This window comes from Centroberyx gerrardi, chromosome 13 (genome assembly GCF_048128805.1).
Source record: "Centroberyx gerrardi isolate f3 chromosome 13, fCenGer3.hap1.cur.20231027, whole genome shotgun sequence".
Classification (NCBI taxonomy): domain Eukaryota; kingdom Metazoa; phylum Chordata; class Actinopteri; order Beryciformes; family Berycidae; genus Centroberyx; species Centroberyx gerrardi.
Window position 1 is genome coordinate 24,596,282 of NC_136009.1, and position 144,179 is coordinate 24,740,460.

The 144,179-nt window shown below is 42.8% G+C and overlaps 4 protein-coding genes across 5 annotated transcripts in view; all 4 read left to right on the plus strand.

Moving 5' to 3' along the window:
• The window catches only part of kcnj9 (potassium inwardly rectifying channel subfamily J member 9), an 11,421-nt gene extending 9,487 nt beyond the window's left edge, over positions 1-1,934 (plus strand). For both annotated transcript variants that reach the window (XM_071906568.2, XM_071906567.2), the window contains exons 6-7: positions 478-608; positions 1,668-1,934. In XM_071906568.2, the coding sequence (XP_071762669.1) occupies positions 478-608; positions 1,668-1,934 (398 nt within the window). The remainder of the gene's footprint in view (positions 1-477; positions 609-1,667) is intronic.
• A 16,091-nt stretch (positions 1,935-18,025) lies between these two features.
• On the plus strand, positions 18,026-26,059 carry jcadb (junctional cadherin 5 associated b). Its single transcript, XM_071906571.2, has 3 exons — positions 18,026-18,351; positions 20,948-24,846; positions 26,025-26,059. Exons 1-3 carry the CDS (start codon positions 18,026-18,028, stop codon positions 26,057-26,059), a joined length of 4,260 nt encoding a protein of 1,419 aa, XP_071762672.2.
• A 22,071-nt stretch (positions 26,060-48,130) lies between these two features.
• svilb (supervillin b) lies at positions 48,131-105,623 on the plus strand. Its single transcript, XM_071906570.2, has 43 exons — positions 48,131-48,191; positions 50,938-50,986; positions 52,683-52,774; positions 52,891-52,948; positions 53,059-53,207; positions 53,918-54,737; positions 56,994-57,077; positions 60,498-61,319; positions 61,467-61,520; positions 61,554-61,991; positions 62,523-62,693; positions 62,944-62,979; positions 63,378-63,444; positions 63,772-63,908; positions 64,627-64,722; positions 66,336-66,651; positions 68,144-68,209; positions 69,995-70,712; positions 72,198-72,702; positions 75,394-75,526; positions 77,104-77,160; positions 78,579-78,656; positions 79,626-79,773; positions 80,370-80,465; positions 80,883-80,963; positions 81,278-81,455; positions 82,028-82,200; positions 82,944-83,099; positions 89,099-89,235; positions 90,737-90,884; positions 91,677-91,822; positions 92,778-92,953; positions 93,647-93,794; positions 94,666-94,945; positions 95,581-95,732; positions 96,841-96,946; positions 97,751-97,958; positions 98,745-98,878; positions 99,596-99,751; positions 100,416-100,559; positions 101,148-101,269; positions 101,850-102,005; positions 105,318-105,623. Exons 1-43 carry the CDS (start codon positions 48,131-48,133, stop codon positions 105,402-105,404), a joined length of 8,139 nt encoding a protein of 2,712 aa, XP_071762671.2. The 3' UTR covers positions 105,405-105,623.
• A 19,364-nt stretch (positions 105,624-124,987) lies between these two features.
• LOC139917452 (acyl-coenzyme A thioesterase 1-like) lies at positions 124,988-133,916 on the plus strand. Its single transcript, XM_071906577.2, has 4 exons — positions 124,988-125,019; positions 129,422-129,996; positions 131,487-131,689; positions 132,759-133,916. The coding sequence occupies exons 2-4, from the start codon at positions 129,540-129,542 to the stop codon at positions 133,368-133,370; spliced, it is 1,272 nt and encodes a 423-aa protein (XP_071762678.2). The 5' UTR covers positions 124,988-125,019; positions 129,422-129,539; the 3' UTR covers positions 133,371-133,916.
• The last annotated feature ends 10,263 nt before the right edge of the window (positions 133,917-144,179 follow it).

Genomic DNA, 144,179 nt, shown 5'->3' on the forward strand with positions numbered 1-144,179 from the left:
CAAAACATTATCCCATAGCTCACAGATTCCCATTCAAACCGCACAGTTTTAGATCGCCAGTGAACCAAATCTAAACGTCTGTGTTATGTTTTTGCTAGTCTGTTATGATCTTGGCTGTATCGACTATTACAAGTACACGGATGGGCCATGTTTATCTCTTTTTCTTCATACCTTCTCATATTGCCTTATGTCAAATGCACTAGATGATAATATACTGAACTGTCTAACACAGTTTGGCAAGAATTCAGTGTATCAGAACTATTCATGAGGTAAAGGTGGCCTCTCTGCCTACTCCAAATATTGATTCCCTTAGTCAGAGTGCTGTGGAGAGTTTGTGTGTGTGTGTGTGTGTGTGAATCCTCTTACATATCACGAGGGCCAAAACACATGTTGTGAGGCATAACTGCTAACATACACATATGCATTCATGTATTCATCACTGTGTGTGTGTGTGTATGTGTGTGTGTGTGTGTGCAGGGATGACGTGCCAGGCGAGGAGCTCCTACCTAGCAGAGGAGGTGCAGTGGGGTCACAGGTTCAGTCCGATGATGTCATTGGCCGAGGGCTTCTTCGACGTCGACTACGGAGCCTTCCATCACACCTTCGAGGTAACGTCTTTCTAAGGTGGCCTGATACAGGCTAACTAAATGTCTTGTAATGGGTGCATTTGATTCGGCGGCCTGGGTGAGCTGTCTGATAGGAAGTATTATTTTCTGACTGACTTCAATAGCTGTATTCATTTACGCTTACAGACTGGGTTTCAGGGAATCCTCATCAGAACCAAATGTTTTATATTCAAGTGTCTGTATCACCTATAAATGCTCTAGGTCAAGTTATCTACAGAGCAATCTTAATCTTTGAGAAAGCAGCTCAGAGTATGTCAGACCCCAATATGACCCAGATTTCTATGTGCAATGTTTGTTATGTCCTTTCTATTTTAAAGGAAAACTTCACTTAACACTGTTAAGTGTTAAGTGAAGTTACAAAACAACTATTAGCAATGTATCTCATTCCTGCATTCCTGGGTCCATTTTGTTATTTGGTGGTGGATTTTTCTTATTCACATGGATAACTGGCCAAAAGTAGACAGCGTGACGTCACATTGAGATATTTGCAGCACAACTACAATGGAGTTTAATCACAGAATGTCAGGTTTTGGTGTCAGATCTCTCAGAATCAAAGAACGAGAGCTTCTTTCTACTCTCACCATTTTGCACAAACAATCATACAGGGAGAAATCCATCATAGAAGAAGCAGAGAGACCCATTTCTCCACTGACAGTAGCCTCAATAGACCAGAATGCAGTGCAGCCACAAGACATGTTGAGTTTTGAGTAAGGGACGCAACTCTCGCTTTTTCTTGACTGGAAAACTCTCACTCCACTGTAGCAACAGCTCTCTCCACCTACATGTAGGCTATAACCCACAGCTGAATACAACAAGTTCTGGCCCATTCTCTGGGGATTGTTTAAAGGCATTCTGGGAAATGTAGGAACTCACTAACTGAAGTAGAGTAGACGAGGCAGGGTGAGGGAAAGTGGGTACAGCAAAAACAGTAAATTACACTTAAAATAACTCCTAAAATGCATTGAACATCACAGATTGATGATACCTAACAGTGTGAGAGGATCTGAGGGTGAACGCAGCTCTTCTGTTTCTCCTTCCCAGGTGGACACGCCCTCCTGCTCAGCGCGAGAGCTCTCATTGGCCACGGCCCGCCTCGAGGCTCACCTGTACTGGTCCATCTCCAGCCGGCTGGACGAGGAGCCCACCCTGGCCAACCAGGCGGCGAAGCAGCCGGACGGCGGCTCGGCCAACGGCAAGGGAGGCGGGCCGACCTTCATCGTCGGAGAGATGACCGAGATCCAGGAGCAATCGGGACTGGGCGAGCTGAACGGCAGCGTCACCACCGACCAATCAGAATCAGAGGCCTAGATCAGAGAATGTTTACAAAAGACGAGGACCTACAGTATATCATCACCACATGATAGTCAGTGTGTTTGGAAATCTTTTCTTTAGAGGGGAAATGAGTGGTTTGATTAGGCTCAGTTCTACAGTATACGCCATATCTTACGTTACCATACACTGGACATTGATTTCTTGATATTTTGTACTTTTATTTCCCTGTTGATCTTCGTTCTGAGTGTATGTGTGCTATCTCTTTCTGTTCCGTTGTATTAGCTCCAATCACCCTTGCCTATATCTACATTTAAAATGACAATACTATGCTTTGGCTGGGGTCGACGAAACAGCATAACCTGCGGACCAAGACAGTGTGTTCAACGGGGAAGAAGTCATTTGTCTTGAGAATGTAAAGCTACGTTAACGGGAAGTGTGCGCTGTTGGGCAGAAGGCCGTCTCCAAGGTGGTTGTGTGTATAGAATCAACTGTATGGATCGTTCACGTTTAGATAGGCACCGTGCATAGACGCTTTATTTTCACCTGCGCATGAATATCACTAGATGATATTGAGGAATAGAACGGTAGTAACCTTGAGTTTCTTTAGAAGCAAAGATTGTTCTAAGATTTATTGTCCATTAAAGCAGGTGTAAACAGGGTGGGAAATTAACACCAGCCCCCAGCCGCTGGTTTGTCTACTCTACAAAGACGCTATGGTTGCCGACAAACCATCATTTGGTGCTAGAAATCTGCTCTAAAAATCTATTCGGCTGATAAAAACGACGCAGGTGAATTTCGGGGATCTACCGACCTGCCGCTGTGGCCAGTGGACAAAAAAAGTTAGTTTCCTGCCCTGGGTGTAAACAATTTGTTATTTTCCCGGAGATACGGAGTATTATGTTTGTTAATGTTCTTAACACTAATGTGGATTTGCTGACATTCCTAACTGCACTCACACACTATGGTGAATAGAGTATCAGTCTAAAACCTTTAACTTAGAGACAAGTTGACTCACTTGAGTGTTTCTGTGGCGTTTTTCCACATAATGACGTGTGTAGCACAAGGAATATCTATCTATTTTTTCTTCTTTCCCCAGCCGAGTAGAAATTAAAAGCACAACAGCGTCCTGCTCAGTTCAGCCCAATCTCCTGCTTCTGCTGCTGTGTACATATGTGAGCATTTTTACTTGATGTTTTTAATATTTAATATAACACATCAACTAGAATTAATAAACTACAGTATATTCCAGACAAACTGTCTCAGATTTATGTTTCCATTAAATATTCTGTTTGATGGTATCCTGAAAACAAGGTACGTGCAGGAAACACATTAAAGCCTGTACTTACATACCAAAGCATTGAAACAGCTGGCCATAAATTTCCCTTTAATTGAGTTGAGTGAGACTGCATGTTTGATTACCTTGCACAGCAAACAGATGAGAGAAGCGGCAAACTTTGGTGTCATTTTTTTCAGACTATAATCCACTGAAAGATCTGATGTGAAAAATGTGCCAAGATGCAGAAAATCAAAAAATGTATATCAGTATTATACTGTGCTACATGTTGGATACTTGGAGGGAAGATGTAGCTTCTTGATTAAGTTTTATTCAAGTTGCATAGAGTCTCAGCATCAAATTAAAATAAAGAGTTCTGTCCAACATTTTGAACATTTTTGAAATGAGACGATAACACAAAATGATGGCACTTTAACATGGATAGTATTAACCTGAGCCCTTGGTTGACGGATGATGACACTTGTACAGACTGGATCCTCTATATTTTAGAAACATTAAATGATGAACTAAAGGAAATTTAGTTATTTTTCTGATTGAATATGTAACATTTTCAAACAATTTTAAACCTTAGCTGGCTGGCAGGTTTGGGAGGTTATAAATGATCTGTTACAGAATACTGACTACCACTTTAGAATTAGAAACAGTAACTATGCATTGGACAAGTAGTTTAAGTTGTGTTTGTGTCCAGAATCTGACAAACATGTTAAAGAGTGATCCACCAAGTCTGCGTTGTTCAAACTCAGGGGTCCCACACCTTTTCATGTCAAGGGCCCCTAAATAGATGTGTGTTAAGCCAGAGACCCCCAACTGAGGAGAGTTTTATGGTTTTATTGTCAGATATGACAGAACGTATCCTGTAGGTGGAGAACTGCTCAGAATAGCCACTACTAGTCATTCTTTTGGGAACCACTTTTGTGAATAATCAGAGTTTTTTCAAAGATGTCTCAGATCCGATAATGTATTTTTACCTGCAAAGGATTAGTTATGTGTTTTTTTATTCCATTATATGCAATCCACCAACTACAATCAGTAACAGAGAAGCTTATACTTGATTATAAGCTTCTCTGTTATTGATTGTAGTTGGTGGATCAAGTATCTATCTATCTATCTATCTATCTATCTATCTATCTATCTATCTATCTATCTATCTATCTATCCACCCAAAAACATGTTGTCAATCATCCTATCCCAAAACATTATGTCCATTTTAGAGAAAGACTATCATTACATGAAGTTTACCATTTAATATCTCTTTAATCATCAATACCTCAAAAATATCAACGATCCAGTGTGTAAAAGTGTCATTTGCTCACCACTGAACTCAAGTTACCTACTGGCCTTTAAAATCTTGTGCAATTAATCATTTTGTAAGAGTACAGATCACTTATTTCCCAAATAGTAGATATCTCATTCATGGACAGAACTCTTCATCTTTGTCTTGTCTAACTCCTCATCACAGTGCGGTGTGTCTCATTAGATATACAGGCCGGATCTCAGCTCTATAGGAGAAGTCAGCATATTGGGTTACCAGGCAGAATCCTTGCTCAAAAATCTCCTTTGTTGTGTCTTTCTCTCTTTCGGCTGCTAGATGGCGATAAAGATCCCACTCTCCCTCCTCCAGCCAGTCACAGCCCTATTGGTCTATAATGAGAGGGGTCCCCATCTCAGCTGTCTCCTAGGCAACCGGGGCTGGGGACAGGGAGAGGGCAGAGTGTGTGTGTGTGTGTGTGTGTGCAGGGGGGGGATAAGCTGGACCTCCACACCTGATAAGGGAGTTTACGAGGATTGTAAAGGAGCGAATACGATGCTGTAGTTTCATTTCTGTGTATAAAGACGATGATGATGCACAGCAGTGACGTTCAGATGGAAAAAAAAGAAATGCCCTTGACATTGAAAAAGAGGTTATGATTGATTTTGACGTGTTTTCATATTGTTTACCGGTCAAAATGAAGCTAACTCTAATGTCACATGAGAGTATAATTCTTTAGCGTACAAAAAAAAAGGGAATTTTTTGGGATAAGACAGAATGGACCGGCGAAGTATGTTTGCCAAAGTTAGTAAAACTCAATCTGGTGATGGAAACATAAGGCTTCAGCAGAATTAACGAGGCTTTCAGCTTTCACGCCACGTCAGATGAGATGTCAAAACCAGGATCAGACCCATTTTGTTTGGGAGTGAAAGGCCAAAGTGCCGGTTTCATAGTTTCCAGTGGTTTCCGGTCCGCCCCAGAGTTGAACCCCATGTCCCGTTTCCAAGTCCTAATTATGATTTTAATGAGAGGCTGTTTTGCATGAACCCTGCTGAGCCAAAATCGATGTTTCTCTTGATGGAAAGGAGTCATGACAGTCTCGTTTGAGTCGAGGCAGACAGCGGATGATAGGAGAATTAGAAAATAGAAAGCAGGAATAGAATATACCCAGATAAAGGCCATGAGGTCGAAACTGTTTTGAACTCACAATTATGACTTACAGAGATTTTTGGAGAGCCTTGGATCTCTCTTTTTCCACACAATTACCAAAGGATTCTTTTTATTCCCACAATATTAAACGTTTGAGGCTAAGAAGCATTGCAGCATCGTATCTGTTTTTGAAGAAATAAAATAACTTCATATAAAATTCAAACTATAACAAGGTGGATTTAAGTGGCAATGACAGTGTTTCTCAAATGGTGGGTCGGGGCACAAAAGTGGGTCGCAAGATGGCTTTGGGAAACTTAAAAGAGGATAGGAGAATAGAATATTATTTAAGATACTGTGTGGTGACTTTTGGGTCAAGGTAAATATTTGGGTCCCAATTCAAAACCAACTGAGAATCACAATAATAATGTGCTTTATGGCTGTTGGTGAAACATGTTTTGGCATAACATTACCAATTAAAGTTCAGTTGTGTTGTCATATGCACAGAAGAACCATAAAATACTGACTTCCATGCAGGGCTGGGTAGGGTACTTTGAAAACGTATTACATTATGAATTACTACTTACCCTATCACAACTGAAATCAGTAACATATTCCAAGGGATTGATTTATACAAAGATTAATGTGTCACCTTTTATAAAGACATAGCACACCTGCCACTATTTAAAAGTCCTTCTGAGTTTCTCACTTTCAATTTAAAAGCATTACCAGAAGTAATTCTCACATTTTTCACAAGTAGCTGTAATCCATTATTGTTTTAGGTAACATAATGGAACACAGTTACATTTTATAACACTGTTACTAATATTCTGTCACTACCCAGCCCTACTTCCATGTCATTCTACACAGAAAATCCTTCTGTAATGTGATGTATTTCCTGTTGAAACAGGGTGTTGGGGCGGGGCACAACACAGGAAGTCATCCAAAAGTGTAAACCAATGGGATATCAGTTAGGGAGAGAAAGGCAGTTTTATTTGATGGGAGGGGCGGAGGGGCGGGATTGTTCAAAAATCTGTGATGGTTTTATAGGTTGGAATTTTCATGTAACCTGGTCACCAGCTTGCGTTGCTAACCTAAACTACTGCTGTCATCTCCTGACACCAGTACCTTCTAGGAACAAGCATGGATTCATGTTTGTTTTCTCTGACATGCCAACTAACTACAGCAGCTTAGCATTCCCTCCCTATCTCCCTGTCCAGCGGTTTATTATCAAGGAATTTCAGTCCACAGATCCTGCTGAGAGAAGTGGAGCAGTAGGAGGAGAGATTTATCATGGTCATTTTGTGCTACGGGGCAGTAAAAATCGTACTTATTGCCCCTTTAAGAGGCGGTGGGGTAGCCAAGCGGTTAGAGAGACCATCTTGTAACCTAAATCTCACAGGTAGGATCCTCGTAACAGACGTGTGTCCTGTTGAAGTGTCCCTGGGCAAGACACTGAAGCTTTGTTTCCTATTGTGAGTTATAGTTTTGCAAATGCATGTTATTGGTCTGATAACATATAACATATACTGCTGAGAAGAGGGGTTTATACTATATATTGTGATCCCACCACTCTATATTTCAAGGGTAATGAAGCTGATAGGTGTGTATACTCTGTCGCATATTCTCTCCAATTCACTAGTGAGACTATGTTTTGCTGGTTTGAACCCCTGACACACAGATTTGACGTGTGCTATATATACAAGAGGTGTGAAACACTATGTGTTGATTGGAGGTATGGGAGAGCAGTATAGAGTTTGAATTATACAAACAGTTCTCAGGTCGCCATTGTAAATAAGAATTTGTTCTTAATGACTTGCCTGGTTAAATAAAGGTTAAATAAAAATAAAAAAAAGAGGCAGAACTGCTCTGGAGGCAGAAATAATCTGATTGGTTGACTTAAACCTCAATGGGCGGAGCCAACGAACTACAGACTTTTTCTGGCTAGGTGATGTAACTGAAGCCCAGTGAAAAAGGCAAGAGGTAAGAGAGGAAGAGGCTAATAAAGTCTAGCACTCTGCTACTAACTGATAAAAATGCAATGTAGCCATACTAAGTTATCTATATTAGCTAGTTAGCTAGCTGACCTTCCACGTTCAAACTAGCCATACTAGCCTACAGCTATCTAGGTAAGCTAGTTAGCTAGCTGCTGACCTTCTAACATCATGAAAGCCATGGTCATGAATGAATGAAAAGAATAAGTCATTGCCATTTTTAAAAAAAAAAAAATTGTATTTTGACGTTGAAGTTCCTTTTTCCCATTCAGTTTTTTTATTTTTTTTATTTTATTATCTTTTTGAGAACAACACGAGGAGTATACGTACATAAATCTCATTCCCCATATCTCAAATCCCCCACAAAAACAGAACAGGCAAAACCAGGCAAGGGAAGCACAACATGATGAGATATAACAATCCTGACAATGTGGAGGGAAAAATAAAAGGTTAGTCAGTGGAGTAATGAGGGTCGAGCCTACTCCAAACAATCAGGGATCCTGATTGTTATCCAAACATATCATATCCTCAAGATTCCCATTCAGTTTTACCAGTTAGCTAACTTGCTCTCTGATTGGTTATTTGGCTCCGCCCATTGAGGTTTAACTCAACCAATGAGATTATTTCTGCTTCCAGAGCAGCTCTGCCTCCAAGAAATGATTGTAGAACTAAAACTCTAATCTGCTATGGAAGATGTTTTGGTTTTACCTTTTCTCCCAGTCTCTTATCTCTTTACATAGCATTTCTGTATCAGGCATAATCATTCTGGGGACACAGGAGTTTTTGTTACATCTGTTGTCTGTGGCTGTTACTCTCCTTAGTATTGGTATGTGGTTTGTAGTGCGGATGAAATAGGACTTTTACCAACATATAGTTTTAGGTTTTCTGGACGGAGCACCTCAGTAAGAGCTGGGCTGGGTTACTGTTGCTCAATGCTACTCCAATAATGCATATGCCTAAAAATCACTTGTCCTATATGCACATAAGCCATCTTCAAATGAACACATAAAGATTAAACAAGATTATATTAGACAAGTTCAAATCACAGGAAAGTATTTGTAAGACAATTTTGTATACTTTTCTGTGATTTACCTGACAGTAAACCGCAGTAAACCCCACCCGCCTGGTACTGCAAGCAGATTAAAACGAACATTGAGAATTATTTGCAAGTACTATTTGAACCAGGTCTGGAAATTATTACATGTAATAGTGACTTCCGTAAGAGCAAAAACGTTTTTGATGCCGACAGTATTTGAATGATTATTTTTCCTGCTGCTTTTCATCCACAGTTCATGACTGTTTCCTTATAAGATGAACCACAAGGCTCAACTATAATTCTACTAACGCTTGGGGAAAAAAAGCAGAGCCGTCACCCTTCTCAAACAGCTCGGTCAGGTCTCTGTTCCTGCTGTATCTCTAATGGGAAAAACACGCAGCAACACCTCATGAACATGCAAAGGGTTTCATTCCAAAGTGAGATATCCACCATATGAAAAAAGTAACAGCTACTCTCAGAAAAAGAACGACAGCACACAATTAAAATAAATGATGGTACTTTTTGACATGAAGGAGGTATCTTAAGTCCTTGGTTGACAAAATGAAAATACCTTTACAAACTGGATCCTCCACATTTTAGAGATAATGAGTGTCAAACCTTATTATTTTTCTCAAAAGGAATAAAGAGCATTTCAGGTACAACTCTTCCACCTTTGCTTTGTAGAAGTTTTCAAAAGGCAAACACCTCAGATCACAACACTAATTCAAGATGACGGTGGAAGAGGCCTCCCTCACTTCCAGACTGGTCTTATGGCTTTTCCTTGGACATATCTGTCTTCCCATGAAGCCCTTCAGTCGAGTATTCAAAGGCAGTAAATTAGAACCAAAGGCCTCCACTCCACTAAACGTCTGCCTGCTTTGTGAAGTAGAACTGATACGGTTTTATTAGGGTGTTAGACCACCCACCGTTAGCATGCAGCGGGCCACGTGACGGGCGATGGAAATGGCAAAGTAATTTCCCTTCTGTCAAATGACGTGTCTCGTGTATTTCTCTGTGGCCATGCAGGGAAACACTTCTGTCAGTTCTGGCAAGACCAGGTCCTATCGAGTTTGAGTCAAGATTGGGTCCAAACGGGGTTCAAGACCGAGTCGAGACCGGGACCAGAGCAAATCAAGTCATATTCAAGATGAAGACCAAAACAGGCAATAAACAGTCTTTCTACATACAAAAATAACAGTTAAGGAGTTTCTTAAGGATCAACAGAGATGTAGATCTATCTGCAGGAGTTCTGCACTGTACCCTTCAACATCTAACTAACCAATGTATAGGAAGTGAGTAGAGCAGTTTTAAGGCCCATTACATACGGGTTTCTACAGGTGAAAACCCTTAAATTGTCTGCAGTGCTGGGGAGAAATTAATAATTACAGAGATTTAGATGCGCAGGAAAAAGTCAAGTCAACATTCAATAGAGGCTGAGACCAAGAAATGTTTTTTCAAGACTGGACTTGAGTACTACAGCGCTGCCAGGGTGAAACAGTACTTGATATCCCTTAAAATAAGTTGACAATTAGTGTAGTATATTGCTAACTGAGCAGCAGTTTTTCAGTAATTCATGGCAGCAAGCTCCGTCTCTCTCAGGTAAAATACTCTACAACTAATCACCAATAATGACCCTTTCTATGGTTATGCCAGGGTTAGGGGTTCACCACCACCCATTCTAAAAAAAAAAAAAACATGCACCAAGGCACACTGGATAAAAGCGTCCACCAAATGGCATATGTTATGTTACCATAGAGATGGCTATCACTGGCAGCGCCTTGTCGGTGTGGCAGGCAGCAGCAGGAGAGCTGATACACTGGTCTGTGTTCAGCTGGTACTCCTGGCTGGCAGCACTGGTAATACGGCCAGACGTCCAACACAAGGCCAGTCAGATTACTGTGTTCAAGGGGTGGAAACGCCAAGATGAACACCTAGAAGCATTGGGAGTGTGTTAATATGGAAAATGTAGAATGGAAGGGTTTTGTTTTTTTCGAAAGTACTTCACTTGCTGTATCACACACACCGTAATTAATAATTTATTCCTTAAGGCATCTTTCTGAGGCAAACATACATGAATGCATGTTACCAGAGGGGTGAGAGTGCAGAGGAAACCAGGAAGAAGGAACACATTAACTGTTGGAAACTGAATCTGTGACCTTCCAATTAACACTAGAAAGGCCAGTGGATTTTCGGGGTCTAAGAGAAGATAACCAGACTATCAGCTGAAGGGGGTAAATAAATCTAACAACACCGGTTTGCGCAGAAAGCAGGTCCAGGAAAAGCCATGGAGGGACCTTTTGAAATCTAAGACATTTCAGCTGTAATATTCATAACAGCCGTCAGTTGATGGCGGCTTGGCCTTTCTAGTGTTTAGGGACGCTCTCTCTAACCGTAACAAAGGCTGTGACTGTTCACTCAGCAATAATTTACTTACTTACTTATTCACTTATTCCATGTTCACGTCACATCGGATTTACCATAAGAGCTGCCGACTGGGAAAAAGTGTTCCCGTCAAATGTCCTACTTACAAGTAGGACTTGTGACTCTGAAATCTTCCACTTGGCTTTATGAATTGTGGAAGTTTGTCGACACAGGCAGCAAACATGGCAGCGAATCCATCCATGCCAGCAGTCCAAGATGATAAAAATCAAAATTATTACTTATATTCACACTAATACAATCAACTCCACTTGCGAAAAGCGAGCAGTATCTCTTACAGTTCGTTTACAGTTTATTGGTTAAGCTTTCGGTACAAGACCTTAACCAATAAACTGGTGTTTTTTGCATAGCGGTCTTGCATGGATCTTTTCCTCTGACATTTAGGGATTTTTTCCTCTATTGCACCAGCGCTACATATACTGCTGATTCCCCTTTCTTGAAATTGAAATGGTCAGAATGGTTTTGGATGTGGCTGTTCCAACGAGTTACACGCGTGCACACTTCCAAGTTGTAGCAACAAGATATCATCCTATTCTTCCGTTTCTTCACATATGATATTACACAAAGCCACACCCTCACGCACACACACACACACACACACACACACAACACACACATGCACACAAACACAGATCCACACTTAACCCAGCTGTTTTTGTCTTCGTGACAAGTGGGTTTGGCAGTAGCCTAAAGGTTAGAGAGGTGGACTTATAATCGGGCGGTGGTTGGTTCGCCCCACTGGACTGTCTGGGAAAATGAATGAGTAATGCTCTATGCTTGAGCAAGGCAGGAGACTGGCTGTACTGGGCCGCTCCCAGGTGTGAACATGAAAATCAGAGCATGCATGCCCAGTAAAACCCTCTCCCTGGATAAGTAAAGTTTAAACAATGAAGGCAAACTCTTGACTCTCTTTTCGCAGGGGCCATCGAGGATAGACTACAACACTTCTTCGGCAGTTAGTGGATCTTTGGGACGCGGCGTTGCTCCGTCTCTGCGATGGAGGGATCCCTCAGAGTGCAGCATGTCACAGTTGGCACAGGAAGGCCTGAGCCCAGCACATTTAATTAGCCAAGCTGTCTTGGCATTGGATGGGAGGGGGGACACACACAGTGACGAGTCATCAACATCACCAAGGGCGCGGTGCTGCTTGCTGCCGTACTGTACATCTGAAAGTTAACAGTATGGGAAATGCTGTGTGGGGACAAAGACTTGCTTATATAGAAATTTATCACGGAGAACTAGAGAATTTATCACTGAGAACTAGAGTTTATATTGACAATTCGGTTCAATAATGCTATGAATCTGAGCAGAAGTGATGGCTGACCTGTCTTGTAGAAATGGGGTCCTGTTAGGTTTAATATACTGTATGTGTGGGGTGCATGCATGTGTGTGTGCACGCATGCATGTGAGTGTGTGTGTGTGAGAGAGAGGGAGCGGCCTAACCACTCTACATGTATGCAGTTATCATTCAAGTCAGTAGGCCAGAATCAATGAAAAAACTGACTGTTGCTATGAAAAAAAAGCAAACTTGTGAGGAACAGTTTGGAAGAAACCATTTCGACATCCCTCTCTGTAGCTGCTCATATGAGGAGCCCACCCCGCCTCAGCTGTGGTGAGGAGAGCCCAGTCCAGGCAGCCAGCAACCAGCGCGTCTCTGCCTACCAATAGGCATGCTCGGCTCAGGCTCTGTGCAGTGCTCTCAGTCTCAGCAGCTGAAGCTGGGCGCAGGGGAACTGCGACGGCCGCGCCAAGCATCTTCCCAGGTATGCGTCTCTCTGTCACTACGCCCTTATAACCGTTTTGCAATGTTATGGCATCCTTGCTGCAAGATTTTTCCCCCTCAGCCGACAGCGGGTTATTTCTAGGGAGGGGTTGATTGTTTTTTTTTTTTTTCTTTTTTTTTTTTTTTGCCTCACGTAGCCTCCACGGTAGCGCAGGGCAGCGGGTCTTGGTAAACACACATAGTCAGCGAAGACGCATCTGCAAAACCTTATCATTAACCGCGCTTCAACTTGCACACACCTCAAAATGTTCGCCCTTCGACAGATCAACGCCGCGCCGCTGTTTGTGGCGAGGCGGGCAATGCGTGTTCGCCGATGTGATGCGTGCATTTCTCGGGGAAGATGTCAAATTGCAACGGGGTTATGATTTGGCCAAGCAGCTTTCGTCAAAACATGACCGCTGACTATATTTTCAACTTACAGTGCGTGCAGGTATAGAGATTTTTTTTCCTAGGCGCTGGACTTGCGGCACTGGGCGAAGCAGGGAAGATGGTATTGGGAGCAAAGCTGATTTGAAAAATCATTTCATAGCAGTCAATTTTATGTAGGCTGTGCCATATAACACTGCAGTATAGCAAGGCTATAGTAGGTCATACCACATACTGTATCCATGCATACACTGCTATTCTAACAGCAATGATATATTATTGATAGCCATATGCTATGATATAATAGGATCTATTTCACATCATTATTCATTCATACAATGTGTTATCATCCAGGGGAAATGATGATGAGGAAGATGTTTTTCAGAGAATTATATGGACTTAGTTAACACAAAGTCCTTTTAATTATAAACGTGCTGAACTTGTGCTTTTAATTAGTTGAGATAAGCAGTTTTTTTATGATTAGCCTGATGTGAGGCGCTCTGTTTTCCCTGTCACTAGGTAAGACGTAGGTACACTCCCTTAGCAGTTAGGGTGGTGCTGCCTGCTAGTGCTGATGTGTTACAGTGGCCACTACCTGTGCATGCAGACTGCTAGGCCTGGCTGTACATTGGGGGCCTCCCTCCCTCAGCACAGAGAGGGGGGAGGAGGAGGGGGGGGGGGGGGCGGGCAGGTCAATAGAAGCAAGTTTAAAGTGAATTCAGACTCAATCCACAACTTGAAATTGTATTTGTAGCGTCGCACTGGAAAGTTATCAATGAGAACACTGCATATAAAAATTGATCCATGCTTCCAAAAGCAGAATTGGGCTCAGCTCTTAACAGCAGTAATTATTATCTTATGAATGACCTCGACAGCGACTTTTACAACAATTGGTGTTATTGATAGTTTTCCATTGTATTCTGCATTGAGTCTATAATGTGCATGCAGAAAACTAGTTGTGTTGTAATTAATAATGGCAGTTCTGTTGTTGCTATGCAAAAAGGCTCATGTGCCCAAGTTCCCCTGCCATCATTTCCAGTCATGACCTTGTCAGAATAAGAGGCACTGTCTGTTTGGTTCGGCTCCCTCTGATGAAACTTAAAGTCCAGGCTACTTTTCTTGACTTGTCACGCCTGCTTCTGGATTTGACTAATTCAAGAAGCCCTTGAGTTGATTTTTGCTGCATTTACCACAGTAGCTATTTGCTCCACTTGAAGAGCCATGAATAGTTGGAGGACTTGTACAGCAGAGGCTCTGATTTCAGGATGCTGATTTTTGGATGAAGCTTAAACTCTTCCTAGCCTTGTCTATAGCCTTGAAGTTGCAGTGACATTCGTGATTGGCTAATCCATTTTCACATGTGTTGTCCTTGAAAAGATAGTTACACCCAGGCTGGCTGTGATGTGGAGATTTTCTGCTGAGCTTTATACATCTGGATAGCATTAATTATCTTCAGGCTATAGGCTGATCTGTAGGTTTACAGTGAATCATACGGTATTAAATAATCTCCTGGACCAGAGGAAACTCCTAACTGCAAAGTGGACAAAGTTATGGAGCCATGAATGTTAAGGTCACCTTAAGGTCAAGAGAAGAGGAGGGAGTTTTAATGGAAGATTTAATGGAAGTGTTTGATTTATAATAGATATTTTGCTTCTTTGATGAAAATGGGGCAAAGACAGAATTTGTTGACAGATTTGGTGGTTTAGTCCAACTTTTTTTTAACGCTGTTTTCATGTTTATGTAATAAGGCTACAATTAATATATTCTATTGATGTAACAGTTAAGCATTTGCATGTTAATTTATTGATACATTGTGCTGTAGGTCTGCTGCATAAAATCCAATTTGTATCACATCAATACTTATCATCACAGCAAAATAATATCTGGAATTATTTTACCTGAAAAATCATAGTGTTCTAAAAACACTATGTTAGAATTATATATTGTGTTATTATAATGTATTAATAATTAATTTACTGCATTGATCCAACTAGAAAAGAGCTGCAAATTCCTATTTAGGAGCTTTTCAGGCAAAACAAGGCGTGTCAATTACATAAAAAGGTAGAGGGAAGTCTTGTAAAGGCTCATATAGGCCGACTGATTTGTTATTAAGATCATTGGCGTTGTTCAAACAGTAAACTAACCATGTTAAACCAATGCGTAATATTTTGCTCATACACACTCACACACACACACACACACACACACACACACACACATACAAACACAATGCACTGCATTGACAACAGGTACTACAAATTGTCTTGGGATACTTCCAGAACAGCCTGGTAGACTTGGAGTTAATAATGTATAGTTTTTTCAGTCTATATAATGTTTTGTATGAGATATTGAGCTGTTTCTATGGTCAAGTGTCCAATATATCCACCATGCAATCACATGCAAATAATTCTCAATTCTGTCACTCACTTCTTCTCCCCTGTTTCCTGTTACACTCTGATCTATTCATGAAAAATAATATCGATGGAGTGCTGCAGATTCACTGACAAAAGGAAAGCAAATTAAAATAGTTTGTTTGCCCTGATCACTTTTTGTAAAAACGTCACCATAACTGAATGTGGCTAGCGGTATGCAAGTCTACTCTGCATCTTTGATTCAACACCATACTTGTCCTTTAAGTGACAACTTTCTAATGGAAAGTGAATAGTGAGCCACTATTCAAGTCCAAACCTGATTAGCCAAAATGCTAATGTGTGCAAAGCCTTTGATCACAGCATTACTGTTTTATAAGCCATCCACTGTCATCTCCAGGCAGGACAGACTGTGATAGCCACTAATTAATATATCAGACAGGCTGGGCTGGTTAAACATGCATGCACGTACGCACATCCCGACACACACACACACACATCAACACACAAACAGTACAGGAACTTTGCAGAATAAATTCTTGATATCGAATTCAAAACTGATTTTTATAGGTCTGTGTTCATGTAGCCGTACTGCAAAATGTCTCTGTTTTTAGCTACTTGTTGCATTATTTTTCAAGAATACAGTATTGGCAGCCTCGGTAAAACAACTTTAACTGCTTTAAAGATAAATGACATTGTGACCACAGTTAGAGAGAAGTGCTGAAAACATAAAGCGTAGTTTGGACACTTTGTTGTTGAACAGTATCTGCTGGTCTGGAATGGAGTGATTTTGGCTTGCAAAGTCTTTGTTGTGCTAAAAATAAGTAAGGAAATTAATACAATATGGTTCTTCCACTAATCATCATGTAAAGACACAAGAAATCTTTTCAGAGATATCAAATGAAATATGACATATTCACATTTCTCTCACATATTACATATCATTATAGAAGTAGAAAGAGTTGAGTTGGAAAAATGACATGAAAATGTAACTAAAACTAGAAAGAATTCGGATTATTTTTATTTGGGTTAGTTTTGGTTATTAGTTTAAGTTTAATTTCAGCTTTTCCATTATCTTTAGCTTTGGTTTTTTATTCAATTTTTTCCAAAATGTCTCTTTTCACATCTAGTTTTAGTATTCATTTCAGGTTTTGTTATCAATAATAATGTTGATAGGGGTGGCAGTCAGCCATCTGATGAAATTTGATCAGTACAAGTTAGATTTTAACTTTGAATTGGGTTTTGAGAATCAGAACCAGAATCATTTTAATTGCCAAGTGCAATGGTGGAATTGGTACAGAGAAATACTGACAACTTACAGAGTTTCTCAGCACATACTGACTGATGATACAGGGACAAAGGTCATGATATATAATGGTCAGTAATGCATATGACTCCACATACTGAACATTCAATTTCAATTTTCAATAGCCATGGGTGTTTAGTGTGGCATACAGTATGGTTGTAGCTGTAGAAGAATGGTGGTGAGTGACCAGAAGAGCAGTAGTATGGTGCAAACTCTATAGGTAGACATTACCTTCAGAGTATCTGATGCAGACCAGTGAGCTGGTGAGGTATGTAAAAGTGTTTTTACTTCTGACGTTATCAATGTTGAAGCATTTAAGGCACTATGGTGTCTGTTAACTAACACACTTGTTCTTGTCCTTCCTTTGCAAAGTGAAGCTACTGGAAGTATGTGATTGAATTGGCACAGGCCTGGTTTAGTGCATCTGCCCAGACGCTGCTCTGAATGTCCCTGGAGAACAATAAGAGTGATTATATTGACTGATGAACTTTCTACCCTCTGAGAACCTACTTGTGTTGGGGTCGACCGCTTTTCCCCTGTATTTATCCCAAACAAAGGACCACAAAGGCATTAGGCAGGCAGAGGTTTAATACAAGTGAACAGCACTCAATTTAACAATTCCTATATTAGACAATGAATTGGGAAGATGGTAAAGATGAGGGAGCACCCAAGGGTATGGCTGATATCATAAATCTTACTTTTCTGGTTTCTGGATTTGTTCACATTCACAAATATAAATCAGACTGCCCTAGACCATAGGAATATCATTTATGAATTCTTAAATTCTGTGGTGTTTCCCTTTAAAACCGCTTAAAATTTTTTTTCAACACATCCATTTGTTCAATTTAGGACAACACTCTTTTTGAGCTTTCAGCATAGCATTAAGACACACATAAAGATATCTTGAAAAGTAACACAAATCTGTGTTTTTTGACACCAGACACACTGATGTGTTGAAAATGACACACCCGTTTTAAGAGTGCATGAAGAAATAATCTGTCCAAATGTTACCTGTTCCCTCCCCTGTGCTCCCTTCAGTGATGGCCTCTGCTGAGCAACCGTGCTCCAGCCTCCACCAGCAGCACTGCGCATAAGGCAACACACACACCTTTGCCCTCCTGCCCAGAAGCGAGAGAGACACCACCATGTACAGCGTGGAGGACCTCCTGATTTCGCATGGATATAAACTGCCCAAGAGCGGCCCTCCGTCTGCCACGCCTTATGACAAGCGCCCCGCTGATTGCCAGCGCGAACTCGTGGACAACAGGGCCGGCCGCGGGACGCTGAACGGGTACGAGGCGGACCGGGGGGCATCTATCACCGGCATCTACGGCAGCAGGCAGGCTCTGGTGAAGGGCTACCCCGCCACAGACAACGAGAGCGGGGAAAGGAACCAAAGGAGAAAAGAAGCCGGCAGCGGTAACCTAGGTGACGCTCAGCCCTTGGGTGATTCTCTCGCCACAGATAGTGGGTGAGTTTTTTTCCCTCTCTTTTGCGATCCCCCACACCCCATACCTTCCCTTTTTTTCCTCTCCCCCCACCCCTCCCTCACTGGGGCCCTTCGGTATTGCATGCAAAGCCGAGTCTGCACTGCGCAGGGTTTTTTTTTTTTCCTCCTCTTCCCTTTCCCCTCCTTCCAGAGCTGCAGAACACCGTGGCTGCAGCAGCACCACTGCCTTATCTTATGCTGGGATATGAGGAATTATGAAAGGTGCCTTTGCGCACATTTGGCTTGTTTACATGCCTGTACCGAAAGGTGGCTCGTCTCTCTGTGGAGCACACCCTTGCAGCAGTATCGTCTCTACAGCCTCCACCAGGCAGGCAGGCAGATGTAAACAGCAGCACTAGACAGCGAGCGAGCTGAGGAGGACTGAACATGCCTCAAGACAGGCGCGTAATCACTCCACTGTAAACACTGGCACACTGAATCACGCCCAGCACGTGCTCTGTGATGTAAGCATGTTGCTGGGCAAGTGTGCACAGCGCGGCTCCCCTCAGCCATACAGTAGCATATGCTGCTGAGGATGATCCATTGACTTCGCTGCTTAAATGAATGAGTCCAGTGACTAACGCACTGATTTTGCCAGTTCAGTTCAGCTCAGTTCAGTGCAGATATGAATGGATCACTTGAAAGGTTAATTGTAATTGATTCATTTTTGATTTTAATTGGACTGCATATTTTGTTCATTTCTATTATTATTTCTGTTTTTCCTGTCAGGGAAGGGACTGCTAACTGCATATCACCAACCTTGGATGGCAGTTTCATAAATATGAATCGTGCCTTGAGAAAATAGAAAAAGAAACAATTCATTTCTTTTTTCTTATTTGAAAGATCTGAAGGTTGCATTTTCTAAATGATAATTTCATGAATTCTAACCAGGATTTGAAAGCCACGCCCCCTCACTCCATTGCAATGGCATCCATCACTGCCTGTCATCAGGGAGATTTAAAACACGCCTGGATGTGACTGATGACCTGGAGATATTCAGGGGCATCGCAATGTTTCCTCTGGATTCACTCAGCAGTGCTGCTCCACCACTGCAAGAAAATTACCACCACTACTCGAGCAAATGAGAACATTTAAATTACAGTGTAATTTAACAAAATTCCCCTCTTGAACACAAAGACGTGAAGCTCTGATGTTTAGACTTAATGTTTCTATTACGATTAAGTATCCTAAGAAAATAATTTTTAGCTTTATCTTGGACCTAAACAGAGACAAATGTGGAACCAAAACTAAAATTACCCCCAGGTGTCACTGCTACATGACATTACAGCGGAACCACTGGCATGAACATGCCAGGAGTCACACGTCACACAGTTGGCATCTGATGTTAGTTTCAAATTATTTCAATATTTTAGATATCACATATCTGCTTTAGCAGGACAATCAACAAGATCCTCTAGGCTTCTAATGCTTTAATTTTGTCTTGAAAATTCCTCCTGAAATATGTTTTGTTCTGATATACTGAAGATGACTAGATGGTTTATAATTTATAGCTAGGTTATAGTTCTTAAAAGACTTCATGTAGAGATTGATCTTTCTAATTCAGTTATGACATAAATTAAACAGAGGGCATTGGAAAGAACTCGTTCTTCTGTTGCATCAGTTTACTTAATGGGAAGTCAAACTTGTAAACAAAGCCAATTTTTGCTTAGACTTTAAGAGCCACAGCCGCTGTCCAGATGACCAGCTTTCAGAATAAGGTCAGCACAATTTAATATGCAGATCATATTGCAGTAGCCGCACAATTTCATGGTGTCTTCAAGGGACTTGGGAGCCGCTGACTTAAGCACTTCCGTCTCATATGTGCTGGCCCGCCTCTATTAGGTTGTGTTGGAAAGACTAATTCCTCTATACACCCAAAACACAGGCTTTATACTACTTCTAAAATGTCACAATTATCAATATTAATATCATCAAACCTCAATACGGCATTGCTGGTTTTATATTATCAGAGAAATATGAGATTAATATGAGATGATGAATATGAAAAATGAGATAATGCTCACTCACTTTTTCATTCATTTTATTTTGTTTTGAGGATTCAGATGTTTAGTCTTACATAAACAATCTGTTAATTGCAGATTGTTTAATATATTACAAGCTTAAAGATTATCACGCAAGATACCCTAAATACAGTGTGGCTATTCAGGACATCTGCACAAAATCCATTCACTAATTACCTCTCCAGCTTTTTGTATTGAAACCTTTTTGATTGTATTTAAAAATAGAAACATGGATTCATTTAAAAAAAAAAAAAAGTATGATTGAGAATACATTATTGTGTCTACCAGACCTGGATCAAATAGTATTTGCAAATAATTCTCAGTGTTTGTTTTAACCTATATGGAGTACCAGTGAGCTATCAATCACATAAAAGTGTATGAAATTGACTTTCAAATTCTCTCCTGTGTTTGTGTAAACCTTCTGATGATGGCAACAAAGTAGACTCAAACAAACAATAAAAAGTGTTTGCAAGGGCTAGTTAACATAGCTCTAGAGTCCACCTCATTCTCCCTCTTTATGACTCTGTTGGTAACACTGAGCTTTTCTGTCCTCCTAGGTTCTACGATGTTCCTAGTTTGACTTATTCAGAGCCGCTGAGCCATGAAGAAAGGGACGTCTCCTACTGGAGGAGGCGAGGCCAGGACTTCAGCGTCCTCCTGGACTATGCTGATGGCAGGGAGCTGAGGGCCTCTGCTGGCGCATGGAGGCCGCAGGCCCTAATTGCAGCAGAAGAACACAGAGCAGAGAGGCAAGCGCAGCAGCTATGGGAGGACATTTCCTGGCTGAGGGACCCGGATGCGGGCCCTGGTCAGCTTAGGGTGACCGGGGAGAGAAAGTGCCAGAGCCTGGGCACAGAGGAGTGGAAGCCTGCTGTGGGCCTGGGAAGGCAGCTGTCTGACGGGGAAGGGGACAGGTGGGCTCTGGATCAGCACCGCCTGAGGACTCCTGAGGGCTCTTTCCACCCCAGAACTAAAGCAAAGTCCCAGTCTCTCCCCAGAGTTTTGTCGCCTGATGGAATTGAACGCAAAGATGTACTTCCATCCAGGCCAAGCTTACCCGATAGACAGAGAGTGAGCAGCACTGTCTTCTCTGGGCCTTATAGTAGGTATATCTATAGCGGTGGCAGGGACCGGTGGGGCAGGAACGCCTGGCCAAGCAGCCATGTTGCACTTTTACCAAAGCCCAGGTTCAGCAGGCCTTTAAAGCCTCCATCATATGAGATTCACCAGCAGACTAGGGGTAGCGCAGAAATGCTCGCTATAGACCAGGGTGCCAAACAAAAAGACAGGCCTATCTATTATCCAAGGGGTGGGGATCTGAGACAAGACTATTTCGCACAACACTCTGCCATCTTTGGTATGGAGCCCCCTGGCTACATCCCACCCCCATCTTATAGAAGAGCCCCACCCCCAAGAGTAGTTCCAATCAACCGCAATGAAATGGCAAACTTAAGATGGAGGGCGGAGACTCTGCAGATTCCCAGCTCAGACGCTGGAAGGTGGTTTTGTAGACAGGCAGGTTCATGGCTGGAACATTATGGAGATCGAGCTGCGTCCTATCGGAAACAGGTACATTCTGGATATGAAGAACATCCGGGTCATGCCCGTTATTTACCTATTGAAGACCCAAGAGTGAGACAAATCTCAGGAGGGCCTGGCGGAAATTCTCTCACTGACTCGGACAAGATCCGGAACATCAACAAAGAGATTCCCTGCGCTAAGGTTTTAGGACAATCTACACATGATAGTGCCTTTCCCCCCCAACAGGGGCTAGCTCTCAATACCGACGGCCGCAAAACATCTCTCAATGACAACGACAGCAGTAATCGATGGTGCAACAGGGGAATAAACAAAGGAAGTGACAGTGTAGCTCCTGAACAAAGCCGTAGTCAGTTTTTTCCTTCATCTATTCTGGGTAAACCACCTCCTCCCCCATGCAAGCCGGCTGACCAGGGTGTGTCTGAAACTGTGACAGAAGTAAAAAAGGTGGAGCAGCCTGAACCACCAGAGAAAGACAAATCCAAGAATCTAAAAAAGAAACTTAGTGAGACAATATTTTGTTTGGTGTCTGTCCCTGTTACTCCGCAGCTCAGTGGGACATCACGTGACCAGAATAATAATAATGAGAAGCCACCAGACCGAGCGGACAGTCCTAGTGAGAACAAAACTGGCCACTTAACAAACCAAAGTCTCCAAAGCACATCTTCAGCTGAGGCTGAGCTGCAAGCACTAACCGGTAGCATAGCGAGCAGCAAAACAAGCAGCAGAGCGAGCAGCAAAGTGGTGAGAAAATTACCCTGTAGACCCCCTAAGATAAACCATTACAAGGAGCTGAAATTGTCGGGATCCTGGCCTGCAAACCAGTATCGAGACCAGGAGACACAAACTAGCCCAGAGGCCCGAAAACCTGCCCCTCCAGGGCCTGAAAACAAGGAAGCACAACAAGACCCTGTCCCCCAAGGCACTGATGTCCCCCCCGACGGCAGCGGTGTGGTGAATACTGCCTTCACTTTTCCTATAAAGGGGGTGAAGAGCCTGAAACTGTCCAGCAACAGCGCCTTCTCCCTGACCGCCACTTTCTCCAACCAGCTGAACAAGAGCACAGCTCAGCCGCCAGCAGCACCACCCTCAGGAAATGTGGAGGAGGCCAAACCAGCAGCAAGCAGTGGACAGGAGGCATTTGGACAGTTCCTGCTGAAACCGGCCAGCCAGCGACCGTGGGATGCTGTCAAAGAGCTGGAGACCATCAACAAAGAACTCCAGGATCAGCAGCAGCAGAGCAGCAAACAGCCCAGCGTTGACAAGTGCATCGAGGACCTCAACGAGGCCTACAAAGACATCTTGGAGCTAGGCACTGCCAGCAATAAAGTCCCCAATGGTTCTGTGCAAATCCCTGAGCGTATCAAGATCCGATTGACGTCAGAACCCCTCAACAAGCCCAGCAGCCTTAGGCGCAGTGCAGTAAGCTGGTCTGTTGACCCAGAGTACAGGGAGGTTAAGAGCGCCTTCTCCAGACCTGCAACTAAGTCGGTAACTTTCAGCAAGCAGCTTAGGGAGGAGCTCCCCGTCCCACCTCGGGAGACGGGCTTCAGAGAATACAGGGTTGTCTCGCATCTTTCACGCAGGCGGAGCAGCGATGGCAGGACAGTCAAACTAGACCTGCCCGATGAGCCTATCGAGACACCAATTTGTGACTTTAGCCCAACAACGCACACCACAGCAGCTGAGGTGCCCTGGGCAGATAGGCAGCCCATGCAGGACGCCTCCACACTTACCAGTCCTCCTGATTATGAGGACATATGCCAGACTTTGCGTCAGTCTAGAGACTCAACGGATGTCAATAAAGTGTCCGCAGGCAATTCCAAACCTAATGACGCAGAGCCTCCTCAAGATCTCGGTGTTGAATCAGAGGAGGAGTGCCCCATTTGTAAACGAGAGCTCGAGAATCAGATGAGACAGGGTCCATTGCCTCCACTCCACGAGGAGAACAGCTCGGACAGCTCGGCCAATCAGAACGGCAGTCCACCACAATGTGCTGGGTTGGAAAGCCCAGCCGAGGATACAAACACGAAGGAGCCCAATGAGTCTGGTTTGAATCAGTCAGGGTCTGACCTGTGTGCTGAAATGAGGCAGCAGCATTCATTGACAGAGGACAATGTGGAAGGGGGTGAGAAAACAGACAATGCTCAGGCAGAAGACCTAAACAATCTATGTGCGATTAAGCCTGCCGAGAGCATAGCAGAGAATGACTCTACAGAGAATGGGGCAGCCAGTATATTAGCGATTGACGTGCCTGCAGACTCCCAAGTCACAGGGGAACAGAGTGTTAGTGAACCAGTAACCAAGGAAGTGGAAGCAGGAGATAGGGAAGCCATTACAGGAGATACACCTGAAGGCAGTGCAGACAAACAGACAGCTGAAGTGAAAGATGAGTGTGAGGGACAAGACTCCCAGTGTACGACGCCTGACAATAAGCAGGAGCAAGAGAAGAAGCCATTTGCTGTCCCAGAGCATAGAGTTGTTCTACGGACCCATCTGGGGCGAGACCACCCAGCGTTACCGGAGTTTCCGCCAGATAGACTGCCGCTTTCGGTTCCCCCAAACCCAGACCGCAGGCTGTCTCTTAGCTTGGAGGGGGAGAGGAGGAGCAGGGGCCCCTCCCACCGCATAGAAGCCCTGCAGGACAAGCTGGCTGCCTCGCCAAGCCGGGTGGCAATTGAGCGCCTGGCACGGATGAAAGAGGTGGACGTTGTGTCTCGTATAAGGCGCCTCAGCCTCAGGAGTACTGACTCTGGGGATGGGGAGGCAGAGGTAGAGGGGGAGGCCAAGGGTGGGCAGGCAGAGGAGCCCCCTCCTGCTCCCCAGGGAGAAAAGGAGGAGGATCAAGAGGTCACCCAATCTCAGCAGGTCTCTGAAGAGACAGTGTTGCAAGATGAGGAGGCGTCATCTGTCTCAGGTAAGAGAAGATAAAATAACGCAGGATGAAACTTTAATGATCCCCATGGGAAAACTGGTTAACAGTGTTAGTCTAGTTTATAGGACAATGTTTAAAGCATAAAAAAAAAATAGCTGCATCTCAAGTCCTTTGAGACATGCTTGTGATAAAGTGCTATATAAATAAATGAACTTGACTTGACTCAAAATGATCCAGGATAGCATTAAAAGTAAAGGACTTATTCCCTTGTGGTTCTTGGTCTTAAGGACCACAAAGATTGAGTAGATTTGCCCAGTCAAAAAGAAAAAATGAGAATACAATAATTTAAAATAATTGTTTATTGCATCCAAGAATTTGTTTTTCCCTATCCACAAGTTTACTGTGCATGCTTCACTATGACTGCACATTAAACTATGAGTGAATGTGACAATGCCATTTAAATGCTGACAAATCTCAAAAACTCAAATTTGAACTAATTGCTGGGTTTGGAAAACACAACATTTATAAACATTGATATGAAATGACAGTAAATTGATTGACTCTCTCATAGTATCTATGGGGGAATTCCACCAAAATTTAGTTTTAGGTTGTTATTCTGCAAAGGAGACATCAAATTGCATTGCCAGAAATGGCTGGAACAATATTTTATGGACAGTCACTTTACTTATCTTGTATTAAACATTCAAAATTCTGAAAAAAGTTGTAGTTTAATATAGTTACGAGTGCAAAGCTATACATAAAATTGTCTTTATAGGATTGCATTTTTCCTTTATCTTGAAAGCTCATAACTCACAACTCATCAAAACTGAGAGAAACTGTTATCAGTAGGCCTTGCTGTTAAAGATTTCTCCACAAGATGGTGTCATTGCCCAAGATAGAACAAGCCTCCACCCTCCTCAGCGAAATGCATTGAATATATCATTGATATTTGTTTTACAGGACTAGTAAATAAAAAAGAATGGGCAGCACTCTTGAAAAATGAATGAATTCTTTATTCAGCTGTCACAATTCAATCATTTTTTGATAGAGCTGGCTGTTCCAGCTGCTTTTTCTGAGCCTTTTGGACCTCAATCTGCCTTTATTTGGCTTATGATTTGAGTACATCAAGCCTCTATTTGTAGAGCTAATTTATTACCGTAATAGATAAAGATTTAGAAGCCGCTTTCTCTGAATGAATGTTTTTCCTCTTTATGTCCCAGAACCCTATGACCCCAGCCGAGTGGAGAAAGTGTAGAAAGACTGCGTCCATCATCTCCATCTGAGGTTTTTAGCTCCAACACTGTGACCTGGCTGCCTACTAGAATGCCTTCATCTCATCCTGACACTGAAATGGCCTTCTTGTCCGACAAGAGCATTGTGTACACCCTCACCCTCGGCGCCGCGTTGACTACTAAGAGTGCTGTTCCACTGCCAAAGGGAGGTGCCCCGTCAACTTGGGGGGCAACTTCCACCCCACGACCCCCTCCCCCAACCCCAATCCCCCCACCCCACCCCGCCAAACCGGCTTCCCACCACCCCATCTGCCCCCCGCCCCATTCCCCAAACCCATCCTCTTATAGGGTTTCTACTAGTTAGTCTTCTTGTAGCGGCTTGTCCTTTCTATTCTATCCTCCCTATGCTTTTCTCATTGGCAGACATTATGCAATTCTGTCGTGCATACTAGAACTTCTAAAAATGTCCATAGTGAATACAGTCGAGTCATTCTCCGCATACCGAGCGAATCTGTTTGTTTACGGGCGAGCTGTTAAGGATATGAATGTAAGCGCTTATGTTTTACTTAACGTAGACATAGGAGAGTTATTGTCGCAAAGCTGTTCTGTTGCATTCAAACTACACCAAAATTAACTGCGTTTTTGATTGTCGTGGTGAGGCGACAGCTGTTTTCGAACTGGACATCACTGTCTCTGGCTCAAGAACTGTTTTGATTTTCAGACCAGATCAATCAGCTTGTTCTTTATTTTTTTTTTAATTTTATGACATCGTGCCCTGTCTCATTGCTTTCCAACACACTGTAATCATAAACCCATGGAGCTCTTCAATGAAGAGTGACTCTATACCGTATGACATGATAGATCAATGACGTATTCTACGACACATTGGTTCTACGTGGGAGAGGGAGAGTTGCCTTCTGCATCCAGATGTGTGTGTCTCGGTTGGATCAGGTTAAGTCTCTGGTTAGTCCACTGATCAATCCGATGTATAGCTCCCATTTCCAGGTAATTTCAGGAAGCAATAATGGCACGGTTTGAGTTGAAGTGGAGGTCGGCAAATTTGAAAACAAACAAAAAAAAATAGAGGGTTATATGGATATAGAACAAAAAAAGATAGAGCAATATTGTTGTACAAACAGCTCAGTGGTGTAGTGGAGCTACCTGTAGGAACCATTGTCAGGAGTTTTAATGTGAACGTGTCATTCAAATCATATTACAGGGATATGGAATCGTGTCAGGGTATATGGGCGCGGGGTGGGTGCTTACTTCATGATAGATATCTATGTTCATACATCTGTATCGAAAAGAGACGGCATTTCACGGAATATTTATTTTTGTTATCATTGAATTGTTAATCAGTTTGCATAATGTACAAAATAAAGTATATTTTAAATATTTTAAGAGATATTTTGTATTTAACCATGAAATTTTATTTCTCCACACTTATATCAAGCTGAAAGTATCATATGTCTGTATAGTATCATATTGAGAGTATACATAATTTTTCTAGTGCTTTAAAAACTAAAAGAGTGATATAAGAAGGGATGGCCCTGCGGTGTGCCTTGATCACACGATTTGGTTTAGTGAGCGATAGGGTTCATCACAGTGAGTCTTGACTTGATGGAAAATTTCTGATTGTGCCATGATTTCCTATTTGATAGTGCTTTTTCATAATGCTAACAGAAGAGTTGATGTTGGACGCTCCTTGTGATATTTGATACATCAATCCATCTCAGCTGTATTTCCTATGTTGGTGGTCAGACATGGCCTGTGTCTTATTTTTGTCTTTGTATGTCTTCCAAGCCAAATCATGTACTGTTTTGTTGTTGGTTCATAGCAACATGTTTAGAAATAAAATTGGGAAAATACATCGTTTTATCCATGCAGCCAAAATTTTCTTTCTCTCTTCCTTCCTTCCCCTCTCCTTCCTCCCTTCCTTCCTTCCTTCCCTCCTTCCTTTCTGTCTTTCTGTCTTTCTCTCTTTCTACAGCGTGTTCATTTTGTGTAAACTGCTCTGCTGTCAGTAACACTTCTTGCCAGTAAAAGGATACAATGCATTATGCTATTTTCGGACAAAAACCACGTATTTGCGTGTAAAGTATGAAGAAAAGAATGCTGATCCCCATGTATTTTTGAAAGAATACAGTGGGGTTGAAACAGATTTCAAAGCTCAAGGGTCATGAAACTCACTCAACAACATAAATGACCATGGAAACTTTCAATTCAAGTGGAAAAACAGAAACAACAAAACTGCAGTTACGTGGTTTTTCCGCAACAGCAGTGTTGCATTAGTGTAACGCATCAACAACCAATCTGTAGGAATCCCTCATTGTTCAATCATCGATCAAATTTCACTTAATTGTTATGTAGCATTTTACAGTTGTAGCATTTTATCGACTCAGAACTTTGTCTTAGTATTTCTAACTGACATATTTCCTGTAAATTTGGAATAATCATGTCGCCTTATTATGTGTGCATTACATTATACTCCAGGCAATGCCAAATATTAACTTACTAAGCACTGTTTCATATCTTAGGTTTTTACAAACAACTTACTGTTCTGCCATTCCTCAAGCTGGAGAGGTACAGTAGCATTGTGGATAGTGTCTGCTCTTCATGCTGTTTATCTGTAGGAACATTGAATCAAAACTGTGAACTTCAAACGATACTAAAAGCGTAAATTTACTGACTACAGGATAAGATTCAGTGTTTCAAAACAAGCCCATAGTCAGCATCACAGGGAGGACAAGCTGGCACGCCCATAATTACTAACACATTTCATTTTCAATTCATTTTGAAGACTGACAGGCCTTGCCTCAGTCTTGTATGTAAACTGCCCCTGACTACACTAAAATGGCTATTTCGGTACATTCGCCCCCCACTAATTGGCATGTCAGGTACACTTGAACATGGTGTCATTTGACTTTTTGTACTGCAGGTTATGTGCAACATGAAGTAATTATGCACACTTGTAATATTTTCTATTTTCATATGAGATTTAAGTGCTTTTTGTACTCACTGACATCTTTTTTTCTTCCTTGCATGAAATGCAAGAGAGAGGAGGAAAAAAAATGTTTTTCATAAAATATATTTGCATTTGGTACTCCGATAGTAAAACCAGTGGGCAAAACATTATGTTTCATAATTTGATTTACAAAACTATGCCAAGTATTTAAAAGCTATTTTTAGAGTAAATCAAAAGAGAACTCATTCATTTTTTTCCTTTAAGACATACCTTTATCTTTGTATCTATAAATATGAGCATAATCCATAGTCATATGATTGTGCTACTGTTGTATGATACTGCAGTCTGATTCATAAATAAACTCTTTGCATGAAAAATTGTGTTTGTGATCAATTGCCCAATCTACATGAATGGTTTCATTTAAAAACGTTACATATCCACTGGGGAAAATAATCAATCTGCTGTTTGTCGCAGAGTATTTAGAAAACAAAAACAACAACTTATGTCTTCTAATATTATGTTTCTATTTTTGTAAGGGAAGGGCTCAATATAGCTAAGAACATCAACCATAGTCAGTAGTGAGTTTTACCTTTTTTTCAGCAATAATTGGTGTCATATTTTTTGTTGTGGATATTTAATTTTCAAATGAAACTCCAGTTAGAGTTTTGTTGACTCCTATCACCAGAAGTAATATTACGGCTACAGTCATTCTGGAGAGAGACAGAGAGAGAGACAGACAGAGAGGGAGGAAGAGAGAGAGAATGTGCGCGTGCAAGTGTGTGTGTGTATGCGTGTGTGTGTGTGTGTGCCTTTTCACACATGTATACTTGTGTATTGGCAATTTCAGCCCAATTACCCTGCCAGACTGTCACACTGAGCTCTGCTTGTTGGATCAAAGCGTTGGCAAGACAATACTTGAGCTGAACCTTGTAAAAACCTCCCAGCATGCTCTCTGAGGCTTGGAGGACATCCATCTGTATACTAGTCACTGCTCAAATTCCTCTGTCTGCCATCTTTTTTTTTTTTTTAACCAGAGTGGGCAGTCCGATGAGTATTTCCTCTGTATTTTATTATGATGTGATGCACGTACAGGTAAACTGTCCTTCCGCTTTCCCCCTCGCCTAGTGCTTTGCCCAAGGACACTTCGGCAGAGCAGAAAGTAAAACTGAATTATGACCATTGGCATATAGGCCCTTTTCACATCGTCATGGTAACAGCTTCCATATTGAGAAACTGGTGCATTACAACTTCCTGTGGCAACTTTCTTTTTGCGACCTGTTGTTTGACAAACCAATCCAACAAAGACAACAAAAACAACACAATTGGAAAGGTTACTAGCACTAGATACATAATGTAATAACATTATGCAAATGAGGTGATGACTGCCAAGAGATGACATGGCAAGGAGAAACTGAAGCTAAAACTGCACCTTCATAATCGAAGAGGGAACTTTAGGTGAAGAACTTGTAGCCTTTCTCTAGTTTAGATCCAGGAGTAAGCTACAATAAATCTTTGTACTTCACCAATGTTAATTTTGGGCAGGTTGTGGAATGATTTAGTGAAGGCCAGAGCTGGCAACAGGAAGTTGTAATGCACCTGTTTCTCAATGTGGAAGCTGTTACCATGACGATGTGAAAAGGGCCTACTGGCAGGGACGCATAGGCCGAAGGATGTGGGACTTAAAGGTTCCATCAATTCCTATCATTTCACTGTCAAAACAGCCTTAACGAAGGGCAGAGTAACAAAAACACGACAGGAAATAAGTAATCAGCAAGTGGCGTAATATGAGTTCACCTCTGATCTCATTATGATAAATCTGCAAAGACAAAGTCCAACTGGATGGCAAGGCCTTGAGGACAGCAACTAGCCTCCTCTTTTTTTTTTTTTTTTGCTGTGAATGCATGTTCATTTCCAGCAACGCCCTGCTTCACATTCACACAGTTACACACATTCACACCTGGGAGCTGACCAGTACAACCACTGTGTTTGTGGATGAAGTGCCATGGTCAAGGTGATATGCTGGCCCAGTTCTCCAGTTCTCTAACATTAAAGTTACTGCTGCTCCAGGTCTTTATTGTGATCAAAGTATAGTGATTTAGCAGGGAGTAGTGATGTTAGAGCAAGCATTAAAGAAGAGAGAGATATAGTGAGAGAGAGAGAGAGAGAGAGAGAGAGAGAGAGAGAGAGAGAGAGAGAGAGAGATATTACACAGTATCTACCAGAGGAATATATTTATATATTTGTCGCATGAGGAGCCATATTTAGGTACACAAAATAGTGAAATGGCAGTTAATAACTGCCTTGTCATGCCAAGTAACTCCATATGAATAACACAAAAGATCTGATTTAGGCTAAAGATTTAGGATTACAAATAAAATTCATTTGTGTAATTTGCTTTTGTAGTCTAAATCTATGGCTCCCAAATGTTTTCCTCTTTCCAAATCAGTCAAACACACCTGTGATTTATTAGGCTATAGCCTACCTAATATAGCTTAATAGGCTAATATTATAATATAGTATATAATATACACACCCGTGACCACATATCAGCCAATTTTATATGAATGATATAATATTATATAGACACTGTGATCACATAACAGTTAATTTCATATTAATAATATAACAATACACACCTGTGTCCACGTAGGGTTCAGTTAAATGTGCATGTGTAAAGCGAAAATCACCATTTTGTGTCACTTAGCAACGACGATTAGCTGCTGTTAAAGAACCATATGGGCTTAATAGTAACATTAATATCGATTAAAAGTAGGTTAAAAGATTTTTTCAACACTTGTGTTCTTTCTTCCTTCAACCGTGATGTTCAACCGGCTAACAACACCTTTTAGCTGTTCAAAATAACCGTAAAGCACGGCGTCGAACGTGACCTACAGTAGAAATCCTACAGGTGCTGCTAATCAACCGGTAGGCTACGAGCTTAATGGGTGAAGAACTGAAATAAAAGAAAACCAGTTGGGTCTTTCTAACGAACCTACTAAAACTTTCCAACTAGCCAAAGAAAAAGAAGAAGTATTGTAACAGTTGCACTATTGTAAAACTTGGAAGGGGTGAGTGGTATTATTACTGACTACAGAAAACCTATAACGTTACAGCAGTGTGGAGTCGTCAGTAACGCTAGCCTCTAACTTACTGCTTCTTCAACTACTAGTTAGCCTACTAGCTAGTAACGTTATTACTGCTACTGCTACTACTGCCATTAGCCTACTTAACATTACTTCAGTTGCTACTACTAGTAACGTTACTAGTATTGCTCCTACTTCTCTAACGTCACTACTGCTAGGCCTCCTGCTACTACTACTATTGTTACTACTATTATGACTACTACTAGACTACTACTGCTACTAGGCTACTACTGCAGCTACTACTACCACCTACTATTAGGCTACTACTGGTACTTCAACTACTACTAATTCAACTAGTAGGTACTAGTATTACTAGTCGGGCCTATTACACTGCAACTACTACTACTACTACTACTACTACTACTACTACTACTACTACTACTACTACTGCTGCTGCTGCTGCTGCTGCTACTACTATTACTGCTACTTCAAATACGACTATTACTACTACAGTACAGTACTACAATTAACGCTATTACTAAGATTTAAGATTTTATTGATCACCTATACTAACTTCACTCAACTGCACCATTGTTTTACAGAAATTCAAGAGTTTCATTTCAAAATCAAATATTGACATTTGAATATTTCACAATGATTGCCAGAATTAAATTAAAACTCATGAAAATATGATTGAAGTTATTACCAGTCTGAACACATTTGCTTGCAAAATAGTAACACTTGAGAGGATATAATCATCATCATCGTGTGCTTCAAATATCTAGTCATGAACTTCAGTTAACATGTTTTCTTCCAGTGTGGACATGTGGCATTTTCAGATGAAGCTTTGTAGTTGGACACGGTATTGCTTGGACTTCACGGGCGTCTGTCCCTCCAGTTGGCCCTCCATCACAGCTGCCTCAGTCTCCCAGCCAGCAGTCGGTAAGCAAACTACATATCTGTTATTACTGTACACCTGTCAAGCCGGCTCGCCTCCTGGGACTTGGGGAATAAGTAATTCCATTAATGGCACAGTGACAGTTGTCCTCCTTCTCCTCCACTCCTCATTCGTTACATACAGACTGCATTGTGGATTGTGCCACGCCCCAAAACTGAGGAGAGGACATTAAGAGAAGATGAATATCCTGGTGAGGAAACTGGGTCGTTGCAGCAGCAGACAGTAATGGGATACAGTAAAGAAAAATAGAATATAAATATGAATGGAGCAAATGAGGAGTATTAAACATAAAGCAGCCGACAATTACAATGCTTGAACGTATTATATAGAGCTATAAAAATGAAATATATGCATGCAGGGTGTGTAAAATATTAGCATAGAGCATAATGAGACAAAGAATTTAATGAAAAATATGTATGAAATGAAAATCAAGGGAAAAAAAAGAATATATTTAGAATGAAAATAAATGAAAAATTATAAAAATATCAAGTTATATGCAATATATTACAGATGATAAAAACAAACATGGATTTACAGCATACAGGCTATACAAGATGCGCAAAATATGCCTCCTGCTTACATTACCAGGTCTGCAAAAGGCAATAGATATGTATGGAAAGTGTCTAGGCATTCAGACGTGCATTGTCAGTCGCCTTGTCAGTATATTCACTTCACACCTGTAAATCACCCATGTACAGCACGCGTACAGGACATGCAAATTTGAATATGTGCATTACATTACAAGTTGTCCATCTTATCAAAAACACTAGATTGAGGTAATAAAGGGGATGTGCAAATTATAATTTTTTCAAGATACTTCACTCCCCTCTGCCTGTTTTCTTTATTGAGGCAGACAGTAGGAAAGCCGAGAAGGAGACAGAGTAGGGGAAAGAAGATTGTGGTGAGATTATGGAGTCCCATGCACTTTAGAGACTTTCTACTAACTGTAGAAGAAAGTAAGACATCAGGGACAGTAGCTTAGTTCCCAGTCTGTTTTATGATGTGTGGAAATATTTTGCTAGTAAAGTTAGATTGCTTTTTGCATTTAAATTAAAGGTTGTCATACAGATTTTCTTTAGCAGCAAGTGAGACACGAGAGACTGCATATCTTGCAATAGCAATCTAATGTCCACAAGATGGCGACAAACTTTAACAAACCAACAAACGCACTCCATGCACAGTCCAGTAGCTTTAAACCCCAAACCTGACACTCCCTCTCTTCCGCCAGATGACTTGGAGGCAGCGGATACCTTTGCCTGTTTATTCTAACCTGTTTATTCTTCCCCAAAGACGGACTGGTGAAGCAGAGGTTCTTCCTGTCTTGATTTGGTACCACATCTCCTGTTCTGCAATGACTTTTACATACCTACACACACAAACAATTTACACACTCTCTCCTGTACACATACATGCAGGTTACTGCACCAACATGCATCCATCCAAACATACTCACACGCGTGTGCATGCATGAACAGTGCACAGTATACTGACAATATAACTTATATAACAGTATAAACAACTGATATTTACATTGACCTGGGTGTCGCACAATTTCAAACAAGTTTCAGTTGCAACAGCTGAGGTTTTGACGCATACCTTCAATTTGCAGTAAAAAGAAATGGTAACGTTATCCAGTTTGAAGCTGTATAATTTAAAGCTTTTGTTGACTGCATTGCCCCTACCTACATTTTCTTTTCTTTCTTTGCATAAACAGTGCGAGAAAACAAAGTGTAAAACATTGTTTGCATGCCCTGCTCCCTTCCCATACCCATTTTAGGAGATAAAAACAATTGTTATGACTTCAAAACCTTTCATAAATATTTACACAGCGTGTGTCTGATGAGCACTCCGACATCAACAACACTGAAGAGATCCTGTCATGTGCTTCTCACATAATGCAGCTGCCATGTAATACTTTTTAATACTTGTTTGGCCAGGCGACTGGTCATGACACACATTAAAACTTCAGTGGGGATAGATAGAGGCACAACTCCTAGATTTTATGTTAAATTAAATCACTGTTAATTAGGATAAGAGATCAATAAAACAATGGTGCTGTGGTGTTGACCTTTTGCACTCATTACAATTTGGTGTTTGTAATATTGATGAACTAGGAATTTAAGCTTATTCCACTGTTGCATGCATTGTAAGCTGCTCAGGACAAAAGTATGAGAAATGGCAAAAATGTAAGCTTGAAAAATGTAATACCAATGTGCTGATAACCCATGCTGCACTACCAAAAGCTTTAACATGATTTTGGGTCCTGCAGGTCCGGCCCTGTCCTGTACGGCCCCAGTGTTGTGGTTCAGGAGCCCCTGCAGAGACTGGAGCACACTGCGCTGCTGGACTGTGGTTTTAACAGCTGATTCGATCCCCCTGCGCTGGGAGCCCGGCGTTCCCTGGCTATTTATGGCAGATGCCCCTCTATCAAGCCTGCTCTCTTCAGCCCATACATGGTTGCTGCGGGATGAGGTTACCACGCCGATTTTGGCCCGCGCTCCCCGAGCCCCGTGGAGGCAGCGTCGCGCGCCTCTCACTGTCACTCTCAACTGTCAGCCTGGTTTACAAGAATGGACATTTTAAGAACCACAGCGGCACAGAGCTGAATGGAGGAAGCACTTTTTAGAGTCAAACCCATGAACTTGACTTTTGGAATAGTTTGAAGAACTACTTGGAGTATCGTTCTGTTTTAGCGCCCCCGTTGTGTATATTTTCTCAACCTCACCCCTCCATTCCCTTCAATCCCTCTCTCCCTCCCTCACCCCTCTCTCTCTCTCCTTCTCTCTCCCTCTCCTCTCTCTTCTGTGCTCTTCTGCTCCTGGACTGATTTATTTGGCCCGGTGCAGCACAGCTAGTGGGAAAGCACCAGGCTATATTTGTCGGCTGCTGAGGTTGGATGGGCTTCACGGTGGATGACTTTGGATCCTCGGTTTTGGGTTTACCTTCTCACACCTGCAACCTCCCGTCGCCTCAGCACCGGCTGCACTCCGAATAAGGGACGACGAGTAAGACCCTTTGTTGTCGTGGTTTCAAAGCCTTGAACCTTTCTGTCAGGATAAATGGACTTCACCTGTGAAGCGCTGCACCCAGTCACCTGTTGAGCGTGTCGGTTGAACTGGAACCAAGGCAGAGTAAGTATTCTTTCCTCTGTTTCCTGGTTTAATCTCATTCATGGTATGTGATGTAGTTCTTAGTTGTTTTCTGAGGAATTCAACACTCATTCATCATCTTTGGAGTAGTTTTGCAATGAATTACAAGGCCTACACATCATTCACAGTCCTTGCCAAGTACAGAAGAGCTTGCATGTTCTATATTTCATCTGGTTTTAGGCAGAGTGATGACACCATCCTTTACTGAAAGATAAGGGCTTTAAATGCCCTTACATTGCCTCTCACCTCATTTGTTTGACTTCACTTGGCATTATGCAAAGTCAGTATGCTGGTAAGTTTGCGACCTCTCAGTTTGTTTGTAGATTCTTCTCACCATTCATTAATTTGGCTGGTAAAATATTGAAAGTTGCTGGTGAATTTTGGAAATGACCAGGCCACTTAAAAAAAAAATGAAGCTTAAATCCATTGCCTGGTATGTTGTCGTTCAAGTCCCTCTGTGCAGCGGCAGAGATTTTATATTTTCTGTGATTTCATCACACTGTACAATCTCTTGAAATATGGCTGTTTGCCAGTGATAATCAGAAACAAAATCAGGATCACTATTATTGCAAAGTGCAATACATGTAATTTGACTCAGTGATATTGGTGCAGAGACATATTGACAACTTGGATTAATAGTCAAAGCAGAAGAATGTCATGTGTATGAATGGTAATCCAGAATGAGATCACAGAACTGATGAGTCAATGCATTGATAAATGAATAAGAGAGGACAGCAGGACACAAAAGTTTCTCATTCGCCAGTCAAACTGGCTAGTGGATTCTTAAATTTAACAGCCAGTATCATTACTTTACCTACCAAACTGCTTTCCACATTAGGAAAGAGACCCACTGTTTACCTGCCAAAGTATCTGGTACAGTAGCCAAAACCAAAATTCACCAGTACTTGACTAGTGTCATTAGTTTACCCCCCTGGAGGACTGAGGCAGTGTCCCAGCCTTGCCTCCCTCATGTTGCTTTGCACAGTCTCAAGTGACCACAGCAGTATTAGCATGCCAAGCTCCAGATTATGGCTGTATGGTGGTATGTGTGTGCAGCTGATAGATATCGGGTATGTGTTTGGCTAGGGTGTTGTTCTGACGCGGGCCAGCCGTCATTTCTCCTCAGTTTTGTTTTTATAGAGTGTGTGTGCGTGTGCGTGTGCGTGTGTGTGTGTGTGTGTGTGTGTGTGTGAATGCTGCAGCTGCTTGGTGTCCTGCACCTGCTGCCTCCATCAAAATAAACGGACAGGTTTACTGACTCTCTGCCACAGGACTCTCCATCTATAATATAAGCACACAGACTTGCACAGAGCTCGGTGTTGATCTCCAAGTAAGACACATGCATCCATTGTCAGCCAGCAGTGATACTGTACATACGTACATGTGCTCAAATTCAACTTACCCTGTTAAAAAAGGGTATTGTGCACATGCGTATATGCTCCAGTACTTCTTGTTGGTAAGACTGTTATTACTACTTTGTTGGCCAGTGAGTCTACACTACAACAAAAACCTTGTTTAGGAAGTTGCTTAAAGCACCTTTACCTCTTAGAAAAAAATACAGACTCTTGAAATTTGGAAACTGCAGAAGTCAATATTGAAATTTTGATTTTCTTTCTTTTTTAGATAAATTGTGCATCTCTATGGCAAAGATAATTTTGCAGTATAAGAACACTAACAGAATGTCAGAGATTGTACAAGAGTAGTGGTTAGAGTAACTTTCCTGTAACTGAAGGACACAGGTTCAATCCCCACAACAGCAAAGTGCCTTGTCGACGTTTCCTTGAGCAAGACTTTTGAACCTCTACTTGATCGCTCATTGTAAGAGGCTGTGGTCAAGACTGTCACCTAAAACATGGTAATGTAAGTGTAAAAATGGATTATAAGAAGAGTCATTCCGGTCATCAGCGTCTTCTTTTACTGCGTTTTTTCATTCTGCAGCTATTTTAAAGGAGCATCTTTCAGACTGGGTGGTCTGGTCACCTCTCGCCCTTTGCCCTGTCCAGCGCTTGATGAATGGAATTAACTTCTAAAAGATTTCTCAATGCGTCGCATCCCATTCATATTGGACATATCTGACTCCAGCTGACCGACTTTCACCCATCACACAGCTGCTGAGTTTGGTCTCATCCACCAATTATCCCTGGAGCTTGTACTCAGCAGCGTCTCTGATTGTCCTCGCTGTCTGTTACCATCAGCACCCAGTATGTCAGAGGGCAGAGAGCTTTCCACCGGCTCCCAGTGGCCCGCTGGACTGGAAACAAGCCAGCCTCCCTCAGAATGTACGGACTGCTGTTTGGGTTTCATGCGACATGGATGGGATGATGGTCATTAGATTGGCTCTTATTCGGGTCCTGTATTCTAGCATGTTCCCAGTTACTTATGTGTTTATTCTGGTGTTGTATTATCCTTAAAGTTCCAGTGAAATGAACTCCCATTACGTTTACTTCCAGGAAATCAGTGTATCTTTAATAGTGACCTTATGCTGCACCAGTTGGCGTAAATAAAAATTCCAACCATTAAAACCATCACAGATTTTTATAACAATCCCGCCCCTCCACTCCTCCCATCAAATAAAAATGCCTTTCTCTCCCTGACTGATATTCCATTGATTTACACTTTTAAATGATTTCACTGCGTAATGTCCCGCCCCAACATCCTGTTGTTTCATGGGGTCTTTAAGGTGCACAGCATGGGTTCTAATCTGACCCATGCATGGCTTTGTTGCATCTCTCTCCAATCCTTCCTTTCAACTGAATTTCAATTCAATCCAAGGTGCTTTATTGGCATGAAATCCAAAAGTACTTATTGCCAAAGCAAAGTCGACAAATTCAGATGCAAATGATAGTAATCAAACTTGACCACATGACTGTGACAATGAACGATAAATATACAATTGATATGTCATCAAATTAGTAAAGACAACAATTAGTTAACGGTCAACCAATTTTTTGCATGCTCAAACAGTGTTGGTCACACAATTTTTTTTTTTTACATTGTAAATGGTTCTCCTGTCTGAGACTATGACAGGCCGCATTAGTGGCACGCTCCTTTTTTTCCTTCTAGAATGTATTGGAGTTTTTCATTTGTTGGAAGGTTTTGGAGAGGTAAAGATCTGATTCCTGCATAATTTGTGCAGGAAATTCCTTTCTCTGTCCAGTGGAAAAGCCATAAAAAGTGACCCTGTGACAATACTGAGACATACTGTATATTATACTATACATATACTACATCATATTGAACACTAAACCATGAATCGATCTGACATACTCAGCTCATTAGCTATACCTTGAAGTTACCTCATCGTTACATAATGCAAAGATGTTCCTGCATGGACGATGTAGCTTTAAAGCAGGACAGCCAAGCCGTCAAGTAACCATTTCTGGTATGAAATCCTCCTCTTCCTCCTTCACTCTCTCTCTCCCTCGCTCTCTCTCTCTCTCTCTCTCTCTCTCTCTCTCTCTCTCTCTCTCTCTCTCTCTCTCTCTCTCTCTCTCTCAGTGTCTCTCTCCCTCTCACTCTGCTAATGATTTGCAGAACTTCTTGAGTGTGTCTCTTCAGCATCGGGCCTTGCGCTCATCGATACCCATATAAGAGCAGAGCAGGCAGTTTTCTGTGCCGAGTGTCAGGCAGAGTTGATGCAAGGCAGCAGAGAGGAACGCAGATCTGGATCTGGAGAGGGGATGCCAGAGTAAATGTTTAAGGAAGGAGGCTGGACAGAGGTTTCAGCTCAGTTGCCTCAGGCTCTCACTTGACCTGTGTGTGTGTGTGTGTGTGTGTGAGAGAGAGAGAGAGAGAGTTTGCAGAGAGTGTGTGTACTTGTGCATGTGTGTGCATGTGTTTGTATTTGTGCATGTGTCTATGCACATGTGTCTGTGTCTGAGTGTACATTAGTGCGTTTGTGCAGACTAACCTAAACAGAGAGAGTGTCTCCTAATAAAGGCAGGTCAGAGGAGCGGCTTGGAGAACAGTGCTGCTGCTTAAATTTGGAGCTTGCATTTGCTAGACTTAATAATCTACAACGTTTTCATATACATAATTGTCTATTTTGCTACTCTCTTTCATAGATTAATATAATACAATAGTGATTCAATCTATAACCAGTTCATGAAAGCTTTTCCATTTGCTGTTCTTAACAGCTGGTGTCTGGCAGCTCTTTCCTGGGAAAAGTCACACATAGGAAGTGATGCGTTTTATGTTTCTGACAGCAGCAGCAGCAGTTTGTTTAGAATAAATAGAAGAACTGGGTATTTAGCATGAGCAGTGATATCCACCATGGCTGAACAGACAAAGGAAAGAGCGCCACCTGCAGAAACTCAAACTGCATCAACAGAAAATCCAAGGAAAAAGACGTCACAGTCCCGCCCACACTGTTTGATTGACAGGTGATCTCTGGGAAGAGCAGTGCAGAAATATCACAGCAATGACTTGCACTTAGCTTAGCACCAAAGATGCTACCAAAAATAAATAAATAAGATCTCGTGATTTACCGCTTAAACCTGGTAACACTTTACTTGAAACCTTTCATGCTACCTTTAAGAACAAGACTGAACTATAAAAGCAGACTTTGACACATTCATGAATATGACTATTACTTCCACCTTAGCAAAGCTGTTACCAAGTATTACCAACTTCCATAATCTCTGTGAAATGAAGGAAATCCAGTCATTTTGTTTTGAGTTATTGAAAACATCGAACATCAAAAGTCACAGGTTTGATCCTAGTCATGTGTCCATTTGAAGTGTCCTTGAGCAAGATGTGGAATCCCTAACTCAATGATTTTAAGTCATCAGATCCTCATCGTGATCCTCAGATCAGCGTCACATAAACGCCTAAAAAAAAAAAAAAAGCTAATGTGCCATAAATGGCAGACCCGTTTTTACCTGCCAAAATTGATTTTTTTAACGCAATAGATTTTCCATAGAATACAAGCTTAAAAGCCATCAGCCAAAGGTTACTACTGGTGTTAATTTCCCACCCTGGACTTATAGACGAGCTTGAATTGGTCGTAGATACCAATCCCAGGCAGTGACATTTTTCTACTGCATGCTCACAGCATCATTCATCATGTTCACACTGAATTAACTGTCTCATAGAGTATCCTGTATGAAGACACTGCAAGGCCACGAGGCTCTTTTTCTGAACAAGCAATCAGTAGCCAACAGCAGTGGGAGCATCATAGACCTGGTTACAAAAAGTTGACAGTTCAGTTAACATTGTAGAGGTCAAGAGTGATAAGTGTAGTCTTTCTCTACTGTATGTCTCCTGTTGTCTTTGTAACATTTATCAGTACTGTGATACAATGGAAATCATTTTTCTCTGCCCCGATGCCTCAGAGACAAATGTCTGTCGATTTATTTTACTTGACCAATATAGTGATTCTGGTTGTCTGTGTCATTGGGTTGAAGTGAGTTATTGGTGAAGGATGATCAGGGCAAGAACCTTCTTCACCCACCAAACACAGTGACTGGTGAATCCATCAACCAGCACTATCACCACTTCACCAGCCAAATAGAAATAATAAAAATGGTTGTTTACCTCCCAAAGTGGCTGGCAGAAGTAGCTAAAATATCTTACACTACTAAATTTATTAGCATTTGGCTGTTGGCTAGTGTTAATTTGCCGCTCTGACGATGGTCCTAGCCCAGGGAGTTGATGGCTTGTGTTTGGCTCTGTGAGCTCATGCCATGGTTTTAGCTCAGCAGAAGGCTGGGCTAGATGCCAGGCAGTCATAATGTACACACAGCATTAAGCGCAGTAAAGCTCGGTGTGTATGAAGACGGACTGGAACAAAGGATCGTATGGCTTCGGCTTCCATAGAACGCCAGCCTTGGCCTATACACCGTATGTGCCAGCGTGCTACTGAGCTTCACAGCTCAACTTTGATTAGCTGAAAGATGCTTTGATGTTGTGTTGACAAGAGTCATGCAATGCTTTGATGAGGTACCTCGCCCTGCAGTGTTTACATGTGCTGTGTGTTGCGTTTTATTCATGTGTAAGAAGTGGTTCGCCTTGTGCAATCAATTTTGTGCAATCAAGTGTGTTTCTTAAATTGAGGCTCACATTAATTTGTCTTGGACCCAAGGGAGAATTAAAGTCAGAGCCTGGTGTCCCAGGTCTTTGATTCATAAAGTTGGTGCAGGTTTGGCCAAACTTTGTTTTGCAGCTGACCACATGTTGAGGCCAGAAAATCCTGTGAACAGTCAACACATGAAAATATTGTTTTCATCATAGTTATTACACATTGTACCAAATGTTTCAACAACTTTTCGTTCCTCTGGGAGGCAGAAGTTCAGAAATTCAGCTGCTCCTATGAGCTGGTCAGTGATAGACGGCTGCAGGGCTTTCACAGGCTTCTGTGCAGGTGAGAAAAAGTTGTTGGCAGTAGTTTTCAATTTGACAATGACAATGAAATACTCTTAAACTCATTTTAGTTTGATAAAGATTTTTTGGTAACACTTTACAATAAGGGTACACTGTTAATTAGGGTTAGTTAATGCTTATTAAGCATTAACTAACCCTTAATTAACAGTGTTAATTAAGGGTTAGTTAGGGTTAGTTAATGCTTATTAAGCATTAACTAACCCTTAATTAACAGTTAACTAATGTGTCTGGTAATCATTTACTAATGGTGTTCATGTTAACTAAGGTATTAATTTATACATTATTTAATAGTCATCTTTATAAACTATAAACAATGTATAAATTAATACCTTAGTTAACATGAACACCATTAGTAAATGATTACCAGACACATTAGTTAACTGTTAATTAAGGGTTAGTTAATGCTTATTAAGCATTAACTAACCCTTATTAAGCATTAACTAACCCTTAATTAATGTACCCTTATTGTAAAATGTTACCGATTTTTTTCTAGGGACATGCCATGGATGGGAAAGCCTGAGATTCACAGACATACATATTGCCATTCAAACATTTAGAGTTTAGAGCTGATTTATTGTACATAAAAAATAAAAAACAGAACAGAGAAAATAGCAGATTGTGCAAGTGAGATACAAAAACCCCAAGGGGCTTTTAAAACCACCCCCCCTCAAAATGAGCGAGCTAAACATTTGTCAACAAATCGATAACGAATTCTGCCAAACAAGTCGTCAGTTCTAAGTAATGGCCTGGGTCATGATGTACGTGGTCACGAGCTCCCATGTTGTCACCATCTTGTCCCGCACACAGTCCCCCTCGACTTGTTTACTGCGGCGGTCTTGAGGGAGGAAAGCAGCCCGGGTGACTTTAGTGTGGCTTATTTATAAGAAGAACCTTTGTGAATGACGTGAGGCCTGTTTTGAAATTGTAAATTTGTATGCAGGCGACGAGACAGAGAGTAGGGGGAGGTAGTATCATGTTTGTTGCTGTGGAAGCTGCCAGCAAGATGGGGGGGGAGGGAGGGGACAGGGGGGTAAAATAACAAGATCAGAAATGGAACGGAGAGAGAAAGATGAAGAAGGAAGTAGAGAGACATGAAGAGATGAAACAATGACAGATGAGGAATGCAGGAAGGAGAGGAGGAGTGAGCGGGAGAGAGAGAGAGAGAGATGAGGAATGAGAGGGAGTCGAGTGGGCGGGGCCAAAGGAGCGAGCGAGACGGCCGGGGAAGGATGAGAAATGTGGGAAATGAAAGGGAGAAAGAGTCAGAAAGAGAAGAAGGCAGATCAGAGAGCGGGTGTGGAGCCGGTGGCCTGGTAAACACCGGCCCGCCGGCTGACAGGGTGACCTCTCCCCCAGGCAGCCACTCACAACACATGTTGCCTTATTAGGGGCGTCTACAGGGAGCGGAGGCAGACCAGGGGAGGGTGGGGTGGGGTGTGAGTTTGTGTGTGAGAGGGCGAGAAACAGCATCACAGATTGTGTAAGGGAGAGAGAGAGAGTGTGTGAGTGTGCAAGAGTAAGAAAGAGTGAAAGAGAGTGTGTGAAAGAGTAAGTCTTCATTATCCAGCTCCCCTATTTCCTAAATAAAGTGTTGCCACCAACTTTTTATTTGAGGAATAGAGTTTATCCACATTGTCAGTCTGACATGAATCTTACATTTATATTAAAAGCAAGCAAGTAGTATCAAACTGATGTAAGTTATATGAGGTTAGGGTCTTTAAGGGGTTTTTAAGGGTGAGAAAAAGCATCAGAGATTGTGTAAGGGAGAGAGAGAGTAAGCCAGTGAGTGTGTGAGTGAGCAGTGACAGTATACGTCAATGTAGGTAGTATCAAGCTGATGTAAGTTGTATGAGGATAGTCTTTTAAGGGAGAGAAGGCATAAATTAACGCTTTTCTGTAAATTTTGTTCATATTGGTGGTTGCTTCCCTTATGCTGATCACTGACCAGAGGTCATACATACCTCTGTATTTGCCAATATCACTGGTTACTGGTAAAAATTAGGGAGTGTGTGAGCGAGAAAGAGTGAGAGAGACTGGTAGACCGAGTGAGTCAGAGACAAAGACAGACAGGCTGCTGATTGACGGGGAAAGCAGATTCAATTTACTGTAAACACTGCAGTCAAACCTCATTCAACAGCAACCGAATCTAGTATCTTAACAAAGTTGTAAAACTGGATTCTTCTCTCAAAATCTCATGATAACAGAAAAATGTATTTCCTGTCTTCTTAGGAAAAAATACTTCCTTCACCATGCTTATTCTATCCATCCTATCCACTGTGAATGTTGTTAACTTGTGAATACATTGCTGTGTATGATGCACACTGTATTTTCTGTGCTGGCGTTGGCAAACTGATTTTCCTTCTGGGACGATAAAAGGCATCAAAATGCATCGTCTGGTCTAGCCAGTGTAGAGCATCACATTACCTTTTTCACCACAACACACCGCCTATCAGTGAAACTGTCAAAGCATCTCATCTCCAAGCTATTAGTGTTACATGTTCAACAAAATACTACTGCGAGCAAAACACCATGTGGTCTACCATTAACCCTCTGTCCTGTGTAAAGCATTGCAAAACCAAAAAGCATATGATCTGTTGCCGTTAAGTCTGTACTGAACTCCCTGTATTTGCTGTAATTCTCTACTTGTGGTGTTAACTGCAAGTCAGTGTCTTTTTATTGCTGCGTAACTTTTTTACCGATATTCATGCTGTGTGACTGACAGTAAACTAGGCTCCATCGGTAAGTAAGATGATCTTTTGGCTTGCGTTGTCTTTGTGATTCAAGCTCTCCCTCTCTTTGTTTTTTTTACTAGGAGAGTGGGAAGTCCTTCTGCTGTTTTTATTTATTTAGACAGTTGAAAAGTTGAGAGGGACATGGAGTAAGGGAGACACGGAAGAGAAAGCTCTGACTGGCCAGTGAAGGCACACATGGGACTTGAAGGAAAATCCTCACTTAAAAAAACAGCAGTTGGCGATGTAACTTGCATTTCTGGGCCCATTTTGTTATTCTGTAGTGTATTTTTTTCTTATTCCTGCGAATAATTAGCAATTAACAAGTAGACAATGTCAAGTCACATCAAGATATTAAGGAGGACAACATAAATGTTTCAGCGATCTAAAACATCAACGGTAAACATCAGGTTTTGGTGTCAGTCCCTCAGAATGAAAGAGCGAGGGCTTCTTTCTAGAGCCGCCGTTTTGCACCGACGTTCAACAATCATACAGGGAGAAATCCATCGTAGAAGAGGCAGAGAGACCAATTTCTCCACCAACTGTAGCCTCAATAGACCAGAATGCAGTGCAGCCACAAGACTATCGCTATCATTACTGCTATCGCTCTCTCCACTGAATGCAACAAGTTCAGGCACACTCTCTGGGGGTCGTCGAAGGGCAATCACAAACTAAAGTAGAAGTAGACGAGGCAGGCAAAAAAAGTAAACTACAATACACACATCACAGATTGCTGATAAATAACAGTGTAAGAGTACCTGAGGGTGGATTTTTCCTTTCACCACTCCAGTATCTCTGGGCACAAACTCCTGTTTTCTAATCTTTCAAATTTGGGTTACAGGGAAGGAAAGTCGTCATGTCGCCCCCTGCTGTTTGCATTAAAAACTGGCCATCAAAATAAATTGGATGGTTTGCACATTTCATATTACACAAGGTGAGGTGTGATTACACCTCTTTCCTGTGAAATCTTGATTGCTCACTCTTGTTTTAGAGATGTGACGCAATTATACAATGCAGAAGCAAGGCTGTGGCTGTAGTTCCTTTGTAGAAGTGTCTGTACACTGTTATGCCATCTCATTCACAGCTGATGTAACTTAGTGTCACAACATGTCTGATATATGAGAAGATCAAGTTGTTGCTAATTTGTAATCAATTACTAAAAATCCCCCAATGAGAAAATGAATGGTGATTTTTTTTTTCTTTGAATGCAACCAGTAGATGGCGTAAGTTGACACTTTATTTTCCTATTCAGAGAGGAAAAAGGATGATAGCTGTTCTTCCTCCAAACAGATATTTAGATATTTCACGAGGTCCAAGTGCAGGACACCAAGTGATGGACACCATTGGCTGTAGTGAGGGTTGAACCTGTGACCATCTGGGTACAGGACAGTCTCTCTCCGCCTCCCTGTCCGCCTCCAACCGCAGTCTCACTCTCGCTGTGATGACTTAGACAAGTGGGTTTGGTCATCCATTAGAGGAGACTGTCTGCACCTACTCTATGTGATGCACTGCTGAAACCAGGCCAACTTGTGGTGGTGAGTTAGAGCACATGGAAATAATGCACTGTGTGTGTGTGAGTGTGTGTGTGTGTGTGTGTGTGTGTGTGTGTGTGTGTGTGAGAGAGAGCGAGAGAGAGAGAGAATATACGAAGACAGGGTGACGATGAGTAAAGGGGAAGGATGAGGGTTAGGGCAGAAAATTAAAGAAAGTACTATCCAATCAATTAGCTTGAGTCTTTTTTGTTACACTCCAATTCCTTAACAGGATCAACACCTCAGTATAAATTATGAAATGTCAACACTGTATTAAAGGTGAACACCAGTGCAGTGACTCTGCTTTAAGGGAAGAGGAACAGAACATCTGATTTTGTACCATGCTGGATAATATAAATACTATACATACTATATAGAATGTGACAGCTTAATAAAGCCTCTTTTACTAGCTACTAGACATCAACACTATCAATAAAGGCCATGATCCCACAGTGGGTTGGACTGGTATACAGTATGTTATACTGGTAGATGTTACAGATACTGATACATGGGAAAATGGACGATAGTCCCAATGGCAGACTCATATTATTGTGATGAATTGTGTGATCTGGTGGACTCCAACTGTGTTTAAAAACAGAGTTAGGGAAGACTTCACAGGGTGCAGGCAATTAGCTGCCGTGTTAATAATAATATTTCATATTAATGCAATTACTGGCTGACTGAAACTGGTTTGGCAGTTGGCCATTTTGGCTGAAGCAAGACTAGTGTGTGTGTGTGTGTGTTAAGGGCAGGCTACCATCTGATTTGCAGTAGCCCCAGGCCCATACCCCCCACCCCCCTCCCCCCTACTGGCACCCTCCTCCAATCCTGTTCCAGAGTTTTTATCATCAAGGCTAATTTCTGCCTGTAATCTGATTAGGGGCTCTGAGCTGCTTTAGCACCCTGCTGTGCTGCTCTCTCTCTCTCTCTCTCTCTCTAGCTCTCTCTCTCTCTCCTTGGCAGCTCCCTCGCGTGCACACACACACACACACACACCCTGACTCTCTCTCTCTCTCTCACACACACACACACCCCAGCAACTCTGTCTGGGCTGCAGCTTGCTGTGTAACTGGGGTATTCACTCTGCTGTCTGCTGTGTGTATGTGTGTGTGTGAGACCCGTGGCCGGACCTGAGCGCTGTCTCTCAGTGTGTGTATGTGTGTGTGTGTGTGTGGTCGTGTCACCACCTCCATCCCTGCCTGTCTGCCTGCTGTTAGCACCACCACTACTGCTCCTGCTGACCGGAGGGAGTCGAGCAGCAGGGCCTCCTCCCATCTTCCTCCCTCTCCTCCTAAACATGTTTCGAAACCCATGGATCTCTAGTTACCATGTGAACCATGTGCAGCACTGTGGCCCAGGTAAGGCCTCTGGAGGGGGAACGGGACGCTGGGTCTGGCTATAGCTTAACTCACTTGAATACCTTTATCCATAGTGGAACCGAGGGCGAGCTGAATGCTATAGACTAACTCGCTTGAGTGACTTGGCTAATGCAATTTGGTTTTTCCCTTGCGTGGCTGATGGCGAGCGCTTACTGAATCGGTAGGCAGGGGGATTCGGCTTGGCTAGGCCTCCTTGGTTGATTTCTTACTTTAAATTGACTTACCTTTGCTGTGTTGGACCGGTTGGACGAGGATTCAAGGCAGTGTAAGAGTGATCCGCTCTGATCGTCCCTGTGTCATGCTGTGAGGGATTTAAAAGGCACCAGTGCATTGGAACTTAATGAGTAAGGACAGTATAGTATGAGTTTATATGTGTTTTTATTTATTTTGTTAGCATATAGGCTACTATGAATGTGTGGAGTGTGTAGTTGTGGATTGATTTTTGTTTATAGTATTTTTTTCAGAATTTCTTTACTATCTAAAAAGTCTGGTATATTCAACAGGTGTGTGCAGCTGTGTGGTATCCGTTATGCTTTTTTTTTTTTTTTTTTTTTGGAGATGTTATACCATGTCAGTGTCTTTGCAATGCCCTTTACAACGCCACAAGGTGTATCACTGCCTGCTGAGGTGGAAGAGGACTGTTTCTCCCTGTCTGCTTTCCACAGCTTGTATGTGGGCGAGGGGCAGTTTAGTCAGGGAGTCTATTTTGCACCTCGTCCTTCCCTCTGAGTATTTATAGAAAATCTGTCTCTTCTCCATGCTCACTTTGGGACAGTCAGCACCCTAAGCTGCTCTCTGGCACTGCCAGCCTTCTGCTGCCCACAGCGCACATCTCTTGTTTTGTTGACAACCTGCAGGCCGCTCTAAAGAAAGAAAGCCTGACTGACTTCTGCACACGGGGGTTTCCACTGTTGCAGGCATGTGTGTAAACATACAAAACCACAGACAGACAAACACAGACAGATGCACGCACACACACACACCTCCGCAGCATTCCCACAGGCCTTAAAAGGCTTTGGAAATGAATGGATGGCATTGAAAGCAGCCTACTTGATTTTTTATTAAAATATAGCACCCGGATCCTTCAATATGCCTCAGCTCTCCGGACCTTTCTCCATCCTCAGATCAACACTTCATATCCAGGGGAAAACCCTGTGATGGAGATTTGTGTTGATACAGCAGCAGTGTTTTAAAATTAAGGATTTCAACATGATTTCTTGATTTGGCAAGATAATGAGTCAAAAATTAGGCCTCAAAACGTGCCAATTTTGAGTTCTTGAATTTCACCAAACAAGTCCTTGAAAGTCACTGAAATGTCCTAGAACTTGATGTCCATGTGAATGTCCTCCTCCACCACATCTTCCCACTTCCACAAACTCGCCACACAGTCTTTGAGGGCCAAAATATGCAGGAGATGTTCTGGAGCCGTCTGGAGCGGTAACATGATCTGTCTCCTATACTGGGATACAACTTTACAACAGGCTGCTGCTGCTGTGACGTGAGAGAGTGAGAGAGAGAGAGAGAGAGAGAGAGAGAGGGTCAGCTATGAAGTAGGAACTTAGATATTGATGTGAACTTTCTGACTAACCTTTGTTGACATGTGGCTCACACTGAGGCTGGAAAATGAATGTGACCTCAACATTTAAAAAACTGTACGTCACATTGTTAATGTTTACTCTGAGTGCAAAAAACAACTTTTCACTCCTCAGTAGGATAGAAATCAAGTTTCCTTTTTCAGCTTGTTAGTGGTGGACATTGTATTTTTTAATTCCAAAACAACAATCGTTTGCTAAAAGAACATTTCCTAGAGAAAATATGTGGGCTAGCTGAAAGCAGATGGAAGTGCGCTTGCTTCAGCTTGAAAGGTGAAAATATTGAATTGATATTATTACATTACAGTGATTCCTGACTAAAGACTGGTTGTACTGAACTAGTTGTGAATATGTATAACTGTGATGAATGTGGGTGTGATGAAGGAAATTGCTGGGAAAAATCATACATGCTCAATCAGTCTTCTTTGGATAAAATAAGGTTAAAAAAGCATTTTATTATGAAGATTTCTAGGGACTTTTCATATCAGGAGGGCTTGGGGTCTAGACTTTAAAGTTTGGAAAGCCTATACTAGAGGCTATAACTTTACATTAGCTGTGCATATGTTACACTGTAAAAGCTTTTTTAATCCTGTTCCAAATATGGATGCTGATCTTAAAAGTGAGGGCCTAAAATGGGTTGGAGTCTGTCCTCGTCTATGTGGACACTTTAATCCAAAGGACCATGCAGTATCATGATTGTATGACATTTTTGGCACATGTGGCCCCAGTAGGAATCAAACCCCCAACCCTGGCAGTGTTAGTGCCTTGCTCTACCCATCAGGGACTGATAGTAGACCACAGGATCAATGCTTTGCTTGGTATTGTTGTTGTTATACATGATGCTGTTAGACTGGACATTAGATTCTGTGTTGAGAGCTACATTGAAAGACTCTATGTGGAGATGTGGCACTAAACCAGGGGTGAGCAACATAACGTGACTCTCTTTCATGACAGGCACAACATGTTCTGACACTCTCCATGTTTTATTATGATACTCTCCAACATGTTCAGCAGCTGTTTTGAGTCATGAGCTGAGATATTGAATACTGTGGATGAAGTGTGGATTTATTTTTCTTTGTGTCTAAAGTTCTTGACTGAGTCTTGATTTCTCTCGTCAGGATTTGGATCTAAAGCTCCTGCCAAACTTTGCAGCTCAGCCTCTTTGCCAACTGAAACCTTAAGGTGAGGGAAGAGGAAGCCATTTTGTATGTGATTACCACACAGCAGACCTGGGTCAAATGGTATGATAAAGAAAACAAATCAAATCAAATCAATCTTAGCGTTTGGTAACAGATGGGTGGGGTTTAATGCATGAGGACAATCAGATAAAAGTATCCTAAACTAACTTTCTTAACGTTTTGCTACTTAATGTATCATCCTGTTCACCAAACCCCACCCATCTGGTACTCTGAGCAGGATAAAACAAGGATAAAACAAGTGCTAGACCCAGGTCTGACACACTCGCATGCACACACACACACACACACACACACACAAAGCATTGTCCCAAAATGGGCTGTCAACATGCTAACATAGGTAATAGATGCAAAAGTGCAAAAGAAAAAAAAAAGATAGGAATCATTTACGTTCATGGTTGACAGAATGATAACACTTTTACAGATCAGATGATCAATATTTTAAAGACGCTGAGTGATGAAGTTAAGATATTATGTATTTTTCCAAATGGATATATAACATTTTGTAAGAGTGTTCTTTACAATCCCACGTTCTGTGCTGTGTATTTGCCTTGTCATCAAGATAAGGATATGTAAGGATGTAGGTTTAACAAAGTGCTTTAGCCTATCATGCCTAGTAAGCATTAAAAAGCTGGAGATGGCCGGAGCAGCTTATCCTAAGATACTTTGTTCACATGGCAATAAGAGCCATAATCCAGGAAGTCTTTGCACCAGGCTCCATTTTGCATTAGTTTACAGTGTTTCCTCTTTGTTCGTTCAGCAAGAAAATTACCATCAAAGCTGTGCATGTGAGTGTAATTCACCCATTTTTTTTTTTTATAAAATAAAGATATGCAGTCCTAATGTTTAGAATTAATGTTTATTATGAGAAGTATCAAAATAAATGTGTTTTGTGTTTATGTTTTGTGACCACAAATTGGACAGATTTGCAATCAGAATTAAAATAACCAAGAAACACCACTTCTACATTTCAGAGGAAACAATGCAAAATTTATCTTCATGACGTTACCCAACAAGGCCCTATAGGCTGTAATAGCAGGCATCAATATGTGGCTCATCTCAGTGTTACAAGGAGGCAAAGCAGAAGGCTAGCTGATTATGTATATTAGCATTAGCATTATCTAACAAAGAAGGGTGAGAGAGTTTCCTATAAGCAGATAATGCAATAAATTATAAACCATAAGGCTCTGCTTCAATAACAATCGAAACATGTAGATTATTTGTGAAGCTTATAGAAAAGCGTTTACATTGCAAACTAGAATGGGAGTCTTTGCGATTTAGTGACGTTGACCTTTGCTCCCTGTTAGCCCACTACTGTCAAGGTGAGGTAGAGATGAGATGATATACTTTGCCTTGGGTGACTTGTTGACTCTCCCAGGTAAAGACATTACGACATGATCCTGATTGTCCCATTACCTGTGGAGGAGAGTCAGGACTTGTTGACCCAGTTCTTAAGCTAGATCCCTTCCTCAGGAACATCAGCCAAGCTTGAAGCTTTGCCCTTTGACCGCTCTTTGTCATCTTTTTAAATCCTGATACTGGTTGAGAAGGAAACTATCTTAATAAAATTCACTTGTACCCATCAGGAATTTAACTTGAAATAACTAGTTTCATTCCAGAGTTTCAAGATAATATGGTTGATAGTGTTCAAGTTTGTCGTCTGACTCGGCTTTTTCATCCAGCTTTCAGAGTGACTTCTCCTTGGGTGACAGGACCGCCTTGGTCAAGAGTGTTTCAGATCCCGATGCCAATGTTCTGGCCGTCCTTCCCAAGGGTGAGCTTTGATTCCTACCACTCTCTGCAGAACATAACACATCAGTCTTACCTGTTAATCTCAATCTCTCAACAATTTTATCCCACTAAATTTATATTTCCTTTTCAAACACACAGTTTCAGAGTTAAAGAAACATTTTGAGACATCCATCACAAGGGATTTGGAAATGAACAGGTATCACATGAGCTCATTGCACTTTATCCTCATTCATACACACCCAGACATTTTGATTCATTCAACTTTACAGTCGCTAACCTTCACCCTCTGCCCTTTCACCCTGGCAGGAAAGATAGGATAGCCCGGCGTCTGGAGGGAATTGAAAGCGATGCCCCCCCTGCCCTGATGCCCGGCGGTCTGGTCGCCAACAGGATGCTGGAGGAGGATCCGCCCCGTTACACCCGCGCCTCAGACCCCTGTGAGCCTTGTGTGATGGGTAAGCATGGCATGCTGCGCTGCAGGACTGGCATGATGCTTTAGTAGACTTCAGTTCATTTCCAAAATGTTACATATACCCATTTTGGAAAAGAAATTACCTGAAGTTCATCATTCAATACCTCTGAAGTATCGAGGATTCAGTATGTAGAAATGTTTTTTTGCCAGTCAAGAGTTTAAGTTAAATACTATCCTGTAAAAAGTGACCTACTTTGTTTAATTTGGTACTGTCAATCATTTTATAAGAGTGACATAATAACGGTGAATACCTCATTCTGGAACAAAACTCTTGATGCACAGTGATGAAACTTTTGCCTACCTTATGGTATTGTGATGATGAGCAAAGAATGATAAACAGTATTTGTATGGTTGCATTTATTGGCTGAGAAAATCTGGGCAGGGAAAGTGAATAACAATTACATTTAACAGTCCCTTGAGCAAGGCACTTAACCCCCAGTTACTCCAGTGAAGCTGCTCAGTGGCAAACAGTAGAAGACTGTTTGTACTGGGCAGCTCCCAGGTGTGATGCATGTAACTGTGAAAAATGCATGCTGCATGTTGCAAGAGGTGTAACTATTTATTATGGTGGAGCCATAATAAAGATCAAACCTGATGATGCATTTTGTTGAAGCATGTTGGAGTACTTTTTGGCTGGCAAGGGATGTTGTTGATAAGTAAAGAGCATATTTGTATTTCCACCATCCTCCACAGTGAGGCGCTACAGTCGAGAGGAGATGGAGGCCCCCCAGATGCAGGTGTCATCTCCAGAGAGATCGTCCCGGGTCAGAGGCGGCCGACCGGAACCGACGTTGGTCCACGTTGAGCCGGTCACGTTATCCACCTCCTCCACGCCCACCTCCGGCCCCGCAGACCCCGCCAGCCTCAGCTCCAAGGCCGAGCGCATCGCCCGCTACAAAGCAGAGCGCCGCCGCCAGCTATCGGAGCGTTACGGCATCCTCCTGGATCAGGAAGTGGACATTGACTACACGCCGCGCTACCGTTCCCGCCGTGAGCCGGACGCCTCCGACCGACAAGCCCCCGCCAGGCGAGACAGAGACAGACAGGAAGTGGAGGAACCGGGACGGGAGGCCAGGGTGCCCTACAGCTCCGGAGTGGGCAGGGTTTACATGCGGACTCACCCGGACCACGCCCCTGCCTCCACTTCTAGCCCCGCCCACACAAACCAAGCTCCTCCCCCAACACAAGAGAGGCCCAGCAGGTTCTCGGAGCGAGAGAAGATGATGAACATGGAGAACTACCGGCGCGGCGGGGCTCCCGAGCGCTCGGCCGCTTCCAGAAGCAGAACCCAGGAGCAGTATCAGCCACAGCCGCAGGCCCAACAACAGCACCACCATCAGGACCCCGCCCACCAGGAGCCAAGCCCCGCCTCCACCAGGGACTACAGCCTGGCAGCGGTGCCCAGCTCCCCCCGCACCGCCCGCCGCGCCTCCCTGCCCTCCACGCGCTACGGCATCTCGCCTGGGGATTTGTTCATAGAGCAGCAGGCCCAGAGCATCCTCAACAGACAGGGGTGAGTTTAGAAAGACAAAAAAAAACAAAAAACATATCAAATCTGGTCGTATTTGTTTATCGAGAGCTTTTTCAGACATGCACGTTTGTGACAAAGTGCTTTACAAAGAACAAAGGACACAAACGCAATAAAATCAAGAGATTAAAAACAAGAAAGACCAGACACATCACAAACTCCAAGACATGGGTCTGAATAGTGTTTGATAAAGCTTGGTCAAGAAGACATGATAGAACAACTAGAACAGTGCCAAAAATTAAAAGTGCATACCTTATAATGGGTATGTCTGATAAACTAAATCTAACACTCCTCAAATATGTGACACCAAAGTAGAATTAGGAATACACACACTCACAAGCTCTGGCCCTGGTTCTTGCTGTTTGTGTTGTACTTCTTGTTCTATCTCTTGTTTTTTTAATCCTTTTTGTGTCTCTTGTTTTCTCTAAAGCAGTTTGTGACAAGCCTGTTTGATAAAAGCGCCCTATAAATAAATGAATAAACTTAAAGGTACTGTCCACACACTGTCAAAAATACACTGGGAATATATAAAATAACACAGTGCCATAATGTAGGTCGTGAAAGCCCCGTCTAGTCTAGTGTATTTTTCTCTCCTGCACCATACATTTTTTTATTCTGGCTCTGTGTTTCCTTGTGCCTGATTCCTGTTTCTAGTCTAGTTTTACTACACACCTGCAGATATAATACTGCAGTCATCTGAGCACAAGAGTAGTTCTTTTTTTAATACCACATTGGCCTAGATCTGCCATAGCATCATCATCACAGACTCATCAAGTTCCTCTCTGGATACGTCTAAGTGCTGTATGCTGCTGCCCATGAAGCATGAAATGATTGGTAGTAGCAGCGAGCTAATTGGTAAGGCTAGAAGTCAATCTTACCATGAAGAGTCTGATGTTGTGTCTACAGTCTATTTTCAGTGTACATTCAGTCTCAGAGGGTTTAAACTCCATGAACCCCAGTTTCTCCCTCTGTATAAGCACACTGCTCCACTGGGTGCTGCTGTAAGTTAGCTAAGATACCTTGTTGACTTGGCAGTAAGAGTCATATTACTTCCTGCAGTTCAAAGTTAGTAAAACGTTCACAGAAAAAGTCTGAGACAAATTCCTTTCATGGTATTTATTTAACTATGCTCACCGGTGCTAAAAAGTTGCAAAAGTGCAGAGACAAACGTTTCAATACTTCATCATCGGTGTCTTACAATCAATGGCACAAAACTTATTTAACTTAATGTATGGGTTAACACTAGAAAGGCCAATGGGGTCCTAAGAGAAGACCAACAAGCCTTCAATAGAAAGGGGGAAATGTAGTAATATAACTATTATTTCCTTGCATAATGTAGAAAATCTAACTGCACTGGTTTTGTACAGAAAGTTGAGGAAAAGCCATAGAGGAACATTTTGAAAGCTGAGATATTTCAATCCCAAAATTTTAAATAAATGTCTTTTGACTGCAGTTTGACCTTAGTGTTAAGTCCACTGGGTGCCCAGCTAGCCGACCTGCTGCTACCACTATACCAGTGCTGAGATCTTTCTAGACTGTGGGTCCAGCTCAGTCATGCTAGCCCTGCTCCAGTTTCACACAGGAAGGAGCTCTGGGGAGCTCATCAGGAGCCGGGGGGGCTGGGGGGGCGGGGGGTAACGCCTTGCATGGCGGGGCGGGAGGGACGGTGGCAGGGGAGGTTTGTCGAGGGGATACGATTTCCCTGCTTCCCCCGAGACGTACCCTGATTTAACCACAGCTTCGTTCATTAGCTAACAGGTTATGTCACTTTCTTTTCTAAACTTTAATGTGCTACCAGGATAGGAATCAGGATCGTTACACTTGTGAAGTGATGCATGTACAAGAATTTGTCTTACATAGTAGCCTACATACTGACATGTATACAAGGACAACATGACTTCACTTATAAAGGGGCAGTGCAAGACTATGAACTGAAGAGTATAAATATCAGAAATACGATCCATATGTATAAAGGTTGAAGAGTGACATCTGTTAAGAAGAATGAAGCATCTGCAACAATTGAAAATAGCCACCTTAACATGACAAACCACAAACCCTTTATCCTGTTTCTGCAAAGAGTAATTGGAGAGTACAACATCTGCAACAACTGAAACTAGTCACGCTTTCACCTAAACACACAAACCATTCAGCTGATCATCACGTTCCACATTGTATTGATCCTTGAAAGAGTGATCAGAGGTTTATCTCAGGGTTTGACACTGTCACCACATCGTCCTGTAGCCTGGCAGTCCTGTCAAAGAGCGACTGGTCTCTCGCCACAGACTCAGAGAGTGACACTCTGTCAGTCATCAGCTGGCCCTCAAGGTACTGTCGGCTCTGGATGCCTCTGATGTGAAGACCTACCAAACCCCCTTTGTCCACCGGGTGCCTCTGTTTCAGCTGGCAGCGTTCAGCCGATGTTCAGTGAAGCTCTGGTCACAGGCTATTTCAGTGTGACTATTGAAAATGGTTGAAATGTTTTTCTTGCACTCAACGCTCTGTGCTCTAAAAGAAAATCTCTCACAGGGTATCTGCGGGTCCTTCAAATATCTGAAAAAGTCTTAAATTATCTAAATTTAAAGACTTAAAAAGTAGTAAAATGTCTTAAATACAGTATACAGTTCACCGTGTAATAATGGTGATGCAAATATGAGTTCTTTGTTACATTCAGTGATAGATTTTTTACATTCAGTGATATTTAGTCAAGGGGAAATAAGACAAATGCCAATAATTGTGTAGTTTCACCAAAAAATGTGAATGGGACCGGCGGTATAGTGTTGGTTCTTGTTGGTCACATTATGCATGTCCACTCTGAGATTAATACAGAACAGGGTATGTAGTACAATATGCGTTGTATCTGCTTTACTAAACACAGTTGGACTTCATGTCCCTTAGCATTTAATTTCCTTTTGTCCTTTTTCTTATTCTGCCCATTTATAGTTTCAGAAGTTTAATTTGCTATATTAAATCAGAAATAGGCTGACAGCTTTGTTTCTTTGTTATGGTTGTTAAATTAGCCTTAAATTCAATTAAACGTCTTAAAATTGGCTTTCTGGAACTTGCAGATACCCTGTCTCGGTTGGGAACACATTAATATGGGAAGATAGTAAAGACAGTAGATTATAAAGACAGTAAAATAATGAAGTCAGCTTTCTAAAGACAGGTCCCCGGTGGACAGGCATCCTAACTCTTTCCAGTAGATATCCCTTATAACTACCCATTATCCATATTATCTCTCCTTCAGTAATGCTTCCCTTATTAATTCATGCCATCATCTCCCACTTAACAGGTGTTTTTAGGTTTTATGAATCTGAGTGGGTTGCAATTTTTCAACTGACAAACTCTCCTTCCAAACTTAATTTTGCAATTAATTTAACCCTTGTTTACCCAGAGATGATTTACTGAACATGTACAGTCTTTTTTCAGCTCTTTTTCTGGAACAGTTGGGGGATAGCCTCTTCCACCCTGTCCGTCTCGTGGCGGTACCATCATTACAAGTGCCAAGCTTTGCTCAAACCTGCAGAACTTTAAATTCTAGTCAAGATCTCACGGTTTCTAAAGATACCAAATATGTCATGCTCACTTACATGAACAAGACATGCACAAGACATGTAGAATTTTTCCATTTGTAATAATGCAGTCATAAAAAATGGCATCTTGGGGTTTGAATATTTCACTTAATAAAAGCAAGATATAGGTTCAATTATGTGTTGGAACAAGTTGATACACAATATATATGACATGGTCGTACATTATGGGAAAAAAAAAATCTAACTTTGAAACTACTTAAGGGGAAATTTAAGGGCAAAGTCAGTGTGCAAGGGGATAGAGCTGAACTTTAATGAGCGAGCTCTGCCAGTGAAATACCTTCTGTTCCAGGAAACAGAGGCAGTTGACCCGCTCCATGCTACAACTCGTCCGTCACATGAATCGGGCAGACACTCTATAAATACACCCAGAACTCTGTAAAACTGTACGTCCGTTTGTTTAGTTGTTACAATACCATCCACCATATATCCGCCACACCATCTCGTCACATCGGTGTGTCCGTGTGTGGCCTGGGTTTCACGAGCAGATGAGTGGTGTTAGTGAAGCGGAGGTGATGGGGTGACAACATTAGTCAGCTCCAGGCCCTGACCCAGCCAGTCGGTGTCCCGCTGACTCAGCACTTGTCAGCTGAGGCTGCACTTACATCCCCCCGCCTCAGAAGCCTGTTAACCCCGATGAAATTACATCCTGTGACTCTGGTACCCTGCAAATGACTTTGACATTGTCATTGCATAAGACACGTACTTCCTCTCGAGAGTTTACATGTGTGTTCCTGGTATGGTATCATGCTAAAAGTGCTTTTTTTGAACTGGGCTTTTGAGAGAGAAAGAGATTATCAGCAAGCTAAATCTTTGATTTTATCTGAGGTACTCTTGAAGGTTTTACTCTTAGACTAGCTGGAAGGTAAAGGTTTAGCCAGAGTATATTTTTGGAGCGGACAGCGACCCAGATACGCTACATTGCTGGCTTGCTGATAGCCTGTGAAAGGTTGAAGGGCCCGCAGCCAGCGTTTGAGCTGCATGGACAGGTGAAATCCACTGAGGCATGGCTAGCCTGAAGAAACCTTCCCAGGGGATTATTATTATTATTAGAGCTTGAATGGTTTCATCAGGACACATTACTAGCCAGTTAGCTTCCTAACAGCTTCTGTTTGATGGACATTGCTTCATTTACAAGAAAATCAAGTAATATCACACTCTTTTATGTGCAAAAGCTGGAAAGTGTTTATTGCTATAGCTACCTTACGTGTTTTAGCAAAGCTGTCTTCATCAGTGGCATCTCAATAAAATTAGAAGAGAACATATAGTGTGTATACTGGTTTTAGAAATAGCATGAACCAAGGATGTATTCTGCTTTCCTCTCTCAACTTCATATCACTTTTTAACCGGTGCAAATGTCTCTCAATGTATCTCAATGGCTCTGGCTGTCTGTGTGGCCTAATCAGCTGCTAATGCTAACCAGAGTGTTAGGCCACAATAGAAACGTGTGTTCTCATGTAGCGTGAGCGCTGTTTAAACCCTTCATGCCATGTCAGATGAAGCAGAGGCCCATTTTATGTCTGGCTTAGTGGTCTACAATGAGATTAATGCAACCTTTGGCTACCGGGGGTCAAAAGGTCATAGATTAAAATAGTTTAGCTTACTTTTTTGGCACGGAGACATGAGAGAGAGGGTTGTTTGAGCTAAGACTCAAATTTAAACCCAGTGCATGCAGCTAGTTGACCTTGTTGCCATTCTAGTGTAGGATTTGTGAGCTCATGTTGGTCCCGTGATAGTCCCATGTCATAAACTTGCATGCCGTGTTTCTCGATCCGGGGTTGGAACACATTTAATCAGATGAGATTAATTACATGGCAGAATTAAATTTTACTTGATAAGGGTGGGAAGTTAACACCAGCCAAATACTGGTCAATTTTAGCTGTGGCTTGTAAGTTTGTCTGCCGTAACAGCCACCTTAGAAGGTAACCAACTACTATTTAGAGGCCCTATTCTACTCAGTCTAGTTGGATGGTAGAACAGTGGCTGGTGAATTTTGTGATATGTTAGCCATTGTGGCCATTGGACAGAAATTCAGTTTCCTTCCCCGTTGATGATATTGGGTCATCTCCCATTTCAAGTTGAATTGTTTTGGAGAGTATTGTAGCTCCTTAATTGGAATTGGAATCTCAGTGTCCCTTATCCATTCCTCTCCCTTAAGAATCAGAGTAAGAGAACGATTGTCCAGGGATGAAACCGTCCAAAGGCCCCCAGAGTGGAGTCCAGACAGGCAGCAGGCCAGCAGACACCGTGCTCAGGGGAACACTGCTCCGTTCACGGCACAACACTCAGACCCCGCCTACCAGAGGACCGTTCCCCAGCCTCAGCCCAGCCCTGGGCACCAACCTGCCCACGGCCAAACGGCCTACCCACCTTCTGCCCTCCAGCCCCATCACCCCAGCCCTGCCATGGACCCCCAACCCTATTTGGCCATGCCTGCCCCAGTGGCCACCACCAAGCTGCCTGGTCCTCCAGAGGTACCACCGCGGAGGAGAGTGAGTGCAGACCAAATCTACACCACCCACAGAGAGGCTAGGCTGGAGGCCAGGCAGGCGCTGAAGGAAGAGGCCCACACGGAAGGCCTGCTGAAGAGCAGGAAAGCTGTGCTACCCTCGGAGATCCGCCGGAGGGAGAAGAGTGTGGACGACCCTCAGAGAGGCCGGCATGAAGACATGGAGTGGGAGAACTACAGTGCAGGGGGGAGGAGGACGAGTCGAGCTGAGGAGGACTGGGAGAGGGAGAGACCCAGGGAGAGGGGGAGGGAGAGAATGAGGGAGAGGACCAGAGAAAGAGGGAGAGACGGCCAAGAGGAGACAACATTTAGATCTATGGAGCCTTCCCACTCCTCTCCACGCCAGCAACACAGACAGCAGCAAACCTTGCAGCCTGTGTACCAGCAAGAGCCCCAAATGCCGCACCAAGAGCCCCCGAGGCAACAACAGTATGAGCCCCAAATCAGACAGTATGGCGCCCAAATTCAGCAGCAAGAGCCCCCAAGGCAACAACAGTATGAGCCCCAAAAGAGACAGTATGCCGCCCAAATTCAGCAGCAAGAGCCCCCAAGGCAACAACAATATGAGCCCCAAAAACGACAGTATGGCGCCCAAATTCAGCAGCAAGAGCCGCAAAGGCAACATCAGTATGATCCCCCAAGACATCGGCAAGAGCCCCAAAGACAACAAGAGTCTCAAAGACAGCAGGAGTATGAGATCCAAAGACAAGAGCCTCAACGACTGCAGCAAGACACCCAGAGGAAACACCAAGAGCCCCAGCTACAGCAGGAGTTTGAGCCTCAGAGGCAGCAGCAGCAGCAGGAGCAGCAGCAGGAGCCTCCAGGGCAGCAGCAGTCTGACTCGGCCGTCTACCTGCAGAAGGGCTCCTCTCTCCCCCACGCCAGACACAGGAGCACGGAGATGAGCGGAGGCCCCAAACCCAAGATACGAACTCGCTCCATGTCAGATATAGGAGTGAGCCAGCGCTCTGCCGTGTACCGGAGCATTGAGAGGGCAGCGGCCAGCAGAGAGCCAGCGTCAGCGGGGCACCACGGCAGGGATGGAGGGGTGGCTAACGGGGAGGTGGGCGCCCTGGACACCAGGGTGTCGGTAGCACAACTACGACACTCCTACTTGGAGAATGCCAACCGGAAGCCTGAGTTGTAGGTCCACTGGCATGGGCGTTGTCTTGCATCGCTGACTGCTGTCTAACCCTGCAGCAGTGTGCTGTCGCCATAAATAATAATAAAAACAACGCAAAACATAAAGCTAACAGAACATCATTCTGTGGCATGAACTGTGTCAAAGATAGTCTAAATTGTATCGCTATGATGTCTACCATTGTTATTTGTATTGTGGTGTTTGCAGTTTGTTTATTTACCTTAACTTGCTTGTGCAAGTTAGCATTAATTCTTGTTGTGCAACTTCATTTTTGGCAATTGATTGCCGCTGCATGTTGTGAGTGGCTGATGGCTATTCACAGTTGGGTTGCTGTGCAGTTGGGTTGTGCTCAGCTTGTGTGGCAAGATCAATGTGTGAGTGATCTACCCTTTTAACTTGAATGCAGTTGCCACAAAACTTTTCATCCACTAAAACCCATATCAAAACCAGTCATCGCTAATAGTTCTCTCACTTGTATTCTCCCTTTGTGTTGTCTTCGTCAATCTTTCCAAATCAAAACGCCACTCCAAAAGGGAGGCTACTAAAGTAGATCTGTCAGCAATGGAGGTAGATCCGGCTAGCGGCGGCGATCGGGACAGGGGGGCACGGAGGCCTCGACGCTACATCACCCCAGGAGACAGTCGCATGTCGGAGAGGTTTAGGACCCAGCCCATCACCTCTGCAGAGCGGCTGGAGTCGGATAGGTACAGGAGGGCCTCGCTGTAGAGGTCCATAACAGCTCAAACCCTTTTCTTCAGAATCAGAGTAATTTTATACAAGTACAATAATGTTCACAATGTAGGGGATGTTCATTATGGAGATCCTATTGAAGGGCGGAGCATGGTTGTTGCTGGGTCTGGAATTCAGTTCATGATTATATTCTGCGGTTCCTCTCTTGCACTGAAAAATACAGCTCTAAATGCTGTGGTTGATATATATGTGTCTCTTCCCCAGGTCCCGTCTGAGTCCAACACAGCTTCAGGACGTTGAAGGCAAGTAGTCTGCTCTTCAGTCATATGTCTACTGTATATACTGTACAGTATATACAGTATGGTCCGCAGTCAAAAAGTAGGGCGCATGCTCCTTTTTTATATTCTTTAACCATTCATTGGAGAACAGAAGAATAGACAAATATTTTGGAATTAAACCATTATATACTGTATAAATTGCAAGATTGTTTCTTTCAGTTGCTAACCATTTGATACTGTGGGTATAGTGCAGGTTTACAGGGACAGCTGAATGCTACAGTTCCTCATGACTAGTGTCATTACTATTCTCAGCTGGTTCAGCCTTCTTCTCTAAACTTTAGCCTATCTTAGTGCCTTTTTTCCAGCGTTTCAGGTTCTGTTGATGCACTGTAGCACGACATCATTCTTCTCCTCTTTTCCGGTAGATGAAGGAAAACTTGACGAGAGGGCCAAGATGAGTGTGGCAGCCAAGAGATCTCTCTTCAGGGTACAGTCCCTACTTTACGTACATTTGAATCATTATGGCAAATAATGTTTTATTCATTCAATCTCATAATCTCAAAGCTGTAAGATGGATTTGTGTGCACATTCATAATCAAAGACATTGGAGGTTGTGTAAGTTCACGTTCTGTAACAAAATCACCTTCCAAATGAGTTAGACTGCAAGTAATTGGCTGTTCAGAAAATTCAAATGGATATGTTTTTTGTCATGTATATATCTATTGGTTATGGGATTTGATCTCATCTGGGTCTCTTTCTATGCATTACGCTAAACTGAACAAAAAACATACTTTTTCCTGCCGTTTCCTGGCAGGAGCTGGAGAGGACATCAGATGGCGGCGTTCCCAAACCTCGCTCTCGTAACGCTGCTGTGGAAAGGCGTCTGAGGAGGGTCCAGGACCGCTCACACACACAGCCGGTCACCAACAAGGAAGTGGTCATCGCTGAAAAGTAGGTCTTAGATTAAATCTGTCAGTTCTTGGTTTTATTATAGGCTTATGTTACATCATACATAACAGTTGTAGAGAATACTGCTATTGCTTCTTCTTTCTTCCTTTCTTTTCTTTTCCTTTCTTGTCTTCTCCTCTGTTCCTCTGTCGTCGTCTGTTGTCTTCTTTCTCTTCCTTCCCTCTCCTCTACTTTGATCTCCTCTCCACTCCATCTTCACACACTTCTGTCAACTTCTTTTAAGTTTTTAAGTCTTCTCTTTATTCTGTTCTTGACTTGCCTCTCCTCTCCTCTCCTCTCCACTCCTCTCCTCACCTCCTCAATCCTCTTCTCCTCTTTCTTCTCCTCTCCCCTTCTCTCTCCTCCCAATTTCCCTTCATCTCTTCTCCACTCCATCTTCAAGCATCCTGGTCCATTTCTTTTCTTTCTTGTTCATTTCTCCTCTCCTCTCCTCTCCTCTCCTCTCCTCTCCTCTCCTCTCCTCTCCTCTCCTCTCCTCTCCTCTCCTCTCCTCTCCTCCTCTTGCCTCATCTCCTCTACCCTCCTCATCTCTTCTCCTCTCTCCTCTCCCCTCCTTCTCTCCTCTCCTCTCCTCTCCTCTCTCCTACCCTACTCCTCTACCACTCTTCTTTCTCACCGACTGTATTTTCCACTGCCTTGTATCACCTGTCTTTCACGGTCTTTTTTTCCCTGTCTATACTTCCTTTTCTCCACTCTAAAGTGAGCCTGTTATGTCCTCACAACCTGTGGGTGTCCACACCATGGTCGCTCGTGTCCCCAGCCCCACTGTAGTCAGCACCACCGTGACTAGCTTCAGGTACAGCTGGCCTGGTGTGTGCTTGCTTTTGTGTGTGTATATATGTGTGTATGTGTGTTTACTTACTTGTTCTATACTTTGACATCTAGAATGTCGCTGTTGTGTGAAAACTCTGTAACTTCAATGTTTTCACTTCAGTTGAAGGATTTCATTGTTCTTCTATGGGTTGAGAAAATGTTCCGACCTCTTGGGCTTATGAAACCCTTTTGAAACCTGGTGGATAATGTCAAAAATGCATTGTCATCAAGCTGAAAACAATATGTCGTCCCTGCCTCAACATCTGTACATCATGAGGACCACAACGGAAATAAGACTACCATCATAGGGGATTATATTCATGCTCAGTGTGTGTTAAAGTCATTAAATAAATCAGCTAATTTGGAACAGACAAATTACAATTTCATTAAATTCGCTCTTAATCCCTGTACCAGTAATTCCCTTGATCATTTAATTTGTATTAAACCAGTTGAATGTTCCATAGAGACCTTTTACTCTCCATCGCCCTCTCCTGGTCGCTGTGCTCCTCTGTTTGCCCAGCTCACCTTACCTTGCTATTTCTGCTGCCTCACATGCTGCTGCTTCCTCAGGAATAGCCGTGTGCACCTTATAGGGGAAGGAAGCCAGTGTTTACACAATAGCTCATTCAGTACTTTCCATGCCCGGTTTCCAAGCATTCCCTGTCGCAGCGTTTCTTACGCTCGGGTCACAAATATCAGTGAAGAAATGGGTCACATACTGCATTTTATGGAAAGGTCAGAGGTCGAGCCAGTTAAAGCCCTCTGGATGGCTGGGTTCACGTGCCCGCAGTTTGTTTACTGACCCAGGTTTAACTTAGCGCACTGCTGGGAGCTCGCCATAACCCCCGCAAACAACCAAGTGCATTATATGATTATCTGGCATTTGTACGCTGATCTACTTATATCTCTGTTGCTGCCCCTGTCATCTGACACAGACGTCACCGTTATTCACCCAGCGGATGTCTGCATGCATGTTCAATTCTTTGGTAATCAGTGGGAGGAATGTGTATGATCAGTTTTTATTTGTGATTTTGAGTTTTTAGCAGGATGTATTGTCTTTCAATACCTTAGCATGCTTAGGCTACTACAAAACTTCTTATACTAGTTCAGGTGTTTATTAGAGACATGCTACTATTGGAGACAGGCTTTATGTCATATAAAACTGAGATTTTACAGGTGAATAATATATAGTATGCACACAAATGTATGGTAAAATATTCTACTTCTATCTAGTGTCCTGTTTAAACTCAGATGCAACCTCAAATGCCTCTGTCTCTTAATGCAGTGATGATATAATGTTTGGATGATGCATGTTTTGATGGTTGGACAAGCTGTTTTGTCACCAATAACAACAAATCTTTTAACCAGACGTTTGTTAGAGGCAGTTGTAATTTGTTAAAACATCAAGATCTCCCAGTCTATAAAATTGGCTGTCATTTGAGACTAAGTTGTTATTGGACAATATATTATCTAGTCCAGCTTGTTGACATGACCTTGGTTAATCATATACAATATTAAATGGTATGTCTCTTGTTCTCCAGTCTAGTAAATTTAGCCTGTCACTCTACTCACTAGCCCCCTCCTCTCCCTCCCCAGCCTCCAGACTTCCTCCCAGCCAGGCTCAGGGGTCCAGGAGCAGGAGCAGGAGACCCAGGAGCTCCCGGAGCTCCAGGAGACCCAGAAACCAGCTCCGGCACCCGGCCCCGGGGTGAAGGGAGACGGCCACGAGCTGCTTCCAGACGAGCCTGACCTGTCCACCCTCAGCCTGGCTGAGAAGATGGCCCTGTTCAACCGACTGTCCCATCCCACCGGCAAGGCCACCGAGGGGGGCGGGGCCCGGGGGGACACCCGCCAGCGCAGGGCCAACGCCCGCTTCCAGACCCAACCCATCACCCAGGGAGAGGTGGAGCAGGTACACAGTTTTTTACACCCATTTATTTTTTTCTTGAAAGGAAACAACAGTAACAATAGTAAAAAAAACAATGGCAACAATGAGAATATTATAAATGTATAATAACCTTTCTTTATAGGGCACTTATCAAAACAGAGTTACATTGAGATAAAAAAAATCTGTAATAAAGAAGGAAATTAATACTAAAAAGCAAGGACAATACTACTACTACTACTATTACTACTACTACTACTATTAATAATAATATAGGCTAGCATATTTCTTAACAAAGTTTACAAAGTGCTGTAAATAGAAGGAACAAACTGTAACAGTCAGCTATAATACATAGAAGACAAAGATGGCAAGTTCACAACATTACGATAGATTTGTTTTCTTATCCCCCACCCACGTACCAACCCTTCATACAGTGGCATCCGTCTTTGGCGTCTCTCCACAAAATAAGAAAGAGGAAGAAAATAAAACAGAGGGAACAGAATCAAAGGAACAGTGATGAGCAGTTAAACTCTGGCCAAATGTCAGGGGTGCAGGCACCAAGGTGAAATGCTTGCAACGTTGCAAAATAGTGAGGATAGCATAGCGACAAAAGCGTAATCACAAAGTTGTGACCTCATTCAGTCAGTGTTTTCAACCAGGGTAACCCAGCGCATCAGACGTGTGGAAGCCTATACAAGTGAACTGTCTGCTTCACCACCCGCTACCTAATGTATTTCCACAATGTCAAACAACTACTATGGTTAAACAATTCTCGGATGAAAGATCTTGAACAGGCCCCCAGCTAGAGTCGACTCACTTCCAGGTCACTTACATTTATTGCAGCGAGGCTGAAGCAGCGCACCAGTTTCTCTGGTGCTTGGGGGATAAATAACATGGTTATAGACAACCTAGCATGCACAGAGGGGTCAAAGGGTTCATTCCCCTCTTGCTTTGCAACACAGTAGCCTCTAGATGTCACACATGACCACAACTCATATAAGGGACTGGGGCAGACTAGGGGCAGACATTATTTATCCGGGGGGTATCCAGGGTTAGGGGCAGACATAATTGGGAAACTTTCTGGGCAACTGATGTGCAACAGTCTGCATCAGCATTGGTGCTTTAGTCATGCAGGAGTATCTTGTTTCCAGGAATAGATTTTTGACCTTTGATGTTGCCTGTTGGTGAGAGTATTGCCCATCTGCATTGCCAAAAAATTGGCTAGTGTGTCACCACCTTACACAGAGATATTGTCCTGTGTGCAAAAACTGTATTTGCATCCCATAATTCCATACGGTGCTCTTATTTCACATGTTATAACCATTCTTTACTGCATAAGCACAAGTGAAGAATAAGATGAGTACATAAGAAGAACTGATATTCCTTGAACAACTATATATACACACTGAAAACCAGAGATGTGATTACAAGAAACCGAGCTTCAGATGCCACATAATAGATTGACTTCACCTCCATGTTCCCAGTAGTGAGTTACAGTTAATCACTGGTGTCCACACAGGAAGCTGAGCCAATGGTTACCTCTCCGGTGTCTAACAGCGACTTACAGGCCAATCAGGGAGAACATGTAAGACCCCCTGCTGCCTGACAGAGCTTCTGATTGGTTGCATTTGAGCTAGAAGCTCCTGCTAGTGACCAGTGATGTCTTGATGGCAGCTGCTGCTTGTGGTAGCTTTTAATGCGAATGCTTAATGATGTTCATTAATGCAATGTAGCCTGTGGTTTTAAGGTTACGATGACAATGTAACACAACAGATATCATTCCTGTTGCATTAAAGTGTTACATTTATGCTTCGTCATGTGGTGTTAGCTTCAATGTTAGGGATATTTGTACCGCCTTGTTTGTTTTCAGAGGCTCCTCATTGCTGGAAGTCAGCTGCTCCTCTGAAATGCTTGTTCAGAGCATAACAAGCATGGGATATTTCAGCGCAATGTGGTGTATGCTCTTTTACTCTGTTACAAAAATCGCTTACCTTGAGAATAAGTATGAGGGCGAATCTGGCCTTGATATTGACTGTGTGCATAATGAATGTGAGAGAGTCAATACAGGACCTCAAGCTTCTTTCAGATGGCTGCGTATTGCAATCTCTATGGTTTTCTAAAGTTGGACCAAACTACATTTCAGAAAGTCTTAAGAGGTCATGTTTTAGTTCAGAGTTTAATAGTTTTATCGAGAACTTTGAGATAGCATCCTGTACATGAAGTGACCTCTTATAGCGTTTCCCTTGGTGAATATCAGCCCCTGTGAATTTCTCATTTTCACTCATATTTGCTCATTAACCATCTGAATTTTGTGATTCATGAGACTGGAACCGCTTTATTTAGGTCTACTTTAGTGAATTTATTGTTGCGTTGAATGGTGATATTTCAGTCCTCATTCCTGACCAATCACAATAGCACAGACTTACTTTGTGTTGTTTTTTTTTTGTGCCTTTATAGCCTTTATTTATCCAGGGAATGTTATCTGATCATGCTCTTTTTCAGCTCCACCCTGCTTCACATTCGCACAGCTAACCACATTCACACCTGGAAGCTGCCCAGTACAACCACAGTCTTCCACTGTTGGCCGGTAAACAGCTTCACCGGAGCAGTTAGATGCCTTGCTCAAGGGCTCCTCGACGATAGTTATTAAGGGAATAGGGAGAATTTTTCACTCGCTTTCCTCACCCAGACTTCCCTGCTGCATCCAAAGGACGCCACCGCCAGTCCCATGAATCATGAAAATCAAATAGTCAGTTGGTTAGTGAGCAAATACAAACAAAAATAAAAAGTTATGGGACTGGATCCAGGCTAGAGGAATGGCATTCTGGTGTAAAACAATGTTTATGAACGTCGAGAATGAGATGCTTGTGAATGTCAGAGTATAAATGTTGAATGAGTGAGAGTAATTATTTTGCATGACAGGTTTATGAATGACTCAATTATTTCAAGGCCTGTCCTTCCCAAAGCCTTTCTGGATGTTTTGTGAATGAAAGAGTCGCTGTACAGCTGAGGCTTCAAAAGCAAGCTTGAATTACTGCTCTATTTATTTTTGCCTCATCTGCTTTGACTGCTACTACCGTTTGCCTCATCTATCTATACATCCATCTATCCATCCATCTATTCATCCATTCTTCTGCTACTGCCTTACAGTTGTTTCCTATTCCCTTCCCTCTCAAACTTCATCCATTCATCCATCCATCCATTCATCACCACGCATCTACCATCCATCCATTCCCATGTTCATTCATCCATAACTTCTCTATCTCAATCACATCTATCTTTCCATCCTTCCTCCCTATCCATCCTCTCATCTCTCCTGCTCTCATCTTATCCATCCTAACTTCTGACATCTTCTCTGCTGTTCCTGCAGCTGCAGAACGGAGGCGGGGTCAAACTGGAGCCCCTGTCAGCCTCCCTGGTCCGCTCCGTGGCCGCCGTCACCTCCCAAGCCTCAGTCACCACGGTAACCATGACGGCAGGCGGCGGCGGCAATGTTGACAGTGACAGTCTCCGTCCAGGGAAATCCACCGCTGTCCCCTACAGCCCCGCCCAACAACAGCCCCCTGCCTCCAGCAGCGCCGCCGGCAGCCACCAGGAGAGGGCGCTGAGGTATTTCTCCATGACCCAGAGCGGGGACCCCAGCCCCCCTGAGCCCGAGCTCACCTCCTCCCCTCCCCTCTCCGAGAGCCGGGAGAGAGGGGGGGCTCCTGCCGGCTCCTCCACTGGTCGCAGGCAGGAGGGGGAGGAGGAGGAGGTGGTGGTGAGGGGGAGACAGCGGGGAGGAGCCAGAGAGGAGAGCCAAGGCAAGGGAAAGCCGCACTCCCCCGACAGGGACAGGGAGAGGGACAGGCAGCTGTACCAGCCTCAGCCCCAGCCTCAGCCCCAGCCTCAGCCTGCTGTCGACCCCCCTCTGCCCAGCCGGAGAGCCACAGAAGGAGACTCCCAGGAGAGGAGGGAGAAAGGAGGAGGAGGAGGAGGAGGAGGAGGAGGCGGCTACCTGAGAGAGGCTGCAGCAGCTCACAGCTCCTCCACACAGGAGCTGCAGCACGCCGAGAGGAGCAGCGGCAGGAGCCGGGCGCTCGTCTCAGGTAGGAGGCTTCTCTGATTCAAGCAGGAAGGAGACAGAGAGAAGGGGCAGAGGGGGGAAGAGACAGAGGGATGGAGAGATGAGGGGAGACAAATGACAGAGAGAAAAAGGAGAGGTGAAAAAAAGGAGAGGGAGAGAGGGAGTGACAGAGCGACATAGAGGAAGCAGTGTCTTGAAGAGGAGCTGGATCTCATTATCCTCATTGTCTTATGCAGCGTGCTTCCGCGCATGGTTGCTTTCCGCCGGCTGCACACACTTGTCTCAGCTGGGGGTATTTGATTTGGTTAATACACAGAGAGAGAGAGAGTCAAGGAGAGAGAGAGATGTCTGGGGCTGCATCTAATTAGCATATTTTTCCATGCATTTGCCTCGTGGCTCCCTTTGTCTGCGAAGAGGAAGCCCTTTCTGTGACATGCAGTTTGTCAGCTAACAGACACCACAGATTTTGATATCGACCTGTGTGTCTGCGCTCTTACCGCTGTCATGGCCTATAAAGGGCTGTGGTCCCCTCGCACGATTTTTACGCCTGTGGGTTTGGCTGCACACATACTGTAATGGGGCTGCTGACCTGTTTTTATGTGCTAATGTAAAGTGTGTCCAGGGGTGGTCTTTTCCCATGCATGCACACAAACAGCACATAGAGAGATGAAAGCACTCAGTGAGAGAGTGCAGAACAATTGGCCAGTACTTGCATGAGCGAGGTAGAGGGCAGGGAGGACACAATGGGAGCCTTGTCTGCAGCCTCTACTCTTTTATTTAGTCCTGCATGGAGAGACCCTATACTTGAGAGACTATAGTGTAGGCTATTATACTACTATAGTATGATTAACACACACACACACACACACACACACACACATTGCACTGGGCATACAGCAGGCTTTGCATATGATTCAAACCAGATTGCTTCTCCGCAAAAGCCTGTGCATATGTCTGTGTGTGCACACGCATGTATTTGAGGGATGAGCACTGATTACACAGGGGATTTACAGTGCAATCTTATATGTGCCCTGATATTACACTCATCATTGCATTTGTTGTTGATGTGCATGTGTGTGCGCATGTCAGAATATTTGCATGTATGTACAAGATCTGAAATCACTTGTCAAGAACCAACTGCTGGTAAAATTTGTCTTTGGTGGATAAATCAATAAGGGTCACCTGCCACTCTGGTTGCTAACTTTTAGAGAAGATAACATTGGAAATCTTTGCTTATATTGAGTTCTGTTGTCTTCAGATTGAAATATAAACTTGATCCATTGCACAAGTGAATGAGCAAGTTTTAGATTAACACACAGTACCTGGTTCTGTACATGAAAAAGCACTGAAAACAGGTAGGGTGACATATATCTATGAAAAATGTATCTTATCTTATATTACTTTATCCAATACATTATTATTAGTTTACCAGCCCATGGCAGAGGAACCAAAAAGTTAATTTCAGACACTGTATTTACATGTACATATATGTATATTGTTCTTTCAGACTCACCAGATCACCCTGTGTCACTGAAACCAGTGATAGCAACAGTCTCATCCAGGAGTGTGTCTCACGTGTCCAGCACCCAGCAGCAGCAGCAGACCCTCATCCAGCCTCCTCAAACTCTTCCCAAACCCTTCACACAGCACCCCTCTCCATCCCAACCCAAAGCCCAGCTCTACACCCAGCCACAGCCCCCAGCCACCCACCCCAAACCGTTAACCCAGTCCCCGCAAACCCAACCCAAACCTCAGAGTTTCGTCCAGCCTCTCCCTAAGCCTTACCCCCAGACGGCCCCGCAGCCTCATCCCAAGCCCCAGGCGCCTCCCCAGACTCTACCCAAGCCCCAGTCCTTCCCCCAGTCGCTGGTCAAGTCCCAGTCGCTGCCTCTGGACCACAGCGAGGACTTCAGCCGGCACAGCGTCCACTCTGGTGATCTGCTGTCCCCCACAGATTCCGGGGACCAACTGTCTGACAGCATGTCCGCCAAACAGATGTCCATCAAAGAGAGGTGAGTGGTGGCTGAAGGTGTGAAAGTGTTACACTATGTTGGTAGTATAGTTGTAGTTTTGTTTTAGATAGTCAATCCTGCATTTCTGCTTTGTTAGACCATATACAGTGTAGAGTGACAGGACAAGCAGAAGAGAGAGAGGGGATGACATGCAACAAAGGTTGTCAGCTGGATTTGAACCTGTGATGTTGGGAATACATGGTACACACCTTAGCCACCAGGCTGACCCAAGTGCCATCATAGTTTTACTAGTCAAGTTAAATGGTGATACTGTTGAGGTTGTGTGACTGCAATCAGCTGAGTTGCCAGGGTCTAGCAATGCCAAAAAAAAAGGAAAAAACACTTTAACACTGTTAAAAAACAGCTATTGGCGATGCACCTTCCATTTCTGGGCCCATTGTGTTGTTTGTTTGGTTGTATTTTTCTTATTCTGATGGATAACTGGACAAACGTAGACAATGTAACGTCACAGTGAGATATTTCCAGCAGCTACAATGGAGTTTGATAGCAGAAGAGCAATCTAAAACATCATCAGGTTTTGGTGTCAGTCCCTCAGAATCAAAGAGCGAGGGCTTCTTTCTAGAGCCGCCATTTTGCACCAAGAGACGTTCAACAATCATACAGGGAGAAATCCATCGTAGAAGAGGCAGAGAGGCCAATTTCTCCACCAACTGTAGCCTCAATAGACCAGAATGCAATGCAGCCACAAGACATGTTGAATTTTGAGTAAGGGATGTGACTCTCACTTTTTCTTTCATGCTCTTACTATGCTATCACTATCGCTCGCTCCACCTACACATATAACCCACATCTAAATGTAACAAGTTCAGGCCCATTCTCTGGAGGTTGACAAAGGTGTTATGGGGAATGTAGGAAATCATTAACTGAAGTACAAGTAGACAAGGCAGGTTGAAGGAAAGAGTACAGCAAAAAAGAAACACTTCACCAAATAACTCCTGGAATGCATTGAACATCACAGATTGATGATATATAACAGTGTGAGAGTATCTGAGGGTGGATCGATTGTTCCTTTAATCCTTGCCTGGCAAAGTTGTGGACACAAGTCAACCTTGATTCCATTCATAAATCAGGAATCCAATCAGAGCTTGGCACAAAGGTGAAAGAAATGTTGAAAAAGATTATTTGCTGGACGGGTCAAAATCCGACACCTCTTCAATGTATAAAGTGTTTGACAGAATCAGGCGAGCAGCGAGCCAGACTCTGTAGCACTGTGTGTCCTGCTTTGTTGTATATAGGTTTGTTCCACCCATTTACCTTTTTGGAGGTGATTTATTTTTAGCAACATTGTGTTTCTCCTCCCACCTTGCAGAGAGTCGTGTGGACTGGAGGAATCCTGTGAGATTTAGCAGGTTCTGTAGATTTACTCCTCCTAATGCCCTCATTTCTGCCCTGTCCACACCCCAGTAGCAGAGATGATGACATACTTTCCCTCCGCCGCCAAGTCATCCATTATCAGCGTTCCTCTTGCTTCCTTTGGAGACCTGACGCCTTTTTCCTCAGCCGACTTTTCTGGCTGCAGAACATAAATCTCTGACCTGGTTTTTCACCCTTGATGGATGTTTGTTCGAATAACCTCAGTGAAAATGATGGAAACCATGATAATGTAATGCAAATATAATTTTAACATTCAACACAGTTTTTGTTCACTTTTATTCATTTTTCATTATAGATCACTCCAAGGGTCATTGAACTTAAAATACAGTCCCATGGGTCATACATTGTTTTTCTTGAGTTTGGCGACACTTTTGGTGATAAGCAGTCATAACTTTGGTGTTTTGCAGTCAATGTTGGCACTGGCCCAATATAATAATAAAGACACTGAATGTAGACTGCAGCTAATAAACGACAGTGAAAGCTACCAGTTCAAAAGAAAAAGAGCCACATCTGCATCGTTCCTCATCGTCGTTTTTTCATCTTGGAGCGTTTCTCATCTTTGGAAAGGCAATGCCGATGTTCTCTCTAGTTTTGGCTCGGAGACAGACGCTTTCCTCTGGTGATCTCTTCCCAGAGAATCAGTCAATCAAACAGTGTGGGTGGGACTGTGACGTCTATTTAATCGGATTTTCTGTTGATGCAGTTTGAGTTTCTGTAGGTGGCGCTCTTTTCTTTGTCTGTTCAGCCATGGTGGCTATCGCTGCTCATGCTAACTACCCACTTCCTCTTCTATTTATTTCAAACAAACCATTGTTGCTGCTGCTGGAAACATAAAATGCATCACTACCTGTGCACCAGAGGATTATTCTTAGGAAAGAGATAACCCTAACCCATGCAAACATGTTTAAAAAAGCAAATGTAAAAGCTTGCATGAACTGGCTAATAATAGTTAAATCACTATTGTATGGTATCAATCAGCAATAGAGAATAGCATTTATTTGGACATTTATTTATATGAAAAACTTGTGGATTATTCCATTAAAGAGAAGGTGCAGAATTCTTAGAAACCTATATTACTGAACGTCTCCTCCTACGACATTCAAAAGGTTTTCACACCAGAGTTTTGTCTCTGAGAAATTGGCAGCAGCGTTCTGTTAGAATTTCTTAGCAGTGCCAGTGCAATTCCAAAACCCATTACTGTCAAAACCCAGTTTGCACCAGCTAACAGGGCAATAACGTTAGCAGTTCACTGTCCAACAATATTTAATGGTGTGTTGTGTGTGTTTTGTGTGTCAGACTGGCGCTGCTGAAGAAGAGCGGTGAGGAGGACTGGAGGAACAGGATCAACAAGAAACAGGAGGTGGTGAAGGTGGCTTCCACCGAGCAGCAGGCTCAGCTGTGGGAGACAGAGCAGACCTACAAGAAGAAGGTCAGTCTCTACACGCTGCGGTGTTAATAATGGAAAACTCACTGATCATATTCACAACCAAAATACATATACACCTCATACACAGGATGTCAGTACAAAGTTTTGCATTATTGTCACTCTTAAAAAGATAGTGAGTCATTTTCAACAACATCAAATAGTGTTATATATAGTGTTGTTATTAATATCATCAAATAGTGGCATAACATATGCTGTTATTAACTATTATTTTGGGTTGAGATAAATGAGTCAGAGCCACACGGATGTGCTGAAAACAACGCATCCTTTATAAGATTGTCAATAATGCAAGCTTTGTTTATCTATATGACCAAAATGACCGATGACCCATATTTATAAAGTTAGAGTTAAAATATTGATCCAAGATCAGTTTTAAACTCACAGTGTAACAGTCTATATACAGCACTTCGTCAGAAGTCCACTATCTCCCATTTCACTTAGGAATTTTAGAGGCCATGGGCTAACCAACCATTATCAACCTCATATCATTCTCATTATACAGTATGTTGTAGTTGATATTCAACCCATACTAATGAACTGCCAGAAAGTTGCCGATATCCTAATTGTGGGTTACATAATTTTTTGTGGTTCCCTGAATAATAACCTGCATGTAGGTAGATAGACTTCATGGTTTCTCGGTTGAGTTGCCTCCTTACCAAAGCAGCCAAAGTAAACGCGGTCACAGCGCCACATTGCAGCCCCTATCCTCCTGGGTTTCCATGCCAGCCTCTGTCCCCGCTCCTCTAGCTAAGTGCTCCTTTCATTTCCCCCCTTAGCCCATCTGTTGTGTGAGCCCAGTGGTCCAGATCAGCAGGATCCAGACCCTGCAGGCTGCAGCCTAGGCAGCATATGGGGCAGTCTCCCCGTGGAATTAGCAGTCTGGGGTATTTGGGAGAAATCCCCCTCTTCTACAGGATCTAATCAGATCTGGACACTCTGCAGTCTGAGTTTCACTTCAACCTCAAAGGATAATGATGTTTGAAAGCTCATTTGACAGTGTTAGAGGGAAAATGGTATAAGAACATATGGCGAAATGTCTTTTGTAGACAGACTGCACATAGTCGCTGTAGGGTGAAAGCCTCATACCTCCAAAATGTCAACTTTTCAGGAACTAAGAAAAACAGTTTGTTTTCAGATTGACTGCCATGTATTTTGGAGTTTATCCAGTGGGTTTTGATAAGACCAAGGGTGGTAGAGTTTTCTCAACCCATAGAGGAGCATTTAATCCTTCAATTGAAATTAAAGCATGAATGAAAATCACCAAAATTGGCATTACCATTGGTTTGAACAGCTGCTAAAATTGAATTTATAAGCTCAGAATGATTTCAGAATGTAGGACCGAGTCACTTTTAAAAATAATGAAGCTTTTCCTGCAGCTTGTCTCCTTCACATTAACATTCTGTAGAAGGGGGAAACTGCCTGCTCAGATGTAGATGCTAATCCTCCAGGCAATCACACCCTTAAACCTATTAGGGTGACAATGGCTGCAACCCCCCCCCCCCAACCCCCCTCCCTCCCTCCCTCCATCTGACCTACTCCTTCCCCTGTGTTTAACCCCTCAGGAGGAAGGGGTGGTCATTCAGGAGTACTCTGCTGTGTCTGTGTCTGAGCAGCTGTGGGTAAGCCGCCCAGCCCTGTTGGCAGCCGCACACCACACACTCAGCCAATCAGCTTCGCGTGGGACCTGCGCCGTCCAATCACAGCTTCGTGTTGAGTCTGTGTGAGGCTGATTGCTTCTCCTCAGTCTGTGGGTCTTTGGTGTCGGTGCGATGCAGTCTGTAACGCTGTAACACTCCTCTCTGAAGCAGTGGGATGCTGCTGGGGAACTAACTAACGCTGGAACTTTTCTGAGCTTTCCTACACTTTTGCTGAGTCTGACTTAAAGGGGCATTAAGTAATTTATTGACTTTAAAGACTTTTATCGACCTTGATCGGATTTGGCGACCAAGCAGTTGCAACCATATTGACGAGTCTCTGGCACAGCTTACTGTAGTCTGTAATGGACAGAAATCTAAAAGTCACATTTTCACAAAAGAACGAGTAAGCTAGCTAATTAGAGCAGAAATCCAACAGAAACGTCTAGTGAAAAGGTAATATATCACCATGCAGAATACTGGAATAATAATACTGCTTTGTCATTTGCTTTTTTTGGCTTGAGAACAAAATGTCTTATGATGCCGGTTGCTTCCTTGTAGCATGGTCCTCCATTGTGAAAATACAAAGGGGTCGTTTCTAAAGCAGAGTACGAGCAAGAAAGTGAGTTTTGAAAGGAAGAAATATCCTGGCAAAGTAATCATTGAGTCAGTAGTATTGATCAATAATCCTATCAACCCCCTGCAGATATGGTATGGTCATTTTGTGCTATAAGAAAGTAAAAATCTTACTTAATGCACCTTTAAGCTGTATTGTGTGTGTACTGCACAGATGATGTAATATGTGAAGTGTTTGTCACAGCTTGTTGACTTACAAAGTAGCAGTGGATTTTGCGATCAGCTGTTCTATTACTAACAGTACAAATTTACATCTTATCCAATGGACATTAATGATTTTCAGTGTCCTTTTATTTGGGGATGCATCTGAAATATGCATGGCCTTTTAACTCACAAGCATTTCTCCTTCTGATAAATTTGATGAGTATGAAAGGAACATTATTTTTTGTTTGAATGTGTACAACGTGTGTTTCCTGGTGTATGATATACAGTATAATACACTGATGGACAAGTTTCAGTATTTATTTAGGTAAATGTACAAATTAGTGAATATCTTAGCTTGTTAAATATATTTAAGGACTATATTTACATATATTTTACCTATGTTTGGACACAAAATATTGTGTATAAACCTTTAAACTCACGCCAGCTCTGGAAAATTGAAGGACATGGATTAGTTTGATACCCATCATGTTGCATTCCCAGTTTCTGGCATTACTGCCCTCCTTTGCATTCCCCTCTCTCCATCTTCCTTTATCTGCATCACTCTTCCTTCCATCTCCTCGTTTCCTTCCTTCCTCTTATCCGTTCACCTCTACCTCTCCTAGGAGCCTGTCTTCTCTTCCACCTATTCTCCTCCTATCTCCCTTGGCCAAAAGTGTCAGTATATTGACCATCATAGTCAGGTAAGGACATGCACCTGGCACGCTCCAACGGGCTGCATGTACTGTAGTCTCTTTTCCTCTGCTTGGTTTGGTGCTGTCGCTACATGTGTGAACGGCCCTTTGGGAGCTGCTGAGTAACATTCGGTTACAGCAAAGCGAGTACAATTCAGCGTACAGCCGTCGCTGCTCTGTTGGATAGTGTAGATTGTATAGTCAGGTAAGATCGTCCACTTGTCACGCTTGAATGCATGTACTCAACTCTATTTATATCTGCTTGGTTTGGTGCTATTGCTACATGAATAATTGGTCCTCAGGGAATTGAGAAGTCCCACTCAGTTACTGTGAAGTATGAGAGGGGATGCTTTTCTTAGTGTTGGATAGTGGGAGATTATACAGTGGAGTCTGGAAGTATTTGGACGCCAATACAACTTTTTAGTTTGGCTCCATGATCTCATTATTATTTTTGGATGTAGTTCCAGAAATAAATCCAATGTGGCTGAAAATACCTTAAAATTAGAGCTGACAGTCTGCACTTAAACTGTAAAGTTATTGTGGCATTTCACAACAATTAATAAGAGTATGGAATTGAAACAAATAATACTAACTTTATTTATATAACACCTTTAAAACAAGAGTTTACATGTGCTTTTGACAGTCAAAATAAAAGAATACCCAAAATGAAAAAAAAAGCAATGAAATGGTGTGAAACAGGAAATAAATTAAGAGAAGAGGACAGAAAATAATAAAATAAAGTGCATTCTCGTTCAAATACTGCCCAGAAATGTCTAGTGGAGCTCAGTGTATATCTTTAAGAGTTTATTGTTATGCATGTTTCAGCTCTGTAACAATTGTAATGGATCTGAAATGGCTGACTGACCGACCGTTTTTAACTGGAAAGAGCACTTTGCCTATCTGCCAGACTTCCCTTGGTGCTTTAATTTATCTTGATTCTTGGTAATCAGGTTTGTCTGGTTTCCCCTGTCTGTCCAGAGGATGGGAGAGGAGATTGAGGCCCAGATGACCATCGAGGAGAGGAAACAGATGATTTCGACTCGTGAGGATGCCTGGAAGACGAAGGGCAAGGGAGCAGCCAATGACTCCAGTCAGTACACTGTGGCTGCACGTATGGTGAAGAAAGGTCAGTGCACAGACCCGCTCTTCACCCCAATTTTCACGGAAGAATTTCACTCCAAAACAAAGTATCCACCATTTGAAACGGCACTAGGCAAGATTTTTATGTAAAATTACACCCGTTTTATCGGGTAGTGGGGTTACAATATAGAAGAGCGTCCCATCACCACTAACTAAGACGCCGTAGATTCATACTTTTTTTAGTTTGCTTTTTTAAAGAGTAGAAGGCAACTTTGTCCTTTGTTGACAAAATGCTAACATATTTGAAGGTTGGATCTTTAATATTTTAGAAATATTGAATGATTAACTTCAGGTAATGATTTTTTCCAAAATGGATATGCACCATTTTGGTAACTCTAGAATGACAATGACATTGTCAGTTTTTTTTTTAATCACTGAATGGGAATGCAACAAGAATAAATCATAACTATAAACTGAACAACACTGGTACAGAGAGGGATTTTATGTATCGTGATCGTTTGCATTCAATACACTTACACTGGCAAGTCGAATTTCAGCTTTACATCCACCCATCTCTATTTTAAAACACAATGGCAGATATTTTATCGTATCTTGTGTGACTGTGTGTTGGTGTGTCCACAGGCCTGGCAGCCTCCTCCTCGGTTATCAGTCCCATCCTGTCGCCAGTCTCCACCAAACTCAAGAGCAGCTTGCCTGCTGTCAACAAACCTCAAGAGGGTGAGACAGATTTGCAAGTCATCACTACCAGAGCTGTCCTAAGAAAATCAGTCAGAGGATTGTATCAACTATTGGAATAGTCAGTTTAAGCGATAAATCTGTTTACTGTTTCCCTGCAAGCAAAAATACAATCATGTAAACTGACCTTTAGATCTAGAGTTCAGTTTAGTTGTAGTTATTCTGAAGCCAGAGGTGTACTTTCAATTTTCAGTGTACAACTCACACAATATGTTTACAAAAATCATCGAAAACAACGAATCGACTGAAAACTTTTTTGACAAACAACATTATAACCTTTTAGTTGATGAATTAAGAGGTGACAGCCCAAATCATTGCAGTTTGTCATAGAACATTTTCTCTCTTGGATATCATCTTGTATGTCACCATCACTGAGACTGAGAGTTATTTCATTCCTAGACATTGAGGCCAGGCCACACATGGAGTCGGATAAGAAACTAGACAAGTTGGAGAGCTTCCTGGGACGTCTGAATAGCAAAGGTATGTGCTTCCATCCTTACTCACAATACTGTATATTGCAAATCACACTCTCAAGATATTCTTAGTCATCTTCGTCTGCAGCAAATCTCTCCAGAATCTGTTTAATTTTAACCTTTATTCATCAAGGGAAGGTTTTGCTAAGAATGCATGCTCTTCTTCAGCAACACCCTGCATATTTCACACATATTTCAAACTAGTGGCGTTCTGATCATAAGGCCTGATTCTCAAATTTTTAGGCAAGTGCCACCCCCCATATTCTGTACATACTTCATAGTTGTAGAGCCTAACCTTGTCTCTCCTGTGTTTTCCTCCAGTGGCCGGTCTGCAGGAAACCACGCTGACAGTGACCGAGAAGGCAGTGAAGGAAGTGATGAAGCTGGACGACGAGATCTTCTCCAAGTTCTACCGGCACGTTGCCGACTTCCCACGCATACCCACCAGGATCGAGATCGACGAGGACTTTGACGCCATCTTCGGTTCTCAGGGTCCCAAGTGAGCAGATGGCAAAGCCTGTAGTGATGTAACGTTTTGTCTGCTGGCCGCAGTGGCTGCTATCTCCCAAGATTCAGCAGCCATTTTCAGTCAGTGTTTTTAGAATAGAATGGGACCTCCAAATCATGGTTGGTTATCTGCCAAAGAGGCTGACAGGGAAGACAAACTTCCTCTACCAAAAATACTCCAAGATTTAGCTGGTGCCTTGTGTAAGTTTCCCACACTGCATGAATCACACAACTCTACAATACCTTTACTTCTGCCACAGACATCAGAATTATCTCTTAGTGTTGGTACTCGGTCACTTTATAAGTCATAAAGTATTTACGATAGGAACTTTGTCTACATATGCAATCATCGTTTGTCAATGCTCCAATTATTTATGTGACAAATGCCTTTCAAATATTATGATGTATGATGTATGACACCTTAAAACAACCAACCAGCCAATCAACAAGTCAATTCATCAATTTGCAGCATCTTTGATAAAGCAAGGGCAACAGCCACCCTCTTGATTTCATTATACCTCATTTCCCATCATGCCCGTTAACGGTGCTTTGGTCCCTGCCCAGGCTGACGTCGGCCATGGTGCAGCACAAGCGGGCGGTGCGTCCGTCCAGGAACGTCCAGGCGTCCAGGAACCCTATGAAGATGCTGGCGGCCCGGCAGGACATCAGGCATGAGTACACCGAGCAGAGACTCAACGTGGCTCAGCTGGAGAGCAAGAGGATGAAGGCTGAGAAGAGTGAGTGGACCATGCTACTTGTCTGAGTGTGTCTGTGTGTGTGTCTGTGTGTGTGTGTTTGGGAAAGAGACAGAAAGAGAAAGAGGGAAATAGTGAGTCAAAAGGGTGGAATGAGTCGAAAGGTATAGATGTTGGAAATCGTCATTTTGTGTGCCATAGATTAGTATCTTTTACCACTGCTGCGTCAAACGGAATTTTGTTGTATGACTACAATGACAGTGTCTTATGTCTTATGTCTTATCTCTGCCATTTGGTGTGTAGTCCAAAATCCCTATGGAAAATATGAATGGGCTTTTCGAAACGTTGAATGGATCTTCTGATCTTTTAGTTACTTGTAATATTGATTTTTGCTAACAAAACAATCATCAAGGAAAGCGGACTACAATATAGTGTTATACTGATGCATTGCTTTGACGCAGGTCATGGTCATGAGTGACTTCTTTCTCTTGTATTGACTGTGTTGTGCATTCAAATTATTAAGATTTTCATAGTGTTGCATTGAATAGTTTTTATAGGCATTTTTAATCATTTTTGGCATTTTTTGCAAATCTCTTCATATTTTCAATATTAGAATTTTGGACTAGCTGCACACCAAATGGCGGAAATACTAACTTTACAGCCTCCAAAATTGCGTCAGACTTTGCTCTCTATTGGCAGCGGCGTGATTCCATTTGTGTAAATACAGGTTCACATGACAAGCATACATCTGTATTCTGATCAAGTGTGTGCTGTTTGTGTTCCAGTGACTAAAACCTCTGAGTATTCTGAAGCCGCTCTGGCTGGACTGGCCAGTAAGGAAAACTTCAGCAGCGTGAGTCTGCGCAGCGTCAACATCTCCGAGCAGATGTCCAACAACAGCGCCGTGCCGTACAAGAACCTCATGCTAATGCAGATCAAAGGTGAAACCCGTTCTACTGTCATGTGTGTCTTACTTGCATGAACACCTCTACCCAGCAATCTTTATTATGTTTACATTTAGGGTTAGACCGATAGCCGATATTGGCCAAATTGTATGTGATGGAGTGAGGATATGATTTTGCTCAAACGTTTCAGGGGTGGCAGTCTTTAAAAACTGCAATGAAACCTGCCTCACCCTGCCTTAAGGAGCTGCTAACCCACCTAGTAGAATAGTCTGGGTTTCAATGCAGTTTTAGTGTCCCATGATAGTCTAAACGCTGTTTCAGAGGCTTTTCCACCCTGACAAGGAGAAAATTCTGGGGAACACCTGAATCCTTGCATTTGTTTTTACTTTTTTGGCATGAAAATTGTCAAATTTAAAGATATTGACAATATATTAACACAAAATATCAGCTTTAATCCAAAAATATCAGTATTAGCCTTCAAAAACCCATATCAGTCGAACCCTATTTACATTTCATTGCCACCTGTGCAGCATGACACAAATAAAATTTCTTTCATTCATTCATTCATTCATTCATTCATTCATTCAGTCATTCAGTCATTCCGTCATTGTATAAGTTTGGATCGGCATAAGGAGTTTTTCCATTGTCTCTACCAACGAACGGCTCTCTAGAGATCATCTGGATTTATTCAGAGTAACTCAGATTATTCACTGAGCTTTGTGAATGGGATCAAGGCTGTGCTACTACCAGTGATCTGCGTCATCGAGACAGCACTATTACATCATGTGAAGCCCAGAGGTCTTTCACACGGCTTACACCCAAAGGATTATAGAGTGCCGTCTCTGTCAAGGAGTCCTGGAGATCTTGACTGATGTTACTGCAACCTGAACATGTCAAGTCAAGACAGTCAAACGTATCGCTGCTTTCAGGAAAATCTCCAACAAAACTCCAATATTAGTGAAGCTCATGTCTTGCTTAAATTAAAGGTTTGAATTCTGGTTTTATGAGCCACTTCCATGAGGTCCTGAAAATCATTCAGGACCACCTTCCATGAGGTCCTGAAAATCATTGATAATAATAGTAATAATAATAACCTTTATTTGTATAGCACCTTTCATACACAACATGCAGCTCAAAGTGCTGTACATCAATAAAAGGCAGATAAAAGACAGATAAAAAGATAAAATTCATATAAAAGAACAAGCAAAATGCATTGCATTAAAAGAATCAAATCAAGTAAAATAGAAAGATAAAAGAACACAACAAATACTCCCACAACAAATACTCCCAGGGATTCAGGTTCCCAAGTCTTGTGGAGAGTTCTTCTCTTTTGGCTTTGGGGCCGACCAAAAGTATTTCTGTCTTATCTTCATTCAGTTTTAAGAAATTTGTGTTCATCCAATCATTGATAGCCAATAGACAAGTAGTGAGGGAGCTTAAGGCATCTGCATGATTTGGCTCTACAGAAATGTATAGTTGTGTATCATCAGCATAGCTATGGAAATTGACATTATGTTCTCTGATAATATCACCTAATGGAAGCATGTACAGTGAGAAAAGCAGGGGACCAAGACAGCTTCCTTGTGCAACACCAGAAGTTAGATCATGTTTCTCTGATACATGATCTCCAAGACAGATGAAAATTTTCCTCCCTGTAATGTACGTTCTGAACCAGTTTAGGACACATTCAGAGAGACCAATCCAGTTCTCGAGACGATCTATGAGAATATTGTGGTCGATGGTGTCAAATGCTGCACTCAAGTCCAAAAGAACCAGAACTGAGACCCTGTTGGCATTAGTGCTAAGTCGCAAATCATTGACTATTTTGGTGAGAGCAGTTTCTGTGCTGTGGTTGGCTCTGAAACCTGACTGAAACTTCTCCAGAATGTTTTCATTTAAAAAGTTGTTAATTTGGTTAGAAACCACTTTTTCAAGTACCTTACTTAAAAAAGGAAGGTTTGATATGGGCCTGTAGTTACTTACAGTCCGAATGTGATTTCTTCAACAGCAGTTTCACAACAGCAGTTTTAAAGGCATCAGGAAAAACCCCAGTCTCAAGTGATGTATTAATGATTTTCAGAGCAGAGTTTGAAACACTATTGAAAACCCTCTTAAAAAATGTAGTGGGGACAGGGTCAAGAGAGCAGGTGGAAGATTTACTCTTCTATTACAATCTTATTAAGTTCTGCAACAAAAATACTAGTAGTTGTGATTTTGTTTTTAAAAAAGTTAGCAAATTCCTCACATTTTGCATCAGAGGCTTGGCTTAAAATGTCAGAGACAGGGGCAGGATTCAGCAGTTAGTCAATGGTGGAAAACAGTATTCTAGGATCACTCCCGCTCTCTGTAATGATCTTTGAGAAATAGGCTTTTCTTGCAGCACGTACAGCATTGTTATATGCAGTTAAGGATTCTTTATAAATGCTACGATGGACCTCAAGTCCAGATTTTCTCCACGTCCTTTCTGCTGCTCTACATGTTCTCTTGAGCTGACGGAGTTATTTATCCATGGTGATATTTTGCCACTTAACCTCTTTTTGACCTTGAGTGGGGCCACTTTGTTCAGTGTATTACTCAGATTATTGAAAGCATCAACCATTTCATGTACTGAGCAGTTTAGATGACATGAGTCCAGTTCTCTTACAAGCTCTGAGAACTCAAGTTCTGCTGTTGCATCTAGGAACCACTTTTGTGCAACAATTTCTTTCATGTTCCTGGTTACAATCAAATGAGCATCAAAGAATACACAGTGGTGGTCGGAAACAGAGACATTAGTAGTAGTAGATTGCGGCTATTCCACCCCCTGTCTGCCCTGTCTAACTGACTGATAGAAGTTGTAATTTGGAGGACATGCTTCAATAAGTGTAGCATTGCTATTTTCATCTAACCAAGTTTCCGTTAAAAACATGAAATCAAGTTTAAAATTAACAATAAGATCATTAATTAAACCGTTAATAGTTTCACTCCAGACCCGTTTAGATGGCGGCCATCTGCTCTGAAAAGGTCTCTACGCCCCCAGAACAGATTAAAGTTGTCAATGAAGTTCAGAAGTTAAATTGCAGGTTTTGGACAGCCATGTATTCAATCCAAGTAGCCTGCTAAACTTATTGATTCCTCTGTCAGCTGTTGGTAATGGCCCACTGATAAAGGATTGAATCTCTAGTTTGCCAAGTCTGTTAAAAAGTTCAATGAAATCCAGCTTCAGCAGTTCCGACTGCTCTTTGCGAATATCATTTGTCCCCACATGTACAATGATTTGATTCATTTCTGGGTGGTCAGACAGTACTTTCATCTTACCGCTTATGTTTCTGATAGCGGCGTCTCCAACAATGAGAATGTCCGGCACAGGTGTCTGCTCCACTGGGGGGCCAGGCTTCTTGTCCGTCCAAGCCTTTGACTTTAACCCTTTATCCATGCACACCTTACTCCGTCGCCGTTCTTCCTTGTGCAAATGATCAATAGTGGTCGGCATTTCTGATTCACACAGATTCAATAGTGGTTCAAATCTATTTTCCAGCCGTAGTGTCGGGGATGACTGCAGTCTCTTATTTGCATTAGTCTGCTGTCTATTTGTGTGATTATTTTTGGGCTTTGCGCCCAGCGTATACCAGTGGGTAGTAGACTCAGTCTGTTCAGTTAGTTTCTTTGGTACTGGTTCAGGTTTACCAAGTTTTGGGAAGGTTATTGTATCATTCAATGCTGGCACTTCATTAGCACTCTGAGCCTGAGTTCTAGGCTGTTTTAACTCACCGACTGAAGACATTGGAAGTGTGCCATGAAGTTCTCTGTCATTTTCCAGTGCAAAAATTCTGGTTTCTAGCAGAGCAATCTTCTGTAGAAGTTTATGGCAGTCCATATGGCAGAGTTTTAAAAATAGGTGATCACGACCTCTGATCACTTTAATCCTGTAGAATTAGTAGTTAACAGGAACTCCCACTCGTATTTTTGTGCAATGCAGCCGGAAAAACAGGAAAATATTGCCGAAAAATAGATAAGCAGGCAGGAGCAAAGCAGAGAGCGTCTGTAGTGCTGGAGGGGCGGAAGCAAAGTGATCATTGATAGTCAAGTTTGTGGATTTCAGAAAAATGAAATAAGGCCTTACAAGTTCTTGAAGATGAGTGGATGGCCTGGGAAGTCCAATATAACACCAACATTAATCAATATGCCTCAGCTATCTGCTAGCATCAGCACTTCACATCCTGAGGAAAACCCAGTGATGGAGATTTGTGTTGATATAGCAGCAGTTTGAAAAAGGATTTGAAATGAGGCCTCTATGATGTCTAACTTTGACCAATGTTATGTCTTACCCATAACATGGCAATTCTGAGTCCTTAAATTTCACCAAAAAGACCTTGAAAGTAATTGAAAAGACCTTTAATTTGATGTGCAAGTGAGTGTGGAAGCCCTGTTTCAAAAAAATACACAGGCCTCAATATGCTGCTTTTCTTAATTTCTGAAAACACACACACACAGACACACACTTTTCTTTTTTCTGGCCAGCTATTCACCTTCCAACCAAATCCGACCAAAGCTCAGTAAGTTAAAAGATTCCTAGATCCCACAAGATTAAAAGCAGCATCCAAGTCGTTACATAACAACACTCATTGATTTTTCCTCTTGCTCACCGTAGGAGTGTGTGTGCATGTCTGTGTTTCCTGCGTCTCTACATGCCGTTAGCCTGTAGTATGTATATGTGATGGATGTCGTACAAACAGAACGTCATCCGCCTAAATGCTGAAAATGTGATTTTGTTGAATATCTCTGGATACAAGTGGCCGGGTTCCTCCACCCGTCTCTGCTCTGAGGAACAGCGACAGTCTATCAAGTCGTTATTAAGCCCTGCAGCGGGATTACGATGCTTAAAATGCCATTACTTGCACCATCAAGTTGTCAAGTTTCCAATTTGTGTGACTAGATGGGAGGTAGTCACTGATAACGAGCTGAAGAAGTGTAATGCAGAGTGAAGTTTCTTGCTCGCCACAACTGGGATCAGCTCGCTTCATTTTAAATCAGTTTAACATATTAAGTGAAGCCTTAAAGGATAAGGCCGGTGTTTTTTAATGCATTGCTTACCGTCAACAAATCCTATGAAAATAACAAAATCAGCAATGATTTTGTTTTGCCAACAAGTCTCGTCCATGTAGCCGGTGCCCAATGCAGCCATGTCCCAGCAGCCATAGAACTCCATTGTATTAAAAAAACGATTAAAAACACATCAAAGAGCCATGCCGTTGCTCTGGGCAACATATTTCATCATCGCGATGCACCGGGCCGGCCGACTTTTTCCTCAAACAACTTAATAAGCCGGCCGTAAACACGTTTGCGATCTCAGGAAAGTAGTTCCGTAGCACCGAAAATAGTCCCCGGCGTAATGAAGAATTTGTTCCCATTTGAATTTGATTTGGTAATAACTACAACAGCCTGACTTTTCATGGTAACAGTTAGCGATTTTTAAAATTGAAACTATGTCTTTGTGAGCTGTATTTCAAGGTTTTTATCTTACAATTGGAGCCAATTACTTCCGGCTTGACGGCTAAAAACGGTACGTAGGAAGTCAGAAAGTAACGGGAGTAGAGCAAACACATTGTTGATTTTGTTATTTTCATAGGATTTGTTGACGGTAAGCAATGCATTAAAAAACACCAGCCTTATCCTTTAAATACATGAATTTATGATCGGGAATGCAGTTCATTTTAAGGATTTCACTTGATATAAGAGGATCCTTCTTTACCAGATTTTTTTCAACATTTGAACTTGATAATTCACTAGCATATAGAGTAAATGAATGGAAGAAATCTGACTCCAACACTGATTGCTATCAGAAGTCATTGCTCTAACATATGGACACTGTCCTTGTAACTAGTTTTTTGTAATTTCCATGTTTTTAAATAAACTTGCACCCTTTTCTTAATTCCTGTAAAACTGACTTTTTGGAGATGTACAGTAAGGTTTTCATCAGATATGCTGTGAGGTATCTGAAAGCCATAACTCAGCAGATTAATAAAGTTGACTCAGTGACTGTGTGTCGTCTCCAGGCCGTCGCCACGTCCAGACCAGACTGGTGGAGCCCAGAGCGTCGTCTCTGAACAGCGGAGACTGTTTCCTGTTGGTCACTCCGGAGAACTGCTTCGTCTGGATAGGCGAGTTCTCAAACGTCATAGAGAAGGCCAAGGTGAGTCGTTTACTGTACCTATATTTAGGGCCGGGCAATAATTCGATATTATCGTTTATCGTCTTTCAGTGGAATCATATCGTGATATCGTGACACACAATTCTGCTGAGTAAACTGATGATAACAAGCAAATTTTATTTAAAAACTCTGATTTCTATTTAACATGTGATTTTGCATACATGAGTCATATTGTGATATATATTGATATCCAAAAAAAATCCTTATGATTATCATGATATTGATTTTAACCATATTACACAGCCCAATATACAACACCTATATTATATCATACCTGTTCGATCAAGACATCCAGGATTAAGTCTCATGCTGTAATATGGGCATTTGGAGGGGGAGTTTTCTCTCTCTCTCCCTCTCTCTCTCTCTCTCTCTCTCTCTCTCTCACTCTCTCTCTCTCTCTCTCTCCCTGTCTGTCTGACTGTGACTCATTCTCTCTCTTCTCTATCTCTCTCTCTCTCTCTCTGTCTGTCTCTGACTCTGACTCATTCTCTTCTCTCTCTCTCTCTCTCTCTCTCTCTCTCACACACACACACACTCTCTCTCTCTCTCTCTCTCTCTCTCTCTCTCTCTCTCTCACACACACACACACACACACACACACACACACACATTACCATCTGTGCTCCTTATCAAACACATGCTTTTGGGCTTCTCTACAGCTATTCCATTTCCCTAGAGGAGGTTTGTCTAGACAATACCTAATAAAATGTTTATTTTTCCACTCCATCTCATCATGCAGTTCTGTTTACTCAGTTCAGCCTCTTCACAGTAACCTTGTTTTGTACTGCAGTACCTGACTGAGATGTCTGTCCATGTGTTAGAGATAACTAAAGATTAGAGAGGTGTTCTAGCGGGGAAAGTGAATGAATAGTGCTCTCCCCTCCCTAAAAAATTGCCGAATTGGTGTTGTGGAGCTGCTAAAGAGACTGAAGTACTGTGCTTTCAGTTGTGAATATGTGTAACTGTATAAATGTGTAGCAAGGTTTTGGAAAGGCTCAGTTCATTATGCCTGGATGAATCAAGTCTCAGAGGGCTTCACATGGTCACCTTTTAACACAGTGAATGAAAAATAAAGGATGACACCCTCCAAACCTTAGATCCTCAGTGAGAACAAGGAAAAACTCCCACAAAAACATCAGTTGGAAGAAAAAAGAAATGGAATAAACCTTAGGGAAGACTAGCATGGTAGCTATATATTAGCCTTTAGTGAGTAGTATTCTACAACATCAAACAGCATTTTATCCCAAGCATCTTACAGTATTGTGAGTGTTCATGTGTGCAAACTGTTTTATCCCAAGCAGCCTACAGTGTCATGATTGTTTACTGATCAATAAGCACACGCTTTTGTTGTCTGATGTCATTAAAAGCGTGACGGCAGTAAAATCAACAGAGTGCAGTTGCGAATTCTGACCAGAGTAGCCGCTGCTGTCGTGCCAAGTTATCACATAGAGCTTTAAAAAAAACCTTTGTTTCTTCCCTATAGGCAACGGATTTGGCCACCTTCATCCAGACTAAGAAGGACCTGGGCTGCAGGGCGAACCAGATCCAGACCGTCGAGGAAGGGGTCAACCCACAGGGTCCTGATGCCCAGCAGTTCTGGACCATCCTGGGAGGACAGGCCACTTACCAGTGTAAGAAATGAGTCTCAAAACTCAGCTTTCACAAGAAGGTTGAAACCATTGCTCTCAAAGTTGCTTGAAATCCGTTCAGTGTAGCTCCATAGTTGTAGTAGTAGTAAGAATAAGCAAGAGATCATTTGAAGGGTTTCATTCCAAAACTTGTAGTATAGCTAAACTTAATTCCAAAATTCTGTGACCTGAAATTCATCAGGAAATTTTTGAAAACATAAATGATTCTGTCCTCAAAAATGAACTATCTTATAAGCAGATGTCTTTGGTTTTTGTCCTACACACCTGTCACTCAAAGACTTTTAGATGTGGAAAAATAAATGTTTCTTTATTAGCAAAAGTCTTAAAATTACTCCTACCTTCAGTATTAACCCATAATGTGCTTAACTTTCATGCCAGCAGTCGATATGGGAACGTGGGTGTCATGTTTTTTTTGGTGGTCAATATCTCATTTTGGAACTCTTCATTTTGAAGTCTTGCCTCCAATTTTGAGGCTAATGGAGGTTTCATAACCTGCTGACTTTGCTAGCTAGCATTGCTAACAAATGCTAACAGAAGGCGGGTACCAATTTCTGAGAAACAAAAACTCTAGTTCGAAAAAGAGGGAGCCTAATCTGTGATCAACAGGATAAGCTCTAAAAATTCTGAATTTTACTTTTAAATTGACTTGAAGTGAATGTACACAAATCCTGTTAACACTGATTGGATGTTTTTTTCTGTTCTTTAGGATGCCGTTTGTATTTATATCCATGTATGGTATACTGTATGTGTGTCTAACTGTACTTTGTCCCATAGCGGCGGGCCCAGCAGAGGAGGATGAGCAGTTTGAGAACGCCATCGTGGAAACCAACTGTATCTTCCGCCTGCTGGACGACAAGCTGGTCCCTGACGATGACGAATGGGGAAAAGTCCCTCGCTGCTCTCTGCTGGCGCCCAAGGAGGTCAGTGACTTCCTGGTCTACTGTAAGGCTGTGTCCACCAGAACCATATTACATATTCTCAGTGGAAAGGATGAGGTGTTGAGCTTGTGTTTTTAATGCTTAAAGGAAAAATCCACCCTATAACACTTTAACACTTTAAAAAAAAACAGCTATTGGTGATGTATCTTGCATTCCTGGGTCCATTTTCTTGTATTTTTCTTATTCTAAGGGTGGATTTTTCCTTTAAAGCAATAAACTCTGAACGTTAATATATTTCAACTTTTATCAGAAGAGCGCTGTGCTTCAAACTGGTTTTAAATCGTCGCTTAGAAACAACAGGTGCCGTGACCAGCACTTCCCACATCCATCTGTTCGGCTGCTAGCTAAAAAAGAAATGCCTGTATGAAACTGAAGCCAAGACCAGGGACTCCACTGAAATTACATGAAATGATGAAGCATCTTATGCCTGCACAAGATCTTTTTTCTTTTTGGCACTAATGATGATTTATTGCCCTCTATCATGCTGTTAACTTCCTTTCTGGTCTTCTTATCAGTTGATGTTCTTCCATATGTTGTGTTTTGTTTTTATTGTGTTTTTATGTGATGTGTTTTATTGTTTGTTCTGTTTTGTTTTTACTATGTGCTTTTATTATTTATGTGCTGCTATTGTAACCCTGTCTACAAATCAAATTTCCATAACAGTCCATACACTGAGACCTAGATGGGTCATGCTGGTAAAACTAGAGAAGACTAGAATAATCAGTTTTGCCAATATGATTCTTTGTGTGGCATTTATTTTGAAAACCTAAGCGCGAGTATCTGCCTTAGCAACATCCATAACCTCCAGGATTAAAGTTGTCATATTGATTAACATGAACAAACCAAAAAAACAAAACAAATTGATTTGCTTTTCTACCGTACATTCCCTCCCATGAGTGTGTGTTTACCCTGGTTTCTGTCGCGGTGCCTCCTGCAGGTTTTGGTTTTTGACTTCGGCAGTGAGGTGTACGTGTGGCACGGCAAGGAGGTGACGCTGGCCCAGAGGAAGGTGGCCTTCCAGCTCGCCAAACACCTCTGGAACGGGACGTTTGACTACACCTGCTGCGATATCAACCCGCTGGACCCCGGAGGCTGCAACACACTCATACCTAGGTAGGGCACACACACACACACACACACACACACATGCACACACACACACAGAGTTTGCAGTGTTTGCTTTCCCCTGTAGCGTGTTCTAAAGTAGTCTCTTTGGGATTACAGCACCGCAAACATCTGCTTGTTTTCATATTTGTTTTCACACACAAGCAGACATGAATAATCACACATGCATACATACACTACAGTCAAAAAAAGTTTGGACACACCTGATTGAATGTAGTATGTTTTTCATTCTCTTAAAGCCATTTTGATCTAAAGGCTTCTGCTTAAATGCTTGAAATTAGTTTCTTAGACAAATATAAATAGTGAAGTTGATCCTATGTATGAATTTCTTTCCAAAGCCTTTGTCTTTCCATCAAGGCAAAGGGCGGCTACTTTAAAGAATCTAAAATATAAGATAGTTTTGATTTGTTTAACACTTTTTTGGTCACTGCATAATTCCATTTGTGCTTTTTCATAGTTTTGATGTCTTTATTATTCTAAAATGTGGAAAATAGTAAAAATAAAGAAAAAATGTGGTGTGTCCAAACGTTTGACAACTTTTGCACAAACACGCAATACATGAATATACTTGCTCTCACTCCAACTTTAGCCTACTATAGACTGGCGTACAGCTTTGTTTTGACATATCTTCTCCCTTTTATGTGTGTGTTTCCTTCTGTGTGTGTATTATTCTCTCCACAGGAAGGGCCAGGGCCGTCCCGACTGGGCCATATTCGGCAGGCTGACGGAGCACAACGAGACGATCTTGTTCAAGGAGAAGTTCCTGGACTGGACCGACACGAAGACGGCGTCGCCAAAGAACGGCAGTGAGCCGCTACCTGAGCAGAAGGTACGCATCGCATCCACACCGCTGGTTTTATTACAGTAAAGCCGGAGAGACAAGGAGGCAGAAGTTTCATTACACAGGTCACACACATCAGAGAGTCATCATATGTCTTCTCTATCTCCCCATCTGTTTATTTATTAGACTGGGGCTCAAACTCACTGTCGGTTAATATTGCCAGGAACGGTTTCTTAAGTGCTGGGGCCAAAACAAAAATATGTTTTTTGGTGGATGAGTGCATACATTGTTAGCATTGACAGACCCCAGTGGGAATCAAAGCTCCAGGTTTATTGTCAGCACCATATTCTACCCATTGGCTCAGGCTGGCAGAGTCACTATCATCTTTTAAATCACTTCTTAAAACTTCTTTTTATCATAAGGCCTTTCTATGATCTTTGGCTTTTTACTCATTTTGGCTGTTATTTATTTCTACTTTTTGTTTTATCCACATGGCTTATTTACTGTTTTATACCTCACTGTTCTTTCTGTTTTATTGATCTTTGTCATTGTTCAATTTTATTTTGCTTGTGATGCACTTGTTGAATTTGAACCCTTAGTGAAGCTTCCCAGTAGCATAGGCGCTCGTTATCTCCTGTATGTTTCTCTGCATTACCGATGCATTGAATTCTGTTGATATTTCAGCTGTGACCTTATTGTGTTTTTTTCTATCATTTGTAATATCACCACAAATACTTGCATCAGTTGTAGTATATTGGTGATAAACGAAAGTCACCATATGGGATCAATAAATTAAATAAAGTTGCAGTGAACATTTTCTCGTTCAGTAGGGCCCAAACTAGACAACAGACCAAACGGTCTTTTCTTCCATTTCCTCTTTTTCCATGTCTCCTCCTTTCCTTCGCCCTCCCTCTCCCAGGAGGCCCCGGGGCGAGAGTGCCGGCCGTACGATGCCACCCTGATGCTGCCCGTCCTGCAGACGTCCATCTCCACCATGCTGGACGGCGCCGACGTGGGGCGCGGCCACGGCCCGGTGGAGGGCGAGGACCGCATGCGGACCCTGGAGATCAGCACGGTGGCCGTGGACGTCTGGCACATCCTGGAGTTCGACTACAGCCGCCTGCCGCGCCAGAGCATCGGCCAGTTCCACGAGGGAGACGCCTACGTGGTCAAGTGGAAGTACATGGTCAGCGCCACAGGTCAGTCATGGTGGATTCTGAAAATTATAACCTTTATTTAAATCTCAGAGAACATGGTGAGGGTAGGACACTCATTTACAAAGGTGCTAATGTCAAGCTTCATCCCAGCTTTGAGGGGCAATTCAATTTAAAAGCAGTCTTTACTAATTCCGAGCCAAAACCCGAAATAATTCACTATGTTTTATCATGCATGGAGTACCATGTTTGCCACATCTAGACAATTCAGATATTATCAGATAAGTTGCCAATCACAGGGAGAGAAGCATACGAAATTGACAAGTTTTCCTATGATTGTCTAAATTTTATGAGACTCTTACAGTCCTATGTGGCAAGATACACCCTGGTAAACTATTATTTGTGAATGATGGACATACTGAACACCTCTTTGTTATTTTATGGTGAAGTGGGTCATACATGTAGGCACCATTTGTCAAACCCCCAAGGTTTTATCAAAGCCCCAAGTTTTTACAGTATGTAGAATTAGTCAAACCATTGGCATTAGCCTTAGTCAAAACCCGTGGATAACTTCTCTATATGTGCTTCCTTAAGAACGTTAACATTTTAACACTATTAAAATTGGACAATTCAGACCAGTGTGTTGATTTTGTGTATTTGTGTGTGTGTGTGTGTCCCAGTCGGTCGCAGGCAGAACCCCGAGGCGAGGACCGCTGGGCCAGGGAAGGAGAAATGCTGCTACTTCTTCTGGCAGGGCCGACACTCCACCGTCAGCGAGAAAGGAACGTCAGCGCTGATGACTGTGGAGCTGGATGAGGAGAGAGGGGCGCAGGTAGGAAACAAGGCTCAGAACCAGCCAAATTAAAACAACAATCAAAAAGAGTTTTCACACTAATGAAAACAATAGGGGATTATTTTGAAATCTCATACCTGTAAATTGCAGGGACTCCAGGTTGCACCGACCCATGTCAATATCAGCACCCTATAATGTGGTCAGTTTAACAATAAAGAACATAGAGCTCAGATTTGACAGTATTTTAGTCTTAAATGGTTCAGAAATGTTTTTTTGTGACCAGAACGCAAGAGTAGAAATGTTGTTTTTTAAAAAATAGGTTTCTGTTCAGAATGGATTGATTGGAGAATTATTCATTTATCAAGTGCAGCTAGGAACACACTTCATTAAAATGTCCAGGCCTTAGCTAACCTTCACAGATCACCTTCAATTCCACTGTATATTTCAGCTTATTACTTTTAATGGAAGATTTTCTTGTGCTTTCTGAATGATTTACTAGTGTAGGTGTAACGGAGATGGAGAGTGTAAATCTCGCCTTTAGTAGAAGTACTATCCTTCATTCAAATCAAGAACATGCTTTTGATTTCCTCGACCAGTAGCACAGCCGTTTATCACACTGGTAAGATCAGGACTTAGTGTTGAGATTAGGAAGAGGATTTACACTGAGAGGCAGTGTAGTCTCTTGAATGATAAATGTAAAACAGGCAGTGCAGCATTCAGTGTTTGATTCATGTTCATTTAACTGTCTTACACACCAGGCTCCATCTAAACCCTTAACCCAAGTATCAACGGCTGAGTAGGAAAAAAAACAATTGGTGCTGGACTGACTTTTGATGTCAAAACTGATTTTACAGCATTGCAAGATGTTGAAATGTGTACAAAAACTTCAAGATGTTGGCTTCTTGTAATAGGATCTCAGGTTTCCTGCTGGTTTATGGGCAATAGGGCAAAGTTTATATCGACAATATCAAGTGAACATGGTCAGACTGTGTTTAGAAAAGCAAATGGCATTCACAATGTGTTTGTTATTTCATTCAACAAAGAAGTATTGTTTTATTAAGACTAGTAGCATATTTGAAGTTTCAGAACTGGTATCAGTATATTCCATCAACACCCAGTCCTACGTGTCTCTTTGGGTGTTTAACAGGTCCAGGTGCAGCAGGGGAAGGAGCTTCCATGTTTCCTGCAGTGTTTCAACGGAGGGATGATCGTCCACGCTGGGAAGAGGGAGGAGGAGGAGGAGAACACACAGAGTAAGGAGGGACATGGTGGAATAGCAGTCTGAATAGTTTTCTACTAGTTACAGATGCATTACCATTCCTTATTTCTGTGAAAGGAAACCAACCTCTTTGTCTACAAAAACTAGATTTTTTTGAAATAGCATAAACTGCCAAATTGTCTGGTACACTACAAGTAGATCTACCTGTATTTTGGCTGATGATATTTTCATCACCTCGTTTATTTCTCTCCATCTTTCTCAGATGTGAATTGCTAGACAGTAGTGTTTGTACTGTATGAAAGAGCAGCAGTTGTATGTACTTATTTGCAGAGATTAATTCCAAAATGAGATATGAACTATTTTTAAAACTCTTACAAAATGACTGCTGCTATGAAACACATTATTGCAGTTATTAGCCATCTTACTATCTTTGCTAACAAACCATTTCAGGGGAGTCAATCATCTATTTTTTTGAAATATGGAGCAATGAATATCAGGTAATAATTCTGCTCCAAAATGGGTACATAACATTTTGGAATCAAACGCTTCATTTGCTTATATTAGATTGAGATGTTGATATTAAAATATTACTCTGAAAAGGCTTTAGATTTGAAAAGCATTTGCATTTGTTTCATTCCAAAACAAGCTATCCATCATTTGAAAAAAATGATGCTTACTCTTACAAAAGTTTTGCTGGTATGACAGTAAAGGTCACTGTTATAGTTATGGGTCATCTGCAGTAATTTACGTCCAAAACAGTTAACAGTTGTGTGTGTTTTTGAAACCCTTCACTCCATGTCCTTTCCACTGACCATGTCCCCCTGCCTGTGTGTGTCAGGCGAGTGGCGTCTGTACTGTGTGCGGGGCGAGGTGCCGGTGGAGGGCCACCTGCTGGAGGTGGCGTGTCACTGCAGCAGCCTGCGCTCCAGAGCCTCCATGATCCTGCTCAACATCAACAAGGCCATCATCTACCTGTGGCAGGGCTGCAAGACCCAGCTGCACACTCGCTCCGTGGGAAACACCGCCGCACTCAAGATCAAGGAGCAGTGAGTGGAGAGAGTTTTCATAAGGAGCGTTGTTGGATAAAGAAGTTCCAAGTATACTAATAGAGGATTTTATTTAACTGACAAATCTGCAAAACTGCTTGTCACATTATCATTCCCCAGAAAATACAGAGCAGTTTTTTGTTTTTGTTTATTTTTATCACAAATGACCAAAACATACTGTTCTGATACCAAAGCTGTACTGAAATCATTCAATACATCAATACAATGCAAGAAAAAATATTTAAAACTGACCGTGCTTGTTGTCATGGGGGCTTGAACTTGGGTCCTGGTCATGGGTTAGCTATTAAAATGCTGAGCCAGGCTGAATTGATTGCATGGTGACATATCTGGTTTCAGGTCATGTGCTTTTGCCATGGTTTTATCATGATGGAGCTCAAACTGATTTCAGGCCCAAGGTGTAGTTAATGTGATATCATGTGGCCTAATTCAGATTTGTAATGGAGGAGATTCTTTAAGTACGTTGGAAAATCTCATGCAAGTTCAAAACTTGAGTTGAATATAGGTTGAATCACTACTGTTTTATCAATCAGCAATAGAGAGCATTTATTTCTACGAAAATGTTGCAGATCATTACTTTTACTCTTCTCAAAGTATGATTAAGTGCAAGACTGAAAGCATCAGAAAATGGGTCAAAATTGAAATAAAGAACGTTATGAAAGCAAAGTCCTGGAAGTTCTCATCTCCAGTCGCAACATAAAACATCACTTAATCGTACACATCGTATTATGAAGGCGGTGAACTCTGTTTCCCTCTCGCTCCTCTCAGGTGTCCTCTGGAGGCGGGGCTCCACAGCAGCAGCAAGGTGACCATCCACGAGTGTGACGAGGGGGCGGAGCCTCCGGGCTTCTGGGAGGCGCTGGGGAGGAAGGACAGGAAGGCCTACGACTGCATGCTGCAAGGTACAGGAAACACCGTCCTGCAGAGAGGGACACAATGTCACAAGAGTGATATTTACCATTACATATCATTTTGTACTTATGCACTTCTGTTGCTACTTTAGTTGTTGATACATCTCTGCACCCATTCCTGTACATTTATTAAATGGGGGGACTATGGATTGAGCTCTGTCCATCAAACATGATATCTCAGACATCACTGGTCTGATTTTGATGAAACTAGGAGTTATGATGCATCTTGTTTTTCTAGGAATGTGTTTGTATTTTGTATTTTACTTTGTCATATATCCTTTCCTCTTACTAGTATTACTTTTCTTCTATTCCTGTGAAGCACTTTTGCTACATAAATAAAGTTATTATTATTATCATTACTACTATAGTCTTCGCCTGTGTTCCAGTGTTTAAAAAATGACACTGATTGGCCTAATGCGGATGCTATAATTAAAGGTCAACATTTTTTAACTGAATCATGATATCTCAGACTCCACTGGTCTGATTTTGACAAAACTTGGAGGGATAATGCATTTTGGCACTGTGTTCTGGCATTTTAAAAAATTACACTAATTGACCTCACGGGGCGCTAAAGATTAAAATTTCTAACTTCGAAAGGCCAATTTTGATGAAAATTGGAAGGGATGATGCATCTTGTTACTGATTGGCGCCTGGAGTGCCTGCATAATTAATGGGGAACGACATGTTTACTTGTTTTTCTCCTCTCAGATCCAGGAAAATTCAACTTCACCCCGCGGCTCTTCCAGCTCAGCAGCTCATCAGGAGAGTTTGTGGCTGCAGAGTTCTTCCACCCGTCCAGAGCTCCAGACCTCGTGAGCTCGCTGCCCTTCCTGCAGGAAGACCTCTACAACGCACCGCAGCCTGGTGAGAGAGCTGGAGACACACACACACACACACACACACACACACACACATACACATACAGTATGACTACAATCAGGCCAGAGTCTTAAAGTTTGTCCTGCTTAAATCCACAATTCTACATCCACAATTGTGAGTCTACCTGCAGTACTTCATACAATACATAGAGTACATACAAACACACACATACGTAGAATACATATATACACACACACACACACACACACTTCACCAAGTGTAACTACAATCACACAAATACAGATACACAAACACACATACACACACACTTAAGGAAGCATGACCACAAACACCCATAAAGTCATGCACACAAACGATGAATGAGCACATACACACAGAAAAACACCTGAAGCATATTGTTCAAACTCCTTAATCTATCAATTGGATTAGGTTAGATTAAACTTTCAATTGATCCACTGCTGCAGGAGGATACAGATAAGAATGGAACAAACTGAAAGTGCTGAAGATAAAGATACAGCATCTTCATTACGCTAAAACAAAACTCCTTTTTGCTTTAAAGAATTCACTCTATGTAAACTATTGACAGGTCTCCAGGTTAGCAGATGTTTGCAGGTTACAAATCTACAAATTGCAGATATCTTACATTTAAAGAGCATCGTATAATGAGACGTCCCTCTCTCCACGACAGCGCTGTTCCTGGTGGATAACTTCCACGAGGTTTACCTGTGGCAGGGCTGGTGGCCTCAGGACAGCGAGAGTCCCGGCTCGGCTCGCATCCGCTGGGACGCAGACAGGAAGTGTGCGATGGAGACCGTGCTGCAGTACTGCAAAGGTAGAAATGATTCACTAAGTAACAGGACACTAGATGACAGCAATCTGGAACATTGGTGGCCCCTAATGGCAGTGAGAGGTTGAATTTTGAGGACTTGAAAACCAACTTTAGTGAATTTTTTTGGCATTATTTCCTAAATAGATGTATGTTATGATATGAAGAATTATTCAACAAGGTGAAAAAGTAATTTTTCATTTCATTGTGACTTTAAGCTTCACAATGTGTGTTCATAATTTGACCACCAGATGTCACTGTTCATTCCCCACCAATCATTTCTATGGGAATATATTAAGAGATTGTGAATAAAATATTAAATTGAATATTAAGAATAATTATTTCTAAAGGTTGAATACATCTGCACATCTCCTAAACTTTAGGAGATGTGTGGTTAAAATCTTGGAGTACTTTAGATCCTAAAGTACTCCCAAGATTTTAACCACACATTTTAAAGTTGGAACGGAGTCTCCAGCTAACATTATGTGAAAGTAGAGGCAGAAATTTTGAATCAAAGTTCAGCTGTTCCACTGATTTTCTGCTGAGTAACTCTCAGCCTGAGTTCAGAATCATCCTGTTGATTTCCTCCTGCAGAGAAGAATGAGAAGAAGCCTCAGAAGTCGTATCTGATCCACGCCGGTCTGGAGCCGCTCACCTTCACCAACATGTTCCCCAGCTGGGAGCACCGAGAGGACATCGCCGAGATCACCGAGAGGGTCAGCAACACACACACACACACACACACACACACACACATCAGTTCTAAGAAACAACTGGAAGTAAATCCATGCATGTAAATAATCCATAGTCTTTCCCATACTTCCCAATCGGTCTACTTACAGTGTTGGAATTGTCAGCTGCATATGTTTTATGTCGCTATAACTCCACAATTCTTTTCTATTTTATTATTTTTATAGCTTATTTTATGTTCTATTTTTGTGCTTATGTTCGGTTTTTCTTTTTGCTGCATCAATCCCAATTTCCCCACGGGGATCAATAAAGTTTCATTTTATCTTATCTCTTCACACACCGCCATGCTGAAAATACTTTCACACATGAAAAAAATCTGTGCATACACCTACACACACACACACACACACACACACACACACACAGCCTCTTTCTCTCTCTCTCACTTTCCTTTTCACACAATATGTTCTTTCGCACACCTACTGAAAATACTGAAAGTGTGTTTTTCACACACTTTCTCACACACCTACAACCCGACTGTCCAAACACACACTCTCATTCCAACTGACCACATCCTGTGTCCTGTGTCCTGTGTCCTGGCTGCAGGAGGCGGAGGTGTGTAACCAGATCATCCTGGTGGAGGATGTGTTGGCCCGGCTGTGCCAGAACACCTTCCCCCTGGCCCAGCTGCTGGCCCGGCCGCTCCCAGAGGGGGTCGACCCGCTCCGCCTGGAGATCTACCTCTCCGACCACGACTTCGAGGTCGGTACACAGACACACTAACACCAACGTACAAAGCTTGAGTTTTATTTATAGGTGTGTTTTTGGGAATGTTGGAGCCAGGGTCAGATATTAACCTTTTTCCAGAGGGCATTTTTTGCTCTCTTGATTGGATTTTTAGGGCATTTTGGTCCTTTTCAGGGGCAATTTCTTTGGAATAATACATTTGTTCTGCATGTTGGCAAATGAACACTCAATTTGTACCACTAAGATTTGTTTTATTTTAAATCAGAATATGGCCAATGCTTCTTTCTCACTGCTGGAAATTGGCAGCAGTTTTCTATACAGATATAAATGTTGGAGACGCTCATCACAGCAGGAGACATGCTCATCATTCTCTTAGTAACGTTTTAACTGTGACTGTACATTTTAGGCATTTGGCTGATGCTCTATATAAAGAGTGACTTACAATGAGTGCAACAGCAGAAGATTCAATTCCTCGATTACAAAAAAGTCACATGTGAAAACCCTCATGTGAATTCAAAGCACTTGTGGGTGAAAACTTAATTTCACATGCAAAGAGACAATTCACAGGTGAAAATGTCACTTTCACATGGGAAATGGAGAAATTTCACATGTTCACGAAAACCAACATGTGTCCAAAAAGCACATGCGCTGTGAATTCACATGCGGGTTTTCACATGTGACTTTTTTGTAAGGGCTAGATCACCAACATTACAAACAAAGCATAGTAAGGAGTCATAGTGTGACCTGACAATAATCTTGTGGCCTCAGAAAGATCACGTAAGGGAGAAGTGCTGGGAAAAGACATAACACATAACAGCCAAAGAGGAGGTGTTTTTTTTCAAGATAAGAGCAAATTACAGAAAGAAGAGCAGGAAGATGTGGGAGAGGTGAGAGGTGAGATGACTCAGTGTGGAGAGAGTGACAGCTATGATGGGAGAGACGGGGTGGGTGGGGGGGTTCTCTGTTACCTCTGTCTGCTACAAACAAGAAAACATGGAGAATATGATGCTGCATGTCTCCTGTGATGATTGGGTGTCTCTGAAGTATAAAATGTACAAGCAACATATTGATTTTGCTTCGTATGGTTTTTTTTTTTACAGTAGGATTTAGCCTTGAAGCTCTCTGTCTAATGGCATCATCATTTCAGTTTGTCATTATCATTGTTTTTAAAGGAAAAATCCACCCTAAAATACCTTAACACTGTTAGAAAAGCAGCTATCAGTGGTGTATCTTCCATTTCTAGATCCATTTTATTGTGTTTTTCATATTCTCATGGATTTACTGGCCAAACATAGACGCCGTAACATCACATCAAGATATTTCCAGTGCAGCTACAGTGGAGTTTGATAGCAGAAAATGTTTCAGCGATCTAAAACGTCAACAGTAAGCATCAGGTTTTGGTGTCAGTTCCTCAGAATCAAAGAGCGAGGGCTTCTTTCTAGAGCCGCCATTTTGCACCAAGAGACGTTCAACAATCATACAGCGAGAAATCCATCGTAGAAGAAGAAAAGATTCAGGCAGGTTGAGGGAAAGTGGGTTCAACAAAACAGTAAATTACAACACTTGATCATAAAATAACTCCTGGAATGCATCGAACATCACAGATTGATGATATATAACAGTGTAAGATGATCCAAGGGTGGATTTTTCCTTTAACTTAAAACATATTATAACATATAACCTGTAACATATGACTACACCGCCTCATTCATAGCGGTCCATCCTAACTCCATCTAACTCTCGCCTTGCAGACTAAGTTGTAGGTGGATTCAGGTAAGGAGAGTCACTCCATGTGATTAATAAACACTGGCGACCTGTCCTTCTTTCTCTCACGCACGTCAGCATCGTATTACTGTGATCTGAAATCTCTCATTCACTCCTGTTCACTCCTACTCACTCCTACTCACATGTGTGGTGCTGGTTGAGGGAGGGGGGGGGGGGGGGGGGTCTACTGTTGACGGGAGGGAAGCTGCATGATTACGGCTAAAATGATAATCCTGATTATTTGGATCAAGTCAAGTCAAATTTATTTGTATAGCCCGTAATCACAGATACAATCTCACAGGGCTTCACACTCCCACATTTTAACACAGTTGAGAAAAACATCAAACAACACCCAACACCCTTAGACCGTCAATGAGAACAAGGAAAAACTCTCACAAAAATGGGAGAAACCTGAGGAAGGGCCTCACAGAGAGGAATCCCCCTTCCAGGACTGATAATGATTGATAATCATGACGATTTGAGGAACAAAATGTTATTAACGCACTTGCATCTGCATCTAATCTGCATCTCACATCCACATCTTGACAATTTTCACCTACAGCTGACATCCTAAATCAAATATTTCGACACTTTCGATATGACAATATTCTACGATTTTTCATTCTACGATTAATTGTGCAGCTCTAGTATAGAACGGGCGGTATGGGTAAACTCTGCACACCTGCACATACCCTCGACTACATCACACTCCTTATTATGTGCCTCTAGACTATTCTGCTTCCTTTTACACACACACACCTTTCACCTGAGACTCTTTCTTCTCACTTCACATTAATGCACTGGTGATTCACAGACTCACTTCCTTTCTGTGGAGATGTGAAAAAGTGGGGGCAAATGGAGGCTGACAAAGAAAGGGAACAATCAAAATAAAACAACTAGAGTGTCCTTGTAATACAGAATAGGGTTTTTGCTGAGATGTTGCTACACAAATTAACAACCCACTGAGCACTAGACTATGATTTAAACGTCACATCTCTGCTTTAGCTCTCATATAGCCCAGGATCTTTTTGGCTATGTGCAGTGCAGTTTCAGACCAAGCAGTAAATACATTACATATTTAAAAAATGCATAAACAGCTGTAAATGTGAAAAATATGCACCAGAGAAGTCCATATGTACAAGATTTATTTTTGTCATATACCTCAGAAGATGTAGACGTCTACTAAACTTTCACTTTTAAATCCTATACAGCCTCATTTGAGCCTAGATGTCTATAACCATTTAGACATATTTTAAACAGGCGATCAAGATAAAATTGCTCAGTGGGAAGAAGTTAAGAAGATTGACCACAATTTGGTTCCAGTACGTAAGGAATTATCCTATTACAAATCACAAGGATGCTCTTTTTTGTGTCATTTTGGTCCTTTTCTTTACCAGCTACGGTGGCGGGTGATTACTGGCTTCCAAGACTGTTCAGTCAGACAGAAAAAGCATGACAAATGACAGAAACACTATTTGAAATTCAGCTAAGACCCCAATTAAATCTCCTGTATCGTTTCCTTACCGACTAACTAATTGTACGAACCTCTTTTCCGTCCTGCAGAAAGCATTGGAAATGAAGAGAGAGGAATACGAAAGTCTACCAGGGTGGAAGCAAGTGAACCTGAAGAAGGCCAAAGGACTGTTTTGAGGAAGTGTAGTGAAGATGGTGCGTGAAGCGGACAGAGATGGAGATGCAGGAAATGGTCTCTTGATAGATAATGATATGAGATGTCCCAGGACGTTTTGCATAAAGACTCACACTGACCCGAAGAGGCGACAGAAAGCTGGAGAAGACTCACGCGAAGGACTGAGACTCGCGGTGCACTAGCCTTGCTTATAGTCGTGTTTTACCTTTTCCACTGTCTAATTATATAAGGAAATCCAATTCAAGTGGTTTAATGGAAGGTAAAAAAAAAAACCTCCCCCCAAAAAAAACCTTGCTTCGGCTCATACATGGTGTATGTGTGTATGTGGAGTCTCCTACAAGCACTTAACTCACCGCTCATGCCATGGACTTGTGAAAGACGACGTGCGCACTAGGACGCTTTGTGTCTGGGTGCTGTGCTGTGTGTGTGTGTGTGTGTGACTGTGTATATAATGTTTGTATGTGTACGTGCGTTGGTGAAGTGTGACTGTGCCTATAATGTGTGTGTGTGTGTGTGTGTGAGCGACCGCATGTGTAATGTTTATTTGTGTACACGTGTGCGTAGGTGCGCGTTTGTGACTTTGTATTTATGTAAAAACGAACCTCGTAGGAGGAGGACGAAGTCGGTGTTTTCAACTGAACGTGTCGTGTCAGATGTTGCTAGGAGAGTTGTGTTTTTTTTTTTTCTTTCTGTCTACAGTGTCTGGAAAGGCGTCAGGCCAAGTAGGTACCTCATGTTGCTCGAATACCTTAAGCTGTTGAATCGACTCAGACTTAACGAGTAGCCGAGAGCGAAGAGAAGGGTTGTAAATGTAAAGGCATTTAGTGGCGTTCATGAGGAAGAAAAAACAACAACTTGATGAATTTGAATGTATAGTGCCTTGCTTTTTGTGTACAGTTTATATACAGAAATTCTAGTCTGCATTTCAAAAGACTTTCTTTGTGATATAAGACATAGTGAATTAAATCATGATAATGCCCAAATAAAAACACGAGTCGCTCTGTGTCTGCTGCTGCATGCATCAAACATGCAACAACATGCTGTATGACAGGATTGACAGGCATTTTTTTTTTTTTGGTAACAAAGTTGCAAAAGGTTTATTTTCCATCTGCAAGTCATACTCTTTGAGCATCTATGTGTATACCCATATACGTTTCTATTTTTTAAATTTAACTGCAAGAAAATAAAAGTATGACAAAGTAACAGAGACATTAAGACGACATAACAGACATATCACAGGTTAGAGAAGGTGAGTGAGGGAAGCAACAGACCAAAAAGAAGAAAAAAAAAGCATGACAGGCATATTGCAATCAAACTTTACTGAATTATGGAGATGTGAGCTGAGAACAAAACAACTTTTATGTAACTACAGGCTGACTTTACTAACTAATCAAACCAGTGTTAAAGGACTTTACAGAGAGCGAGCCTGTCCTGCCTAGATTTAACTAATCAACAGTCAGTCACATAACAAAAAGATGCAATACAGTAAGCAACAAAATAAAGGAATTAAGGAAACAAAACACACAAAATAGCATGTTAGAAAGACATAACAGGCCGAGCTAACCTAACTAGCTTTACCTAACCGGCACCAAAAACCTTAGACCCTCAGTGAAGACAAGGAAAACCTCCCAAGAAAAACCTTATTTGGAAAAGAAATAGAAGAAACTTTGGTTGGGGCAATTCAAAGAGGAATCTCCCACCTGGACGGCTGAGCGTACAATAAGTGCCGGGACAAAACAATAAAAAAAAAAACAATACCATGGACAATAATATATTAAGAAAGCAAATAAGACAAAGAGAAACATGAATGCAGACTGCAACTTCTCTGCAGGGATGACTGGAGCGTATAGGTAGATTTCAGGTATCTATTGAAAGGAAACAGAGGAATAAGAGTAAGGTGATGCATTAGTGTGTCTGTTGCAGAGAGAGAGAGAGAAAGAAAGAGAGAGAGAGATCAGGCCACAAAAAGGCTTTGAGTTTTACTAATTATCTCTATCCTGTCTAACACCCAGGCTCTAAAAGCAGCGCAGCATCCTGACTCGAACAGAAGCGTTTCAACGTCTTCTTCCTCTTTTTCAAAAGCAGCGGTGCCGTTTTGTTTTCCATTCATCCCTCTGCAGACACACTTTCTGAAAAGGAAGCTGATTAAAAGGACAGAGAGAACTGAAGGGGGGGGAAAAAAAAGGTGTTTTGTGCTTTGAGAGAAATGTCAGGAGCCACCGTCAAAACTCTTTGAGTCGTTTTATCTTCTCACAGTGACAGTTCCTCTCTGTTTCACCTTTCAACAGCTACACCACAACTTCATTATCGTCTCTCGAGTTGTTTCGTATTTCATTCAAAAGGCAATATTGTTTTCAGGGAAATATCCCATTATTCACGCTTGTGTTGACTTCAGCAAAAGTCTCGTACGGCACCTGTCTCGGGATCCGAAAAGCACTGGAAAAAAGACGAGTGAGCGCCTGTAGCGTTTCAGCGTGATGAAAAAGCAACAGATAAGGCACTCAAAGAAGGCAACTTTTCAGCTGTAAAGGCATTGTTCGCGAGCATAAGCGGGCTTAACTCGCAACTGTTTTTAATGGAAGCCTTAAAACTTAAAAATCCCTCCGGATGTCACAGAAAGTGACGCAATTATCTCTCCTCTCCCAGATTAGGCCAAGTTATGTCCTCAGAAAACAGAGCAGAATGTGAATGGGTTTTTCAACTCAGGCTGCAGCTAAAGTTTGTTGTACAACAGGCTGAACGCTATACAGAAATAATTAGAATACACAGGTAGCTGCTTCATCATCCTGCTGAAGTGTCCTCGAGCAAGACGCTGAATCCCTACCAGCTTTAGAGGTGCTGTTCTGCAGCTGAGCCTGACCTTTGACCTCCCTATGGAGCGACAGGCAAGTGAATTTCTCTTTCAGGATCACCAAAAAAGATAAATAACGTAATACAGATGAACGACTTTATGTAGTTTTGCTCATCCTCCCTGTGTGTGTGTGTGTGTGTGTTTGTTTGCATATTGTCACTGTCGGATGAAAACCTTCAAAATCTTTCCTTCAACTTTTCATGAACTAAGAAAAACAGCCTGGATCTTAACTTGACCATCATGACTGTTAGAGTTTATCCAGTGGGGGTTTGGAAGGGTTTCATCAGCCCAGGAGTTCAGAAAATATTCTCAACCCATAGAGGAGCATGTAATACTGCAACTGAAGCTAAAACATGAAAATCACCAAAATTGGAGTCTAAGCGAATCACAATCGACACAGAAAAAATACAGTGAATGCACATCTACCATTCAGTTGATAAGACCAGACAGGGAGTCAGTAGTTTGATGTTGTTTAATAAAAAGTTCATAAAAAGCAAAACACAGGTGTGCAAAAAAAAGTGCAAATTAAGCATTAAGTGAGGATAAATGATGCTGTATAAATCATTGTAGCCATGCATATTCACCAGAGAAACACACACACACACACACAGTCCTATACTGTACATCAACACACACACAGACATAAGATCAACCAATACACAGGTTTTTCTACCATATACAAGGTTTACTATCTATTAGAGGAAAAACTGAGCTATACTTGATGAACAGTATGAAGAAACATGAATTGTACAACTAACATTTTGGACAACACAGCCTCCATCAGGGTAAAAATCATGAGTTTCTGAATATATACACTCATACTCAGCTGCCCACTGACCAATCACACCTCCACATACTGACAGGCCACAGACAGAGTGGAGGTTTGTAGTTCAGTCTGTGCAGCTCACAACAGCCTCGAGCCTGCATGCTGACCTCTGACCTCTGACCCGGGAACAGGGGGACCGGTTGACCCGACCAGACCTGCAGCCGAACATCTGGATAACATCTGCAGCTCGGTGTGGATGATGAATGTTAGGGGTGTGTTCACGAGGAGACAGGACCCAGATGCAGAATCGAACAAAAAACGGTTTTATTTCCAAAAATAACAGAGAAACTCCTTGCGGGAAAAAATGAGACCACGAGCAGGCAAAAAATAACTGAGAGTGCCCCGGAGGGAAAAAACTCTAGAAAACTGGAACTACAGTTTCAACAAGAGATACGCAGTGAATACACTATGACGGGAGGTCTCCACGAGAGCGAGGCGGCAGGAGACTTGAGCATGAGCGGGAATCAACTGGCACTGGGGGAAACTAGGAGTAGGCTTAAGTAGCCGGGCTGATGACAGGATGAGAAACAGGTGTGCCTGTGAGCCTCGCTCCCGTGGAGATCGGGCCCGCCCCTCTGCATGGACCTGCTGAGGCAGAGGGAGAAAAGGAAGAGGATTAGGTGGGCGGGCAGAACACAAGAGCCAGATCATGACAGTACCCCCCCCCTAATGGACGCCTCCAGGCGTCCTACCTGGCTTACCCGGGTACCTAGTGTAGAACTCTCGCAGCAGTTGTGGGTCGAGGATGAGGGAGCGCGAGATCCAGGAGCGCTCCTCGGGACCGTACCCCTCCCAATCCACCAGGTACTGATATCCTCGGCCCCGCCTGCGGACGTCCAGAATGCGGGTGACAGTGTATGCTGGGTGACCCTCGATGAGACGGGGGGGAGGAGGCGGTGGCACTGGTGGTTGGAGAGGGCTGACCGAGACAGGTTTCAGGAGGGAGACGTGGAACACCGGGTGGACGTTCAGTGAGGCAGGGAGGCGGAGCCGGACGGCACTAGGGTTGATCACTTTCTCCACCGTGTAGGGACCGACGTACCTGGGGGCCATTTTCCTGGACTCGGTCTGGAGGGGAAGATCTCGTGATGACAGCCATACCTCTTGACCCACCTTGTAGTTGGGAGCAGGGATCCGGTGGCGGTCCGCCAACCGCCGATTCCGTTCAGCGGTCCTACCCAACGCTGCCCTGGTCTCACGCCACACCTGTCTGACCCGGCGGAACTGGGCCCGAACCGAGGGCACCGCCGCATCGGACTCCTGGCTGGGGAATAGAGGGGGTTGGAACCCCGTGTTGATCATGAACGGGGACATACCCGTGGCCGAGCTGATCAAGGAGTTGTGCGCATACTCCACCCAGGGAAGGTGTGTCGCCCAGGAGGAGGGGAGCCGGGAGGCGACGCAGCGGAGAGCAGTCTCCAGGTCCTGATTGGCCCGTTCCGTTTGCCCGTTAGATTGGGGATGGTAGCCGGAGGTGAGACTGGTGGCGGCCCCCAGAGCCCGACAGAAAGCCTTCCATACCTGGGAGGTGAATTGTGGACCTCGGTCCGATACGATGTCCTGGGGGATACCATGGAGCCTGAACACATGCTGAACTAGCAGATTAGCGGTCTCCAAGGCGGAGGGGAGCTTGGGAAGGGGAACAAAATGAACCGCCTTGGAGAACCGATCCACAATAGTCAAAATGGTGTCGTTTCCTTCTGAGGGAGGTAGGCCCGTAACAAAATCCACTGCTATGTGAGACCAAGGGCGTGGAGGAATGGGTAGGGGCTGGAGGAGACCCGCCGGGGGACGGTGTGAGGCCTTGTTGCGAGCACACACCGTGCAGGCGGCAATGAAGGCTCGAACATCAGCAGCCATGGACGGCCACCAAAAACGCTGCTGAACCAATGTGAGGGTGCGATGGACTCCCGGGTGGCAAGCTATCCGGGAGGCGTGTCCCCAAGAGAGCACTGAAGATCTCGTGACCATGGGAACGAAAAGCCGTCCGGGAGGGCACCCGTCCGGCACAGTTTGTCCCTGGAGGGCTTCCTGGACCTCCTTCTCGACCCGCCACCGGAGCCCCCCCACCACACAGGCGGGAGGAAGGATGGTCTCACTGCTGGGCTCTCTCTCTTCCTCGGAAAACTGTCGGGAGAGTGCATCTGGCTTGACGTTCCTCGAACCGGGGCGATAGGTGAGGGTGTAGGAGAACCGGCCCAGGAAGAGAGCCCAACGGGCCTGACGGGAGTTGAGGCGCCGCGCCGTGCGCAGGTATGACAGGTTCTTGTGGTCTGTCCACACGATGAATGGCTGCGCCGACCCCTCCAACCAGTGCCGCCACTCCTGAAGAGCCAGAACCACTGCCAATAGCTCTCGGTTTCCCACGTCGTAGTTGCGCTCCGCAGGACTGAGGCGACGAGAGAAGAAAGCGCAGGGGTGGAGCTTGCCGTCAGCAGGCTGGCGCTGGGAGAGGACGGCCCCGACCCCTGAATCCGAGGCATCAACCTCGACCACAAACTGCTGCTCAGGATCTGGGTGAGTAAGGACAGGCGCATTGATAAACATGTCTTTCAGTGTGCCAAAAGCAGCATCAGCAGTAGGTGACCAGGCAAAGTTTACTTTACTCGAGGTGAGGAAAGAGAGAGGGGCCGCTATCCGGCTATAGTTTCTTATGAACCGTCTGTAAAAATTAGCAAACCCTAGGAAGCGTTGTAGTTGCTTGCGAGTGGTGGGAACAGGCCACTCCCGGACTGCCTCCACCTTTGAGGGGTCGGCCCGCAGCTGCCCCTTCTCCACCACGTATCCTAAGAAACTGACAGAAGACACATGAAACTCACATTTCTCAGCCTTGACATAGAGCTTGTTTTCTAGGAGTCTTTGTAAGACATCCCGGACGTGACTAACATGTTCCTCTTGGGACCGGGAGAAAATCAAAATGTCATCGAGGTAAACGAAGACAACCTTGTTTAGTAAGTCTCGTAACACATCATTTACCAAACATTGAAAAACTGCAGGAGCATTAGTCAGTCCAAAAGGCATCACCCGATACTCAAAGTGTCCCAGGTGCGTGTTAAACGCAGTCTTCCATTCATCCCCCTCACGGATCCTGACGAGATGGTAGGCGTTTCTCAAATCTAATTTTGAGAAAACGCAGGCGTCGTGTAGGGGGCTGAACGCAGAGTCTATGAGTGGAAGAGGGTACTTGTTCTTGACTGTGATGTCGTTAAGTCCTGTGTAATCAATACAGGGGCGGAGCGTTTTGTCCTTTTTCTCAACGAAGAAAAAACCCGCCCCTACAGGTGAGGAAGAGGGCCGGATCAGCCCCGCCGCCACCGAGTCAGTGATATAACTCTCCATAGCTTCCCTTTCAGGCTTGGAGAGGTTATACAACCGTTTGGTAGGGAGGGGTGACCCGGGGAGCAACTCGATTGCGCAGTCGTAAGGTCTATGCGGGGGAAGGGTGCTGGCAGAAGTCTTACTGAACACCTCCTTTAAGTCATGATACTCGGAGGGAACATTAGTCAGGTCAATTACCTCGGGTTGCTGGCAGGAGCTGGAGATCCGGGCCGGGACTGCAGATTGCAGGCAGTGAGCATGGCAGTGCAGGCTCCACTTGCGGATGGTGCCCGTGACCCAGTCAATGTGGGGGTTATGCAGCTTGAGCCAGGGAATGCCCAAGATGACGTTGTTAAGGGGAGAGGTGATGACAAACAATTCTATATGCTCGTGATGATTGCTGGAGAGAAGCAGCCTAAGGGGCTCAGTCTTGTGAGTAACAATTTCCAACAATTTACCATCTATGGAGTGGATCTCCTTGGGTGAGGTTAGCTTATACACAGGTAGGCCATGGGCTTTAACGAAACCAACGTCAATGAAATTGTCATCTGCCCCCGAGTCGACCAAGACCTCGACCGAGAGGGAGTGTTGTGTGGCGTGAATCGTACCTGCTACCCGGAGGCGTGAAGCGGAGGCTGACGAGATTCGGCTCACCAGGAACCTCCTGTTCCCCGGTGAGCCTGGCCTTTTGGCGCCTCCGGGCAGCGGCTGACGTAATGTCCCTCTTGGCCGCAGTAGAGGCAGAGTCTCCCTGTCATCCGTCTCTGTCGTTCTGCTGGGGTCAGGCGCGCCCGTCCGAGCTGCATGGGTTCCTCCGCTGGGGGTTGGCGGGACTCGTGGGCGAGGAGGGTGGAGCCTTGAGTGGGTGGTGCGGGGTCCTGGACGGGAGGCGAGGAACCGGCTGCAGGTCGTCTTCTCCTGGTTTCCAGCCTTTCCCTATTCCTCTCCCTCAGTCTGTTATCTAGTCTGATGGCTAAATCTATGAGTTGGTTAAGTGAGGAGCATTCTTCACGCACTGCCAGCTCATCTTTAATTTTACTGGAGAGCCCTTTACAAAAAACAGCCTGAAGAGCTGCGTCCCCCCACCTGCTCTCCGCGGCTAGAATGCGGAAACTTACAGCAAACTGTGACACTGGCTGGTTTCCCTGCTGAAGATCCAGCAATTGACCCACTGCCTGTCTACCCTTGACTGGGTGGTCGAAAACCCGCTTCATCTCATCTGAGAATAGTTTGTAGTCAGTGAGGAGGTCTGATTGCTGACCGGAGATAGCTAAGGACCAGGCGGCTGCCTGTCCTGTGAGAAGACTCATGACAAATGAGATTTTAGCTGACTGAGAAGCATATGTATTGGGCTGTTGGCTAAACACTAGTGAACACTGATGGAGAAACTGAGCACATGTCCCTAAATCACCGGAGTACCTGGCCGGTATAGGGATGTAGGGCTCTCTGGTTTGCTGCGCTGGACTGGCGGCCTGGTCAGGTGCTTGGAGTTGAGGGGAAGAGCCGGAAGGTGGAATCACTTGGTCTTTGATGGCCTCCAGTTGGCCGCCCAGTTGAGACACGCTGGCGGTGAGCTGCTGCAGGTGTTCCATCACCTGAAGCAGGGAAGACTCGTGCTGATTCACCACTGCTGCCTGGCTGGAGAGCGCCCGCTTAAAACTCTCAGATTCTGCTGGGTCCATCTTGGCCAGTTGATTCTGTTAGGGGTGTGTTCACGAGGAGACAGGACCCAGATGCAGAATCGAACAAAAAACGGTTTTATTTCCAAAAATAACAGAGAAACTCCTTGCGGGAAAAAATGAGACCACGAGCAGGCAAAAAATAACTGAGAGTGCCCCGGAGGGAAAAAACTCTAGAAAACTGGAACTACAGTTTCAACAAGAGATACGCAGTGAATACACTATGACGGGAGGTCTCCACGAGAGCGAGGCGGCAGGAGACTTGAGCATGAGCGGGAATCAACTGGCACTGGGGGAAACTAGGAGTAGGCTTAAGTAGCCGGGCTGATGACAGGATGAGAAACAGGTGTGCCTGTGAGCCTCGCTCCCGTGGAGATCGGGCCCGCCCCTCTGCATGGACCTGCTGAGGCAGAGGGAGAAAAGGAAGAGGATTAGGTGGGCGGGCAGAACACAAGAGCCAGATCATGACAATGAAGCCAGTTAAGGATCGCTGTGCTGCTCTCTGTCTCGTTGTCTTTGCCCTCTCTGTCTTCGGTCACGCGTTTCACTCGATGGAACGAAACCACATCCAAGATGGAGATCGTCAGGTCAGCCGTTGTGGCGCTCCTTCCTGTTATCATGAGGTATTTTTATTTTTTTATCAGCTGATATTATTATCTTCTTCTGAAAGACCTCAAGGAGTAAAAGAAACTGACATCGGTGGATTTGCGGCCATGTTTGTCACCTGTGTTGACACACTTCTGGCAATTGTATTTAAATGCTGATTGTACCTGTGAGGACTGACAGCACTGTAAATGTTATTGCTGCTTGTGTGTGTGTATGCGTGTGTGTGTGTGTGTGTGTGTGTGTGTATGCTTGTGTGTATGTGTGTGTGTGTGTGTATGCATGTGTGTGTGTGTGTGTGTGTGTCTCTGTGTGTGTGTATGGGAGTTGGTAAGTTTTTAAGGTGAATTTAGTTTCTTTCTCCTGTTGTTTTGTTGTGAGATGTTTGATTAAAGAACATCAAATGTCTCTCTCTCTCTCTTCCCTCTCTCCCCCCCCCTCTCTCTCTCTCTCTCTCTCTCTCCCCTCTCTCTCTCTCTCCCTCTCCCTCTCCCTCTCCCTCTCTCTCTCTCCTCTCTCTCTCTCCCCTCTCCCTCTCTCTCTCTCTTCCCTCTCGCCCTCCCTCTCTCTCTCTCCCTCTCCCTCTCTCTCTCTCCTCTCTCTCTCTCCCCTCTCCCTCTCTCTCTCTCTTCCCTCTCGCCCTCCCTCTCTCTCTCTCCCTCTTCCCTCTCTCTCTCTCTCTCTCTTCCCCCCCCCCCCTCTCTCTCTCTCTGTTTATACAAATAGAAGTCTTAACTCTGGCTGTGTTGGAGTCACCATCTTTCTCTCACCCTCCCTGCATACACACACACACACACACACACGCACACACACACGCTCAGACTCTTCTAATCACCTCTTCCCAGTAACAGTCTTTTCACATTACAGAGGAATGGGCTGCTGCCAACACCTTCTCCCTCCGCCGCTCTCTGCTGCCACATTCTGAGTCTGTGTGGATCAATAGAGCCGATCAGCGCTTCACTCGTCAATACAAGACCCAGCGGCTCGACTGCCTTCTTCCTCTGTCTCAAACATTAACTTACTACGGTGAAATAAATAATGATACCACTAATAATAAACTGTAATTGTATAGCAGCTTTTATGACGGAGTTACAAAGTGTTTAACAGACTGTAAACAGGAAATAAATAAAAGAAAATGAGATGAAACAATAAAAACAGACGTGAAGGAGGATTACAGAGGAATAAATCAGCCAAGTATAATGAGAATAAACTAGGTAATTTATGTTTGAATGTATTTTTATATGGGTATATATTGGAAGTTATGTATGTACATATATGAATGTAAATGTTTATTAAGTGATAATTATTCTGTTTCTTAAGTCTTTCTTAATCAAATTGTCTTCATCAATTGTTAATTATTCGTAATAATTTCTCCCTTTTTTCTTTTTTGCTGTTAATTATTGTACCTCAGTTTAATTAATGTTTGTTGTTTTAATTATTCATGTAGTTATTCATTTATTTAGATTCTATTAAATTCTTGTCGCCTTAGCAACTGCCACCCTCACCCTACAATCTCTCTCTCTCTCTCTCACACACACACACACACACACACACACACCCTTGTTTACCCTTGTTATCTTTATTTAAAACTCAATAAATCATCGTTCACAGCAAAAACAAATGAAAGAACAGCCTGTCTGCAAAAACATGTTTGAAGAAAATTCAACTGATTTTGCCAGAAGAAGCTCAGCCACGTCTTCCTGACCTGTCAATCAAACTGGAGACACATTCAGTCCCCTCTCCCTGCTGTCTGTCTGCTGTCACGGTGAGGTGTGATGCACGGGCACATTTGAAACATTTTCTTAGTGAAAACAAAGTATCAGTTTGAAATGTAGCCAAGCTTGATAAGAGAGTTTCAACATCAACCAATCAGAGACAAGAAGGCCGGTCAGGTGATCTGTCCTCGGCCCAAAATATTTTCGAAATAACAGAACATTTAACCTTCAGCTAGCTAGCTGTTGTATGCCAGGAGAATAGATTGTTTTTTGTTAAAGACTCAAACACAAGCCTATAATACATGTTATGAAATTCAAATGGACAACCTTGATAAAATAATTAAATTATTAGATTTTCAGTAGAAAAGAGGGGGTCAAGATAAATGAATAGTGATGGCAGCAGTGTGTTATTTCATCATTTTCACTCCTCCAACTGTCAGATTTGTCAGTTACTGCCCTCTTTGCCCAGCTGCTCATACTCATTGCCCATTGTCGGCAAATTTTGCCCCAAATGTGCCCTAAACATTTCCCTGTGTGTGATGAGCTTTAATGAGGTGTGTGTGTGTGTGTGTGTGTGGAGGCAGTGAGTCACTCTGGCCACTAGATGGCGATGCAGGCTCCTCTTCATCAGCCTCCTCTTCTGTCGGTCCTGTGGCTCAGCAGGGAGGAGAGGCAGGAGACAGACTGCATGTAGAGGAAAGTTCAGTTTCAGTTTCAGTTCTAGTCTTAGTATTTTTGGTATGGGAGTGGTATTTTTTAAAGGTTTAGTGATAGACGTTCACAATAGGAATTTTGCAACAGGTATTCTGTAATACAAAAAATAAATCATACATTTTTTTTTATTTATTTGCAATAATTTTTCATTTAACATTCAATTAAAATAGCCAAAAATTCACTTTTTTTTTTACCCTGCACATAAACGAAAAGATGAAAACTAAGAACATTTCACATTTCATTTTATCTTTATTTTAGTTTTACAAGTAGACAAAATGGTTTTGGTTCAGTTTAATTTTTTTTCCACAAAGTCTAGTTTTTATTTTTATTTCAGTTTGTAGCACTTTTCATCTTAGTTTAAGTGTATACATTTTTAGCATGGGCGGCCCCAGTGGGAGTTGAACCTCTAACCCTGGCAGTATTAGTGCCTTGCTCTGCTCATTGAACGATACTAGAACCACACACACACACACACACACACACACACACACACACACTCATCTGCCCTCTGCCATTCTCCAGGCTCCATCACCTGTTTAAAATTTAGACTTTAGAGAGAGAAATGAAAGGAAATGTATTTTTAGAAGCTGCCTCAGCCTCTGATCGGGCTCTTAATGTGTCGGCTCCCAGTCGAGGGTGTTTTGGGTGAAAGTGTCTGGCGGGTTTGGCAGGTTCATGTCTCCTCAGATACACAACGCCTTGAGTGACATGACCTCAATTTCTTACCCAGCGTTCCTTGGGAAAAGGTGTCATCTCTATGGAAATAACCTTTCTTCTTGCGGTTTTGAAGTCCGTTTTTTTGGGGTTTTTTTTGCAGTACTTTGTGATCTCGCTCTCCTTCTTTTTTATGTCTCTGCGTCTCTTGCTTCATTTTGAAATCAAAAGCAGTACAAATGGTGTGATTTATGAAACTTGTGATGCATCTGTGAACAGAGAGAATGAAAGAGAGAAAATGATGATGGTGAAATTGCAAAAAAAAAATAGACCTGGGAGAGAGAGAAAGAGAGAGGAAATACAGAGAGAAGATAGAAGTAGAAGAGAGAAATGAGAAAGAAAAAAGGAGATGGGAAAAGAGAAAAACAGAGGTAGAATAGAAAGAGGATGAGAGAGAGATGTGGAGAGTGAAAAGGGGAGATGGATAGAAAGAGGAATGGGTAAAGGAGAAAGGTGAAAAGAGAGCAAGAGAGAGATGGGGAATAAGAGAGGGAGATGATGGAAAGAGAGAGGAAAAGAGAGAGAGGAAGAGAGAGAAGAGAAGAGAGATGGAGAATGAGAGATGGAAACAAGACAGTAACATGGAGAGAGAAACAGATGAAGAGAGAGAGCAAGAAATAAAGAGAGGAAGGGACAGAGAGAGATGGAGAAAGAGAGAAAGAGAGGGAGAGAATGAGAAGGGAAGATGGAAAAAGAGCGACATAGAGAGAGAAACAGATGAAGAGAGAGAGGAAGAAAGAGACAAAGAGAGAGAGGGAGAAATAGAAAATGAGAGAGAGGAAGGGAGAGACAGATAGAGAAAGGTAGAGAAGGAGAGAATGAGAAAAGAAGATGGAAAAAGAGAGTGACAGAGAGAGAGAGAAACAAATGAAGAGAGGGTGAGATGGAGACGGAGATAAAGACAAAGAAATGATGGAGGAGACAGAGAGGAGTAGAGAATTAATTGAATGACAAAGCGGGTGTGGAGAGAGAGAGAGAGAGAGAGAGAGAGAGAGAGAGAGAGAGAGAGAGAGAGAGAGAGAGATGCTGTCAGCCGGTGATGAATCCCCTCCAGGTGAAGAGTGTGTCAGCTCCCTAATGAAATCTCCCCTCCTCTGTTTATCCAACCCAATAAAACACAGGGAGAGTCGACCTTCAGGCCACACACACACACACACACACACACGCACACACACACACACACACACACACACACCTGTAACACCTCCACTGTTCTGTATCATCAATCTGTGATGTTCAACGCATTCCAGCAGTTATTTTGTGATGAAGTGTTGTAATTTACTTTTTTTTTGCTGTACCCACTTTCCCTCAACCTGCCTCGTCTACTTCTAGTGATTTCCTACATTTCCCAGAATGCCTTTCAACTGCCAGTATAGTGCCAGAGAACGGGCATTCAGCTGTAGGTTATGTGTAGGTGGAGAGAGCATAGCGATAGAGCTAGACAGAGCAACAAAGTGAGAGTTTTTCCAGTCGAGAAAAAGCAAGAACCACAAAACTCAACATGTCTTGTTGCTGCATTGCATTCTGGTCTATTGAGGCTGCTGTTGAGGAAGAAATTGGTCTCTCTGGCTCTTCTACAATGGATTTCTCCCTGTATGTTAAAGGGTAACTTCGGCATTTTTCAACCTGGACCCTATTTTCCAATCTTTTTGTGTCTAAGTGACTAAAGGGGACAACAATTTTTGAAATTGCTCCAGTATTGAGCGAGATCGCTTCAGCCGGCAGCCGCGAAACGGGCTGCAATGTAATCCGACGGGGCAAATCGCACCGTCAACGTACGTCCACTAAAAGTGCTTGTTTTTACCTCTGACAGGCTCAGATTGTTATTATAAGTGTCTGACAACATTATGGAAAGGACCCTACAGAGAAATGAAATGTTTTTCTTTACCTTTCGCTTGATCCGGTCTGTGTGTAACTTCCTGCAACAACTCAACTCTCGCGAGACTTGAGCGAGACTTGGTTACACACAGACCGGATCAAGCGAAAAGGGAAAGAAAAACGTTTCATTTCTCTGTAGGGTCCTTTCCATAATGTGACACAAAAAGATGGGAAAATAGGGTCCAGGTTGAAAAATACCTAAATTACCCTTTAAGATGCCTGGTTTGCTGCAGCATGGAAAAACATCTCACTCCTTTCCTTTTTGGTTTGTGTGCAGACCCACACAGCATTAACCTAGAGAAGTATAATTATCTGTAACATCAGGTTATCCGTCAGGAGTGACACAGATTACCAGAGGTGGGGACTTGAGTCATTTCACTTATACTTGAGTCAGACTGAAGTCACAGTTTTAACTGCTTGAGACTTGACTTGGGTTCTGGTGACTTGGGACTTGACTTTGACTTGTACTTGGACGACTTGAAAAGGTTTCTAAAGTCTTGACAAAAGATCTTGTGTTTGTGTAAATGACTTAGATTGAAAGTGATGAGATTTGTCTGACAGACTCGGACTTGACTTGGTAATCTACATTTAGATGTGAGACTGACCGGTGCCTCAAGACTTGAGACTGACTTGGGACTCGAGCAAAGTTGACTTGGTCACACCTCTGTTTTATTATTGTTTCTTTCCTATGTACTAGAAGTAGAGGGAGAGGGAACCTGGCCTTTTCCTACTTGTTTTTGGCAGACTGTTCTATCTGTGAACAGAAATATTGTGTTAATAGGTTTATTTTTTGGCAGTAGAGACACCTCATGGCACGGTATCAAGGGTGCATGTAAACAGCTTGAGACCTTACAGGGGCGTTCAGTAATCTATGACTCTATCAGTGACTCAGGAACATCATCGACAGGTCTCTGGCACGACTTACAGTAGCCTGTAATGAAGTCACATTTTCACAACAGAGAGGAGTCACCTAGCTAATTAGAGCAGAGATCCAACAGAAACGTCTAGTGAAGAAGTAATACATCACCATGCAAAACCCTGTAATAATAATCCTGCTTTTTCTTTGCTTTTTTGGCTGGAGCATGAGGCTTTATAACCTTCACAGCTGAAATGTCGCCGCTCGCAGCGCCGTCCTCCATCACTACTGAGCAGCTGGAAATGCAAGTAGGGGGATTGATAGTGTCATTAGTCATTTGAATTGAGTCATTTGGATTTATCATCAGTCCTGAGTAGGGCTGGGTATCGGTACTCGATACCTTTAAGGTATCGACCGAAATAACCCAGTACCAAGTAGTATCGAAACTTCTCCAGTCAAACGATACCTGCATTCGATACTTTTTGTACGCAGATCTAGAAAAAAATGACTATTTGCATGGTTTTGCTCGCAGCCAATCACCACAAGCGTTCTTCGATTTAATGCGACGTGTGATTGGCCCACTACCGCAGCAGCTACAACCCATACAGTCTGTGGTGGTGAAGTCGAGCGCGGTGTGTGTATGTGACGGAGTTGGCAGTTCAGCGTGCTGAGATGCCACCAAAACGTAAAAAAAAAGGTATCGAATGAAGTACTCTATTGGTATCGGTATCACTTTAAGGGTACTGGTATTGGTACTGGTATCGTAATTTTTTAAACGATACCCAGCCCTAGTCCTGAGCAACCCCCCACAGATATGTTACAGTCACTTTACGCTATGAGACAGTAAAAACCTTACGTAATGCACCTCAGCTGGAGTATGGCCAGTATCTGCATGTACTACTCCATGCATGTAAACACTGACACTGAATGGCTGTAACAGTGAAACAAAGTCCAAGCAGCTTTTCTGCATGGCGGATTCAGCCTCATCGCTAAGTGTTTGAAGGTCCTACAAACTTCACTGGAGTTTCTACTGACGTCGGGGTGAGTAGATAACTGTATTTATATTTTGGGGTGAACTACTGCTTTAATTGCAGGTATGAAGTCACATTTCTACCTCTTAGTGCTTCCTCTGCTTTCCTGGTGAACTGATGACTAACGGCTGTGAACAGGCATGACAGCTGCTTAGTTAAAAACTAATCCTTTCATTGTGTTGAAAACACAACATTTCAGTCATGGAATTACAATGCGTTTCAGACAGAACCTCCTCTGCGACAAATTATTTCCTTTATCGAACAAATGACGAATGTAATTATGACTAATGCGGACTAATTTTGATGACTCAGCCAGTCTTGAATGGACTAAACTAAAACCCATTTCATTTGCTTTGCGCACTTCATTAAATTAAGCCACACTTGCATTCACTTTATGTTAGGTACCTCTTCTCCTCTCTTCTCCTCTCCTCTCCTCTCCTCCTCTCCTCCTCTTTTTCCCACAGCGCAACCGAGGGCATCACCCGGCAAATTCAGGTCAGTCAGTCAGTCAGTCAGTCAGTCAGTCAGTCAGTCAGTCAGTCAGTCAGTCAGTCAGTCAGGTGACGTTTAGTGAGATGATGCGCTTCATCAGATGGCCTCTAGAGGGCGTTTTTGACTGTGAGATGCAGTGTTTCCCATACAGAGGCACAAAATCAAAAGTTGGTCAATGTAGAGGATTTGATCTAAATCAATCTCTAATGTGCGCATCACGTCATGTCTGTAATTTGGAGATGTACAGACAGCAGACCAGCAGCACTGAACTCAATCCACAGAGTCTCCCGGTGTGAAAACAAAAGTGAAACATTCCACAGTCAGTAACATTTGTTGTCGCTGCCCTACCAACTTTAACGGTAGGTGACGTCATCTTGTGGTATTTAAGTACATGGAATTAGGTAATTTAAGCGTGTCGCAGTGCTTCAGTGCAGAGTACTGAACACACACACCTTGGGTCTGTAGAGGATCTGTGCTTGTTCCAACTGCTTGTCTTCTGATTTATGCCTCCACAGTCACTGCCTGGCTTCTCATCTTCCGTCAGAAGAGTGAGCGCACACTCTCTCTCACACACACGCACGTGCACGTACGTACACACACACACACACACACACACACACACACACACACACACACACACACACTGAAACAGAGGACATCAGATAAAACAGAATGGAAGGCACAGTGCTCCAACAAGCATAATAAGATCTGCAGCATTACTGTATAGAGGCAGAGAGAGAGAGGGGGGGAAATGGAAAAGAGAGAGAGAGGGAGGGAGAGAGAGACAGAGAGAGAGAGAGAGAGAGAAAGAGAGAGAGAATAGCAATGTGGAGATGATGAGGCTTTGTTTTGCTGTCCTGTGTCTGATTGGCACTGATGGAGGAAAGCAAGACTCTTCATGAAGACAGCACAGTGTCTGACAAGCCAAGGTCTAGTATGAGTTTTAGAGTTTCCATCGGTGATCCATCATCTGTGAAAAGGAGGGAGAGAGGAAGACAGTTTGTTGGAGTGGGCATTTCGTGTGTGTGTGCGTGTGCGTGTATGTGTGTGTGTGTGTGTGTGTGTGTGTGCATGGGTAAAGGATAAAGACAGGGAGGTTGACTGCTGCTGATAAGCTGCAGGGTGGAGCAGGGTCAAGGAATGGCTGTCTGTGACGAGTGCTCTCTCTCTCTCTCTCTCTCTCTCACACACACACACACACACACACACACACACACACTCCCTCCCTGTGACACTCCCTCCCACACTGTCCACCCCTCCATCCTAGTGTGTATACACAACAAAACGCAACGCCTGCAAAATCAAATAATGCATGTATGCGTCCCACCTGTAATGCGTGCTCGGTGTATGACATCACGCCTCGCTGTATAGACCCATGACAGCATGCTTCATATCGGCTGCAGCGGCTCCGGCGGCCGTAATCCCGCCGAGGCACGGCAGCATTGATATTCTAGGTGTGTGCCGTTTGCTTTTAGCTTTATCTGATCTGCAGCTCCTTCCTGTCTGAGCGCTCAGCCAGGGCAGCTCCTTCCTGCGTCCTGGTGGTCGCAGGTACAGAACGTCCTGGTCCAGCCTGTCAAGGAGTGTGTGTTTAAGTGTGTGTGTGTGCATGTGTGTGTGCCTCCCCAACCTTCTTCTCCCCCTTAAATCACATCCCCTCCTCTACTTGCACCTGATCCAGCTTTTTTCACTGTTGCACTCATTGTAATTCGCTCTGGATAAGAGCCCTGGCTAAATACCTTCAATGTGTGTGTGTGTGTGTGTGTGTGTGTGTGTGTGTGTGTAACACGGGTCACAGGTTACAGCCCTCCATCTCTGAATTGTACCTTGAAGGAGGCCGAGTCGTGCAAACCAGTAATCTACTATCCAGGATTTTAGACCACATATAAATTCCCAGTAAGTTCCCAGTCTGTCCTGTTATGTGTTATTATTGTGTTATTATCCACTGTTAGACATGTACAGACTTTACAGGCTGCAGCATCAACCCTGTTTTTTTCTTCAAAAACCTGTGATAGTCACGTGTTACTGGCTCAGAAATTCACCAAGAAGTCACAATCTCAAATTGACCTGTAGGCTTATATTATGTGTATGAGTGTACCATGTGATCCTCATGCTCAGTCAGCTAGTTTAACAGAGTTAAAAATGTGCAATAATAAATGTTTAATGTGTAAATAATAATTGAATAAATTAATTACAAGTTCTCAAAAGAGATTTTAAAACGTTACTAACTAAAATCCTATCCCACAGTACTCAGACAGGACTATGAAATTCCATACTGTTCAATGCCCGTTACGCTTTCTCGCGAGATTAGGAAAGAAAGAGCGTACCGTACTAGACCGTACTAGACGAGTTGCAGGTCAATTCCATCATAGTTCCTCAGGGTTGCCAGGTCCGCGGTTTTCCCGCGGAATTGGGCTACTTTTCAAGTGTTGCCGCGGGTTGAATTTTTTGGAGAAGGGAAAAGGGAAGAGAAAGCGAAAAGACAAAGCAACATGTTAGTTTGTGCGTCAGTGAATTGGTCTACACCAGCGGTTCTCAAACTGGGGTCCGGGGACCCCCAGGGGTCCTTGAGGGGGTTCCAGGAGGTCTCCAGAAAAATGGGGAATATTTTAATTTCACTATTATTTCATTGACTAGAAGTTAGCCCAATGAGAGGATGTATAATAATGACTATTCTGTTCATATGTTTCACACTCTTCACTGTTCTTCACTCTTCATTTGGCAATGATAGCAATGCTGTTGGACTTTAAAAGCAGTGTATATAGTTTGGCAGAGGCATATTTTGAGTTCTGGTATTGGGCTGGTTTTTGGGCTGGTTTTATTGGCCGTTGGGCTGGTTTTGGGCTGGTTTTGATTGGAACATTGTGCTGGTTTTGTCACATAGACCTGGCAACCCTGAGTTCCATAGGTAGGCTACTGAACGGCTGCTTTCGGTTTCTGGTGAGTCCACACATTTGTTGGCAGGATAAATGTTAATTCATTGTGAGAAAGTGCTTCACTTTTGGTTGCTGACAGACTGAGCAGAATGGACACAGTGATGGAGAGTTGGCTTAGTTTAGCGCACTTTGGAACAACAACCTCTGGGTCAGTTGTCCCAAGGCTGACCCCGATACATTCCGTCCTCTGTGGCTTGAACGAGAGTCCGCTCAAAATTCTGGTTCTTTAATGTGACCTTCGTTATTGGCAAAAGTACACACACAATACAACCTGATTTAAGACGTTTTACACAATATTACGATCCACTCAATTCGGCATGCACCCAGTACACCAATCAGTGCTGATTTCGATAAAATATCAATTTGATTCGCCGTGTTTCCCCATCTTCTTTCGCCTAAGTAACGTTAGGCTACATCGGAGGGCGATACCAAACAGTCTGAACAATTTTACAAGTTGAGGTTTTATTGAACTAAAGTGCTGTTTGGTGGATCACTTGCATGCCGAATTTACCAGAAGATACCAACGACTCGTTAAAGGTCATCAGTCCTGTTGTGCGAGGTGTGTGCATTAAATTGTCGGATTGTTTTTTTTTATTAATGGAATGCGGCGCAATGGTCTCTCCATACAAGAAACAATGTCACGTAGGCTGGGCCGGATTATCCATATGGCATCGGGCCATTTGTCTTGTTGGGGGGCATCACAGCATTCAAACCACAATTATACCTTTAAAAGTTTCGTCATATTTTCTTTATATTTTCTTTCCCCCGCCTCCCCATCGCATTTGAATTTGTCCAGTTCAAAGCCGTTCACCGAAAGAGCTGCTGCAAAAACAGTAGGCTGAAAACTACTTTCCCAAGTGTGTTTGCTGCAGTCAGGCTTTTCTTAACCTGCCTGTTACTAACTGTAAGGGTGAGAGATGTTTTTCACAACTTTAAGAGTGAAGAACGAGCTGGTCGAGTTGATGCTTGTGGAAAGGTTTTCTCTTTGAACTGGATGCGCGGTTTGTGATGCTTATAGCAACCATCATTTCTAACAGCCTACGCATTGCAATACATTCAGGGATGGACTGGCTATCGGGGCCTCTATCTAACGTTACTCTACAAACAGAGTGAGAGGGTGTCATGGGCATAGAGATATAACAGGTTATATCTCTGTGTTATATCTCTATGGTCATGGGGCCAGAACGCACTGGAACGGCAGTCTGACGACGGAACGCGCGTTCCGGTTCTGAAAAAATAAATACGGAGCAGTAGGCCTACCGGTTGTTATACAAATTTTGGTGGCTTGAACAACTGGTTTGGTTAGTTTTTACACCAAGTTTTCCGGCTGGGCGGTGTTTGGACCTTCGGGCCAATCACAGTGCTTAAAAACGCAAACTCCACCCAACCGGGAAGCTGGGCCACGTTAAACAAACACATCAAATGACAGGCACAGTTTAATCTGAGCCGCGGAGCTGACAGGTAGTGTTGTGAAATCACCAGCAAGGATGGTTGGTGTCCGGCTGATGGCGGTGGGCTGGTCTGGACTAACTGTCCATCCCTGAATGTGCTGCTCCTCTCACCTTCTGCAGCTCCCACTCTCACATCACCTCACCTGTAGTGACTGCTTGCTACAGTCACTGAGCTTTATTTGGTGGTATGTGGGGCCTTGTCCCTGGTGCTGAAGTTGCATTAGATGTCTGTAATGATTTTTTTTTTCTTTTTTGTTTTATGATTTTTTTTAGTCATGCTCTGTAATGGTTTGGCATTTAGTCTTCATTCAGGCCTTTGAAAATTTATGTTGGAAACAATGTTTTTTAACATGATGTCCTTGATGTGAGTTGCATTCAAATTTGATACAGTATAGCTCTGTGTGTAAAGCCTAAAATGGCATTTGTAGTCAATCTATGGTGTAAAGTAATTTGTTGGTTAGTACATTGTCTTATATTTGTCTGTAGTATGTGTGTTGAGCCTGTATAGTTTAAGTTAATGTAAATTTCCGATCTTTACTGCCATAGTAAATTGAACTTTTTTGCGTGTAAAGTGGAAGGAGGGGGGCACTTCAAGCGAGGTCACCCTAGGGCACCACACTGTGTTAATCCGGCCTGCACGTAGGCCTAATCAAATGACCCAGATTAAAATGTGCCATTTTTAGGAGAAAAACACAGATTAATTCTTATGTTTGCCTCATGTTGATCACAGGTGAGGAGTCATGGTTTACCCACCCTTTCATAAGAGTTGATGAATCACATCCCACACTGCAATGTCTCTCTATATCTTACTTTTCTACTTGCTTCTATTTTTTTTAACAGCATTTAAATATCAAAACAACACAAACAACTGATAGTTTAGTTATGGATACACTGTTGACTGCAGTGGAACTTACAGTACTCTAAAAAAATAAAACACAGCCAGTTCATTATTTTATATTATTTTAGATATTATTTAATTGAAGAAAAATAGAAGGGAAAGGGTTTGTGGGAATTTGATTAGGGGTTGTGAGTTAGGGGTTGGAAGTTGATGTAGAGGGGTGGGGTGTGTGTGTGTGTGTGTGTGTGTGTTTGTATGTGTGAGAACAGGTGTCAATATGCTCAGGTTCTCCGAATGAAAAATTAGAAGAAGTCTTTGTTGGAGGTGGACTCCATGTTCTTCTCCTTCTTCTCCTTTCGGGTTGGGGCACCAAAGAGTCTCTGCAGCCAGCTACGCTTCCTGGACCTTTTCTCCTTAATCTCACTGATCTTATGCTCCAGATCAGCAATCTTCTCCATCATGCTGGTGTCTGTGTTGGTCTGCATTAGCTCCTTCTCCTCCAGGTTCCTTCTGGATGTCATTTTTTTTCCCTGAGGAGACAGGTTGGCTCTTCCTGACCATGGAGGACGTGGCCCAGGATTGTAGCCTCATGTTTGTCTGCAGCCTGGGTGCGAAGGTTCTTCTCTTGGTGGATCAGTTCTTTTAGCGCCTCCATTTCACGGTTAAGAGCCTCCTTTTCGCCTGCATGTTGATGGCTTGCTGCTCTGCATCATTTTGAGCTCTCTGTAGCTGGAGCTGGAGTTCAGGAATGATTTTCTCTCTATCCTGGACCTGCTGGTACAGGGCTTCGTTCTCCTCCTCGGTGGCCTTAGTTTCCATGGCCTGCTGCTCTGTATAATTTTGGGCTTCCTGCAGCTTTTCCTGGAGATAAGTCGGGGCATACCAGGTCTTGTTGGGGAAGGTCTTCTCCGCACGAGAGGCACTGAAATGGACGGCCTGCAGCAGGAGTATCGTCTGCACTTTCTGCATCTGGTGATTGACTTGTTGGATCTCCTCCATTTCACCGGTATTGACTTTGGTAGCATTCTTCAGGAGCTTCCTCTGCTCCTGCTGCATCTCAAAATGGAGATTTCGAGTCTTTGCCCTCATAGCCTCGGACTGAGCCTGAGCCTGAGTCTGAGCCTGAGCCTGAGCCTGAGTCTGAGCCTGAGCCTGAGCCTGAGCCTGAGCCTGAGTGGGAGTCTGAGCCTGAGCCTGAGCCTGAGTCTGAGCCTGAGCCTGAGCCTGAGCCTGAGTCTGAGTGGGAGTCTGACCCTGGGCCTGAGTCAGGCCTGAGTTACTGCTACAACTACTAGCAATACAGCTACTGAACACACACACACACACACACACACACACACACGTTCACATGTACTAACACATACACACACACACACACACACACGTATAGAGACATACACCACACACACACACTACTACAACTAATACTGATAGTCCAAATACTTTTCTTTCATTCTTTTACTTTCTTTCCTCTCTTTATTTCTCCTTCTTTCACTCTTACTCTTTCTTTCAGTCATTCTTTCACAATTTTACTACTACTTTTTTACTATTAGTACTACTTCTCTCTTTTACTTTTTCACTCTGTTTAACTCTTGTACTACCCTTTTTCACTTTTTGTTTTACTTTTTTCACTTTTTGTCTCTTACTCTACTTGACAAAAACAAAATACTATGGAATCAAGTAGGAAGCCTTACATAAAAACAAGCGGCTTCCATAAAAAACATAAAAACTATCTTCAGTAATAAAGTGCCAGACTGAAACTACAGTGTCTCTTTCTTAGCTTTAGCTTGCAGTTTTTAATAGGTTGTGTTTATTTACCTTTTGCACAGTAGACAGCTAGTGCATAAGTGTTTGTGTATATACAGTATGTCACTATTTACTCTCCTGGAAGCTTATCTATATTAGCGTTGCTTGTGCAATTTCTTGAACCTTTGGAAGTAGCCTAATGTTATTCATGGTTCCTCTGCTTGTGTTTTGGTCTCAGTTACGGTTCAAGTGCAGGCTGCATTGCTAAAACTGTTTTTCTTTGGATTCTTCATAACAAAATAATCTTAAATGTCTGTTTTAGAGGGTAATTCATACTGTTTTTTATTTTATTTCCCCATTTTCTCCAGCAGTGGTGTGAATGCAGGGAAAACTTTGTGTTAAGTGCAATACAGGTTCAACCTCGACATCAGCGCCTTCTGTGTCTGCTGTGGTACATTCTCCTCAAAAAGTCTTGAGGGGAAAGGAGAGATGTCCTCCCGGGTCCGACTGAGGCTTCTGCCGAGCGCCAGATGCTTGTTTGACGAGCCGGTGCAGGTGAAGGTGTCCGGGTTGCGGTCCAGGCAGCTGGTCTCCATGAGGGCCAGATCCACCGACGATAAGGGGGTGCTGTTCCGCTCCTCGGCCACCTACAGGGCCGACGGCGGCGGGGAGGTCGACCTGCAGACAGACCCCTCTCTCAGGGGGAGCTACGTCGGCGTGGAGCCCATGGGCCTGCTGCGCTCGCTGAGGGCGGACGCCTCGCACACAAAGTTTTACAAGAGCGACGCGCGAAATCCCCACGTTGTCGAGTTCTCGGTGCACGAGGAGGAGGGGGAGGGCCGCACGCTGGCGGAGGAGACCAACGAGAGGCTTCTGATGGGAGAGGGGGTCAGCCGGATCCCCGTCAGAGATGGGAATATTCGAGGAGCCCTGTTTACTCCCCCTGGTTAGACGCTTTCTGCTTTTGTGTTCTTCACGCTTTAAGTGTAATAGTGTGTTGTAATTCTGCAATTTTTAATATCTCATGCTTGTGGAACAACTACAGTAACTATTTAGTGTTATTATTAAATTATTATTTATTTATTTACAGCACTTTGTGACTTTAAAGCTGCACTAGGCAAGATCTATGTAAAGATACACCCATCTTATCAGCCTAAATCACAGAGAAATGTGTCACATTCCCCCTAAATCTACGCCGTGTAGATTTGCCCCTATTTGCCCACAGAATTAGATTTCAGGGGTCTGGTATGGTTGCTGGAGGGAAACCTTCTCAGTGCATAGGACGTTACAAATGCAAAACTTCAGAGTGAAATACAAAACTTTCTGTGAACAGCAGTAAGTGAGCGCTCCATCCAGAGAAAGCTGCACTCACCAACGATGGCTGAACCTACTGAAAAAAAATTGCTTTTCACCATCTCCACCCCTATGGAGCTTCTAGTGTGCTAAGGGTTTATGGTCCTTATTATTATAGACTGGTTCAGTGACTAATTACTATTGATTAATTGGTAGATACATTTATGATTAATTCATCAGTAATAATTAGCCAATCACCAGACTGGTCTATAATATTTAGTTTGGCACACTAGAAGCACTAAGAAGAACTGATTTAGTTCAGAGGGGTGTGTATAAATAGTTGCAGCCATTAGTTAAACCTGGTGATATATCACATATCCTTAGCATGTAGGCTGTCAGTGAATCAGTGTAGCTAATTGAAACTTGGACCGAATTCACTATTGCTAGCTAGCTTGATGCTGCTGCTAATAGTGACTTTCTCAGCCCAGTAGCCCAGATTCTCTTGTTTGCTATCATGATTTTTTCATTTTACATATTATATAGTGAGTGGCTGCAAGACGCCCTCGAAAGCAAGGAGGTAAGTAAAAGAGAAAGTAAAGCAGAAGGCAGCTAGAGGGACTCAAGACAACAGGTGAGAGGCAGACTGGGAGTCAGGGCAGCTAACTTACCTTCATCATGCAAGGAAAAAAATAGATTTAGTGACTTTATCTTAAAATCTATCCAATTAAGACTATTACATTTTGTTTAGAGTCTTCAGCTTGTACTATTATGATAGAAATATAATAAGATAATAAAGGATTAATCACTAAGATATATATTTTTTTTACATTTTATTTCATATTTAGCACAGGCAGACAGAAATGCAGAGAGATGAGGGGGAGAAAGAAGAGGGCAGTGAGACAGAAAGACGAGAGATGGAAGCAAATGTAACAGATGAGTAAAGTAAAGGGATATAACAACATTGCTGCACTCCTAAAACACAGAGATTATTCCACAGACTGTTGGACACTGTAGATGCCCCTTCTCTGCACGTCCCTGCTTGCGGTCATATCATCACTTATATGAAACCGTGAAAACAAAGATGCACATTATGTAAGATTCATTATTGTTTGTGATAATGTCTTGTATTTCCCTGTGTTCCAGGAGCAGGCCCGTTCCCTGCTGTGTTGGACCTGTACACTTTTGGTGGAGGTTTGTCAGAGAGAAGAGCCTGTCTGCTGGCCAACCGAGGGTTTGTGGTCCTGACTGTAGCGCTGTACGGCCACGACGACCTGCCCAAGAAGATCAGAGAGATCCACCTGGACTATTTCGAGGAGGCAATACAGTTCTTAAAAAAGCAACCCAAGGTGAGTTGTTTGGAGTAACTGATACTATAAAGTAAATTGATAAGCTGTGAGATTTGTGTTTTTCTTGATTTTGGCATCACTCAGTATAGACTGCAGCTAATAAACAAGCCAAACCTACCAGTCCAAAAGAAAAAGAGGCACATCTGCATCGCTCCTCACTGTCCCTTCTCATCTTGCAGTGCTTTTCATATTGGAAATGCAACGCCGATTTACATTTTCCTTGGATTTTCTGTTGATGAAGTTTGAGTTTCTGTAGGTGGCGCTCTTTTCTTTGTCTGTTCAGCCATGGTGGCTATCACTGCTCATGCTAACTACCCAGTTCTTCTTCTGTTTATCTCAAACAAACCGCTGTTGCTGCTGCCCGAAACATCAGTTACTGTGCGCCAGAGGATTTCTCCCGGGAAAGAGATACCTGCACATGTACAACTAGCAAATAAAAGCTTTCATGAACTGGCTGCAAGTTGAATCACTCTCGTATGGTTTCGCTGGGTGTTAGAAAGGCACAAAACAGACATTTCTTTATATGAAAAAGTTGTGAATTATTACTTTGGAGGAAAAAAAATACATTCCTTAATTCGTCCAGGGAAGGTTTGCTGAGCATGCTTGCTGTTTTCCAGCAATGCCCTGCTTCACATTCAGAGACTAGAAAACTTAATTTGTCTCCCTACGCTGTCAAATGTAATAGTTGTTACAGTATCTGCTGAAATCAGTACAAATGTTACATTTTTCATTGTTTCATGGGGAATTGTTTCAATAAAAAAGCAAGCATCACTACCAAACAGTGATAAAGATGTCACTGGCAAAATTTTAAATTGTCATGGGCGGTTTTTGCAGCCTGGAGAAGATAAAAAAAAAACTACTTAGCTGCCTCTTCACTATTTATTTTGACAGAAATGGGATTCAATCCAAAAGGCGGATGAAAACATATATTTGTCACAATAAATGGTGAAAAGGCAGCTAATAATTTGCAGCTTTTAACAGTCTTGTCCTGATTCACACTCTCGACACAGTAACCTGACTCTCTTTACAGTTTTTAGTTACTTCTAATTTGCACTCTCTTTTTTCGCAGGTGGGCAGTAAAGGAGTTGGTGTAATATCACTATCAAAGAGTGGAGATCTTGCACTTTCAATTGCCTCTTATCTGCCAGATGTTGGAGCCACTGTGTGGATCAATGGCTGCAGTGCCAATGTGGCCTTCCCTCTCTACTATAAGAAAAGCCAGATCCTCCCAGCCTTAATGGCGGACATCAGCAAGGTGGTTCCCACCGAGTCGGGGGCCTTTAACTGCAAGTACGCTATGCAGAATCCCCTGGCAGAGGAGAACAGGGCCACTCTGATCCCCATCCAGCAGGCCGAGGCACGCTTCCTGTTTGTGGCCGCAGAGGACGACCTCAACTGGGACAGCAAGGCTTACGTGGACGAGATGGTGGAGAGACTGAGGCGTCATGGGAAGGAGAACTTCGAGAGTGTGTGTTACCCCGGATCGGGGCATTACCTGGAGCCGCCCTACGGACCGTACTGCCCCTCCAGTTTCCACGGGGTCCTGGGCAAGCCGGTGCTGTGGGGGGGCGAGCCCAGGTCCCACGCTGCGGCCGAGGTCCACCTCTGGAAGAAGATCCAGGACTTCTTCAGAACTCACCTGACCTGCGATGATGCTGCGGCTGCTAAAGCCAAGTTATAGCTGCAAACGGGATCATAGGAAGGACATAGAAAAAAAAAATCTAAATCGGCTGACAATCGTAGATAATCGTACGTCCTGATTTCATCTTTCCACAATTGAAAATCATGTAATTAGCAGATATTAGTGTTTGTTATATTTTCTATTTTCACTTCCAATTGAAAATCATGTAATTAGCAGATATTAGTGTTTGTTATATTTTCACTTCCATTATGTGTGACCAATCACAACCTTTCGCTCACCAATGTGACCAAAATGAAAGTCAAGATGGAGAAGCAGGCAGAGAAACTTACATAGACCAACTTTGGAAAAATGAAAAACGAGTGGAAAAGATTGGATGGACTGAACATAGGAGAGGAAAATCCTTCTGCTGAGTCTGAATGTTCAGAGACACTTTGGTTTCAAACCAGAAGACGACAAACAAGTACAGATGAAGAGTTATTTTTTAATAAATAAATGTATTTGAATAAACATTTGAAAATGTATGTGTAGGTGTAAAAGTGCAATAGTATAATTTTGTTTTCTGAAACCGAGACAAATAATCCTCATTAATAATAATGATCACAATATTTAGCTAAATAATTGGGATTATCATTTGCCATAATCATGCAGCCCTACACAATATTGACTACTGCGCTTTCCAAACTACAAGATGCAGCAGTTTGTTCTTATGAATTCTGATGCCACATTTCACTTCTGTTCTATCAATCCTCCATGGAACAGAATCATTGTTGACAGTACAGTGTGGTTTAAGGAACTAAAGTATCACGTGAAACCACTGTTTTTATGAAAACCTCTATAAAGCACTTTCTCACTTTGTGTCAGGGATGCTTTGGTATTTAGACTTGGCAAGTTTGGTTATTTGTGGTAAATGTTTACCTGACATTTGGTTTTATATTCATTCTTAAGTTTCCCTAAAATGGATTGTTAGCATTTCTCTTTGAAGCAAAGGGGCGCAAATTAGATTTCAACAAATTAGATTGCTAACAATGCTTATTAACCATTTCAGGGAAAGAAAGTGTATAAACTTTTCCCTACAATGTGAAAAATGTCTGTCTAAGATGTTAAGGTATCCCTGTAATTAAACCCATAGAAAGATTATGCTTACTTGATTATGACTTTACCACGATTAACATGATCAGATAAAGAAGATTTACATGACAGTTTCAATAATTAGTATTGCCTTAATCGAGTCAAGATTAGACACTACATTAAACATCATTGCTTCAAAAAAATGTGCCGGATATTTGTGAGACGCACCTGGGCGCGCCCAGCATCTCATCAACAAACCAAGCATCATGACGGCTGTTTGAAATGTACTCAGGTAGTATTGATTATAAGTTTTGAATAATGAATTACCAATAAATTGTTGAAATTCTAATCATGTGCACGTGTGGTTTTGTCAGCTAAGGTCTGTCTCCTAATGCGGTAGCAAGCTGTGTTAGTTTGGCAAACAATAAGCCCGAGAGCTAGCTTGTGAGCTAGCTAACGTTAGCTAGCTCACAAGCTAGCGACTGTCTAGCTACTCTTATTCTTCTTCTGTAAGACATGATCGCATTGTGTTGTGCAGGAGAAATTGTAGGGTATATTGTCTGTTCACTACAATTTGCAGTGTATTGTGGGTATTTCATAGTGAACAATACAATTAATTAAATTAACCGTTGAGAATTCGGACACCGGTGCAAAATGAGACACACTATATAGTGCACTGTTTTCTGTAATAGGGAACGGTTTCGAACAGAGCTATTCATAGTATTCTGTTAAATCACCAAACAAAATAACAGGTCATTGTAATAAAGTAACAGGTGATTATAATCAAATGACAGCCACAGCCAATGAGCTGTGTGTATGGTAAAGCACCATATTGGTGGGAAATGCATGTGACATCATGGGATAATTGCTTGCTCAGTGCAGTGGTTCTCTGTCCTGGTCCTCCAGACCCAGAGTGCTGCTGGGTTTCTGTCCTCCCAGCTAGTTAATTGCTGTTAATTGCATTCACCTTGCATCCCAGGTGTAAATCAGCCTGTGATTAGAACACTGCACTAGAGCCTTCTGGTCTCTACTGTGTTTTCCTTCATTCTAACTGCCTCTCTTTCTTTGCCTTTTTCTTTCTTTCTCCTATCTCCTTTCACTTGTTTCCCACTCTCATCTCTTTTCTCTTTCCTCTATCGTCTGCTTGTGTTGCAAGAGCTTGTCCTTTATACCTTTTACCTCTGTCTTGACGTGTGGAGGACACCCGACACCCAACCCACCGCTTAATTAAAGCAGTAGGGGGGGACGCCTCTCCATTTACAAGGTTGTTCAGGTCGAGGAGACGGCAGTTCAGACACAGCGCCCCGCTCCAACAGTGCGGTGTTCAGATGCGGTGCTGAGGTCAGCATCGAGGCTTCGTGGTTGTAACATCTGAGATTTGGGTATTTGAACATGGCGTTGGACTGTTGAATATGCAGAGGTGATTCATAGTTCGCTGCCCACAGTGTGTCCTGTCTCTTTGTACTGTATCTGAGGTCCTGTTGTCTCTGGACTGCGTGTGTGTGTGTGTGTGTCAGTGGATTCAGTGTACACAGCAAAAAAAGTGTTAATTTTTCAATGACATTTATTTTGAGTTGACAAGTTCAAGAGTTATTTGTCAACTCAGAGCTGATATGGCTCTGAGGTGTTCAAAACTGTCAAGTGTGTAATTAACTAACATATATAAACACTGGCATTGTATTGATTTTTTTAAACACTATTTTGCTGTGTATGTACGGTCACCAGGACAATATTTCTGAATATTTACAGCGCCTTCAGCAGAAAGTCTTCAACCTTCACTTTTCCTGCATTTTGTGGCGTTGCAGCCTGAATTCAAAATGATTAAATTGAGGGTTTTTTTGTCAACAATGTACACAAAATAGCCCACAATGACAAAATACCCAATGACAAAGACTTGTTTACACATTTTTTTGAAAATGAAATACAGAACTGTCTCACCTAAACAAGTATTCAACCCCCTTACTGTGTAGAAGTACCATTGGCAGCGATTACAGCTCTTTCTGGATATGTCTCTTATTTTGCATGGACGTTGATTTTCTCTCATAACAGCCAAAAAGACTATTATCTCAAGGAAAAGAAGAATAAGCTGGACCTATTTTGTCTTTTGTGAGCAAGGCTGAGCAACAGTTACATTGTGCTCCATCTGTGTGTTTGTGTGTGTGTGTGTTGTGTAAGAGCTTGCCCTTCCTTCCTATAGGGTCACCAGAAGTGAACCAGCGGTCATAGCAGGCAAACAGGAAGTGATGTCGTGTCTCTTGGCAGGACGGCTGAGTCAGGAAAAGGTCTAGAGGAGGATCACCTGCGTCTGGTTCAGGGCCGCTTTTTGCCTTTTTTTTTTTGCCTTTTTTTTTTCCAGAGCAAACACTGCTCACTGCTCCTATGTCAAACATTCAATAACTCTTACTGGCACTGTCGGAAGGTTTTATGGGTAAAAACGGCTTCAACCTTTCCTTCAGATGAACTAAGAGCAAACTGTCACCTGTAAACCATCTTGAAACTACCGTGGCAAAATAGACTAAAACTAAAAAAGGAAATGAGAGGGGGAGGAAAGGGAAAAAAGCATCATTTGTTGTTCATTTGTTGATGGTAACTATCTCACCCTGATCTTTCTCTCTGTCTCTTACAGACACACACACACACACACACACCCACATCCTCAGAGAAGATAGATAACACATTATTGCTCCTAGCAGGCCTGATGCAGCGCAGCCTCATCCAGATAGCAGAACCAGCCATGATCTGCCTCCCTTTGAATTATTGAAAGAGAAAAAAAAAGGAAATGCAGCATTGCTGAAAAGCTCTCTCTCTCTCACTCCCTTTCTCTCTCTTCTCTGTTCTTTGTGTTTCTGCACCTGACTGCTCCTTCTCTGTCATTTCAGTTCGTCTGCTCATGCTTCATCAGCCTCAGGCTCTTGAAAGTGTGTGTGAGTGTGTGTGTGTGTGTGTGTGAGTGTGTGTGTGGGGGGGTTTCCAGCTACCTAAGAGACTGTTGTACAAGGTAGGGACATGGGAAACTGAGGTTTAGGTCATATTTGAGCTCCTGTGCAGCTCAGTAAGCGTGGCAGTGTGTTAGAGGTTGCATTCCCACTGGGGCCAGCCGTGCTAGAAATGTATGCACTCGTAAAACACACGAACACATGCTTTCTGGGTATTGAAGTCCTCTCAAAATTGGGACCATCAACACACAACAAAATTGCCAAGTGCAGCTTTAAAGTCACACTGAAATGAAAAATTACTTTTATGCCTTTTTAGCTCATTCTATCATACCATAGTTAATAATTTATGCCCCCAAAAATGTAGTTTCTTGGATTTATACATCAAAATCTCATGACTTTTACTTCCTGGAAAACAGAAAATCTTTAGTGGTGACATCATCATGTACATAAAAATTCCAACCAAACCGATTGTTTTAACAATCCTGACCCTCCCATCCAATAAAACTGCCTTTCTCTCCCTAGCTGATCTCCCATTGGGTCACACTCATGAAAGACCCCCTCCCTGTGTTACGTCCCGCCCCAATATCCTGTCTCAACAGCAAATACATCACATTAAGGAAGCAAAATGCTCTCAAAATGCAGTTTCATTGTGACTTCAAGCTTCAGTGCTTCTGAGCAGATCTTTTTGAGGTAGTGAAAGTGATACTTGTTTACTTCCCATGCCCAGATTTGAACTTATGACCCTCCAGTCACAAGCCCACTTCTCTAACCCCTTACTTAGATTTTTGCAGTAGATGTAGGCGAAATTTAACACAGGAAAGAGAGTATTAAGAGAATCCAAACCAAAGCCCAGTGTTTTTTTATGGGAAAGAAAGAGAGGAAGCACAGAAAGGAAAAGGCAGCAGATGAAGTCGCACACCTCCAGCGGCTCCTCGGGGACCTTCGCTGCAGCCTCCCTCGCACTAACCTCGCCCTGCTTGTTATTGTGCGGAACGAGATAACGTCTCATTTAGCTGTCGCCGTGCCGTACGCGCTGTTCCTCTGAAATTACACACCTGCATTGAGAATCTCACTCCTCAAACAAGTCGCAGCAGCAGCGGCACAAACACAAACCAAGAGCGTTCGGATACAATATTACACCCACACGCTATTACCATACCGTTGTTGCTGTTTTTTTTCCCCACCTTAATTTAACATTACAGGAGTCTGCTATTGCTTTTTGATTAAGAACAAATGCCAGTCTGCCTCTGACAAGCTATCCATCAGGACTCTGTGATTTTTGATTGTGGCTACAGGCACCCGGTGCACGCCAGCTCATATAACTGCTGTATTTTCAATGAGGAATAATGACAGGGAAGTAGGAGGCGACGATGTTATTGAAAGTGAAGCGAAAATTACAGACTATACATACTGAGACTGCAACAAGGCTTGGGGAGATGTTGAAGGCATTTTTGCAGTTTAATAGTTAGTTTTCCTGAGTCGGGTTAAACCTATGTTTGACTCTTTAACTGAACAAAAATATAACACTTTTGGTTTTGCTCCCATTTTTCATGAGTTGAAATAAAAGATCTAGGACTTTTTCTATGCACACAAAAGGCTTATTTCTCTCAAATTTTGTTCACAAATTTGTTTAAATCCGTGTTAGTGAGCACTTCTCCTTTGCCAAGATAATCCATCCACCTGACAGGTGTGGCATATCAAGATGCTGATTAAACAGCATGATTATTGCACAGGTGTGGCTTGGGCTGGTCACAATAAAAGGCCACTCTAAAATGTGCAGTTTTATCTTGAAAAAAGACATTTGTTAGGCACTGAACTATGGATCTCACATGACTAGGGCTACAGATATGCATTTTTTGAAAACCAGTCAGTACCTGCTGTGACCACCATTTGCCTCATGCAGTGCGACACATCTCCTTCACATAGAGTTGATCAGGTTGTTGATTGTGGGCTGTGGAGTGTCGGTCCACTCCTCTTCAATGGCTGTGAGAAGTTGCTGGATATTGGCAGGAAGTGGAACACGCTGTCGTACACGCCGATCCAGAGCGTCCCAAACATGCTCAATAGGTGACATGTCTGGTGAGTATGCAGGCCGTGCAAGAACTGGGATGTTTTCAGCTTCCAGGAACTGTGTACAGATCCTTGCAACACAGGGCCGTGCATCATCATGCTGCAACATGAGCTCTGGTGGACAGTCCTGCAGTCAGCATGTAAATTGCACGCTCCCTCAAAACTTGCCACATCTGTGGCATTGTGTTGTGTGATGAAAACTGCACATTTTAGAGTGGCCTTTTATTGTGACCGGCCCAAGGCACACCTGTGCAATAATCATGCTGTTTAATCAGCATCTTGATATGCCACACCTGTCAGGTGGATGGATTATCTTGGCAAAGGAGAAGTGCTCACTAACACGGATTTAAACAAATTTGTGAACAAAATTTGAGAGAAATAAGCCTTTTGTGTGCATAGAAAAAGTCTTAGATCTTTTATTTCAACTCATGAAAAATGGGAGCAAAAACAGAAGTGTTGCGTTTAAATTTACAGACAAGCTCCAGTATCCCAATGCCTCATCTTTACCCAGCAGGAGAAAACTGCGCAGTCTATTTGTTTCTTTCAAGCTTTCCAGCTCATACTGTTAACAGCACGGCTATGTTTCTTACACACAGCCATCTTCAATAAAACACCTTTACATTTTTGGCAGTGGCAGTATCCCTGACTAGGTAATGGCTAACCTTTTATGGCTTGCCAAGATAAGATAAGTGATATTTTGAAAGATGAAAACACTGTATGTAGACTACCGGTTCACTGGTTAAATTTTGCTTCGCCGTAGGACTTAATGAAGAAAAAAATAGAAAATAAAAAACTTTCCCACATGTTGATTCAAGCAATTTTCATATTTATTGCTCAGCCTCGGGTCTAAACCAGTGTTTCTCCACCCAGTCAAGTCCCACCTGTCCTGCAAGTTTTCGCTCCAGCCCTGTTCTTGCACATCTGATCCAATTAAGGTGTCATGAAAATGTGTAGACATTAATTGGATCAGGTTTGCAAGAAGCAAAAACTTGGAGGACAGGTACGTGGGACTTGAGGACTGGGTTGAGTCTAAACAACCTTCATCAGGAATTCCCCTGCTTAGTATGTATGCAGATATGCTGCGATGAAACTCACTCAGACCGAAAGTTCAGCAATGAATACAATAAATCACATGGATCTATGTCCTTCCACTTTGTTCTTCATTGTACATTCATTTTTCATTGGTTAGCCATTAACTAGCTGGGACATTGTAAAGATATAGACTTGCTGTGATGGTGTTTAGGAAACACAGCTGTGTTGGTAAGAGAATGAGCTGTGAGTTACACCGTGTGCCACTGAAGAAAATTACCACTCTAATGTGTCACCTCTGTGTATTATTAGGCTATACATAGTCTACACCAGTAATTAGCTCAGCAAGCTAATGGCAAGGGCTGATGGGAGCCAGGATCTCTGTTCCCATCTGGTGCACATTTATTTATTTATTTGTGTGTGTGTGTGTGTGTGTAATGCCTCTAGCCGTGTCTAACCTGCGTATATTTATGATTATGCATGAATCAACACACTTGTCTACATGTCGCCGGCATCAAATGACGGGAAACATCAGTGACAAAAAAACCCTCCAATACTTCACAGTGCTTTAAATTCAAAAAGCTCTAACTTCTGAAAGCCAGAAGTCTTTTTTATCTCACACTTAAGAGTCTCTTGCACTTTGCTCAATAATGCATCACACATCAGCTCCCTCTTCTCTGGCATTTCAAGCTTGTTAAAAGAGACTCTTTGGTTTCCAGCATCCTTTATCTTGATTATTGATAGCTCTGGAGAATGAGTGGAGATCCTACAGAACTGATTATTTTAGTCTAACTTTCATCATTAGATTTGATCACGACCTTGTGCCCTTTTGAAATGTTTTCACAGGGAGTTCATGGACCCTGGGGCTGTGAAACTTGCTCTACTTAAAGGTCATGTAAAACTTCAGCTTAAAACATGAAAATCACCCAAATGTAAGAGGTTGAAGCATCCTTTATCACTGGTATCAACACTGTGTTAATGAGACAGTTCTGATGTAGGAAAGTTAACTGTGAGTAGTTAGTCTGACTTTTTTGTTTCTCTGTCTCCCCTGAAACCTATTAATGACCTTTTTAAAAGGGAACATTACTTTTTTTTTATCTACATCACACAGAATGTCAAAATGAATCTTCTTGCCATTAGTGTAGCTGCAATTTTGGTGTTTTTCTAACTTTTCAAACTCTAAAGTTTGCATCATTTATGTTCATGTGTGTGAGTTTCATAACCGCACTTCCCTTAAAACCTGCTAAAAACCCCATTGTATACACTACCTGATTGAATGCACTATGTTTTGCATCATCTTAAAGCCATTTTGATCTAAAGGCTTATGCTTAAATGCTTGAAATTTGTTTCTTAGACAAATATAAATAGTGAAGTTGATGCCGATGTGTTAATTTCTTTCTGAAGCCTTTTCCTTTCCATCAAGGCAAAGGACGGCTACTTTAAAGAATCTAAAATATAAGATAGTTTTGATTTGTTTAACACTTTTTTGTAACTTCAAAAATGCATGGGCATCAGTGAGAAAATCAGCATTCTTTTCTTTCTGTCAGATGCTTGGTTTTCTTCCAGCAGCAGTAATTGCCTTTTCATCCACATAACCGAGAGAACCTCCAAACCCTTTTTACCCTGTGTCCTCTCTCCTCTCCCTGCGTGATATAACAGGGGACATCCAGTACGAGCAGAGCGACCGTCTCAACTCCCCTTAATTCATTTAACAAGGACACAAGGAGCCAGTGATTCCAGAAACGTTTATTCAAATCCCCCGGCGGTTCGGTGCGGCGGCCCGTGTTTTTGGCAGCCCTCCTCTAAGGCCTTCGCCAAGACGCAGACGACGAAGCGTCTAAGAGCCAGGCTTTAAAAAACAGCAGATCAAAGACTTCCGTGTTTTTGGCAAACGGATAAAATCACTCGTCGGTCCCACCGGGCCCGTCGTTAAAATTGATCCCAGTGAGACTTGCAAAGGTTCAGGGAGGCTGGGAAACATGGCCGCCCGCTCGCTGGAGACAGGTGTCGCGTAATATTAACCTAAGATGGAAGCATGCTCATATTTATAGCTCGCTCTCTGTCTCTCTATATCATGTCTGCTGCTGATAGCATGTAGACAAGTGTGTTGATTTATGCAGAAAGATGCAGACTCATACACTCATGTTCTCTCTCTCTTCCTCTGTGTCTCTCTCCCTCTTATCCATCCGCCTACTAGCACTATGATACGTCCATTAGTATAGATTTTATCAAATGCAGCCATTCAGCTCCATAAAACCAGCTTGCCATAGCTCCCCTTCCCTCCCTCTCGCTCCAACAGTGAGGTTTTTCTGCCTGAGAGCTAGAGAGAGAGGAGGTTATTTCAAGTCAGGACTCTCTGTATTGTAATGTTTTCTTTATGGGTTCAAGGCATGGGCTGAAAATTAATCCGACCAAAAATCAAGGCGAGCGTCTCAGTCAAGCCAAGACTTGGCCGCCACTCATTTAAATCGAGCGGCGCTTTGATTTATTCCTTTTTTTGTGAATTGTGATAACACACCGGCTACATGTACATACATAAATACAGAGAATCCTGTTGCTACCCCAGTTACGTAAGTGACCTTGTTTTGGGTTGATGCATGTAAACGCCATAACTGGGTTAGAATAACCTGGGAAACTCATACTCTGATTACAAGAGAGCAATACTTACTATTGGGATCATAAGTTCTTTCCTCAGTATAAAAAATAACCTTTAGTCAAAGAGGGAGGAGGGAATATTCTGATAATTGGTTTATTTATAGCAACAGGGATAATTGCAGGGCATCAAAGTTGCTTGTAACCCAAATAAGACTTGAAGAGGAAAAATCCACCCTTTAAACACTTTAGAAAAGCTTCTATTGGTGATGTAGCCTACCTTACATTTCTGGGTCAGTCATGTTGTTTGGTGGTGTATTTTCTTATTCCCGCTGATAATGGGCCAAATGTAGATGACCTGACATCACATTAAGCTACAATGCTACAGCTATGATGGAGTTTGATATCTAAAACAACGTTAAACGTCAGGTTTTGGTGTCAGTCCCTCAGAATCAAAGAGCGAGGGCTTCTTTCTAGAGCCGCCATTTTGCACCAAGAGACGTTCAACAATCATACAGGGAGACATCCATCGTAGAAGAGGAGAGAGACCAGTTTCTCCTCTGAGAGTAGCAGAAAATAGACCAGAATGCAATGCAGCCACAAGACATGATAGATAGATAGATAGATAGATAGATAGATAGATAGATAGATAGATAGATAGATAGATAGATAGATAGAGTACTTTATCCCCGAAGGGAAATTCCAGTGTTGCAGCAGCAATTTACATAAATGACAAAAAACACACACAATGAGGTAGGTAAAAGTCAGAACACGGAATTACAAATATATATATATATATATATATATATATACAAAAGCTACTATAACTATAACTACTATTATATATGTGGGGGAGGAGGAGTAGGAGGAAATCCCTGACCTGGGCCTTTCACTCCTGCTTTAGAATATTTAACCGTAAGACATATTATATTATATTCTTATTAATGTACACTTTAAATACAAAATGTGCATTGTGCATTCAGAGGAGGAGTCTCCTCTCCCGGCACAGAGGGGAGTCATGGTAGATGATATTGCGGTGGGCAGGACTGACCTCCTGTAACGGTTCTTGTTGCAGCGGAGCTGAAGGAGCCTCTGACTGAAGACACTCTGTTGCCTGCCCAGCAGGTTGTGTAGGGGGTGTGTCGTGTTGTCC

What these genes read in the sequence shown, in the direction of transcription:
- jcadb (XM_071906571.2), top strand. Translation starts at nt 18,026, where the DNA reads ATGTACAGCGTGGAGGACCTCCTGATTTCGCATGGATATAAACTGCCC. An exon ending in TCTCTCGCCACAGATAGTGG is followed by an intron (nt 18,352 to 20,947) that starts GTGAGTTTTTTT and finishes CTGTCCTCCTAG; the next exon opens with GTTCTACGATGTTCCTAGTT. An exon ending in GGAGGCGTCATCTGTCTCAG is followed by an intron (nt 24,847 to 26,024) that starts GTAAGAGAAGAT and finishes TTTATGTCCCAG; the next exon opens with AACCCTATGACCCCAGCCGA.
- LOC139917452 (XM_071906577.2), top strand. Translation starts at nt 129,540, where the DNA reads ATGTCCTCCCGGGTCCGACTGAGGCTTCTGCCGAGCGCCAGATGCTTG. An exon ending in AGCCCTGTTTACTCCCCCTG is followed by an intron (nt 129,997 to 131,486) that starts GTTAGACGCTTT and finishes CCTGTGTTCCAG; the next exon opens with GAGCAGGCCCGTTCCCTGCT. An exon ending in TCTTAAAAAAGCAACCCAAG is followed by an intron (nt 131,690 to 132,758) that starts GTGAGTTGTTTG and finishes CTTTTTTCGCAG; the next exon opens with GTGGGCAGTAAAGGAGTTGG.
- svilb (XM_071906570.2), top strand. Translation starts at nt 48,131, where the DNA reads ATGTTTCGAAACCCATGGATCTCTAGTTACCATGTGAACCATGTGCAG. An exon ending in ACACAGCTTCAGGACGTTGA is followed by an intron (nt 62,980 to 63,377) that starts AGGCAAGTAGTC and finishes CTCCTCTTTTCC; the next exon opens with GGTAGATGAAGGAAAACTTG. An exon ending in AGGCCAATCAGGGAGAACAT is followed by an intron (nt 68,210 to 69,994) that starts GTAAGACCCCCT and finishes CTGTTCCTGCAG; the next exon opens with CTGCAGAACGGAGGCGGGGT.